The sequence below is a fragment of the Triturus cristatus genome, chromosome 6 (assembly GCF_964204655.1).
Source record: "Triturus cristatus chromosome 6, aTriCri1.1, whole genome shotgun sequence".
Classification (NCBI taxonomy): domain Eukaryota; kingdom Metazoa; phylum Chordata; class Amphibia; order Caudata; family Salamandridae; genus Triturus; species Triturus cristatus.
Window position 1 is genome coordinate 1,205,721,515 of NC_140589.1, and position 144,179 is coordinate 1,205,865,693.

Sequence of the window (144,179 nt, forward strand, 5' to 3'; positions counted from 1 at the left end):
TCTCCAGATGGTCAGAAATGGAAATGTTTTAATGTTTAATTTTTTGACTGCAAATGACTATTCCATGTAAATTATCACTTTTGGAACAAAAACAAGTGTGTTTAGAGTCACTTTAATGCCAGAAATTGGTCGAAACGGAAGCTTCTGAATAGGAGAAAAAGTGTGTAATAATGGCAATTTTGATCACATTGAGGCTTTAAAAAGTAGTCATTCAACATGAGGCACAATCCAAATGACATTTTGAATCAATTTTTCTACAGTCCAAAAAATCAATTTTCTGAGGAAAAACGATGACCCGTGACCTGTCGAAATTTCTCCAGAATGGTCAGAAATGGAAATTTTTTAATGTTTAATTTTTTGACTGCAATTGACTATTGACTATCGCATGTAAATTATCACTTTTGGAACAAAAACAAGTGTGTTTAGAGTCACTTTAATGCCTGAAATTGGTCGAAAAAGAAGCTTCTGAATAGGAGAAAATGTCTGAAATAATGGCAATTTTGGTCACATTGAGGCTTCAAAAAGTAGTTATTCAACATGAGGCACAATCCAAATGACATTTTGAATAGATTTTTCTACAGTCCAAAAAATCAATTTTCTGATGAAAAACTATGACCCGTGACCTGTCGAAATTTCTCCAGATGGTCAGAAATGGAAATGTTTTAATGTTTAATTTTTTGACTGCAAATGACTATTCCATGTAAATTATCACTTTTGGAACAAAAACAAGTGTGTTTAGAGTCACTTTAATGCCTGAAATTGGTCGAAATAGAAGCTTCTGAATAGGAGAAAAAGTCTGTAATAATGGCAATTTTTGGTCACACTGAGGCTTTAAAAAGTAGTCATTTGAGGCACATTCCAAATGACATTTTTAATCAATTTTTCTACAGTCCAAAAAATTAATTTTCTGATGAATAACGATGACCCGTGACCTGTCAAAGTTTCTCCAGATGGTCAGCAATTGAAATTTATTAATGTTTAATTTTTTGACTGCAAATGACTATGCCATGTAAATTATCACTTTTGGAACAAAAATAAGTGTGTTTAGAGACACCTTAATACCTGAAACTGGTCGAAATAGAAGCTTCTGAATAGGAGAAAATTTCTGTAATAATGGCAATTTTGGTCACATTGAGGCTTTAAAAAGTAGTTATTCAACATGAGGCACATTCCAACTGACATTTTTAATCAATTTTTCTACAGTCCAAAAAATCAATTTTCTGATGAAAATCGATGACCCGTGACCTGTCGAAATTTCTCCAGATGGTCAGAAATGGAAATTTTTTAAAGTTAAATTTTTTGACTGCAATTGACTAACTCATGTAAATTATCACTTTTGGAACAAAAACAAGTGTGTTTAGAGTCACTTTAATGCCTATAATAGGTCGAAAAAGAAGCTTCTGAATAGGAGAAAATGTCTGTAAAATGGCAATTTTGGTCACATTGAGGCTTTAAAAGTAGTTATTCAACATTAGGCACATTCCAACTTACATTTTTAATCAATTTTTCTACAGTCCAAAAAATCAATTTTCTGATGAAAATCGATGACCCGTGACCTGTCGAAATTTCTCCAGATGGTCAGAAATGGAAATTTTTTAAAGTTACATTTTTTGACTGCAAATGATTATTCCATGTAAATTATCACTTTTGGTACAACAATAAGTGTGTTTAGAGTCACTTAATGCCTGAAATTGGTCGAAATAGAAGCTTCTGAATAGGAGAAAAAGTCTGTAATAATGGCAATTTTGGTCACATTGAGGCTTTAAAAAGTAGTTATTCAACATGAGGCACATTCCAACTGCCATTTTTAATCAATTTTTCTACAGTCCAAAAAATCCATTTTCTGATGAAAAACGATGACCCGTGACCTGTCGAAATTTCTCCAGATGGTCAGAAATGGAAATGTTTTAATGTTTAATTTTTTGACTGCAAATGACTATTCCATGTAAATTATCACTTTTGGAACAAAAACAAGTGTGTTTAGAGTCACTTTAATGCCAGAAATTGGTCGAAACGGAAGCTTCTGAATAGGAGAAAAAGTGTGTAATAATGGCAATTTTGATCACATTGAGGCTTTAAAAAGTAGTCATTCAACATGAGGCACAATCCAAATGACATTTTGAATCAATTTTTCTACAGTCCAAAAAATCAATTTTCTGAGGAAAAACGATGACCCGTGACCTGTCGAAATTTCTCCAGAATGGTCAGAAATGGAAATTTTTTAATGTTTAATTTTTTGACTGCAATTGACTATTGACTATCGCATGTAAATTATCACTTTTGGAACAAAAACAAGTGTGTTTAGAGTCACTTTAATGCCTGAAATTGGTCGAAAAAGAAGCTTCTGAATAGGAGAAAATGTCTGAAATAATGGCAATTTTGGTCACATTGAGGCTTCAAAAAGTAGTTATTCAACATGAGGCACAATCCAAATGACATTTTGAATAGATTTTTCTACAGTCCAAAAAATCAATTTTCTGATGAAAAACGATGACCCGTGACCTGTCGAAATTTCTCCAGATGGTCAGAAATGGAAATTTATTAATGTTTAATTTTTTGACTGCAAATGACTATGCCATGTAAATTATCACTTTTGGAACAAAAATAAGTGTGTTTAGAGACACCTTAATACCTGAAACTGGTTGAAATAGAAGCTTCTGAATAGGAGAAAATTTCTGTAATAATGGCAATTTTGGTCACATTGAGGCTTTAAAAAGTAGTTATTCAACATGAGGCACATTCCAACTGACATTTTTAATCAATTTTTCTACAGTCCAAAAAATCAATTTTCTGATGAAAAACGATGACCCGTGACCTGTCGAAATTTCTCCAGATGGTCAGGAATGGACATTTTTTAATGTTTAACTTTTTGACTGCAAATGACTATTCCATGTAAATTATCACTTTTGGAACAAAAACAAGTGTGTTTAGAGTCACTTTAATGCCTGAAATTGGTCGAAATAGAAGCTTCTGAATAGGAGAAAAAGTCTGTAATAATGGCAATTTTTGGTCACACTGAGGCTTTAAAAAGTAGTCATTTGAGGCACATTCCAAATGACATTTTTAATCAATTTTTCTACAGTCCAAAAAATCAATTTTCTGATGAATAACGATGACCCGTGACCTGTCGAAGTTTCTCCAGATGGTCAGAAATGGAAATTTATTAATGTTTAATTTTTTGACTGCAAATGACTATGCCATGTAAATTATCACTTTTGGAACAAAAATAAGTGTGTTTAGAGACACCTTAATACCTGAAACTGGTCGAAATAGAAGCTTCTGAATAGGAGAAAATTTCTGTAATAATGGCAATTTTGGTCACATTGAGGCTTTAAAAAGTAGTTATTCAACATGAGGCACATTCCAACTGACATTTTTAATCAATTTTTCTACAGTCCAAAAAATCAATTTTCTGATGAAAAACGATGACCCGTGACCTGTCGAAATTTCTCCAGATGGTCAGAAATGGAAATTTTTTAATGTTTAAGTTTTTTGACTGCAAATGACTATTCCATGTAAATTATCACTTTTGGAACAAAAACAAGTGTGTTTAGAGTCACTTTAATGCCTGAAATTGGTCGAAATAGAAGCTTCTGAATAGGAGAAAAAGTGTGTAATAATGGCAATTTTGATCACATTGAGGCTTTAAAAAGTAGTCATTTGAGGCACATTCCAAATGACATTTTGAATACATTTTTCAACAAACCAAAAAATCAATTTTCTGATGAAAAACGATGACCCGTGACCTGTCGAAATTTCTCCAGATGGTCAGGAATGGAAATTTTTTAATGTTTAACTTTTTGACTGCAAATGACTATTCCATGTAAATTATCACTTTTGGAACAAAAATAAGTGTGTTTAGAGACACCTTAATACCTGAAACTGGTCGAAATAGAAGCTTCTGAATAGGAGAAAAAGTGTGTAATAATGGCAATTTTGATCACATTGAGGCTTTAAATAGTAGTTATTCAACATGAGGCACAATCCAAAAAACATTTTGAATCAATTTTTCTACAGTCCAAAAATCAATTTTCTGATGAAAAACGATGACCCGTGACCTGTCGAAATTTCTCCAGATGGTCAGAAATGGAAATTTTTTAATGTTTAAGTTTTTTGACTGCAATTGACTATTGCATGTAAATTATCACTTTTGGAACAAAAACAAGTGTGTTTAGAGTCACTTTAATGCCTGAAATTGGTCGAAATAGAAGCTTCTGAATAGGAGAAAAAGTGTGTAATAATGGCAATTTTGGTCACATTGAGGCTTTAAAAAGTAGTTATTCAATATGAGGCACAATCCAAATGACATTTTGAATCGATTTTTCTTCAGTCCAAAAAATCAATTTTCTGATGAAAAACGATGACCCGTGACCTGTCGAAATTTCTCCAGATGGTCAGAAGTGGAAATTTTTTAATGTTTAAGTTTTTTGACTGCAAATGACTATTCCATGTAAATTATCACTTTTGGAACAAAAACAAGTGTGTTTAGAGCCACTTTATTGCCTGAAATTGGTCGAAATAGAAGCTTCTGAATAGGAGAAAAAGTCTGTAATAATGGCAATTTTGGTCACATTGAGGCTTTAAAAAGTAGTCATTTGAGGCACATTCCAAATGACATTTTGAATAGATTTTTCTACAGTCCAAAAAATCAATTTTCTGATGAAAAAGGATGACCCGTGACCTGTCGAAATTTCTCCAGATGGTCAGAAATGGAAATTTTTTAATGTTTAATTTTTTGACTGCAAATGACTATTCCATGTAAATTATCACTTTTGGAACAAAAACAAGTGTGTTTAGAGTCACTTTAATGCCTGAAATTGGTCGAAGTAGAAGCTTCTGAATAGGAGAAAAAGTTTGCATTAATGGCAATTTTGGTCACATTGAGGCTTCAAAAAGTAGTTATTCAATATGAGGCACATTCCAACTGACATTTTTAATCAATTTTTCTACAGTCCAAAAAATCAATTTTCTAATGAAAATCAATGACCCGTGACCTGTCGAAATTTCTCCAGATGGTCAGAAATGGAAATTTTTTAAACTTAAATTTTTTGACTGCAAATGACTATTCCATGTAAATTATCACTTTTGGAACAAAAATAAGTGTGTTTAGAGTCACTTTAATGCCTGAAATTGGTCGAAATAGAAGCTTCTGAATAGGAGAAAAAGTCTGTAATAATGGCAATTTTGGTCACATTGAGGCTTTAAAAAGTAGTCATTTGAGGCACATTCCAAATGACATTTTGAATAGATTTTTCTACAGTCCAAAAAATCAATTTTCTGATGAAAAAGGATGACCCATGACCTGTCGAAATTTCTCCAGATGGTCAGAAATGGAAATTTTTTAATGTTTAATTTTTTGACTGCAAATGACTATTCCATGTAAATTATCACTTTTGGAACAAAAACAAGTGTGTTTAGAGTCACTTTAATGCCTGAAATTGGTCGAAGTAGAAGCTTCTGAATAGGAGAAAAAGTTTGCATTAATGGCAATTTTGGTCACATTGAGGCTTCAAAAAGTAGTTATTCAATATGAGGCACATTCCAACTGACATTTTTAATCAATTTTTCTACAGTCCAAAAAATCAATTTTCTGATGAAAATCAATGACCCGTGACCTGTCTAAATTTCTCCAGATGGTCAGAAATGGAAATTTTTTAAACTTACATTTTTTGACTGCAAATGACTATTCCATGTAAATTATCACTTTTGGAACAAAAATAAGTGTGTTTAGAGTCACTTAATGCCTGGAATTGGTCGAAATAGAAGCTTCTGAATAGGAGAAAAAGTCTGTAATAATGGCAATTTTGGTCACATTGAGGCTTTAAAAAGTAGTCATTTGAGGCACATTCCAAATGACATTTTTAATCAATTTTTCCACAGTCCAGAAAATCAATTTTCTGATGAATAACGATGACCCGTGACCTGTCGAAGTTTCTCCAGATGGTCAGAAATGGAAATGTTTTAATGTTTAAGTTTTTTGACTGCAAATGACTATTCCATGTAAATTATCACTTTTGGAACAAAAATAAGTGTCTTTAGAGACACCTTAATACCTGAAACTGGTCGAAATAGAAGCTTCTGAATAGGAGAAAATGTCTGTAATAATGGCAATTTTGGTCACATTGAGGCTTTAAAAAGTAGTTATTCAACATGAGGCACATTCCAACTGCCATTTTTAATCAATTTTTCTACAGTCCAAAAAATCCATTTTCTGATGAAAAACGATGACCCGTGACCTGTCGAAATTTCTCCAGATGGTCAGAAATGGAAATGTTTTAATGTTTAATTTTTTGACTGCAAATGACTATTCCATGTAAATTATCACTTTTGGAACAAAAACAAGTGTGTTTAGAGTCACTTTAATGCCAGAAATTGGTCGAAACGGAAGCTTCTGAATAGGAGAAAAAGTGTGTAATAATGGCAATTTTGATCACATTGAGGCTTTAAAAAGTAGTCATTCAACATGAGGCACAATCCAAATGACATTTTGAATCAATTTTTCTACAGTCCAAAAAATCAATTTTCTGAGGAAAAACGATGACCCGTGACCTGTCGAAATTTCTCCAGAATGGTCAGAAATGGAAATTTTTTAATGTTTAATTTTTTGACTGCAATTGACTATTGACTATCGCATGTAAATTATCACTTTTGGAACAAAAACAAGTGTGTTTAGAGTCACTTTAATGCCTGAAATTGGTCGAAAAAGAAGCTTCTGAATAGGAGAAAATGTCTGAAATAATGGCAATTTTGGTCACATTGAGGCTTCAAAAAGTAGTTATTCAACATGAGGCACAATCCAAATGACATTTTGAATAGATTTTTCTACAGTCCAAAAAATCAATTTTCTGATGAAAAACTATGACCCGTGACCTGTCGAAATTTCTCCAGATGGTCAGAAATGGAAATGTTTTAATGTTTAATTTTTTGACTGCAAATGACTATTCCATGTAAATTATCACTTTTGGAACAAAAACAAGTGTGTTTAGAGTCACTTTAATGCCTGAAATTGGTCGAAATAGAAGCTTCTGAATAGGAGAAAAAGTCTGTAATAATGGCAATTTTTGGTCACACTGCGGCTTTAAAAAGTAGTCATTTGAGGCACATTCCAAATGACATTTTTAATCAATTTTTCTACAGTCCAAAAAATTAATTTTCTGATGAATAACGATGACCCGTGACCTGTCGAAGTTTCTCCAGATGGTCAGCAATTGAAATTTATTAATGTTTAATTTTTTGACTGCAAATGACTATGCCATGTAAATTATCACTTTTGGAACAAAAATAAGTGTGTTTAGAGACACCTTAATACCTGAAACTGGTCGAAATAGAAGCTTCTGAATAGGAGAAAATTTCTGTAATAATGGCAATTTTGGTCACATTGAGGCTTTAAAAAGTAGTTATTCAACATGAGGCACATTCCAACTGACATTTTTAATCAATTTTTCTACAGTCCAAAAAATCAATTTTCTGATGAAAATCGATGACCCGTGACCTGTCGAAATTTCTCCAGATGGTCAGAAATGGAAATTTTTTAAAGTTAAATTTTTTGACTTCAATTGACTAACTCATGTAAATTATCACTTTTGGAACAAAAACAAGTGTGTTTAGAGTCACTTTAATGCCTATAATAGGTCGAAAAAGAAGCTTCTGAATAGGAGAAAATGTCTGTAAAATGGCAATTTTGGTCACATTGAGGCTTTAAAAAGTAGTTATTCAACATTAGGCACATTCCAACTTACATTTTTAATCAATTTTTCTACAGTCCAAAAAATCAATTTTCTGATGAAAATCGATGACCCGTGACCTGTCGAAATTTCTCCAGATGGTCAGAAATGGAAATTTTTTAAAGTTACATTTTTTGACTGCAAATGATTATTCCATGTAAATTATCACTTTTGGTACAAAAATAAGTGTGTTTAGAGTCACTTAATGCCTGAAATTGGTCGAAATAGAAGCTTCTGAATAGGAGAAAAAGTCTGTAATAATGGCAATTTTGGTCACATTGAGGCTTTAAAAAGTAGTTATTCAACATGAGGCACATTCCAACTGCCATTTTTAATCAATTTTTCTACAGTCCAAAAAATCCATTTTCTGATGAAAAACGATGACCCGTGACCTGTCGAAATTTCTCCAGATGGTCAGAAATGGAAATGTTTTAATGTTTAATTTTTTGACTGCAAATGACTATTCCATGTAAATTATCACTTTTGGAACAAAAACAAGTGTGTTTAGAGTCACTTTAATGCCAGAAATTGGTCGAAACGGAAGCTTCTGAATAGGAGAAAAAGTGTGTAATAATGGCAATTTTGATCACATTGAGGCTTTAAAAAGTAGTCATTCAACATGAGGCACAATCCAAATGACATTTTGAATCAATTTTTCTACAGTCCAAAAAATCAATTTTCTGAGGAAAAACGATGACCCGTGACCTGTCGAAATTTCTCCAGAATGGTCAGAAATGGAAATTTTTTAATGTTTAATTTTTTGACTGCAATTGACTATTGACTATCGCATGTAAATTATCACTTTTGGAACAAAAACAAGTGTGTTTAGAGTCACTTTAATGCCTGAAATTGGTCGAAAAAGAAGCTTCTGAATAGGAGAAAATGTCTGAAATAATGGCAATTTTGGTCACATTGAGGCTTCAAAAAGTAGTTATTCAACATGAGGCACAATCCAAATGACATTTTGAATAGATTTTTCTACAGTCCAAAAAATCAATTTTCTGATGAAAAACGATGACCCGTGACCTGTCGAAATTTCTCCAGATGGTCAGAAATGGAAATTTATTAATGTTTAATTTTTTGACTGCAAATGACTATGCCATGTAAATTATCACTTTTGGAACAAAAATAAGTGTGTTTAGAGACACCTTAATACCTGAAACTGGTCGAAATAGAAGCTTCTGAATAGGAGAAAATTTCTGTAATAATGGCAATTTTGGTCACATTGAGGCTTTAAAAAGTAGTTATTCAACATGAGGCACATTCCAACTGACATTTTTAATCAATTTTTCTACAGTCCAAAAAATCAATTTTCTGATGAAAAACGATGACCCGTGACCTGTCGAAATTTCTCCAGATGGTCAGGAATGGACATTTTTTAATGTTTAACTTTTTGACTGCAAATGACTATTCCATGTAAATTATCACTTTTGGAACAAAAACAAGTGTGTTTAGAGTCACTTTAATGCCTGAAATTGGTCGAAATAGAAGCTTCTGAATAGGAGAAAAAGTCTGTAATAATGGCAATTTTTGGTCACACTGAGGCTTTAAAAAGTAGTCATTTGAGGCACATTCCAAATGACATTTTTAATCAATTTTTCTACAGTCCAAAAAATCAATTTTCTGATGAATAACGATGACCCGTGACCTGTCGAAGTTTCTCCAGATGGTCAGAAATGGAAATTTATTAATGTTTAATTTTTTGACTGCAAATGACTATGCCATGTAAATTATCACTTTTGGAACAAAAATAAGTGTGTTTAGAGACACCTTAATACCTGAAACTGGTCGAAATAGAAGCTTCTGAATAGGAGAAAATTTCTGTAATAATGGCAATTTTGGTCACATTGAGGCTTTAAAAAGTAGTTATTCAACATGAGGCACATTCCAACTGACATTTGTAATCAATTTTTCTACAGTCCAAAAAATCAATTTTCTGATGAAAATCGATGACCCGTGACCTGTCGAAATTTCTCCAGATGGTCAGAAATGGACATTTTTTAAAGTTAAATTTTTTGACTGCAAATGATTATTCCATGTAAATTATCACTTTTGGAACAAAAATAAGTGTGTTTAGAGTCACTTAATGTCTGAAATTGGTTGAAATAGAAGCTTCTGAATAGGAGAAAAAGTCTGTAATAATGGCAATTTTGGTCACATTGAGGCTTTAAAAAGTAGTCATTTGAGGCACATTCCAAATGACATTTTTAATCAATTTTTCTACAGTCCAAAAAATCAATTTTCTGATGAATAACGATGACCCGTGACCTGTCGAAGTTTCTCCAGATGGTCAGAAATGGAAATTTTTTAATGTTTAAGTTTTTTGACTGCAAATGACTATTCCATGTAAATTATCACTTTTGGGACAAAAATAAGTGTGTTTAGAGACACCTTAATACCTGAAACTGGTCGGAATAGAAGCTTCTGAATAGGAGAAAATGTCTGTAATAATGGCAATTTTGGTCACATTGAGGCTTTAAAAAGTAGTTATTCAACATGAGGCACATTCCAACTGACATTTTTAATCAATTTTTCTACAGTCCAAAAAATCAATTTTCTGATGAAAAACGATGACCCGTGACCTGTCGAAATTTCTCCAGATGGTCAGAAATGGAAATTTTTTAATGTTTAAGTTTTTTGACTGCAAATGACTATTCCATGTAAATTATCACTTTTGGAACAAAAACAAGTGTGTTTAGAGTCACTTTAATGCCTGAAATTGGTCGAAATAGAAGCTTCTGAATAGGAGAAAAAGTGTGTAATAATGGCAATTTTGATCACATTGAGGCTTTAAAAAGTAGTCATTTGAGGCACATTCCAAATGACATTTTGAATACATTTTTCAACAAACCAAAAAATCAATTTTCTGATGAAAAACGATGACCCGTGACCTGTCGAAATTTCTCCAGATGGTCAGGAATGGAAATTTTTTAATGTTTAACTTTTTGACTGCAAATGACTATTCCATGTAAATTATCACTTTTGGAACAAAAACAAGTGTGTTTAGAGTCACTTTAATGCCTGAAATTGGTCGAAATAGAAGCTTCTGAATAGGAGAAAAAGTCTGTAATAATGGCAATTTTGGTAACATTGAGGCTTTAAAAATTAGTCATTTGAGGCACATTCCAAATGACATTTTTAATCAATTTTTCTACAGTCCAAAAAATCTATTTTCTGATGAATAACGATGACCCGTGAGCTGTCGAAGTTTCTCCAGATGGTCAGAAATGGAAATTTATTAATGTTTAATTTTTTGACTGCAAATGACTATTCCATGTAAATTATCACTTTTGGAACAAAAATAAGTGTGTTTAGAGACACCTTAATACCTGAAACTGGTCGAAATAGAAGCTTCTGAATAGGAGAAAAAGTGTGTAATAATGGCAATTTTGATCACATTGAGGCTTTAAATAGTAGTTATTCAACATGAGGCACAATCCAAAAAACATTTTGAATCAATTTTTCTACAGTCCAAAAATCAATTTTCTGATGAAAAACGATGACCCGTGACCTGTCGAAATTTCTCCAGATGGTCAGAAATGGAAATTTTTTAATGTTTAAGTTTTTTGACTGCAATTGACTATTGCATGTAAATTATCACTTTTGGAACAAAAACAAGTGTGTTTAGAGTCACTTTAATGCCTGAAATTGGTCGAAATAGAAGCTTCTGAATAGGAGAAAAAGTGTGTAATAATGGCAATTTTGGTCACATTGAGGCTTTAAAAAGTAGTTATTCAATATGAGGCACAATCCAAATGACATTTTGAATAGATTTTTCTTCAGTCCAAAAAATCAATTTTCTGATGAAAAACGATGACCCGTGACCTGTCGAAATTTCTCCAGATGGTCAGAAGTGGAAATTTTTTAATGTTTAAGTTTTTTGACTGCAAATGACTATTCCATGTAAATTATCACTTTTGGAACAAAAACAAGTGTGTTTAGAGCCACTTTATTGCCTGAAATTGGTCGAAATAGAAGCTTCTGAATAGGAGAAAAAGTCTGTAATAATGGCAATTTTGGTCACATTGAGGCTTTAAAAAGTAGTCATTTGAGGCACATTCCAAATGACATTTTGAATAGATTTTTCTACAGTCCAAAAAATCAATTTTCTGATGAAAAAGGATGACCCGTGACCTGTCGAAATTTCTCCAGATGGTCAGAAATGGAAATTTTTTAATGTTTAATTTTTTGACTGCAAATGACTATTCCATGTAAATTATCACTTTTGGAACAAAAACAAGTGTGTTTAGAGTCACTTTAATGCCTGAAATTGGTCGAAGTAGAAGCTTCTGAATAGGAGAAAAAGTTTGCATTAATGGCAATTTTGGTCACATTGAGGCTTCAAAAAGTAGTTATTCAATATGAGGCACATTCCAACTGACATTTTTAATCAATTTTTCTACAGTCCAAAAAATCAATTTTCTGATGAAAATCAATGACCCGTGACCTGTCGAAATTTCTCCAGATGGTCAGAAATGGAAATTTTTTAAACTTAAATTTTTTGACTGCAAATGACTATTCCATGTAAATTATCACTTTTGGAACAAAAATAAGTGTGTTTAGAGTCACTTTAATGCCTGAAATTGGTCGAAATAGAAGCTTCTGAATAGGAGAAAAAGTCTGTAATAATGGCAATTTTGGTCACATTGAGGCTTTAAAAAGTAGTCATTTGAGGCACATTCCAAATGACATTTTGAATAGATTTTTCTACAGTCCAAAAAATCAATTTTCTGATGAAAAAGGATGACCCATGACCTGTCGAAATTTCTCCAGATGGTCAGAAATGGAAATTTTTTAATGTTTAATTTTTTGACTGCAAATGACTATTCCATGTAAATTATCACTTTTGGAACAAAAACAAGTGTGTTTAGAGTCACTTTAATGCCTGAAATTGGTCGAAGTAGAAGCTTCTGAATAGGAGAAAAAGTTTGCATTAATGGCAATTTTGGTCACATTGAGGCTTCAAAAAGTAGTTATTCAATATGAGGCACATTCCAACTGACATTTTTAATCAATTTTTCTACAGTCCAAAAAATCAATTTTCTGATGAAAATCAATGACCCGTGACCTGTCGAAATTTCTCCAGATGGTCAGAAATGGAAATTTTTTAAACTTACATTTTTTGACTGCAAATGACTATTCCATGTAAATTATCACTTTTGGAACAAAAATAAGTGTGTTTAGAGTCACTTAATGCCTGAAATTGGTCGAAATAGAAGCTTCTGAATAGGAGAAAAAGTCTGTAATAATGGCAATTTTGGTCACATTGAGGCTTTAAAAAGTAGTCATTTGAGGCACATTCCAAATGACATTTTTAATCAATTTTTCCACAGTCCAGAAAATCAATTTTCTGATGAATAACGATGACCCGTGACCTGTCGAAGTTTCTCCAGATGGTCAGAAATGGAAATGTTTTAATGTTTAAGTTTTTTGACTGCAAATGACTATTCCATGTAAATTATCACTTTTGGAACAAAAATAAGTGTCTTTAGAGACACCTTAATACCTGAAACTGGTCGAAATAGAAGCTTCTGAATAGGAGAAAATGTCTGTAATAATGGCAATTTTGGTCACATTGAGGCTTTAAAAAGTAGTTATTCAACATGAGGCACATTCCAACTGCCATTTTTAATCAATTTTTCTACAGTCCAAAAAATCCATTTTCTGATGAAAAACGATGACCCGTGACCTGTCGAAATTTCTCCAGATGGTCAGAAATGGAAATGTTTTAATGTTTAATTTTTTGACTGCAAATGACTATTCCATGTAAATTATCACTTTTGGAACAAAAACAAGTGTGTTTAGAGTCACTTTAATGCCAGAAATTGGTCGAAACGGAAGCTTCTGAATAGGAGAAAAAGTGTGTAATAATGGCAATTTTGATCACATTGAGGCTTTAAAAAGTAGTCATTCAACATGAGGCACAATCCAAATGACATTTTGAATCAATTTTTCTACAGTCCAAAAAATCAATTTTCTGAGGAAAAACGATGACCCGTGACCTGTCGAAATTTCTCCAGAATGGTCAGAAATGGAAATTTTTTAATGTTTAATTTTTTGACTGCAATTGACTATTGACTATCGCATGTAAATTATCACTTTTGGAACAAAAACAAGTGTGTTTAGAGTCACTTTAATGCCTGAAATTGGTCGAAAAAGAAGCTTCTGAATAGGAGAAAATGTCTGAAATAATGGCAATTTTGGTCACATTGAGGCTTCAAAAAGTAGTTATTCAACATGAGGCACAATCCAAATGACATTTTGAATAGATTTTTCTACAGTCCAAAAAATCAATTTTCTGATGAAAAACTATGACCCGTGACCTGTCGAAATTTCTCCAGATGGTCAGAAATGGAAATGTTTTAATGTTTAATTTTTTGACTGCAAATGACTATTCCATGTAAATTATCACTTTTGGAACAAAAACAAGTGTGTTTAGAGTCACTTTAATGCCTGAAATTGGTCGAAATAGAAGCTTCTGAATAGGAGAAAAAGTCTGTAATAATGGCAATTTTTGGTCACACTGAGGCTTTAAAAAGTAGTCATTTGAGGCACATTCCAAATGACATTTTTAATCAATTTTTCTACAGTCCAAAAAATTAATTTTCTGATGAATAACGATGACCCGTGACCTGTCGAAGTTTCTCCAGATGGTCAGCAATTGAAATTTATTAATGTTTAATTTTTTGACTGCAAATGACTATGCCATGTAAATTATCACTTTTGGAACAAAAATAAGTGTGTTTAGAGACACCTTAATACCTGAAACTGGTCGAAATAGAAGCTTCTGAATAGGAGAAAATTTCTGTAATAATGGCAATTTTGGTCACATTGAGGCTTTAAAAAGTAGTTATTCAACATGAGGCACATTCCAACTGACATTTTTAATCAATTTTTCTACAGTCCAAAAAATCAATTTTCTGATGAAAATCGATGACCCGTGACCTGTCGAAATTTCTCCAGATGGTCAGAAATGGAAATTTTTTAAAGTTAAATTTTTTGACTGCAATTGACTAACTCATGTAAATTATCACTTTTGGAACAAAAACAAGTGTGTTTAGAGTCACTTTAATGCCTATAATAGGTCGAAAAAGAAGCTTCTGAATAGGAGAAAATGTCTGTAAAATGGCAATTTTGGTCACATTGAGGCTTTAAAAAGTAGTTATTCAACATTAGGCACATTCCAACTTACATTTTTAATCAATTTTTCTACAGTCCAAAAAATCAATTTTCTGATGAAAATCGATGACCCGTGACCTGTCGAAATTTCTCCAGATGGTCAGAAATGGAAATTTTTTAAAGTTACATTTTTTGACTGCAAATGATTATTCCATGTAAATTATCACTTTTGGTACAAAAATAAGTGTGTTTAGAGTCACTTAATGCCTGAAATTGGTCGAAATAGAAGCTTCTGAATAGGAGAAAAAGTCTGTAATAATGGCAATTTTGGTCACATTGAGGCTTTAAAAAGTAGTTATTCAACATGAGGCACATTCCAACTGCCATTTTTAATCAATTTTTCTACAGTCCAAAAAATCCATTTTCTGATGAAAAACGATGACCCGTGACCTGTCGAAATTTCTCCAGATGGTCAGAAATGGAAATGTTTTAATGTTTAATTTTTTGACTGCAAATGACTATTCCATGTAAATTATCACTTTTGGAACAAAAACAAGTGTGTTTAGAGTCACTTTAATGCCAGAAATTGGTCGAAACGGAAGCTTCTGAATAGGAGAAAAAGTGTGTAATAATGGCAATTTTGATCACATTGAGGCTTTAAAAAGTAGTCATTCAACATGAGGCACAATCCAAATGACATTTTGAATCAATTTTTCTACAGTCCAAAAAATCAATTTTCTGAGGAAAAACGATGACCCGTGACCTGTCGAAATTTCTCCAGAATGGTCAGAAATGGAAATTTTTTAATGTTTAATTTTTTGACTGCAATTGACTATTGACTATCGCATGTAAATTATCACTTTTGGAACAAAAACAAGTGTGTTTAGAGTCACTTTAATGCCTGAAATTGGTCGAAAAAGAAGCTTCTGAATAGGAGAAAATGTCTGAAATAATGGCAATTTTGGTCACATTGAGGCTTCAAAAAGTAGTTATTCAACATGAGGCACAATCCAAATGACATTTTGAATAGATTTTTCTACAGTCCAAAAAATCAATTTTCTGATGAAAAACGATGACCCGTGACCTGTCGAAATTTCTCCAGATGGTCAGAAATGGAAATTTATTAATGTTTAATTTTTTGACTGCAAATGACTATGCCATGTAAATTATCACTTTTGGAACAAAAATAAGTGTGTTTAGAGACACCTTAATACCTGAAACTGGTCGAAATAGAAGCTTCTGAATAGGAGAAAATTTCTGTAATAATGGCAATTTTGGTCACATTGAGGCTTTAAAAAGTAGTTATTCAACATGAGGCACATTCCAACTGACATTTTTAATCAATTTTTCTACAGTCCAAAAAATCAATTTTCTGATGAAAAACGATGACCCGTGACCTGTCGAAATTTCTCCAGATGGTCAGGAATGGACATTTTTTAATGTTTAACTTTTTGACTGCAAATGACTATTCCATGTAAATTATCACTTTTGGAACAAAAACAAGTGTGTTTAGAGTCACTTTAATGCCTGAAATTGGTCGAAATAGAAGCTTCTGAATAGGAGAAAAAGTCTGTAATAATGGCAATTTTTGGTCACACTGAGGCTTTAAAAAGTAGTCATTTGAGGCACATTCCAAATGACATTTTTAATCAATTTTTCTACAGTCCAAAAAATCAATTTTCTGATGAATAACGATGACCCGTGACCTGTCGAAGTTTCTCCAGATGGTCAGAAATGGAAATTTATTAATGTTTAATTTTTTGACTGCAAATGACTATGCCATGTAAATTATCACTTTTGGAACAAAAATAAGTGTGTTTAGAGACACCTTAATACCTGAAACTGGTCGAAATAGAAGCTTCTGAATAGGAGAAAATTTCTGTAATAATGGCAATTTTGGTCACATTGAGGCTTTAAAAAGTAGTTATTCAACATGAGGCACATTCCAACTGACATTTGTAATCAATTTTTCTACAGTCCAAAAAATCAATTTTCTGATGAAAATCGATGACCCGTGACCTGTCGAAATTTCTCCAGATGGTCAGAAATGGACATTTTTTAAAGTTAAATTTTTTGACTGCAAATGATTATTCCATGTAAATTATCACTTTTGGAACAAAAATAAGTGTGTTTAGAGTCACTTAATGTCTGAAATTGGTTGAAATAGAAGCTTCTGAATAGGAGAAAAAGTCTGTAATAATGGCAATTTTGGTCACATTGAGGCTTTAAAAAGTAGTCATTTGAGGCACATTCCAAATGACATTTTTAATCAATTTTTCTACAGTCCAAAAAATCAATTTTCTGATGAATAACGATGACCCGTGACCTGTCGAAGTTTCTCCAGATGGTCAGAAATGGAAATTTTTTAATGTTTAAGTTTTTTGACTGCAAATGACTATTCCATGTAAATTATCACTTTTGGGACAAAAATAAGTGTGTTTAGAGACACCTTAATACCTGAAACTGGTCGGAATAGAAGCTTCTGAATAGGAGAAAATGTCTGTAATAATGGCAATTTTGGTCACATTGAGGCTTTAAAAAGTAGTTATTCAACATGAGGCACATTCCAACTGACATTTTTAATCAATTTTTCTACAGTCCAAAAAATCAATTTTCTGATGAAAAACGATGACCCGTGACCTGTCGAAATTTCTCCAGATGGTCAGAAATGGAAATTTTTTAATGTTTAAGTTTTTTGACTGCAAATGACTATTCCATGTAAATTATCACTTTTGGAACAAAAACAAGTGTGTTTAGAGTCACTTTAATGCCTGAAATTGGTCGAAATAGAAGCTTCTGAATAGGAGAAAAAGTGTGTAATAATGGCAATTTTGATCACATTGAGGCTTTAAAAAGTAGTCATTTGAGGCACATTCCAAATGACATTTTGAATACATTTTTCAACAAACCAAAAAATCAATTTTCTGATGAAAAACGATGACCCGTGACCTGTCGAAATTTCTCCAGATGGTCAGGAATGGAAATTTTTTAATGTTTAACTTTTTGACTGCAAATGACTATTCCATGTAAATTATCACTTTTGGAACAAAAACAAGTGTGTTTAGAGTCACTTTAATGCCTGAAATTGGTCGAAATAGAAGCTTCTGAATAGGAGAAAAAGTCTGTAATAATGGCAATTTTGGTAACATTGAGGCTTTAAAAATTAGTCATTTGAGGCACATTCCAAATGACATTTTTAATCAATTTTTCTACAGTCCAAAAAATCTATTTTCTGATGAATAACGATGACCCGTGAGCTGTCGAAGTTTCTCCAGATGGTCAGAAATGGAAATTTATTAATGTTTAATTTTTTGACTGCAAATGACTATTCCATGTAAATTATCACTTTTGGAACAAAAATAAGTGTGTTTAGAGACACCTTAATACCTGAAACTGGTCGAAATAGAAGCTTCTGAATAGGAGAAAAAGTGTGTAATAATGGCAATTTTGATCACATTGAGGCTTTAAATAGTAGTTATTCAACATGAGGCACAATCCAAAAAACATTTTGAATCAATTTTTCTACAGTCCAAAAATCAATTTTCTGATGAAAAACGATGACCCGTGACCTGTCGAAATTTCTCCAGATGGTCAGAAATGGAAATTTTTTAATGTTTAAGTTTTTTGACTGCAATTGACTATTGCATGTAAATTATCACTTTTGGAACAAAAACAAGTGTGTTTAGAGTCACTTTAATGCCTGAAATTGGTCGAAATAGAAGCTTCTGAATAGGAGAAAAAGTGTGTAATAATGGCAATTTTGGTCACATTGAGGCTTTAAAAAGTAGTTATTCAATATGAGGCACAATCCAAATGACATTTTGAATAGATTTTTCTTCAGTCCAAAAAATCAATTTTCTGATGAAAAACGATGACCCGTGACCTGTCGAAATTTCTCCAGATGGTCAGAAGTGGAAATTTTTTAATGTTTAAGTTTTTTGACTGCAAATGACTATTCCATGTAAATTATCACTTTTGGAACAAAAACAAGTGTGTTTAGAGCCACTTTATTGCCTGAAATTGGTCGAAATAGAAGCTTCTGAATAGGAGAAAAAGTCTGTAATAATGGCAATTTTGGTCACATTGAGGCTTTAAAAAGTAGTCATTTGAGGCACATTCCAAATGACATTTTGAATAGATTTTTCTACAGTCCAAAAAATCAATTTTCTGATGAAAAAGGATGACCCGTGACCTGTCGAAATTTCTCCAGATGGTCAGAAATGGAAATTTTTTAATGTTTAATTTTTTGACTGCAAATGACTATTCCATGTAAATTATCACTTTTGGAACAAAAACAAGTGTGTTTAGAGTCACTTTAATGCCTGAAATTGGTCGAAGTAGAAGCTTCTGAATAGGAGAAAAAGTTTGCATTAATGGCAATTTTGGTCACATTGAGGCTTCAAAAAGTAGTTATTCAATATGAGGCACATTCCAACTGACATTTTTAATCAATTTTTCTACAGTCCAAAAAATCAATTTTCTGATGAAAATCAATGACCCGTGACCTGTCGAAATTTCTCCAGATGGTCAGAAATGGAAATTTTTTAAACTTAAATTTTTTGACTGCAAATGACTATTCCATGTAAATTATCACTTTTGGAACAAAAATAAGTGTGTTTAGAGTCACTTTAATGCCTGAAATTGGTCGAAATAGAAGCTTCTGAATAGGAGAAAAAGTCTGTAATAATGGCAATTTTGGTCACATTGAGGCTTTAAAAAGTAGTCATTTGAGGCACATTCCAAATGACATTTTGAATAGATTTTTCTACAGTCCAAAAAATCAATTTTCTGATGAAAAAGGATGACCCATGACCTGTCGAAATTTCTCCAGATGGTCAGAAATGGAAATTTTTTAATGTTTAATTTTTTGACTGCAAATGACTATTCCATGTAAATTATCACTTTTGGAACAAAAACAAGTGTGTTTAGAGTCACTTTAATGCCTGAAATTGGTCGAAGTAGAAGCTTCTGAATAGGAGAAAAAGTTTGCATTAATGGCAATTTTGGTCACATTGAGGCTTCAAAAAGTAGTTATTCAATATGAGGCACATTCCAACTGACATTTTTAATCAATTTTTCTACAGTCCAAAAAATCAATTTTCTGATGAAAATCAATGACCCGTGACCTGTCGAAATTTCTCCAGATGGTCAGAAATGGAAATTTTTTAAACTTACATTTTTTGACTGCAAATGACTATTCCATGTAAATTATCACTTTTGGAACAAAAATAAGTGTGTTTAGAGTCACTTAATGCCTGAAATTGGTCGAAATAGAAGCTTCTGAATAGGAGAAAAAGTCTGTAATAATGGCAATTTTGGTCACATTGAGGCTTTAAAAAGTAGTCATTTGAGGCACATTCCAAATGACATTTTTAATCAATTTTTCCACAGTCCAGAAAATCAATTTTCTGATGAATAACGATGACCCGTGACCTGTCGAAGTTTCTCCAGATGGTCAGAAATGGAAATGTTTTAATGTTTAAGTTTTTTGACTGCAAATGACTATTCCATGTAAATTATCACTTTTGGAACAAAAATAAGTGTCTTTAGAGACACCTTAATACCTGAAACTGGTCGAAATAGAAGCTTCTGAATAGGAGAAAATGTCTGTAATAATGGCAATTTTGGTCACATTGAGGCTTTAAAAAGTAGTTATTCAACATGAGGCACATTCCAACTGCCATTTTTAATCAATTTTTCTACAGTCCAAAAAATCCATTTTCTGATGAAAAACGATGACCCGTGACCTGTCGAAATTTCTCCAGATGGTCAGAAATGGAAATGTTTTAATGTTTAATTTTTTGACTGCAAATGACTATTCCATGTAAATTATCACTTTTGGAACAAAAACAAGTGTGTTTAGAGTCACTTTAATGCCAGAAATTGGTCGAAACGGAAGCTTCTGAATAGGAGAAAAAGTGTGTAATAATGGCAATTTTGATCACATTGAGGCTTTAAAAAGTAGTCATTCAACATGAGGCACAATCCAAATGACATTTTGAATCAATTTTTCTACAGTCCAAAAAATCAATTTTCTGAGGAAAAACGATGACCCGTGACCTGTCGAAATTTCTCCAGAATGGTCAGAAATGGAAATTTTTTAATGTTTAATTTTTTGACTGCAATTGACTATTGACTATCGCATGTAAATTATCACTTTTGGAACAAAAACAAGTGTGTTTAGAGTCACTTTAATGCCTGAAATTGGTTGAAAAAGAAGCTTCTGAATAGGAGAAAATGTCTGAAATAATGGCAATTTTGGTCACATTGAGGCTTCAAAAAGTAGTTATTCAACATGAGGCACAATCCAAATGACATTTTGAATAGATTTTTCTACAGTCCAAAAAATCAATTTTCTGATGAAAAACTATGACCCGTGACCTGTCGAAATTTCTCCAGATGGTCAGAAATGGAAATGTTTTAATGTTTAATTTTTTGACTGCAAATGACTATTCCATGTAAATTATCACTTTTGGAACAAAAACAAGTGTGTTTAGAGTCACTTTAATGCCTGAAATTGGTCGAAATAGAAGCTTCTGAATAGGAGAAAAAGTCTGTAATAATGGCAATTTTTGGTCACACTGAGGCTTTAAAAAGTAGTCATTTGAGGCACATTCCAAATGACATTTTTAATCAATTTTTCTACAGTCCAAAAAATCAATTTTCTGATGAATAACGATGACCCGTGACCTGTCGAAGTTTCTCCAGATGGTCAGCAATTGAAATTTATTAATGTTTAATTTTTTGACTGCAAATGACTATGCCATGTAAATTATCACTTTTGGAACAAAAATAAGTGTGTTTAGAGACACCTTAATACCTGAAACTGGTCGAAATAGAAGCTTCTGAATAGGAGAAAATTTCTGTAATAATGGCAATTTTGGTCACATTGAGGCTTTAAAAAGTAGTTATTCAACATGAGGCACATTCCAACTGACATTTTTAATCAATTTTTCTACAGTCCAAAAAATCAATTTTCTGATGAAAATCGATGACCCGTGACCTGTCGAAATTTCTAGAGATGGTCAGAAATGGAAATTTTTTAAAGTTAAATTTTTTGACTGCAATTGACTAACTCATGTAAATTATCACTTTTGGAACAAAAACAAGTGTGTTTAGAGTCACTTTAATGCCTGAAATTGGTCGAAGTAGAAGCTTCTGAATAGGAGAAAAAGTTTGCATTAATGGCAATTTTGGTCACATTGAGGCTTCAAAAAGTAGTTATTCAATATGAGGCACATTCCAACTGACATTTTTAATAAATTTTTCTACAGTCCAAAAAATCAATTTTCTGATGAAAATCAATGACCCGTGACCTGTCGAAATTTCTCCAGATGGTCAGAAATGGAAATTTTTTAAACTTAAATTTTTTGACTGCAAATGACTATTCCATGTAAATTATCACTTTTGGAACAAAAATAAGTGTGTTTAGAGTCACTTTAACCCCTTCCATGCTGGACGGATTCCCCTGCTGTGCTGATCTTTTCCTGCGCGGGCGTGGTCATGACGGAACGGTTCCGTCATGAGCACAGCTCAACCGTGGCTCATGACGGAACCGTTCCGTCATGAGCACCGAAGGGGTTAATGCCTGAAATTGGTCGAAATAGAAGCTTCTGAATAGGAGAAAAAGTCTGTAATAATGGCAATTTTGGTCACATTGAGGCTTTAAAAAGTAGTCATTTGAGGCACATTCCAAATGACATTTTGAATAGATTTTTCTACAGTCCAAAAAATCAATTTTCTGATGAAAAACGATGACCCGTGACCTGTCGAAATTTCTCCAGATGGTCAGAAATCAAAAATGTTATTGTTTAATTTTTTGACTGCAAATGACTATTCCATGTAAATTATCACTTTTGGAACAAAAACAAGTGTGTTTAGAGTCAGTTTAATGCCTGAATTGGTCGAAAAAGAAGCTTCTGAGTTGGAGAAAATGTCCGTAAAAATGGCAATTTTGGTCACCTTGAGGCTTCAAAAAGTAGTTATTCAACATGAGGCACATTCCAAATGACATTTTGAATCAATTTTTCTACAGTCCAGAAAATCAATTTTCTGATGAAAAAGGATGACCCGTGACCTATCGAAATTTCTCCAGATGGTCAGAAATGGAAATGTTTTAATGTTTAATTTTTTGACTGCAAATGACTATTCCATGTAAATTATCACTTTTGGAACAAAAACAAGTGTGTTTAGAGTCACTTTAATGCCTGAAATTGGTCGAAGTAGAAGCTTCTGAATAGGAGAAAAAGTTTGCATTAATGGCAATTTTGGTCACATTGAGGCTTCAAAAAGTAGTTATTCAATATGAGGCACATTCCAACTGACATTTTTAATCAATTTTTCTACAGTCCAAAAAATCAATTTTCTGATGAAAATCAATGACCCGTGACCTGTCGAAATTTCTCCAGATGGTCAGAAATGGAAATTTTTTAAACTTACATTTTTTTACTGCAAATGACTATTCCATGTAAATTATCACTTTTGGAACAAAAATAAGTGTGTTTAGAGTCACTTAATGCCTGAAATTGGTCGAAATAGAAGCTTCTGAATAGGAGAAAAAGTCTGTAATAATGGCAATTTTGGTCACATTGAGGCTTTAAAAAGTAGTCATTTGAGGCACATTCCAAATGACATTTTTAATCAATTTTTCCACAGTCCAGAAAATCAATTTTCTGATGAATAACGATGACCCGTGACCTGTCGAAGTTTCTCCAGATGGTCAGAAATGGAAATGTTTTAATGTTTAAGTTTTTTGACTGCAAATGACTATTCCATGTAAATTATCACTTTTGGAACAAAAATAAGTGTCTTTAGAGACACCTTAATACCTGAAACTGGTCGAAATAGAAGCTTCTGAATAGGAGAAAATGTCTGTAATAATGGCAATTTTGGTCACATTGAGGCTTTAAAAAGTAGTTATTCAACATGAGGCACATTCCAACTGCCATTTTTAATCAATTTTTCTACAGTCCAAAAAATCCATTTTCTGATGAAAAACGATGACCCGTGACCTGTCGAAATTTCTCCAGATGGTCAGAAATGGAAATGTTTTAATGTTTAATTTTTTGACTGCAAATGACTATTCCATGTAAATTATCACTTTTGGAACAAAAACAAGTGTGTTTAGAGTCACTTTAATGCCAGAAATTGGTCGAAACGGAAGCTTCTGAATAGGAGAAAAAGTGTGTAATAATGGCAATTTTGATCACATTGAGGCTTTAAAAAGTAGTCATTCAACATGAGGCACAATCCAAATGACATTTTGAATCAATTTTTCTACAGTCCAAAAAATCAATTTTCTGAGGAAAAACGATGACCCGTGACCTGTCGAAATTTCTCCAGAATGGTCAGAAATGGAAATTTTTTAATGTTTAATTTTTTGACTGCAATTGACTATTGACTATCGCATGTAAATTATCACTTTTGGAACAAAAACAAGTGTGTTTAGAGTCACTTTAATGCCTGAAATTGGTCGAAAAAGAAGCTTCTGAATAGGAGAAAATGTCTGAAATAATGGCAATTTTGGTCACATTGAGGCTTCAAAAAGTAGTTATTCAACATGAGGCACAATCCAAATGACATTTTGAATAGATTTTTCTACAGTCCAAAAAATCAATTTTCTGATGAAAAACTATGACCCGTGACCTGTCGAAATTTCTCCAGATGGTCAGAAATGGAAATGTTTTAATGTTTAATTTTTTGACTGCAAATGACTATTCCATGTAAATTATCACTTTTGGAACAAAAACAAGTGTGTTTAGAGTCACTTTAATGCCTGAAATTGGTCGAAATAGAAGCTTCTGAATAGGAGAAAAAGTCTGTAATAATGGCAATTTTTGGTCACACTGAGGCTTTAAAAAGTAGTCATTTGAGGCACATTCCAAATGACATTTTTAATCAATTTTTCTACAGTCCAAAAAATTAATTTTCTGATGAATAACGATGACCCGTGACCTGTCGAAGTTTCTCCAGATGGTCAGCAATTGAAATTTATTAATGTTTAATTTTTTGACTGCAAATGACTATGCCATGTAAATTATCACTTTTGGAACAAAAATAAGTGTGTTTAGAGACACCTTAATACCTGAAACTGGTCGAAATAGAAGCTTCTGTATAGGAGAAAATTTCTGTAATAATGGCAATTTTGGTCACATTGAGGCTTTAAAAAGTAGTTATTCAACATGAGGCACATTCCAACTGACATTTTTAATCAATTTTTCTACAGTCCAAAAAATCAATTTTCTGATGAAAATCGATGACCCGTGACCTGTCGAAATTTCTCCAGATGGTCAGAAATGGAAATTTTTTAAAGTTAAATTTTTTGACTGCAATTGACTAACTCATGTAAATTATCACTTTTGGAACAAAAACAAGTGTGTTTAGAGTCACTTTAATGCCTATAATTGGTCGAAAAAGAAGCTTCTGAATAGGAGAAAATGTCTGTAATAATGGCAATTTTGGTCACATTGAGGCTTTAAAAAGTAGTTATTCAACATTAGGCACATTCCAACTTACATTTTTAATCAATTTTTCTACAGTCCAAAAAATCAATTTTCTGATGAAAATCGATGACCCGTGACCTGTCGAAATTTCTCCAGATGGTCAGAAATGGAAATTTTTTAAAGTTACATTTTTTGACTGCAAATGATTATTCCATGTAAATTATCACTTTTGGAACAAAAATAAGTGTGTTTAGAGTCACTTAATGCCTGAAATTGGTCGAAATAGGAGCTTCTGAATAGGAGAAAAAGTCTGTAATAATGGCAATTTTGGTCACATTGAGGCTTTAAAAAGTAGTCATCTGAGGCACATTCCAACTGCCATTTTTAATCAATTTTTCTACAGTCCAAAAAATCAATTTTCTGATGAAAATCGATGACCCGTGACCTGTCGAAATTTCTCCAGATGGTCAGAAATGGAAATTTTTTAAAGTTAAATTTTTTTACTGCAATTGACTATCTCATGTAAATTATCACTTTTGGAACAAAAACAAGTGTGTTTAGAGTCACTTTAATGCCTATAATAGGTCGAAAAAGAAGCTTCTGAATAGGAGAAAATGTCTGTAAAATGGCAATTTTGGTCACATTGAGGCTTTAAAAAGTAGTTATTCAACATTAGGCACATTCCAACTTACATTTTTAATCAATTTTTCTACAGTCCAAAAAATCAATTTTCTGATGAAAATCGATGACCCGTGACCTGTCGAAATTTCTCCAGATGGTCAGAAATGGAAATTTTTTAAAGTTACATTTTTTGACTGCAAATGATTATTCCATGTAAATTATCACTTTTGGTACAAAAATAAGTGTGTTTAGAGTCACTTAATGCCTGAAATTGGTCGAAATAGAAGCTTCTGAATAGGAGAAAAAGTCTGTAATAATGGCAATTTTGGTCACATTGAGGCTTTAAAAAGTAGTTATTCAACATGAGGCACATTCCAACTGCCATTTTTAATCAATTTTTCTACAGTCCAAAAAATCCATTTTCTGATGAAAAACGATGACCCGTGACCTGTCGAAATTTCTCCAGATGGTCAGAAATGGAAATGTTTTAATGTTTCATTTTTTGACTGCAAATGACTATTCCATGTAAATTATCACTTTTGGAACAAAAACAAGTGTGTTTAGAGTCACTTTAATGCCAGAAATTGGTCGAAACGGAAGCTTCTGAATAGGAGAAAAAGTGTGTAATGATGGCAATTTTGATCACATTGAGGCTTTAAAAAGTAGTCATTCAACATGAGGCACAATCCAAATGACATTTTGAATCAATTTTTCTACAGTCCAAAAAATCAATTTTCTGAGGAAAAACGATGACCCGTGACCTGTCGAAATTTCTCCAGAATGGTCAGAAATGGAAATTTTTTAATGTTTAATTTTTTGACTGCAATTGACTATTGACTATCGCATGTAAATTATCACTTTTGGAACAAAAACAAGTGTGTTTAGAGTCACTTTAATGCCTGAAATTGGTCGAAAAAGAAGCTTCTGAATAGGAGAAAATGTCTGAAATAATGGCAATTTTGGTCACAATGAGGCTTCAAAAAGTAGTTATTCAACATGAGGCACAATCCAAATGACATTTTGAATAGATTTTTCTACAGTCCAAAAAATCAATTTTCTGATGAAAAACGATGACCCGTGACCTGTCGAAATTTCTCCAGATGGTCAGAAATGGAAATGTTTTAATGTTTAATTTTTTGACTGCAAATGACTATTCCATGTAAATTATCACTTTTGGAACAAAAACAAGTGTGTTTAGAGTCACTTTAATGCCTGAAATTGGTCGAAATAGAAGCTTCTGAATAGGAGAAAAAGTCTGTAATAATGGCAATTTTTGGTCACACTGAGGCTTTAAAAAGTAGTCATTTGAGGCACATTCCAAATGACATTTTTAATCAATTTTTCTACAGTCCAAAAAATCCATTTTCTGATGAATAACGATGACCCGTGACCTGTCGAAGTTTCTCCAGATGGTCAGAAATTGAAATTTATTAATGTTTAATTTTTTGACTGCAAATGACTATGCCATGTAAATTATCACTTTTGGAACAAAAATAAGTGTGTTTAGAGACACCTTAATACCTGAAACTGGTCGAAATAGAAGCTTCTGAATAGGAGAAAATTTCTGTAATAATGGCAATTTTGGTCACATTGAGGCTTTAAAAAGTAGTTATTCAACATGAGGCACATTCCAACTGACATTTTTAATCAATTTTTCTACAGTCCAAAAAATCAATTTTCTGATGAAAATCGATGACCCGTGACCTGTTGAAATTTCTCCAGATGGTCAGAAATGGAAATTTTTTAAAGTTAAATTTTTTGACTGCAATTGACTATCTCATGTAAATTATCACTTTTGGAACAAAAACAAGTGTGTTTAGAGTCACTTTAATGCCTATAATTGGTCGAAAAAGAAGCTTCTGAATAGGAGAAAATGTCTGTAATAATGGCAATTTTGGTCACATTGAGGCTTTAAAAAGTAGTTATTCAACATTAGGCACATTCCAACTTACATTTTTAATCAATTTTTCTACAGTCCAAAAAATCAATTTTCTGATGAAAATCGATGACCCGTGACCTGTCGAAATTTCTCCAGATGGTCAGAAATGGAAATTTTTTAAAGTTACATTTTTTGACTGCAAATGATTATTCCATGTAAATTATCACTTTTGGAACAAAAATAAGTGTGTTTAGAGTCACTTAATGCCTGAAATTTGTCGAAATAGAAGCTTCTGAATAGGAGAAAAAGTCTGTAATAATGGCAATTTTGGTCACATTGAGGCTTTAAAAAGTAGTCATCTGAGGCACATTCCAAATGACATTTTTAATCAATTTTTCTACAGTCCAAAAAATCAATTTTCTGATGAATAATGATGACCCGTGACCTGTCGAAGTTTCTCCAGATGGTCAGAAATGGAAATTTTTTAATGTTTAAGTTTTTTGACTGCAAATGACTATTCCATGAAAATTATCACTTTTGGAACAAAAATAAGTGTGTTTAGAGACACCTTAATACCTGAAACTGGTCGAAATAGAAGCTTCTGAATAGGAGAAAAAGTGTGTAATAATGGCAATTTTGATCACATTGAGGCTTTAAAAAGTAGTTATTCAACATGAGGCACAATCCAAAAAACATTTTGAATCAATATTTCTACAGTCCAAAAAATCAATTTTCTTATGAAAAACGATGACCCGTGACCTGTCGAAATTTCTCCAGATGGTCAGAAATGGAAATTTTTTAATGTTTAAGTTTTTTGACTGCAAATGACTATTCCATGTAAATTATCACTTTTGGGACAAAAATAAGTGTGTTTAGAGACACCTTAATACCTGAAACTGGTCGGAATAGAAGCTTCTGAATAGGAGAAAATGTCTGTAATAATGGCAATTTTGGTCACATTGAGGCTTTAAAAAGTAGTTATTCAACATGAGGCACATTCCAACTGACATTTTTTATCAATTTTTCTACAGTCCAAAAAATCAATTTTCTGATGAAAAACGATGACCCGTGACCTGTCGAAATTTCTCCAGATGGTCAGAAATGGAAATTTTTTAATGTTTAAGTTTTTTGACTGCAAATGACTATTCCATGTAAATTATCACTTTTGGAACAAAAACAAGTGTGTTTAGAGTCACTTTAATGCCTGAAATTGGTCGAAATAGAAGCTTCTGAATAGGAGAAAAAGTGTGTAATAATGGCAATTTTGATCACATTGAGGCTTTAAAAAGTAGTTATTCAACATGAGGCACAATCCAAATGACATTTTGAATAGATTTTTCTACAGTCCAAAAAATTAATTTTCTGATGAAAAACGATGACCCGTGACCTGTCGAAATTTCTCCAGATGGTCAGAAATTGAAATTTTTTAATGTTTAAGTTTTTTGACTGCAAATTACTATTCCATGTAAATTATCACTTTTGGAACAAAAAACAAGTGTGTTTAGAGTCACTTTAATGCCTGAAATTGGTCGAAATAGAAGCTTCTGAATAGGAGAAAAAGTCTGTAATAATGGCAATTTTGGTCACATTGAGGCTTTAAAAAGTAGTCATTTGAGCCACATTCCAAATGACATTTTTAATCAATTTTTCTACAGTCCAAAAAATCAATTTTCTGATGAATAACGATGACCCGTGACCTGTCGAAGTTTCTCCAGATGGTCAGAAATGGAAATTTATTAATGTTTAATTTTTTGACTGCAAATGACTATTCCATGTAAATTATCACTTTTGGAACAAAAATAAGTGTGTTTAGAGACACCTTAATACCTGAAACTTGTCGAAATAGAAGCTTCTGAATAGGAGAAAAAGTGTGTAATAATGGCAATTTTGATCACATTGAGGCTTTAAAAAGTAGTTATTCAACATGAGGCACAATCCAAAAAACATTTTGAATCAATTTTTCTACAGTCCAAAAAATCAATTTTCTGATGAAAAACGATGACCCGTGACCTGTCGAAATTTCTCCAGATGGTCAGAAATGGAAATTTTTTAATGTTTAAGTTTTTTGACTGCAATTGACTATTGCATGTAAATTATCACTTTTCGAACAAAAACAAGTGTGTTTAGAGTCACTTTAATGCCTGAAATTGGTCGAAATAGAAGCTTCTGAATAGGAGAAAAAGTGTGTAATAATGGCAATTTTGGTCACATTGAGGCTTTAAAAAGTAGTTATTCAACATGAGGCACAATCCAAATGACATTTTGAATAGATTTTTCTACAGTCCAAAAAATTAATTTTCTGATGAAAAACGATGACCCGTGACCTGTCGAAATTTCTCCAGATGGTCAGAAATTGAAATTTTTTAATGTTTAAGTTTTTTGACTGCAAATGACTATTCCATGTAAATTATCACTTTTGGAACAAAAACAAGTGTGTTTAGAGTCACTTTAATGCCTGAAATTGGTCGAAATAGAAGCTTCTGAATAGGAGAAAAAGTCTGCAATAATGGCAATTTTGGTCACATTGAGGCTTTAAAAAGTAGTCATTTGAGGCACATTCCAAATGACATTTTGAATACATTTTTCAACAAACCAAAAAATCAATTTTCTGATGAAAAACGATGACCCGTGACCTGTCGAAATTTCTCCAGATGGTCAGGAATGGAAATTTTTTAATGTTTAAGTTTTTTGACTGCAAATGACTATTCCATGTAAATTATCACTTTTCGAACAAAAACAAGTGTGTTTAGAGTCACTTTAATGCCTGAAATTGGTCGAAATAGAAGCTTCTGAATAGGAGAAAAAGTCTGTAATAATGGCAATTTTGGTAACATTGAGGCTTTAAAAATTAGTCATTTGAGGCACATTCCAAATGACATTTTTAATCAATTTTTCTACAGTCCAAAAAATCTATTTTCTGATGAATAACGATGACCCGTGACCTGTCGAAGTTTCTCCAGATGGTCAGAAATGGAAATTTTTTAATGTTTAATTTTTGTGACTGCAATTGACTATTGCATGTAAATTATCACTTTTGGAACAAAAACAAGTGTGTTTAGAGTCACTTTAATGCCTGAAATTGGTCGAAATAGAAGCTTCTGAATAGGAGAAAAAGTGTGTAATAATGGCAATTTTGGTCACATTGAGGCTTTAAAAAGTAGTTATTCAATATGAGGCACAATCCAAATGACATTTTGAATAGATTTTTCTACAGTCCAAAAAATCAATTTTCTGATGAAAAACGATGACCCGTGACCTGTCGAAATTTCTCCAGATGGTCAGAAGTGGAAATTTTTTAATGTTTAAGTTTTTTGACTGCAAATGACTATTCCATGTAAATTATCACTTTTGGAACAAAAACAAGTGTGTTTAGAGTCACTTTATTGCCTGAAATTGGTCGAAATAGAAGCTTCTGAATAGGAGAAAAAGTCTGTAATAATGGCAATTTTGGTCACATTGAGGCTTTAAAAAGTAGTCATTTGAGGCACATTCCAAATGACATTTTGAATAGATTTTTCTACAGTCCAAAAAATCAATTTTCTGATGAAAAAGGATGACCCGTGACCTGTCGAAATTTCTCCAGATGGTCAGAAATGGAAATTTTTTAATGTTTAATTTTTTGACTGCAAATGACTATTCCATGTAAATTATCACTTTTGGAACAAAAACAAGTGTGTTTAGAGTCACTTTAATGCCTGAAATTGGTCGAAGTAGAAGCTTCTGAATAGGAGAAAAAGTTTGCATTAATGGCAATTTTGGTCACATTGAGGCTTCAAAAAGTAGTTATTCAATATGAGGCACATTCCAACTGACATTTTTAATCAATTTTTCTACAGTCCAAAAAATCAATTTTCTGATGAAAATCAATGACCCGTGACCTGTCGAAATTTCTCCAGATGGTCAGAAATGGAAATTTTTTAAACTTACATTTTTTGACTGCAAATGACTATTCCATGTAAATTATCACTTTTGGAAAAAAAATAAGTGTGTTTAGAGTCACTTAATGCCTGAAATTGGTCGAAATAGAAGCTTCTGAATAGGAGAAAAAGTCTGTAATAATGGCAATTTTTGGTCACACTGAGGCTTTAAAAAGTAGTCATTTGAGGCACATTCCAAATGACAATTTTAATCAATTTTTCTACAGTCCAAAAAATCAATTTTCTGATGAATAACGATGACACGTGACCTGTCGAAGTTTCTCCAGATGGTCAGAAATGGAAATTTATTAATGTTTAATTTTTTGACTGCAAATGACTATGCCATGTAAATTATCACTTTTGGAACAAAAATAAGTGTGTTTAGAGACACCTTAATACCTGAAACTGGTCGAAATAGAAGCTTCTGAATAGGAGAAAATTTCTGTAATAATGGCAATTTTGGTCACATTGAGGCTTTAAAAAGTAGTTATTCAACATGAGGCACATTCCAACTGACATTTGTAATCAATTTTTCTACAGTCCAAAAAATCAATTTTCTGATGAAAATCGATGACCCGTGACCTGTCGAAATTTCTCCAGATGGTCAGAAATGGACATTTTTTAAAGTTAAATTTTTTGACTGCAAATGATTATTCCATGTAAATTATCACTTTTGGAACAAAAATAAGTGTGTTTAGAGTCACTTAATGTCTGAAATTGGTTGAAATAGAAGCTTCTGAATAGGAGAAAAAGTCTGTAATAATGGCAATTTTGGTCACATTGAGGCTTTAAAAAGTAGTCATTTGAGGCACATTCCAAATGACATTTTTAATCAATTTTTCTACAGTCCAAAAAATCTATTTTCTGATGAATAACGATGACCCGTGAGCTGTCGAAGTTTCTCCAGATGGTCAGAAATGGAAATTTATTAATGTTTAATTTTTTGACTGCAAATGACTATTCCATGTAAATTATCACTTTTGGAACAAAAATAAGTGTGTTTAGAGACACCTTAATACCTGAAACTGGTCGAAATAGAAGCTTCTGAATAGGAGAAAAAGTGTGTAATAATGGCAATTTTGATCACATTGAGGCTTTAAAAAGTAGTTATTCAACATGAGGCACAATCCAAAAAACATTTTGAATTAATTTTTCTACAGTCCAAAAAATCAATTTTCTGATGAAAAACGATGACCCGTGACCTGTCGAAATTTCTCCAGATGGTCAGAAATGGAAATTTTTTAATGTTTAAGTTTTTTGACTGCAATTGACTATTGCATGTAAATTATCACTTTTGGAACAAAAACAAGTGTGTTTAGAGTCACTTTAATGCCTGAAATTGGTCGAAATAGAAGCTTCTGAATAGGAGAAAAAGTGTGTAATAATGGCAATTTTGGTCACATTGAGGCTTTAAAAAGTAGTTATTCAATATGAGGCACAATCCAAATGACATTTTGAATCGATTTTTCTACAGTCCAAAAAATCAATTTTCTGATGAAAAACGATGACCCGTGACCTGTCGAAATTTCTCCAGATGGTCAGAAGTGGAAATTTTTTAATGTTTAAGTTTTTTGACTGCAAATGACTATTCCATGTAAATTATCACTTTTGGAACAAAAACAAGTGTGTTTAGAGTCACTTTATTGCCTGAAATTGGTCGAAATAGAAGCTTCTGAATAGGAGAAAAAGTCTGTAATAATGGCAATTTTGGTCACATTGAGGCTTTAAAAAGTAGTCATTTGAGGCACATTCCAAATGACATTTTGAATAGATTTTTCTACAGTCCAAAAAATCAATTTTCTGATGAAAAAGGATGACCCGTGACCTGTCGAAATTTCTCCAGATGGTCAGAAATGGAAATTTTTTAATGTTTAATTTTTTGACTGCAAATGACTATTCCATGTAAATTATCACTTTTGGAACAAAAACAAGTGTGTTTAGAGTCACTTTAATGCCTGAAATTGGTCGAAGTAGAAGCTTCTGAATAGGAGAAAAAGTTTGCATTAATGGCAATTTTGGTCACATTGAGGCTTCAAAAAGTAGTTATTCAATATGAGGCACATTCCAACTGACATTTTTAATCAATTTTTCTACAGTCCAAAAAATCAATTTTCTGATGAAAATCAATGACCCGTGACCTGTCGAAATTTCTCCAGATGGTCAGAAATGGAAATTTTTTAAACTTAAATTTTTTGACTGCAAATGACTATTCCATGTAAATTATCACTTTTGGAAAAAAAATAAGTGTGTTTAGAGTCACTTAATGCCTGAAATTGGTCGAAATAGAAGCTTCTGAATAGGAGAAAAAGTCTGTAATAATGTCAATTTTGGTCACATTGAGGCTTTAAAAAGTAGTCATTTGAGGCACATTCCAAATGACATTTTTAATCAATTTTTCCACAGTCCAGAAAATCAATTTTCTGATGAATAACGATGACCCGTGACCTGTCGAAGTTTCTCCAGATGGTCAGAAATGGAAATGTTTTAATGTTTAAGTTTTTTGACTGCAAATGACTATTCCATGTAAATTATCACTTTTGGAACAAAAATAAGTGTGTTTAGAGTCACTTAATGTCTGAAATTGGTTGAAATAGAAGCTTCTGAATAGGAGAAAAAGTCTGTAATAATGGCAATTTTGGTCACATTGAGGCTTTAAAAAGTAGTCATTTGAGGCACATTCCAAATGACATTTTTAATCAATTTTTCTACAGTCCAAAAAATCAATTTTCTGATGAATAACGATGACCCGTGACCTGTCGAAGTTTCTCCAGATGGTCAGAAATGGAAATTTTTTAATGTTTAAGTTTTTTTACTGCAAATGACTATTCCATGTAAATTATCACTTTTGGAACAAAAATAAGTGTGTTTAGAGACACCTTAATACCTGAAACTGGTCGGAATAGAAGCTTCTGAATAGGAGAAAATGTCTGTAATAATGGCAATTTTGGTCACATTGAGGCTTTAAAAAGTAGTTATTCAACATGAGGCACATTCCAACTGACATTTTTAATCAATTTTTCTACAGTCCAAAAAATCAATTTTCTGATGAAAAACGATGACCCGTGACCTGTCGAAATTTCTCCAGATGGTCAGAAATGGAAATTTTTTAATGTTTAAGTTTTTTGACTGCAATTGACTATTGCATGTAAATTATCACTTTTGGAACAAAAACAAGTGTGTTTAGAGTCACTTTAATGCCTGAAATTGGTCGAAATAGAAGCTTCTGAATAGGAGAAAAAGTGTGTAATAATGGCAATTTTGGTCACATTGAGGCTTTAAAAAGTAGTTATTCAATATGAGGCACAATCCAAATGACATTTTGAATAGATTTTTCTACAGTCCAAAAAATCAATTTTCTGATGAAAAACGATGACCCGTGACCTGTCGAAATTTCTCCAGATGGTCAGAAATTGAAATTTTTTAATGTTTAAGTTTTTTGACTGCAAATTACTATTCCATGTAAATTATCACTTTTGGAACAAAAACAAGTGTGTTTAGAGTCACTTTAATGCCTGAAATTGGTCGAAATAGAAGCTTCTGAATAGGAGAAAAAGTCTGCAATAATGGCAATTTTGGTCACATTGAGGCTTTAAAAAGTAGTCATTTGAGGCACATTCCAAATGACATTTTTAATCAATTTTTCTACAGTCCAAAAAATCTATTTTCTGATGAATAACGATGACCCGTGACCTGTCGAAGTTTCTCCAGATGGTCAGAAATGGAAATTTATTAATGTTTAATTTTTTGACTGCAAATGACTATTCCATGTAAATTATCACTTTTGGAACAAAAATAAGTGTGTTTAGAGACACCTTAATACCTGAAACTGGTCGAAATAGAAGCTTCTGAATAGGAGAAAAAGTGTGTAATAATGGCAATTTTGATCACATTGAGGCTTTAAAAAGTAGTTATTCAACATGAGGCACAATCCAAAAAACATTTTGAATCAATTTTTCTACAGTCCAAAAAATCAATTTTCTGATGAAAAACGATGACCCGTGACCTGTCGAAATTTCTCCAGATGGTCAGAAATGGAAATTTTTTAATGTTTAAGTTTTTTGACTGCAATTGCCTATTGCATGTAAATTATCACTTTTCGAACAAAAACAAGTGTGTTTAGAGTCACGTTAATGCCTGAAATTGGTCGAAATAGAAGCTTCTGAATAGGAGAAAAAGTGTGTAATAATGGCAATTTTGGTCACATTGAGGCTTTAAAAAGTAGTTATTCAACATGAGGCACAATCCAAATGACATTTTGAATAGATTTTTCTACAGTCCAAAAAATTAATTTTCTGATGAAAAACGATGACCCGTGACCTGTCGAAATTTCTCCAGATGGTCAGAAATTGAAATTTTTTAATGTTTAAGTTTTTTGACTGCAAATTACTATTCCATGTAAATTATCACTTTTGGAACAAAAACAAGTGTGTTTAGAGTCACTTTAATGCCTGAAATTGGTCGAAATAGAAGCTTCTGAATAGGAGAAAAAGTCTGCAATAATGGCAATTTTGGTCACATTGAGGCTTTAAAAAGTAGTTATTCAACATGAGGCACAATCCAAATGACATTTTGAATAGATTTTTCTACAGTCCAAAAAATCAATTTTCTGATGAAAAACGATGACCCGTGACCTGTCGAAATTTCTTTAGATGGTCAGAAATGGAAATGTTTTAATGTTTAATTTTTTGACTGCAAATGACTATTCCATGTAAATTATCACTTTTGGAACAAAAACAAGTGTGTTTAGAGTCACTTTAATGCCTGAAATTGGTCGAAGTAGAAGCTTCTGAATAGGAGAAAAAGTTTGCATTAATGGCAAATTTGGTCACATTGAGGCTTCAAAAAGTAGTTATTCAATATGAGGCACATTCCAACTGACATTTTTAATCAATTTTTCTACAGTCCAAAAAATCAATTTTCTGATGAAAATCAATGACCCGTGACCTGTCGAAATTTCTCCAGATGGTCAGAAATGGAAATTTTTTAAACTTACATTTTTTGACTGCAAGTGACTATTCCATGTAAATTATCACTTTTGGAACAAAAATAAGTGTGTTTAGAGTCACTTAATGCCTGAAATTGGTCGAAATAGAAGCTTCTGAATAGGAGAAAAAGTCTGTAATAATGGCAATTTTGGTCACATTGAGGCTTTAAAAAGTAGTCATTTGAGGCACATTCCAAATGACATTTTTAATCAATTTTTCCACAGTCCAGAAAATCAATTTTCTGATGAATAATAATGACCCGTGACCTGTCGAAGTTTTTCCAGATGGTCAGAAATGGAAATGTTTTAATGTTTAAGTTTTTTGACTGCAAATGACTATTCCATGTAAATTATCACTTTTGGAACAAAAATAAGTGTCTTTAGAGACACCTTAATACCTGAAACTGGTCGAAATAGAAGCTTCTGAATAGGAGAAAATGTCTGTAATAATGGCAATTTTGGTCACATTGAGGCTTTAAAAAGTAGTTATTCAACATGAGGCACATTCCAACTGCCATTTTTAATCAATTTTTCTACAGTCCAAAAAATCCATTTTCTGATGAAAAACGATGACCCGTGACCTGTCGAAATTTCTCCAGATGGTCAGAAATGGAAATGTTTTAATGTTTAATTTTTTGACTGCAAATGACTATTCCATGTAAATTATCACTTTTGGAACAAAAACAAGTGTGTTTAGAGTCACTTTAATGCCAGAAATTGGTCGAAACGGAAGCTTCTGAATAGGAGAAAAAGTGTGTAATAATGGCAATTTTGATCACATTGAGGCTTTAAAAAGTAGTCATTCAACATGAGGCACAATCCAAATGACATTTTGAATCAATTTTTCTACAGTCCAAAAAATCAATTTTCTGAGGAAAAACGATGACCCGTGACCTGTCGAAATTTCTCCAGAATGGTCAGAAATGGAAATTTTTTAATGTTTAATTTTTTGACTGCAATTGACTATTGACTATCGCATGTAAATTATCACTTTTGGAACAAAAACAAGTGTGTTTAGAGTCACTTTAATGCCTGAAATTGGTCGAAAAAGAAGCTTCTGAATAGGAGAAAATGTCTGAAATAATGGCAATTTTGGTCACATTGAGGCTTCAAAAAGTAGTTATTCAACATGAGGCACAATCCAAATGACATTTTGAATAGATTTTTCTACAGTCCAAAAAATCAATTTTCTGATGAAAAACGATGACCCGTGACCTGTCGAAATTTCTCCAGATGGTCAGAAATGGAAATGTTTTAATGTTTAATTTTTTGACTGCAAATGACTATTCCATGTAAATTATCACTTTTGGAACAAAAACAAGTGTGTTTAGAGTCACTTTAATGCCTGAAATTGGTCGAAATAGAAGCTTCTGAATAGGAGAAAAAGTCTGTAATAATGGCAATTTTTGGTCACACTGAGGCTTTAAAAAGTAGTCATTTGAGGCACATTCCAAATGACATTTTTAATCAATTTTTCTACAGTCCAAAAAATCAATTTTCTGATGAATAACGATGACCCGTGACCTGTCGAAATTTCTCCAGATGGTCAGAAATGGAAATTTTTTAAAGTTACATTTTTTGACTGCAAATGACTATTCCATGTAAATTATCACTTTTGGAACACAAATAAGTGTGTTTAGAGTCAGTTTAATGCCTGAAATTGGTCGAAATAGAAGCTTCTGAATAGGAGAAAAAGTCTGCAATAATGGCAATTTTGGTCACATTGAGGCTTTAAAAAGTAGTTATTCAACATGAGGCACAATCCAAATGACATTTTGAATAGATTTTTCTACAGTCCAAAAAATCAATTTTCTGATGAAAAACGATGACCCGTGACCTGTCGAAATTTCTTTAGATGGTCAGAAATGGAAATGTTTTAATGTTTAATTTTTTGACTGCAAATGACTATTCCATGTAAATTATCACTTTTGGAACAAAAACAAGTGTGTTTAGAGTCACTTTAATGCCTGAAATTGGTCGAAGTAGAAGCTTCTGAATAGGAGAAAAAGTTTGCATTAATGGCAAATTTGGTCACATTGAGGCTTCAAAAAGTAGTTATTCAATATGAGGCACATTCCAACTGACATTTTTAATCAATTTTTCTACAGTCCAAAAAATCAATTTTCTGATGAAAATCAATGACCCGTGACCTGTCTAAATTTCTCCAGATGGTCAGAAATGGAAATTTTTTAAACTTACATTTTTTGACTGCAAATGACTATTCCATGTAAATTATCACTTTTGGAACAAAAATAAGTGTGTTTAGAGTCACTTAATGCCTGAAATTGGTCGAAATAGAAGCTTCTGAATAGGAGAAAAAGTCTGTAATAATGGCAATTTTGGTCACATTGAGGCTTTAAAAAGTAGTCATTTGAGGCACATTCCAAATGACATTTTTAATCAATTTTTCCACAGTCCAGAAAATCAATTTTCTGATGAATAACGATGACCCGTGACCTGTCGAAGTTTTTCCAGATGGTCAGAAATGGAAATGTTTTAATGTTTAAGTTTTTTGACTGCAAATGACTATTCCATGTAAATTATCACTTTTGGAACAAAAATAAGTGTCTTTAGAGACACCTTAATACCTGAAACTGGTCGAAATAGAAGCTTCTGAATAGGAGAAAATGTCTGTAATAATGGCAATTTTGGTCACATTGAGGCTTTAAAAAGTAGTTATTCAACATGAGGCACATTCCAACTGCCATTTTTAATCAATTTTTCTACAGTCCAAAAAATCCATTTTCTGATGAAAAACGATGACCCGTGACCTGTCGAAATTTCTCCAGATGGTCAGAAATGGAAATGTTTTAATGTTTAATTTTTTGACTGCAAATGACTATTCCATGTAAATTATCACTTTTGGAACAAAAACAAGTGTGTTTAGAGTCACTTTAATGCCAGAAATTGGTCGAAACGGAAGCTTCTGAATAGGAGAAAAAGTGTGTAATAATGGCAATTTTGATCACATTGAGGCTTTAAAAAGTAGTCATTCAACATGAGGCACAATCCAAATGACATTTTGAATCAATTTTTCTACAGTCCAAAAAATCAATTTTCTGAGGAAAAACGATGACCCGTGACCTGTCGAAATTTCTCCAGAATGGTCAGAAATGGAAATTTTTTAATGTTTAATTTTTTGACTGCAATTGACTATTGACTATCGCATGTAAATTATCACTTTTGGAACAAAAACAAGTGTGTTTAGAGTCACTTTAATGCCTGAAATTGGTCGAAAAAGAAGCTTCTGAATAGGAGAAAATGTCTGAAATAATGGCAATTTTGGTCACATTGAGGCTTCAAAAAGTAGTTATTCAACATGAGGCACAATCCAAATGACATTTTGAATAGATTTTTCTACAGTCCAAAAAATCAATTTTCTGATGAAAAACGATGACCCGTGACCTGTCGAAATTTCTTTAGATGGTCAGAAATGGAAATGTTTTAATGTTTAATTTTTTGACTGCAAATGACTATTCCATGTAAATTATCACTTTTGGAACAAAAACAAGTGTGTTTAGAGTCACTTTAATGCCTGAAATAGAAGCTTCTGAATAGGAGAAAAAGTCTGTAATAATGGCAATTTTTGGTCACACTGAGGCTTTAAAAAGTAGTCATTTGAGGCACATTCCAAATGACATTTTTAATCAATTTTTCTACAGTCCAAAAAATCAATTTTCTGATGAATAACGATGACCCGTGACCTGTCGAAGTTTCTCCAGATGGTCAGCAATTGAAATTTATTAATGTTTAATTTTTTGACTGCAAATGACTATGCCATGTAAATTATCACTTTTGGAACAAAAATAAGTGTGTTTAGAGACACCTTAATACCTGAAACTGGTCGAAATAGAAGCTTCTGAATAGGAGAAAATTTCTGTAATAATGGCAATTTTGGTCACATTGAGGCTTTAAAAAGTAGTTATTCAACATGAGGCACAATCCAAAAAACATTTTGAATCAATTTTTCTACAGTCCAAAAAATCAATTTTCTGAGGAAAAACGATGACCCGTGACCTGTCAAAATTTCTCCAGAATGGTCAGAAATGGAAATTTTTTAATGTTTAATTTTTTGACTGCAATTGACTGTTGCATGTAAATTATCACTTTTGGAACAAAAAGAAGTGTGTTTAGAGTCACTTTAATGCCTGAAATTGGTCGAAATAGAAGCTTCTGAATAGGAGAAAAAGTGTGTAATAATGGCAATTTTGGTCACATTGAGGCTTTAAAAAGTAGTTATTCAACATGAGGCACAATCCAAATGACATTTTGAATAGATTTTTCTACAGTCCAAAAAATTAATTTTCTGATGAAAAACGATGACCCGTGACCTGTCGAAATTTCTCCAGATGGTCAGAAATTGAAATTTTTTAATGTTTAAGTTTTTTGACTGCAAATTACTATTCCATGTAAATTATCACTTTTGGAACAAAAACAAGTGTGTTTAGAGTCACTTTAATGCCTGAAATTGGTCGAAATAGAAGCTTCTGAATAGGAGAAAAAGTCTGCAATAATGGCAATTTTGGTCACATTGAGGCTTTAAAAAGTAGTTATTCAACATGAGGCACAATCCAAATGACATTTTGAATAGATTTTTCTACAGTCCAAAAAATCAATTTTCTGATGAAAAACGATGACCCGTGACCTGTCGAAATTTCTTTAGATGGTCAGAAATGGAAATGTTTTAATGTTTAATTTTTTGACTGCAAATGACTATTCCATGTAAATTATCACTTTTGGAACAAAAACAAGTGTGTTTAGAGTCACTTTAATGCCTGAAATTGGTCGAAGTAGAAGCTTCTGAATAGGAGAAAAAGTTTGCATTAATGGCAAATTTGGTCACATTGAGGCTTCAAAAAGTAGTTATTCAATATGAGGCACATTCCAACTGACATTTTTAATCAATTTTTCTACAGTCCAAAAAATCAATTTTCTGATGAAAATCAATGACCCGTGACCTGTCGAAATTTCTCCAGATGGTCAGAAATGGAAATTTTTTAAACTTACATTTTTTGACTGCAAGTGACTATTCCATGTAAATTATCACTTTTGGAACAAAAATAAGTGTGTTTAGAGTCACTTAATGCCTGAAATTGGTCGAAATAGAAGCTTCTGAATAGGAGAAAAAGTCTGTAATAATGGCAATTTTGGTCACATTGAGGCTTTAAAAAGTAGTCATTTGAGGCACATTCCAAATGACATTTTTAATCAATTTTTCCACAGTCCAGAAAATCAATTTTCTGATGAATAATAATGACCCGTGACCTGTCGAAGTTTTTCCAGATGGTCAGAAATGGAAATGTTTTAATGTTTAAGTTTTTTGACTGCAAATGACTATTCCATGTAAATTATCACTTTTGGAACAAAAATAAGTGTCTTTAGAGACACCTTAATACCTGAAACTGGTCGAAATAGAAGCTTCTGAATAGGAGAAAATGTCTGTAATAATGGCAATTTTGGTCACATTGAGGCTTTAAAAAGTAGTTATTCAACATGAGGCACATTCCAACTGCCATTTTTAATCAATTTTTCTACAGTCCAAAAAATCCATTTTCTGATGAAAAACGATGACCCGTGACCTGTCGAAATTTCTCCAGATGGTCAGAAATGGAAATGTTTTAATGTTTAATTTTTTGACTGCAAATGACTATTCCATGTAAATTATCACTTTTGGAACAAAAACAAGTGTGTTTAGAGTCACTTTAATGCCAGAAATTGGTCGAAACGGAAGCTTCTGAATAGGAGAAAAAGTGTGTAATAATGGCAATTTTGATCACATTGAGGCTTTAAAAAGTAGTCATTCAACATGAGGCACAATCCAAATGACATTTTGAATCAATTTTTCTACAGTCCAAAAAATCAATTTTCTGAGGAAAAACGATGACCCGTGACCTGTCGAAATTTCTCCAGAATGGTCAGAAATGGAAATTTTTTAATGTTTAATTTTTTGACTGCAATTGACTATTGACTATCGCATGTAAATTATCACTTTTGGAACAAAAACAAGTGTGTTTAGAGTCACTTTAATGCCTGAAATTGGTCGAAAAAGAAGCTTCTGAATAGGAGAAAATGTCTGAAATAATGGCAATTTTGGTCACATTGAGGCTTCAAAAAGTAGTTATTCAACATGAGGCACAATCCAAATGACATTTTGAATAGATTTTTCTACAGTCCAAAAAATCAATTTTCTGATGAAAAACGATGACCCGTGACCTGTCGAAATTTCTCCAGATGGTCAGAAATGGAAATGTTTTAATGTTTAATTTTTTGACTGCAAATGACTATTCCATGTAAATTATCACTTTTGGAACAAAAACAAGTGTGTTTAGAGTCACTTTAATGCCTGAAATTGGTCGAAATAGAAGCTTCTGAATAGGAGAAAAAGTCTGTAATAATGGCAATTTTTGGTCACACTGAGGCTTTAAAAAGTAGTCATTTGAGGCACATTCCAAATGACATTTTTAATCAATTTTTCTACAGTCCAAAAAATCAATTTTCTGATGAATAACGATGACCCGTGACCTGTCGAAATTTCTCCAGATGGTCAGAAATGGAAATTTTTTAAAGTTACATTTTTTGACTGCAAATGACTATTCCATGTAAATTATCACTTTTGGAACACAAATAAGTGTGTTTAGAGTCAGTTTAATGCCTGAAATTGGTCGAAATAGAAGCTTCTGAATAGGAGAAAAAGTCTGCAATAATGGCAATTTTGGTCACATTGAGGCTTTAAAAAGTAGTTATTCAACATGAGGCACAATCCAAATGACATTTTGAATAGATTTTTCTACAGTCCAAAAAATCAATTTTCTGATGAAAAACGATGACCCGTGACCTGTCGAAATTTCTTTAGATGGTCAGAAATGGAAATGTTTTAATGTTTAATTTTTTGACTGCAAATGACTATTCCATGTAAATTATCACTTTTGGAACAAAAACAAGTGTGTTTAGAGTCACTTTAATGCCTGAAATTGGTCGAAGTAGAAGCTTCTGAATAGGAGAAAAAGTTTGCATTAATGGCAAATTTGGTCACATTGAGGCTTCAAAAAGTAGTTATTCAATATGAGGCACATTCCAACTGACATTTTTAATCAATTTTTCTACAGTCCAAAAAATCAATTTTCTGATGAAAATCAATGACCCGTGACCTGTCTAAATTTCTCCAGATGGTCAGAAATGGAAATTTTTTAAACTTACATTTTTTGACTGCAAATGACTATTCCATGTAAATTATCACTTTTGGAACAAAAATAAGTGTGTTTAGAGTCACTTAATGCCTGAAATTGGTCGAAATAGAAGCTTCTGAATAGGAGAAAAAGTCTGTAATAATGGCAATTTTGGTCACATTGAGGCTTTAAAAAGTAGTCATTTGAGGCACATTCCAAATGACATTTTTAATCAATTTTTCCACAGTCCAGAAAATCAATTTTCTGATGAATAACGATGACCCGTGACCTGTCGAAGTTTTTCCAGATGGTCAGAAATGGAAATGTTTTAATGTTTAAGTTTTTTGACTGCAAATGACTATTCCATGTAAATTATCACTTTTGGAACAAAAATAAGTGTCTTTAGAGACACCTTAATACCTGAAACTGGTCGAAATAGAAGCTTCTGAATAGGAGAAAATGTCTGTAATAATGGCAATTTTGGTCACATTGAGGCTTTAAAAAGTAGTTATTCAACATGAGGCACATTCCAACTGCCATTTTTAATCAATTTTTCTACAGTCCAAAAAATCCATTTTCTGATGAAAAACGATGACCCGTGACCTGTCGAAATTTCTCCAGATGGTCAGAAATGGAAATGTTTTAATGTTTAATTTTTTGACTGCAAATGACTATTCCATGTAAATTATCACTTTTGGAACAAAAACAAGTGTGTTTAGAGTCACTTTAATGCCAGAAATTGGTCGAAACGGAAGCTTCTGAATAGGAGAAAAAGTGTGTAATAATGGCAATTTTGATCACATTGAGGCTTTAAAAAGTAGTCATTCAACATGAGGCACAATCCAAATGACATTTTGAATCAATTTTTCTACAGTCCAAAAAATCAATTTTCTGAGGAAAAACGATGACCCGTGACCTGTCGAAATTTCTCCAGAATGGTCAGAAATGGAAATTTTTTAATGTTTAATTTTTTGACTGCAATTGACTATTGACTATCGCATGTAAATTATCACTTTTGGAACAAAAACAAGTGTGTTTAGAGTCACTTTAATGCCTGAAATTGGTCGAAAAAGAAGCTTCTGAATAGGAGAAAATGTCTGAAATAATGGCAATTTTGGTCACATTGAGGCTTCAAAAAGTAGTTATTCAACATGAGGCACAATCCAAATGACATTTTGAATAGATTTTTCTACAGTCCAAAAAATCAATTTTCTGATGAAAAACGATGACCCGTGACCTGTCGAAATTTCTTTAGATGGTCAGAAATGGAAATGTTTTAATGTTTAATTTTTTGACTGCAAATGACTATTCCATGTAAATTATCACTTTTGGAACAAAAACAAGTGTGTTTAGAGTCACTTTAATGCCTGAAATAGAAGCTTCTGAATAGGAGAAAAAGTCTGTAATAATGGCAATTTTTGGTCACACTGAGGCTTTAAAAAGTAGTCATTTGAGGCACATTCCAAATGACATTTTTAATCAATTTTTCTACAGTCCAAAAAATCAATTTTCTGATGAATAACGATGACCCGTGACCTGTCGAAGTTTCTCCAGATGGTCAGCAATTGAAATTTATTAATGTTTAATTTTTTGACTGCAAATGACTATGCCATGTAAATTATCACTTTTGGAACAAAAATAAGTGTGTTTAGAGACACCTTAATACCTGAAACTGGTCGAAATAGAAGCTTCTGAATAGGAGAAAATTTCTGTAATAATGGCAATTTTGGTCACATTGAGGCTTTAAAAAGTAGTTATTCAACATGAGGCACATTCCAACTGACATTTTTAATCAATTTTTCTAAAGTCCAAAAAATCAATTTTCTGATGAAAATCGATGACCCGTGACCTGTCGAAATTTCTCCAGATGGTCAGAAATGGAAATTTTTTAAAGTTAAATTTTTTGACTGCAATTGACTATCTCATGTAAATTATCACTTTTGGAACAAAAACAAGTGTGTTTAGAGTCACTTTAATGCCTATAATTGGTCGAAAAAGAAGCTTCTGAATAGGAGAAAATGTCTGTAATAATGGCAATTTTGGTCACATTGAGGCTTTAAAAAGTAGTTATTCAACATTAGGCACATTCCAACTTACATTTTTAATCAATTTTTCTACAGTCCAAAAAATCAATTTTCTGATGAAAATCGATGACCCGTGACCTGTCGAAATTTCTCCAGATGGTCAGAAATGGAAATTTTTTAAAGTTACATTTTTTGACTGCAAATGATTATTCCATGTAAATTATCACTTTTGGAACAAAAATAAGTGTGTTTAGAGTCACTTAATGCCTGAAATTGGTCGAAATAGAAGCTTCTGAATAGGAGAAAAAGTCTGTAATAATGGCAATTTTGGTCACATTGAGGCTTTAAAAAGTAGTCATCTGAGGCACATTCCAAATGACATTTTTAATCAATTTTTCTACAGTCCAAAAAATCAATTTTCTGATGAATAATGATGACCCGTGACCTGTCGAAGTTTCTCCAGATGGTCAGAAATGGAAATTTTTTAATGTTTAAGTTTTTTGACTGCAATTGACTATTGCATGTAAATTATCACTTTTGGAACAAAAACAAGTGTGTTTAGAGTCACTTTAATGCCTGAAATTGGTCGAAATAGAAGCTTCTGAATAGGAGAAAAAGTGTGTAATAATGGCAATTTTGATCACATTGAGGCTTTAAAAAGTAGTTATTCAACATGAGGCACAATCCAAATGACATTTTGAATAGATTTTTCTACAGTCCAAAAAAACAATTTTCTGATGAAAAACGATGACCCGTGACCTGTCGAAATTTCTCCAGATGGTCAGAAATTGAAATTTTTTAATGTTTAAGTTTTTTGACTGCAAATGACTATTCCATGTAAATTATCACTTTTGGAACAAAAACAAGTGTGTTTAGAGTCACTTTAATGCCTGAAATTGGTCGAAATAGAAGCTTCTGAATAGGAGAAAAAGTCTGCAATAATGGCAATTTTGGTCACATTGAGGCTTTAAAAAGTAGTCATTTGAGGCACATTCCAAATGACATTTTGAATAGATTTTTCTACAGTCCAAAAAATCAATTTTCTGATGAAAAACGATGACCCGTGACCTGTCAAAATTTCTCCAGATGGTCAGGAATGGAAATTTTTTAATGTTTAACTTTTTGACTGCAAATGACTATTCCATGTAAATTATCACTTTTGGAACAAAAACAAGTGTGTTTAGAGTCACTTTAATGCCTGAAATTGGTCGAAATAGAAGCTTCTGAATAGGAGAAAAAGTCTGTAATAATGGCAATTTTGGTCACATTGAGGCTTTAAAAAGTAGTCATTTGAGGCACATTCCAAATGACATTTTTAATCAATTTTTCTGCAGTCCAAAAAATCAATTTTCTGATGAATAACGATGACCCGTGACCTGTCGAAGTTTCTCCAGATGGTCAGAAATGGAAATTTATTAATGTTTAATTTTTTGACTGCAAATGACAATTCCATGTAAATTATCACTTTTGGAACAAAAATAAGTGTGTTTAGAGTCACTTTAATGCCTATAATTGGTCGAAAAAGAAGCTTCTGAATAGGAGAAAATGTCTGTAATAATGGCAATTTTGGTCACATTGAGGCTTCAAAAAGTAGTTATTCAACATGAGGCACAATCCAAAAAACATTTTGAATCAATTTTTCTACAGTCCAAAAAATCAATTTTCTGAGGAAAAACGATGACCCGTGACCTGTCAAAATTTCTCCAGAATGGTCAGAAATGGAAATTTTTTAATGTTTAATTTTTTGACTGCAATTGACTGTTGCATGTAAATTATCACTTTTGGAACAAAAAGAAGTGTGTTTAGAGTCACTTTAATGCCTGAAATTGGTCGAAAAAGAAGCTTCTGAATAGGAGAAAATGTCTGTAATAATGTCAATTTTGATCACATTGAGGCTTTAAAAAGTAGTTATTCAACATGAGGCACAATCCAAATGACATTTTGAATAGATTTTTCTACAGTCCAAAAAAACAATTTTCTGATGAAAAACGATGACCCGTGACCTGTCGAAATTTCTCCAGATGGTCAGAAATTGAAATTTTTTAATGTTTAAGTTTTTTGACTGCAAATGACTATTCCATGTAAATTATCACTTTTGGAACAAAAACAAGTGTGTTTAGAGTCACTTTAATGCCTGAAATTGGTCGAAATAGAAGCTTCTGAATAGGAGAAAAAGTCTGCAATAATGGCAATTTTGGTCACATTGAGGCTTTAAAAAGTAGTCATTTGAGGCACATTCCAAATGACATTTTGAATAGATTTTTCTACAGTCCAAAAAATCAATTTTCTGATGAAAAACGATGACCCGTGACCTGTCGAAATTTCTCCAGATGGTCAGAAATGGAAATTTTTTAATGTTTAAGTTTTTTGACTGCAAATGACTATTCCATGTAAATTATCACTTTTGGAACAAAAACAAGTGTGTTTAGATCACTTTAATGCCTGAAATTGGTCGAAGTAGAAGCTTCTGAATAGGAGAAAATGTCTGTAATAATGGCAATTTTGGTCACATTGAGGCTTTAAAAAGTAGTTATTCAACATGAGGCACATTCCAAATGACATTTTGAATACATTTTTCAACAAACCAAAAAATCAATTTTCTGATGAAAAACGATGACCCGTGACCTGTCGAAATTTCTCCAGATGGTCAGGAATGGAAATTTTTTAATGTTTAACTTTTTGACTGCAAATGACTATTCCATGTAAATTATCACTTTTGGAACAAAAACAAGTGTGTTTAGAGTCACTTTAATGCCTGAAATTGGTCGAAATAGAAGCTTCTGAATAGGAGAAAAAGTCTGTAATAATGGCAATTTTGGTCACATTGAGGCTTTAAAAAGTAGTCATTTGAGGCACATTCCAAATGACATTTTTAATCAATTTTTCTGCAGTCCAAAAAATCAATTTTCTGATGAAAAACGATGACCCGTGACCTGTCGAAATTTCTCCAGATGGTCAGGAATGGAAATTTTTTAATGTTTAATTTTTTGACTGCAAATGACAATTCCATGTAAATTATCACTTTTGGAACAAAAATAAGTGTGTTTAGAGTCACTTTAATGCCTATAATTGGTCGAAAAAGAAGCTTCTGAATAGGAGAAAATGTCTGTAATAATGGCAATTTTGGTCACATTGAGGCTTCAAAAAGTAGTTATTCAACATGAGGCACAATCCAAAAAACATTTTGAATCAATTTTTCTACAGTCCAAAAAATCAATTTTCTGAGGAAAAACGATGACCCGTGACCTGTCGAAATTTCTCCAGAATGGTCAGAAATGGAAATTTTTTAATGTTTAATTTTTTGACTGCAATTGACTATTGCATGTAAATTATCACTTTTGGAACAAAAAGAAGTGTGTTTAGAGTCACTTTAATGCCTGAAATTGGTCGAAAAAGAAGCTTCTGAATAGGAGAAAATGTCTGTAATAATGTCAATTTTGGTCACATTGAGGCTTCAAAAAGTAGTTATTCAACATGAGGCACAATCCAAATGACATTTTGAATAGATTTTTCTACAGTCCAAAAAATCAATTTTCTGATGAAAAACGATGACCCGTGACCTGTCGAAATTTCTCCAGATGGTCAGAAATGGAAATTTTTTAATGTTTAAGTTTTTTGACTGCAAATGACTATTCCATGTAAATTATCACTTTTGGAACAAAAATAAGTGTGTTTAGAGATACCTTAATACCTGAAACTGGTCGAAATAGAAGCTTCTGAATAGGAGAAAATGTCTTTAATAATGGCAATTTTGGTCACATTGAGGCTTTAAAAAGTAGTTATTCAACATGAGGCACATTCCAACTGACATTTTTAATCAATTTTTCTACAGTCCAAAAAATCAATTTTCTGATGAAAAACGATGACCCGTGACCTGTCGAAATTTCTCCAGATGGTCAGAAATGGAAATGTTTTAATGTTTAATTTTTTGACTGCAAATGACTATTCCATGTAAATTATCACTTTTGGAACAAAAACAAGTGTGTTTAGAGTCACTTTAATTCCTGAAATTGGTCGAAATAGAAGCTTCTGAATAGGAGAAAAAGTGTGTAATAATGGCAATTTTGATCACATTGAGGCTTTAAAAAGTAGTTATTCAACATGAGGCACAATCCAAATGACATTTTGAATCAATTTTTCTACAGTCCAAAAAATCAATTTTCTGAGGAAAAACGATGACCCGTGACCTGTCGAAATTTCTCCAGATGGTCAGAAATGGAATTTTTTTCATGTTTAATTTTTTGACTGCAAATGACTATTCCATGTAAATTATCACTTTTGGAACAAAAAGAAGTGTGTTTAGAGTCACTTTAATGCCTGAAATTGGTCGAAATAGAAGCTTCTGAATATGAGAAAATTTCTGTAATAATGGCAATTTTGGTCACATTGAGGCTTTAAAAAGTAGTTATTCAACATGAGGCACATTCCAAATGACATCTTGAATACATTTTTCAACAAACCAAAAAATCAATTTTCTGATGAAAAACGATGACCTGTGACCTGTCAAAATTTCTCCAGATGGTCAGGAATGGAAATTTTTTAATGTTTAATTTTTTTGACTGCAAATGACTATTCCATGTAAATTATCACTTTTGGAACAAAAACAAGTGTGTTTAGAGTCACTTTAATGCCTGAAATTGGTCGAAATAGAAGCTTCTGAATAGGAGAAAATGTCTGTAATAATGGCAATTTTGGTCACATTGAGGCTTTAAAAAGTAGTTATTCAACATGAGGCACATTCCAAATGACATTTTGAATCAATTTTTCTACAGTCCAAAAAATCAATTTTCTGAGGAAAAACGATGACCCGTGACCTGTCGAAATTTCTCCAGAATGGTCAGAAATGGAAATTTTTAAATGTTTAAATTTTTTGACTGTAATTGACTATCGCATGTAAATTATCAATTTTGGAACAAAAACAAGTGTGTTTAGAGTCACTTTAATGCCTATAATTGGTCGAAAAAGAAGCTTCTGAATAGGAGAAAATGTCTGTAATAATGGCAATTTTGGTCACATTGAGGCTTCAAAAAGTAGTTATTCAACATGAGGCACAATCCAAAAAACATTTTGAATCAATTTTTCTACAGTCCAAAAAATCAATTTTCTGAGGAAAAACGATGACCCGTGACCTGTCGAAATTTCTCCAGAATGGTCAGAAATGGAAATTTTTTAATGTTTAATTTTTTGACTGCAATTGACTATTGCATGTAAATTATCACTTTTGGAACAAAAAGAAGTGTGTTTAGAGTCACTTTAATGCCTGAAATTGGTCGAAAAAGAAGCTTCTGAATAGGAGAAAATGTCTGTAATAATGTCAATTTTGGTCACATTGAGGCTTCAAAAAGTAGTTATTCAACATGAGGCACAATCCAAATTACATTTTGAATAGATTTTTCTACAGTCCAAAAAATCAATTTTCTGATGAAAAACGATGACCCGTGACCTGTCGAAATTTCTCCAGATGGTCAGAAATGAAAATTTTTTAATGTTTAAGTTTTTTGACTGCAAATGACTATTCCATGTAAATTATCACTTTTGGAACAAAAACAAGTGTGTTTAGAGTCACTTTAATGCCTGAAATTGGTCGAAATAGAAGCTTCTGAATAGGAGAAAAAGTCTGCAATAATGGTAATTTTGGTCACATTGAGGCTTTAAAAAGTAGTCATTTGAGGCACATTCCAAATGACATTTTTAATCAATTTTTCTACAGTCCAAAAAATCAATTTTCTGATGAATAACGATGACCCGTGACCTGTCGAAGTTTCTCCAGATGGTCAGAAATGGAAATTTTTTAATGTTTAAGTTTTTTGACTGCAAATGACTATTCCATGTAAATTATCACTTTTGGAACAAAAATAAGTGTGTTTAGAGACACCTTAATACCTGAAACTGGTCGAAATAGAAGCTTCTGAATAGGAGAAAATGTCTTTAATAATGGCAATTTTGGTCACATTGAGGCTTTAAAAAGTAGTTATTCAACATGAGGCACAATCCAAATGACATTTTGAATCAATTTTTCTACAGTCCAAAAAATCAATTTTCTGAGGAAAAACGATGACCCGTGACCTGTCGAAATTTCTCCAGATGGTCAGAAATGGAATTTTTTTCATGTTTAATTTTTTGACTGCAAATGACTATTCCATGTAAATTATCACTTTTGGAACAAAAACAAGTGTGTTTAGAGTCACTTTAATGCCTGAAATTGGTCGAAATAGAAGCTTCTGAATAGGAGAAAATGTCTGTAATAATGGCAATTTTGGTCACATTGAGGCTTTAAAAAGTAGTTATTCAACATGAGGCACATTCCAAATGACATTTTGAATACATTTTTCAACAAACCAAACAATCAATTTTCTGATGAAAAACGATGACCCGTGACCTGTCGAAATTTCTCCAGATGGTCAGGAATGGACATTTTTTAATGTTTAACTTTTTGACTGCAAATGACTAATCCATGTAAATTATCACTTTTGGAACAAAAACAAGTGTGTTTAGAGTCACTTTAATGCCTGAAATTGGTCGAAATAGAAGCTTCTGAATAGGAGAAAAAGTCTGTAATAATGGCAATTTTGGTCACATTGAGGCTTTAAAAAGTAGTCATTTGAGGCACATTCCAAATGACATTTTTAATCAATTTTTCTACAGTCCAAAAAATCAATTTTCTGATGAATAACGATGACCCGTGACCTGTCGAAGTTTCTCCAGATGGTCAAAAACGGAAATTTATTAATGTTTAATTTTTTTACTGCAAATGACTATTCCATGTAAATTATCACTTTTGGAACACAAATAAGTGTGTTTAGAGTCACTTTAATGCCTGAAATTGGTCGAAATAGAAGCTTCTAAATAGGAGAAAAGGTGTGTAATAATGGCAATTTTGATCACATTGAGGCTTTAAAAAGTAGTTATTCAACATGAGGTGCATTCCAAATGACATTTTGAATCAATTTTTCAACAGTCCAAAAAATCAATTTTCTGATGAAAAACGATGACCCGTGACGTGTCGAAATTTCTCCAGATGGTCAGAAATGAAAATTTTTTAATGTTTAATTTTTGTACTGCAAATGACTATTCCATGTAAATTATCACTTTTGGAACAAAAACAAGTGTGTTTAGAGTCACTTTAATGCCTGAAATTGGTCGAAATAGAAGCTTCTGAATAGGAGAAAATGTCTGTAATAATGGCAATTTTGGTCACATTGAGGCTTTAAAAAGTAGTTATTCAACATGAGGCACATTCCAAATGACATTTTGAATCAATTTTTCTACAGTCCAAAAAATCAATTTTCTGAGGAAAAACGATGACCCGTGACCTGTCGAAATTTCTCCAGAATGGTCAGAAATGGAAATTTTTAAATGTTTAAATTTTTTGACTGCAATTGACTATCGCATGTAAATTATCAATTTTGGAACAAAAACAAGTGTGTTTAGAGTCACTTTAATGCCTATAATTGGTCGAAAAAGAAGCTTCTGAATAGGAGAAAATGTCTGTAATAATGGCAATTTTGGTCACATTGAGGCTTCAAAAAGTAGTTATTCAACATGAGGCACAATCCAAAAAACATTTTGAATCAATTTTTCTACAGTCCAAAAAATCAATTTTCTGAGGAAAAACGATGACCCGTGACCTGTCGAAATTTCTCCAGAATGGTCAGAAATGGAAATTTTTTAATGTTTAATTTTTTGACTGCAATTGACTATTGCATGTAAATTATCACTTTTGGAACAAAAAGAAGTGTGTTTAGAGTCACTTTAATGCCTGAAATTGGTCGAAAAAGAAGCTTCTGAATAGGAGAAAATGTCTGTAATAATGTCAATTTTGGTCACATTGAGGCTTCAAAAAGTAGTTATTCAACATGAGGCACAATCCAAATTACATTTTGAATAGATTTTTCTACAGTCCAAAAAATCAATTTTCTGATGAAAAACGATGACCCGTGACCTGTCGAAATTTCTCCAGATGGTCAGAAATGGAAATTTTTTAATGTTTAAGTTTTTTGACTGCAAATGACTATTCCATGTAAATTATCACTTTTGGAACAAAAACAAGTGTGTTTAGAGTCACTTTAATGCCTGAAATTGGTCGAAATAGAAGCTTCTGAATAGGAGAAAAAGTCTGCAATAATGGTAATTTTGGTCACATTGAGGCTTTAAAAAGTAGTCATTTGAGGCACATTCCAAATGACATTTTTAATCAATTTTTCTACAGTCCAAAAAATCAATTTTCTGATGAATAACGATGACCCGTGACCTGTCGAAGTTTCTCCAGATGGTCAGAAATGGAAATTTTTTAATGTTTAAGTTTTTTGACTGCAAATGACTATTCCATGTAAATTATCACTTTTGGAACAAAAATAAGTGTGTTTAGAGACACCTTAATACCTGAAACTGGTCGAAATAGAAGCTTCTGAATAGGAGAAAATGTCTTTAATAATGGCAATTTTGGTCACATTGAGGCTTTAAAAAGTAGTTATTCAACATGAGGCACATTCCAACTGACATTTTTAATCAATTTTTCTACAGTCCAAAAAATCAATTTTCTGATGAAAAACGATGACCCGTGACCTGTCGAAATTTCTCCAGATGGTCAGAAATGGAAATGTTTTAATGTTTAATTTTTTGACTGCAAATGACTATTCCATGTAAATTATCACTTTTGGAACAAAAACAAGTGTGTTTAGAGTCACTTTAATTCCTGAAATTGGTCGAAATAGAAGCTTCTGAATAGGAGAAAAAGTGTGTAATAATGGCAATTTTGATCACATTGAGGCTTTAAAAAGTAGTTATTCAACATGAGGCACAATCCAAATGACATTTTGAATCAATTTTTCTACAGTCCAAAAAATCAATTTTCTGAGGAAAAACGATGACCCGTGACCTGTCGAAATTTCTCCAGATGGTCAGAAATGGAATTTTTTTCATGTTTAATTTTTTGACTGCAAATGACTATTCCATGTAAATTATCACTTTTGGAACAAAAACAAGTGTGTTTAGAGTCACTTTAATGCCTGAAATTGGTCGAAATAGAAGCTTCTGAATAGGAGAAAATGTCTGTAATAATGGCAATTTTGGTCACATTGAGGCTTTAAAAAGTAGTTATTCAACATGAGGCACATTCCAAATGACATTTTGAATACATTTTTCAACAAACCAAAAAATCAATTTTCTGATGAAAAACGATGACCTGTGACCTGTCAAAATTTCTCCAGATGGTCAGGAATGGAAATTTTTTAATGTTTAATTTTTTGACTGCAAATGACTATTCCATGTAAATTATCACTTTTGGAACAAAAACAAGTGTGTTTAGAGTCACTTTAATGCCTGAAATTGGTCGAAATAGAAGCTTCTGAATAGGAGAAAATGTCTGTAATAATGGCAATTTTGGTCACATTGAGGCTTTAAAAAGTAGTTATTCAACATGAGGCACATTCCAAATGACATTTTGAATACATTTTTCAACAAACCAAACAATCAATTTTCTGATGAAAAACGATGACCCGTGACCTGTCGAAATTTCTCCAGATGGTCAGGAATGGACATTTTTTAATGTTTAACTTTTTGACTGCAAATGACTAATCCATGTAAATTATCACTTTTGGAACAAAAACAAGTGTGTTTAGAGTCACTTTAATGCCTGAAATTGGTCGAAATAGAAGCTTCTGAATAGGAGAAAAAGTCTGTAATAATGGCAATTTTGGTCACATTGAGGCTTTAAAAAGTAGTCATTTGAGGCACATTCCAAATGACATTTTTAATCAATTTTTCTACAGTCCAAAAAATCAATTTTCTGATGAATAACGATGACCCGTGACCTGTCGAAGTTTCTCCAGATGGTCAAAAACGGAAATTTATTAATGTTTAATTTTTTTACTGCAAATGACTATTCCATGTAAATTATCACTTTTGGAACACAAATAAGTGTGTTTAGAGTCACTTTAATGCCTGAAATTGGTCGAAATAGAAGCTTCTAAATAGGAGAAAAGGTGTGTAATAATGGCAATTTTGATCACATTGAGGCTTTAAAAAGTAGTTATTCAACATGAGGTGCATTCCAAATGACATTTTGAATCAATTTTTCAACAGTCCAAAAAATCAATTTTCTGATGAAAAACGATGACCCGTGACGTGTCGAAATTTCTCCAGATGGTCAGAAATGAAAATTTTTTAATGTTTAATTTTTGTACTGCAAATGACTATTCCATGTAAATTATCACTTTTGGAACAAAAACAAGTGTGTTTAGAGTCACTTTAATGCCTGAAATTGGTCAAAATAGAAGCTTCTGAATAGGAGAAAATGTCTGTAATAATGGCAATTTTGGTCACATTGAGGCTTTAAAAAGTAGTTATTCAACATGAGGCACATTCCAAATGACATTTTGAATCAATTTTTCTACAGTCCAAAAAATCAATTTTCTGATGAAAATCGATGACCCGTGACCTGTCGAAATTTCTCCAGATGGTCAGAAATGGAAATTTTTTAAAGTTACATTTTTTGACTGCAAATGACTATTCCATGTAAATTATCACTTTTGGAACACAAATAAGTGTGTTTAGAGTCAGTTTAATGCCTGAAATTGGTCGAAATAGAAGCTTCTGAATAGGAGAAAAAGTATGTAATAATGGCAATTTTGATCACATTGAGGCTTTAAAAAGTAGTTATTCAAAATGAGGCACATTCCAAATGACATTTTTAATAAATTTTTCTACAGTCCAAAAAATCAATTTTCTGATGAAAAACGATGACCCGTGACCTGTCGAAATTTCTCCAGATGGTCAGAAATGGAAATTTATTAATGTTTAATTTTTTGACTGCAAATGACTATTCCATGTAAATTATCACTTTTGGAACAAAAACAAGTGTGTTTAGAGTCACTTTAATGCCTGAAATTGGTCGAAATAGAAGCTTCTGAATAGGAGAAAAAGTCTGTAATAATGGCAATTTTTGGTCACACTGAGGCTTTAAAAAGTAGTCATTTGAGGCACATTCCAAATGACATTTTTAATCAATTTTTCTACAGTCCAAAAAATCAATTTTCTGATGAATAACGATGACCCGTGACCTGTCGAAGTTTCTCCAGATGGTCAAAAATGGAAATTTATTAATGTTTAATTTTTTGACTGCAAATGACTATGCCATGTAAATTATCACTTTTGGAACAAAAATAAGTGTGTTTAGAGACACCTTAATACCTGAAACTGGTCGAAATAGAAGCTTCTGAATAGGAGAACATTTCTGTAATAATGGCAATTTTGGTCACATTGAGGCTTTAAAAAGTAGTTATTCAACATGAGGCACATTCCAACTGCCATTTTTAATCAATTTTTCTACAGTCCAAAAAATCAATTTTCTGATGAAAAACGATGACCCGTGACCTGTCGAAATTTCTCCAGATGGTCAGAAATGGAAATTTTTTAATGTTTAAGTTTTTTGACTGCAAATGACTATTCCATGTGAATTATCACTTTTGGAACAAAAACAAGTGTGTTTAGAGTCACTTTAATGCCTGAAATTGGTCGAAATAGAAGCTTCTGAATAGGAGAAAAAGTGTGTAATAATGGCAATTTTGATCACATTGAGGCTTTAAAAAGTAGTTATTCAACATGAGGCACAATCCAAATGACATTTTGAATAGATTTTTCTACAGTCCAAAAAATCAATTTTCTGAGGAAAAACGATGACCCGTGACCTGTCGAAATTTCTCCAGAATGGTCAGAAATGGAAATTTTTAAATGTTTAAATTTTTTGACTGCAATTGACTATCGCATGTAAATTATCAATTTTGGAAAAAAAACAAGTGTGTTTAGAGTCACTTTAATGCCTATAATTGGTCGAAAAAGAAGCTTCTGAATAGGAGAAAATGTCTGTAATAATGGCAATTTTGGTCACATTGAGGCTTCAAAAAGTAGTTATTCAACATGAGGCACAATCCAAAAAACATTTTGAATCAATTTTTCTACAGTCCAAAAAATCAATTTTCTGAGGAAAAACGATGACCCGTGACCTGTCGAAATTTCTCCAGAATGGTCAGAAATGGAAATTTTTTAATGTTTAATTTTTTTACTGCAATTGACTATCGCATGTAAATTATCACTTTTGGAACAAAAAGAAGTGTGTTTAGAGTCACTTTAATGCCTGAAATTGGTCGAAAAAGAAGCTTCTGAATAGGAGAAAATGTCTGTAATAATGTCAATTTTGGTCACATTGAGGCTTCAAAAAGTAGTTATTCAACATGAGGCACAATCCAAATGACATTTTGAATAGATTTTTCTACAGTCCAAAAAATCAATTTTCTGATGAAAAACGATGACCCGTGACCTGTCGAAATTTCTCCAGATGGTCAGAAATGGAAATTTTTTAATGTTTAAGTTTTTTGACTGCAAATGACTATTCCATGTAAATTATCACTTTTGGAACAAAAACAAGTGTGTTTAGAGTCACTTTAATGCCTGAAATTGGTCGAAATAGAAGCTTCTGAATAGGAGAAAAAGTCTGCAATAATGGCAATTTTGGTCACATTGAGGCTTTAAAAAGTAGTCATTTGAGGCACATTCCAAATGACATTTTTAATCAATTTTTCTACAGTCCAAAAAATTAATTTTCTGATGAATAACGATGACCCGTGACCTGTCGAATTTTCTCCAGATGGTCAGAAATGGAAATTTTTTAATGTTTAAGTTTTTTGACTGCAAATGACTATTCCATGTAAATTATCACTTTCGGAACAAAAATAAGTGTGTTTAGAGACACCTTAATACCTGAAACTGGTCGAAATAGAAGCTTCTGAATAGGAGAAAATGTCTTTAATAATGGCAATTTTGGTCACATTGAGGCTTTAAAAAGTAGTTATTCAACATGAGGCACAATCCAAATGACATTTTGAATCAATTTTTCTACAGTCCAAAAAATCAATTTTCTGAGGAAAAACGATGACCCGTGACCTGTCGAAATTTCTCCAGATGGTCAGAAATGGAAATTTTTTCATGTTTAATTTTTTGACTGCAAATGACTATTCCATGTAAATTATCACTTTTGGAACAAAAACAAGTGTGTTTAGAGTCACTTTAATGCCTGAAACTGGTCGAAATACAAGCTTCTGAATAGGAGAAAATGTCTGTAATAATGGCAATTTTGGTCACATTGAGGCTTTAAAAAGTAGTTATTCAACATGAGGCACATTCCAAATGACATTTTGAATACATTTTTCAACAAACCAAAAAATCAATTTTCTGATGAAAAACGATGACCTGTGACCTGTCAAAATTTCTCCAGATGGTCAGAAATGGAAATTTTTTAATGTTTAATTTTTTGACTGCAAATGACTATTCCATGTAAATTATCACTTTTGGAACAAAAACAAGTGTGTTTAGAGTCACTTTAATGCCTGAAATTGGTCAAAATAGAAGCTTCTGAATAGGAGAAAAAGTCTGTAATAATGGCAATTTTGGTAACATTGAGGCTTTAAAAATTAGTCATTTGAGGCACATTCCAAATGACATTTTTAATCAATTTTTCTACAGTCCAAAAAATCTATTTTCTGATGAATAACGATGACCCGTGAGCTGTCGAAGTTTCTCCAGATGGTCAGAAATGAAAATTTATTAATGTTTAATTTTTTGACTGCAAATGACTATTCCATGTAAATTATCACTTTTGGAACAAAAAGAAGTGTGTTTAGAGACACCTTAATACCTGAAACTGGTCGAAATAGAAGCTTCTGAATAGGAGAAAAAGTGTGTAATAATGGCAATTTTGATCACATTGAGGCTTTAAAAAGTAGTTATTCAACATGAGGCACAATCCAAAAAACATTTTGAATCAATTTTTCTACAGTCCAAAAAATCAATTTTCTGATGAAAAACGATGACCCGTGACCTGTCGAAATTTCTCCAGATGGTCAGAAATGGAAATTTTTTAATGTTTAAGTTTTTTGACTGCAATTGACTATTGCATGTAAATTATCACTTTTGGAACAAAAACAAGTGTGTTTAGAGTCACTTTAATGCCTGAAATTGGTCGAAATAGAAGCTTCTGAATAGGAGAAAAAGTCTGTAATAATGGCAATTTTGGTCACATTGAGGCTTTAAAAAGTAGTCATTTGAGGCACATTCCAAATGACATTTTTAATCAATTTTTCCACAGTCCAGAAAATCAATTTTCTGATGAATAACGATGACCCGTGACCTGTCGAAGTTTCTCCAGATGGTCAGAAATGGAAATGTTTTAATGTTTAAGTTTTTTGACTGCAAATGACTATTCCATGTAAATTATCACTTTTGGAACAAAAATAAGTGTCTTTAGAGACACCTTAATACCTGAAACTGGTCGAAATAGAAGCTTCTGAATAGGAGAAAATGTCTGTAATAATGGCAATTTTGATCACATTGAGGCTTTAAAAAGTAGTCATTCAACATGAGGCACAATCCAAATGACATTTTGAATCAATTTTTCTACAGTCCAAAAAATCAATTTTCTGAGGAAAAACGATGACCCGTGACCTGTCGAAATTTCTCCAGAATGGTCAGAAATGGAAATGTTTTAATGTTTAATTTTTTGACTGCAAATGACTATTCCATGTAAATTATCACTTTTGGAACAAAAACAAGTGTGTTTAGAGTCACTTTAATGCCTGAAATTGGTCGAAAAAGAAGCTTCTGAATAGGAGAAAATGTCTGAAATAATGGCAATTTTGGACACATTGAGGCTTCAAAAAGTAGTTATTCAACATGAGGCACAATCCAAATGACATTTTGAATAGATTTTTCTACAGTCCAAAAAATCAATTTTCTGATGAAAAACGATGACCCGTGACCTGTCGAAATTTCTCCAGATGGTCAGAAATGGAAATGTTTTAATGTTTAATTTTTTGACTGCAAATGACTATTCCATGTAAATTATCGCTTTTGGAACAAAAACAAGTGTGTTTAGAGTCACTTTAATGCCTGAAATTGGTCGAAATAGAAGCTTCTGAATAGGAGAAAAAGTCTGTAATAATGGCAATTTTTGGTCACACTGAGGCTTTAAAAAGTAGTCATTTGAGGCACATTCCAAATGACATTTTTAATCAATTTTTCTACAGTCCAATAAATCAATTTTCTGATGAATAACGATGACCCGTGACCTGTCGAAGTTTCTCCAGATGGTCAGAAATTGAAATTTATTAATGTTTAATTTTTTGACTGCAAATGACTATGCCATGTAAATTATCACTTTTGGAACAAAAATAAGTGTGTTTAGAGACACCTTAATACCTGAAACTGGTCGAAATAGAAGCTTCTGAATAGGAGAAAATTTCTGTAATAATGGCAATTTTGGTCACATTGAGGCTTTAAAAAGTAGTTATTCAACATTAGGCACATTCCAACTTACATTTTTAATCAATTTTTCTACAGTCCAAAAAATCAATTTTCTGATGAAAATCAATGACCCGTGACCTGTCGAAATTTCTCCAGATGGTCAGAAATGGAAATTTTTTAGAGTTACAATTTTTGACTGCAAATGATTATTCCATGTAAATTATCACTTTTGGAACAAAAATAAGTGTGTTTAGAGTCACTTAATGCCTGAAATTGGTCGAAATAGAAGCTTCTGAATAGGAGAAAAAGTCTGTAATAATGGCAATTTTGGTCACATTGAGGCTTTAAAAAGTAGTCATCTGAGGCACATTCCAAATGACATTTTTAATCAATTTTTCTACAGTCCAAAAAATCAATTTTCTGATGAATAATGATGACCCGTGACCTGTCGAAGTTTCTCCAGATGGTCAGAAATGGAAATTTTTTAATGTTTAAGTTTTTTGACTGCAAATGACTATTCCATGAAAATTATCACTTTTGGAACAAAAATAAGTGTGTTTAGAGACACCTTAATACCTGAAACTGGTCGAAATAGAAGCTTCTGAATAGGAGAAAAAGTGTGTAATAATGGCAATTTTGATCACATTGAGGCTTTAAAAAGTAGTTATTCAACATGAGGCACAATCCAAAAAACATTTTGAATCAATTTTTCTACAGTCCAAAAAATCAATTTTCTGATGAAAAACGATGACCCGTGACCTGTCGAAATTTCTCCAGATGGTCAGAAATGGAAATTTTTTAATGTTTAAGTTTTTTGACTGCAATTGACTATTGCATGTAAATTATCACTTTTGGAACAAAAACAAGTGTGTTTAGAGTCACTTTAATGCCTGAAATTGGTCGAAATAGAAGCTTCTGAATAGGAGAAAAAGTGTGTAATAATGGCAATTTTGATCACATTGAGGCTTTAAAAAGTAGTTATTCAACATGAGGCACAATCCAAATGACATTTTGAATAGATTTTTCTACAGTCCAAAAAATCAATTTTCTGATGAAAAACGATGACCCGTGACCTGTCGAAATTTCTCCAGATGGTCAGAAATTGAAATTTTTTAATGTTTAAGTTTTTTGACTGCAAATGACTATTCCATGTAAATTATCACTTTTGGAACAAAAACAAGTGTGTTTAGAGTCACTTTAATGCCTGAAATTGGTCGAAATAGAAGCTTCTGAATAGGAGAAAAAGTCTGCAATAATGGCAATTTTGGTCACATTGAGGCTTTAAAAAGTAGTCATTTGAGGCACATTCCAAATGACATTTTGAATAGATTTTTCTACAGTCCAAAAATCAATTTTCTGATGAAAAACGATGACCCGTGACCTGTCGAAATTTCTCCAGATGGTCAGAAATTGAAATTTTTTAATGTTTAAGTTTTTTGACTGCAAATGACTATTCCATGTAAATTATCACTTTTGGAACAAAAACAAGTGTGTTTAGATCACTTTAATGCCTGAAATTGGTCGAAGTAGAAGCTTCTGAATAGGAGAAAATGTCTGTAATAATGGCCATTTTGGTCACATTGAGGCTTTAAAAAGTAGTTATTCAACATGAGGCACATTCCAAATGACATTTTGAATACATTTTTCAACAAACCAAAAAATCAATTTTCTGATGAAAAACGATGACCCGTGACCTGTCGAAATTTCTCCAGATGGTCAGGAATGGAAATTTTTTAATGTTTAACTTTTTGACTGCAAATGACTATTCCATGTAAATTATCACTTTTGGAACAAAAACAAGTGTGTTTAGAGTCACTTTAATGCCTGAAATTGGTCGAAATAGAAGCTTCTGAATAGGAGAAAAAGTCTGTAATAATGGCAATTTTGGTCACATTGAGGCTTTAAAAAGTAGTCATTTGAGGCACATTCCAAATGACATTTTTAATCAATTTTTCTGCAGTCCAAAAAATCAATTTTCTGATGAATAACGATGACCCGTGACCTGTCGAAGTTTCTCCAGATGGTCAGAAATGGAAATTTATTAATGTTTAATTTTTTGACTGCAAATGACAATTCCATGTAAATTATCACTTTTGGAACAAAAATAAGTGTGTTTAGAGACACCTTAATACCTGAAACTGGTCGAAATAGAATCTTCTGAATAGGTGAAAATGTCTGTAATAATGGCAATTTTGATCACATTGAGGCTTTAAAAAGTAGTTATTCAACATGAGGCACAATCCAAATGACATTTTGAATCAATTTTTCTACAGTCCAAAAAATCAATTTTCTGAGGAAAAACGATGACCCGAGACCTGTCGAAATTTCTCCAGAATGGTCAGAAATGGAAATTTTTAAATGTTTAAATTTTTTGACTGCAATTGACTATCGCATGTAAATTATCAATTTTGGAACAAAAACAAGTGTGTTTAGAGTCACTTTAATGCCTATAATTGGTCGAAAAAGAAGCTTCTGAATAGGAGAAAATGTCTGTAATAATGGCAATTTTGGTCACATTGAGGCTTCAAAAAGTAGTTATTCAACATGAGGCACAATCCAAAAAACATTTTGAATCAATTTTTCTACAGTCCAAAAAATCAATTTTCTGAGGAAAAACGATGACCCGTAACCTGTCGAAATTTCTCCAGAATGGTCAGAAATGGAAATTTTTGAATGTTTAATTTTTTGACTGCAATTGACTATTGCATGTAAATTATCACTTTTGGAACAAAAAGAAGTGTGTTTAGAGTCACTTTAATGCCTGAAATTGGTCGAAAAAGAAGCTTCTGAATAGGAGAAAATGTCTGTAATAATGTCAATTTTGGTCACATTGAGGCTTCAAAAAGTAGTTATTCAACATGAGGCACAATCCAAATGACATTTTGAATAGATTTTTCTACAGTCCAAAAAATCAATTTTCTGATGAAAAATGATGACCCGTGACCTGTCGAAATTTCTCCAGATGGTCAGAAATGGAAATTTTTTAATGTTTAAGTTTTTTGACTGCAAATGACTATTCCATGTAAATTATCACTTTTGGAACAAAAACAAGTGTGTTTAGAGTCACTTTAATGCCTGAAATTGGTCGAAATAGAAGCTTCTGAATAGGAGAAAAAGTCTGCAATAATGGCAATTTTGGTCACATTGAGGCTTTAAAAAGTAGTCATTTGAGGCACATTCCAAATGACATTTTTAATCAATTTTTCTACAGTCCAAAAAATCAATTTTCTGATGAATAACGATGACCCGTGACCTGTCGAAGTTTCTCCAGATGGTCAGAAATGGAAATTTTTTAATGTTTAAGTTTTTTGACTGCAAATGACTATTCCATGTAAATTATCACTTTTGGAACAAAAATAAGTGTGTTTAGAGACACCTTAATACCTGAAACTGGTCGAAATAGAAGCTTCTGAATAGGAGAAAATTTCTTTAATAATGGCAATTTTGGTCACATTGAGGCTTTAAAAAGTAGTTATTCAACATGAGGCACATTTCAACTGACATTTTTAATCAATTTTTCTACAGTCCAAAAAATCAATTTTCTGATGAAAAACGATGACCCGTGACCTGTCGAAATTTCTCCAGATGGTCAGAAATGGAAATGTTTTAATGTTAAATTTTTTGACTGCAAATGACTATTCCATGTAAATTATCACTTTTGGAACAAAAACAAGTGTGTTTAGAGTCACTTTAATTCCTGAAATTGGTCGAAATAGAAGCTTCTGAATAGGAGAAAAAGTGTGTAATAATGGCAATTTTGATCACATTGAGGCTTTAAAAAGTAGTTATTCAACATGAGGCACAATCCAAATGACATTTTGAATCCATTTTTCTACAGTCCAAAAAATCAATTTTCTGAGGAAAAACGATGACCCGTGACCTGTCAAAATTTCTCCAGATGGTCAGAAATGGAATTTTTTTCATGTTTAATTTTTTGACTGCAAATGACTATTCCATGTAAATTATCACTTTTGGAACAAAAACAAGTGTGTTTAGAGTCACTTTAATGCCTGAAATTGGTCGAAATAGAAGCTTCTGAATAGGAGAAAAAGTCTGTAATAATGGCAATTTTGGTCACATTGAGGCTTTAAAAAGTAGTCATTTGAGGCACATTCCAAATGACATTTTTAATCAATTTTTCTACAGTCCAAAAAATCAATTTTCTGATGAATAACGATGACCCGTGACCTGTCGAAGTTTCTCCAGATGGTCAAAAACGGAAATTTATTAATGTTTAATTTTTTGACTGCAAATGATTATTCCATGTAAATTATCACTTTTGGAACAAAAATAAGTGTGTTTAGAGACACCTTAATACCTGAAACTGCTCGAAATAGAAGCTTCTGAATAGGAGAAAATGTCTGTAATAATGGCAATTTTGTTCACATTGAGGCTTTAAAAAGTAGTTATTCAACATGAGGCACATTCCAACTGACATTTTTAATCAATTTTTCTACAGTCCAAAAAATCAATTTTCTTATGAAAATCGATGACCCGTGACCCGTGACCTGTCGAAATTTCTCCAGATGGTCAGAAATGGAAATTTTTTAAAGTTTAATTTTTTGACTGCAAATGACTATTCCATGTAAATTATCACTTTTGGAACACAAATAAGTGTGTTTAGAGTCACTTTAATGCCTGAAATTGGTCGAAATAGAAGCTTCTAAATAGGAGAAAAGGTGTGTAATAATGGCAATTTTGATCACATTGAGGCTTTAAAAAGTAGTTATTCAACATGAGGTGCATTCCAAATGACATTTTTAATCAATTTTTCTACAGTCCAAAAAATCAATTTTCTGATGAAAAACGATGACCCGTGACCTGTCGAAATTTCTCCAGATGGTCAGAAATGGAAATTTTTTAAACTTACATTTTTTGACTGCAAATGACTATTCCATGTAAATTATCACTTTTGGAACACAAATAAGTGTGTTTAGAGTCAGTTTAATGCCTGAAATTGGTCGAAATAGAAGATTCTGAATAGGAGAAAAAGTGTGTAATAATGGCAATTTTGATCAAATTGAGGCTTTAAAAAGTAGTTATTCAAAATGAGGCACATTCCAAATGACATTTTTAATAAATTTTTCTACAGTCCAAAAAATCAATTTTCTGATGAAAAACGATGACCCGTGACCTGTCGAAATTTCTCCAGATGGTCAGAAATGGAAATTTTTTAATGTTTAATTTTTTGACTGCAAATGACTATTCCATGTAAATTATCACTTTTGGAACAAAAACAAGTGTGTTTAGAGTCACTTTAATGCCTGAAATTGGTCGAAATAGAAGCTTCTGAATAGGAGAAAAAGTATGTAATAATGGCAATTTTTGGTCACACTGAGGCTTTAAAAAGTAGTCATTTGAGGCACATTCCAAATGACATTTTTAATCAATTTTTCTACAGTCCAAAAAATCAATTTTCTGATGAATAACGATGACCCGTGACCTGTCGAAGTTTCTCCAGATGGTCAGAAATGGAAATGTATTAATGTTTAATTTTTTGACTGCAAATGACTATGCCATGTAAATTATCACTTTTGGAACAAAAATAAGTGTGTTTAGAGACACCTTAATACCTGAAACTGGTCGAAATAGAAGCTTCTGAATAGGAGAAAATTTCTGTAATAATGGCAATTTTGGTCACATTGAGGCTTTAAAAAGTAGTTATTCAACATGAGGCACATTCCAACTGACATTTTTAATCAATTTTTCTACAGTCCAAAAAATCAATTTTCTGATGAAAATCGATGACCCGTGACCTGTCGAAATTTCTCCAGATGGTCAGAAATGGAAATTTTTTAAAGTTAAATTTTTTGACTGCAAATGATTATTCCATGTAAATTATCACTTTTGGAACAAAAATAAGTGTGTTTAGAGTCACTTAATGTCTGAAATTGGTCGAAATAGAAGCTTCTGAATAGGAGAAAAAGTCTGTAATAATGGCAATTTTGGTCACATTGAGGCTTTAAAAAGTAGTCATTTGAGGCACATTCCAAATGACATTTTTAATCAATTTTTCTACAGGCCAAAAAATCAATTTTCTGATGAATAACGATGACCAGTGACCTGTCGAAGTTTCTCCAGATGGTCAGAAATGGAAATTTTTTTATGTTTAAGTTTTTTGACTGCAAATGACTATTCCATGTAAATTATCACTTTTGGAACAAAAATAAGTGTGTTTAGAGACACCTTAATACCTGAAACTGGTCGGAATAGAAGCTTCTGAATAGGAGAAAATGTCTGTAATAATGGCAATTTTGGTCACATTGAGGCTTTAAAAAGTAGTTATTCAACATGAGGCACATTCCAACTGACATTTTTAATCAATTTTTCTACAGTCCAAAAAATCAATTTTCTGATGAAAAACGATGACCCGTGACCTGTCGAAATTTCTCCAGATGGTCAGAAATGGAAATTTTTTAATGTTTAATTTCTTGACTGTAAATGACTACTCCATGTAAATTATCACTTTTGGAAAAAAAATAAGTGTGTTTAGAGTCACTTTAATGACTGAAATTGGTCGAAATAGAAGCTTCTGAATAGGAGAAAAAGTCTGTAATAATGGCAATTTTTGGTCACACTGAGGCTTTAAAAAGTAGTCATTTGAGGCACATTCCAAATGACATTTTTAATCAATTTTTCTACAGTCCAAAAAATCAATTTTCTGATGAATAACGATGACCCGTGACCTGTCGAAGTTTCTCCAGATGGTCAGAAATGGAAATTTTTTAATGTTTAAGTTTTTTGACTGCAAATGACTATTCCATGTAAATTATCACTTTTGGAACAAAAACAAGTGTGTTTAGAGTCACTTTAATGCCTGAAATTGGTCGAAATAGAAGCTTCTGAATAGGAGAAAAAGTGTGTAATAATGGCAATTTTGATCACATTGAGGCTTTAAAAAGTAGTTATTCAACATGAGGCACAATCCAAATGACATTTTGAATAGATTTTTCTACAGTCCAAAAAATCAATTTTCTGAGGAAAAACGATGACCCGTGACCTGTCGAAATTTCTCCAGAATGGTCAGAAATGGAAATTTTTAAATGTTTAAATTTTTTGACTGCAATTGACTATCGCATGTAAATTATCAATTTTGGAACAAAAATAAGTGTGTTTAGAGTCACTTTAATGCCTATAATTGGTCGAAAAAGAAGCTTCTGAATAGGAGAAAATGTCTGTAATAATGGCAATTTTGGTCACATTGAGGCTTCAAAAAGTAGTTATTCAACATGAGGCACAATCCCAAAAACATTTTGAATCAATTTTTCTACAGTCCAAAAAATCAATTTTCTGAGGAAAAACGATGACCCGTGACCTGTCGAAATTTCTCCAGAATGGTCAGAAATGGAAATTTTTTAATGTTTAATTTTTTGACTGCAATTGACTATTGCATGTAAATTATCACTTTTGGAACAAAAAGAAGTGTGTTTAGAGTCACTTTAATGCCTGAAATTGGTCGAAAAAGAAGCTTCTGAATAGGAGAAAATGTCTGTAATAATGTCAATTTTGGTCACATTGAGGCTTCAAAAAGTAGTTATTCAACATGAGGCACAATCCAAATGACATTTTGAATAGATTTTTCTACAGTTCAAAAAATCCATTTTCTGATGAAAAACGATGACCCGTGACCTGTCGAAATTTCTCCAGATGGTCAGAAATGGAAATTTTTTAATGTTTAAGTTTTTTGACTGCAAATGACTATTCCATGTAAATTATCACTTTTGGAACAAAAACAAGTGTGTTTAGAGTCACTTTAATGCCTGAAATTGGTCGAAATAGAAGCTTCTGAATAGGAGAAAAAGTCTGCAATAATGGCAATTTTGGTCACATTGAGGCTTTAAAAAGTAGTCATTTGAGGCACATTCCAAATGACATTTTTAATCAATTTTTCTACAGTCCAAAAAATCAATTTTCTGATGAATAACGATGACCCGTGACCTGTCGAAGTTTCTCCAGATGGTCAGAAATGGAAATTTTTTAATGTTTAAGTTTTTTGACTGCAAATGACTATTCCATGTAAATTATCACTTTTGGAACAAAAATAAGTGTGTTTAGAGACACCTTAATACCTGAAACTGGTCGAAATAGAAGCTTTTGAATAGGAGAAAATGTCTTTAATAATGGCAATTTTGGTCACATTGAGGCTTTAAAAAGTAGTTATTCAACATGAGGCACATTCCAACTGACATTTTTAATCAATTTTTCTACAGTCCAAAAAATCAATTTTCTGATGAAAAACGATGACCCGTGACCTGTCGAAATTTTTCCAGATGGTCAGAAATGGAAATGTTTTAATGTTTAATTTTTTGACTGCAAATGACTATTCCATGTAAATTATCACTTTTGGAACAAAAACAAGTGTGTTTAGAGTCACTTTAATTCCTGAAATTGGTCGAAATAGAAGCTTCTGAATAGGAGAAAAAGTGTGTAATAATGGCAATTTTGATCACATTGAGGCTTTAAAAAGTAGTTATTCAACATGAGGCACAATCCAAATGACATTTTGAATCAATTTTTCTACAGTCCAAAAAATCAATTTTCTGAGGAAAAACGATGACCCGTGACCTGTCAAAATTTCTCCAGATGGTCAGAAATGGAAATTTTTTAATGTTTAATTTTTTGACTGCAAATGACTATTCCATGTAAATTATCACTTTTGGAACAAAAACAAGTGTGTTTAGAGTCACTTTAATGCCTGAAATTGGTCGAAATAGAAGCTTCTGAATTGGAGAAAATGTCTGTAATAATGGCAATTTTGGTCACATTGAGGCTTTAAAAAGTAGTTATTCAACATGAGGCACATTCCAAATGACATTTTAAATACATTTTTCAACAAACCAAACAATCAATTTTCTGATGAAAAACGATGACCCGTGACCTGTCGAAATTTCTCCAGATGGTCAGGAATGGACATTTTTTAATGTTTAACTTTTTGACTGCAAATGACTATTCCATGTAAATTATCACTTTTGGAACAAAAACAAGTGTGTTTAGAGTCACTTTAATGCCTGAAATTGGTCGAAATAGAAGCTTCTGAATAGGAGAAAAAGTCTGTAATAATGGCAATTTTGGTCACATTGAGGCTTTAAAAAGTAGTAATTTGAGGCACATTCCAAATGACATTTTTAATCAATTTTTCTACAGTCCAAAAAATCAATTTTCTGATGAATAACGATGACCCGTGACCTGTCGAAGTTTCTCCAGATGGTCAAAAACGGAAATTTATTAATGTTTAATTTTTTGACTGCAAATGACTATTCCATGTAAATTATCACTTTTGGAACAAAAATAAGTGTGTTTAGAGACACCTTAATACCTGAAACTGGTCGAAATAGAAGCTTCTGAATAGGAGAAAATGTCTGTAATAATGGCAATTTTGTTCACATTGAGGCTTTAAAAAGTAGTTATTCAACATGAGGCACATTCCAACTGACATTTTTAATCAATTTTTCTACAGTCCAAAAAATCAATTTTCTGATGAATAACGATGACCCGTGACCTGTCGAAATTTCTCCAGATGGTCAGAAATGGAAATTTTTTAAAGTTTAATTTTTTGACTGCAAATGACTATTCCATGTAAATTATCACTTTTGGAACACAAATAAGTGTGTTTAGAGTCACTTTAATGCCTGAAATTGGTCGAAATAGAAGCTTCTAAATAGGAGAAAAGGTGTGTAATAATGGCAATTTTGATCACATTGAGGCTTTAAAAAGTAGTTATTCAACATGAGGTGCATTCCAAATGACATTTTTAATCAATTTTTCTACAGCCCAAAAAATCAATTTTCTGATGAAAAACGATGAACCGTGACCTGTCGAAATTTCTCCAGATGGTCAGAAATGAAAATTTTTTAATGTTTAATTTTTGTACTGCAAATGACTATTCCATGTAAATTATCACTTTTGGAACAAAAACAAGTGTGTTTAGAGTCACTTTAATGCCTGAAATTGGTCAAAATAGAAGCTTCTGAATAGGAGAAAATGTCTGTAATAATGGCAATTTTGGTCACATTGAGGCTTTAAAAAGTAGTTATTCAACATGAGGCACATTCCAAATGACATTTTGAATCAATTTTTCTACAGTCCAAAAAATCAATTTTCTGATGAAAAACGATGACCCGCGACCTGTCGAAATTTCTCCAGATGGTCAGAAATGGAAATTTTTTAATGTTTAATTTTTTGACTGCAAATGACTATTCCATGTAAATTATCACTTTTGGAACAAAAACAGGTGTGTTTAGAGTCACTTTAATGCCTGAAATTGGTCGAAATAGAAGCTTCTGAATAGGAGAAAAAGTCTGTAATAATGGCAATTTTTGGTCACACTGAGGCTTTAAAAAGTAGTCATTTGAGGCACATTCCAAATGACAATTTTAATCAATTTTTCTACAGTCCAAAAAATCAATTTTCTGATGAATAACGATGACCCGTGACCTGTCGAAGTTTCTCCAGATGGTCAGAAATGGAAATTTATTAATGTTTAATTTTTTGACTGCAAATGACTATGCCATGTAAATTATCACTTTTGGAACAAAAATAAGTGTGTTTAGAGACACCTTAATACCTGAAACTGGTCAAAATAGAAGCTTCTGAATAGGAGAAAATTTCTGTAATAATGGCAATTTTGGTCACATTGAGGCTTTAAAAAGTAGTTATTCAACATGAGGCACATTCCAAATGACATTTTTAATCAATTTTTCTACAGTCCAAAAAATCTATTTTCTGATGAAAAACGATGACCCGTGACCTGTCGAAATTTCTCCAGATGGTCAGAAATGGAAATTTTTTAAACTTACATTTTTTGACTGCAAATGACTATTCCATGTAAATTATCACTTTTGGAACACAAATAAGTGTGTTTAGAGTCAGTTTAATGCCTGAAATTGGTCGAAATAGAAGCTTCTGAATAGGAGAAAAAGTGTGTAATAATGGCAATTTTGATCACATTGAGGCTTTAAAAAGTAGTTATTCAAAATGAGGCACATTCCAAATGACATTTTTAATAAATTTTTCTACAGTCCAAAAAATCAATTTTCTGATGAAAAACGATGACCCGTGACCTGTCGAAATTTCTCCAGATGGTCAGAAATGGAAATTTTTTCATGTTTAATTTTTTGACTGCAAATGACTATTCCATGTAAATTATCACTTTTGGAACAAAAACAAGTGTGTTTAGAGTCACTTTAATGCCTGAAATTGGTCGAAATAGAAGCTTCTGAATAGGAGAAAATGTCTGTAATAATGGCAATTTTGGTCACATTGAGGCTTTAAAAAGTAGTTATTCAACATGAGGCACATTCCAAATGACATTTTGAATCAATTTTTCTACAGTCCAAAAAATCAATTTTCTGATGAAAATCGATGACCCGTGACCTGTCGAAATTTCTCCAGATGGTCAGAAATGGAAATTTTTTAAACTTACATTTTTTGACTGCAAATGACTATTCCATGTAAATTATCACTTTTGGAACACAAATAAGTGTGTTTAGAGTCAGTTTAATGCCTGAAATTGGTCGAAATAGAAGCTTCTGAATAGGAGAAAAAGTGTGTAATAATGGCAATTTTGGTCACATTGAGGCTTTAAAAAGTAGTTATTCAAAATGAGGCACATTCCAAATGACATTTTTAATAAATTTTTCTACAGTCCAAAAAATCAATTTTCTGATGAAAAACGATGACCCGTGACCTGTCGAAATTTCTCCAGATGGTCAGAAATGGAAATTTTTTAATGTTTAATTTTTTGACTGCAAATGACTATTCCATGTAAATTATCACTTTTGGAACAAAAACAAGTGTGTTTAGAGTCACTTTAATGCCTGAAATTGGTCAAAATAGAAGCTTCTGAATAGGAGAAAAAGTCTGTAATAAACGCAATTTTTGGTCACACTGAGGCTTTAAAAAGTAGTCATTTGAGGCACATTCCAAATGACATTTTTAATAAATTTTTCTACAGTCCAAAAAATCAATTTTCTGATGAATAACGATGACCCGTGACCTGTCGAAATTTCTCCAGATGGTCAGAAATGGAAATTTATTAATGTTTAATTTTTTGACTGCAAATGACTATGCCATGTAAATTATCACTTTTGGAACAAAAATAAGTGTGTTTAGAGACACCTTAATACCTGAAACTGGTCGAAATAGAAGCTTCTGAATAGGAGAAAATTTCTGTAATAATGGCAATTTTGGTCACATTGAGGCTTTAAAAAGTAGTTATTCAACATGAGGCACATTCCAACTGACATTTTTAATCAATTTTTCTACAGTCCAAAAAATCAATTTTCTGATGAAAATCGATGACCCGTGACCTGTCGAAATTTCTCCAGATGGTCAGAAATGGAAATTTTTTAAAGTTAAATTTTTTGACTGCAAATGATTATTCCATGTAAATTATCACTTTTGGAACAAAAATAAGTGTGTTTAGAGTCACTTAATGTCTGAAATTGGTCGAAATAGAAGCTTCTGAATAGGAGAAAAAGTCTGTAATAATAGCAATTTTGGTCACATTGAGGCTTTAAAAAGTAGTCATTTGAGGCACATTCCAAATGACATTTTTAATCAATTTTTCTACAGGCCAAAAAATCAATTTTCTGATGAATAACGATGACCCGTGACCTGTCGAAGTTTCTCCAGATGGTCAGAAATGGAAATTTTTTAATGTTTAAGTTTTTTGACTGCAAATGACTATTCCATGTAAATTATCACTTTTGGAACAAAAATAAGTGTGTTTAGAGACACCTTAATACCTGAAACTGGTCGGAATAGAAGCTTCTGAATAGGAGAAAATGTCTGTAATAATGGCAATTTTGGTCACATTGAGGCTTTAAAAAGTAGTTATTCAACATGAGGCACATTCCAACTGACATTTTTAATCAATTTTTCTACAGTCCAAAAAATCAATTTTCTGATGAAAAACGATGACCCGTGACCTGTCGAAATTTCTCCAGATGGTCAGAAATGGAAATTTTTTAATGTTTAAGTTTTTTGACTGCAAATGACTATTCCATGTAAATTATCACTTTTGGAACAAAAACAAGTGTGTTTAGAGTCACTTTAATGCCTGAAATTGGTCGAAATAGAAGCTTCTGAATAGGAGAAAAAGTGTGTAATAATGGCAATTTTGATCACAATGAGGCTTTAAAAAGTTGTTATTCAACATGAGGCACAATCCAAATGACATTTTGAATAGATTTTTCTACAGTCCAAAAAATCAATTTTCTGAGGAAAAACGATGACCCGTGACCTGTCGAAATTTCTCCAGAATGGTCAGAAATGGAAATTTTTAAATGTTTAAATTTTTTGACTGCAATTGACTATCGCATGTAAATTATCAATTTTGGAACAAAAACAAGTGTGTTTAGAGTCACTTTAATGCCTATAATTGGTCGAAAAAGAAGCTTCTGAATAGGAGAAAATGTCTGTAATAATGGCAATTTCGGTCACATTGAGGCTTCAAAAAGTAGTTATTCAACATGAGGCACAATCCAAAAAACATTTTGAATCAATTTTTCTACAGTCCAAAAAATCAATTTTCTGAGGAAAAACGATGACCCGTGACCTGTCGAAATTTCTCCAGAATGGTCAGAAATGGAAATTTTTTAATGTTTAATTTTTTGACTGCAATTGACTATTGCATGTAAATTATCACTTTTGGAACAAAAAGAAGTGTGTTTAGAGTCACTTTAATGCCTGAAATTGGTCGAAAAAGAAGCTTCTGAATAGGAGTAAATGTCTGTAATAATGTCAATTTTGGTCACATTGAGGCTTCAAAAAGTAGTTATTCAACATGAGGCACAATCCAAATGACATTTTGAATAGATTTTTCTACAGTCCAAAAAATCAATTTTCTGATGAAAAACGATGACCCGTGACCTGTCGAAATTTCTCCAGATGGTCAGAAATGGAAATTTTTTAATGTTTAAGTTTTTTGACTGCAAATGACTATTCCATGTAAATTATCACTTTTGGAACAAAAACAAGTGTGTTTAGAGTCACTTTAATGCCTGAAATTGGTCGAAATAGAAGCTTCTGAATAGGAGAAAAAGTCTGCAATAATGGCAATTTTGGTCACATTGAGGCTTTAAAAAGTAGTCATTTGAGGCACATTCCAAATGACATTTTTAATCAATTTTTCTACAGTCCAAAAAATCAATTTTCTGATGAATAACGATGACCCGTGACCTGTCGAAGTTTCTCCAGATGGTCAGAAATGGAAATTTTTTAATGTTTAAGTTTTTTGACTGCAAATGACTATTCCATGTAAATTATCACTTTTGGAACAAAAATAAGTGTGTTTAGAGACACCTTACTACCTGAAACTGGTCGAAATAGAAGCTTCTGAATAGGAGAAAATGTCTTTAATAATGGCAATTTTGGTCACATTGAGGCTTTAAAAAGTAGTTATTCAACATGAGGCACATTCCAACTGACATTTTTAATCAATTTTTCTACAGTCCAAAAAATCAATTTTCTGTTGAAAAACGATGACCCGTGACCTGTTGAAATTTCTCCAGATGGTCAGAAATGGAAATGTTTTAATGTTTAATTTTTTGACTGCAAATGACTATTCCATGTAAATTATCACTTTTGGAACAAAAACAAGTGTGTTTAGAGTCACTTTAATTCCTGAAATTGGTCGAAATAGAAGCTTCTGAATAGGAGAAAATGTCTGTAATAATGGCAATTTTGGTCACATTGAGGCTTTAAAAAGTAGTTATTCAACATGAGGCACATTCCAAATGACATTTTGAATACATTTTTCAACAAACCAAAAAATCAATTTTCTGATGAAAAACGATGACCTGTGACCTGTCAAAATTTCTCCAGATGGTCAGGAATGGAAATTTTTTAATGTTTAATTTTTTGACTGCAAATGACTATTCCATGTAAATTATCACTTTTGGAACAAAAACAAGTGTGTTTAGAGTCACTTTAATGCCTGAAATTGGTCAAAATAGAAGCTTCTGAATAGGAGAAAATGTCTGTAATAATGGCAATTTTGGTCACATTGAGGCTTTAAAAAGTAGTTATTCAACATGAGGCACATTCCAAATGACATTTTGAATACATTTTTCAACAAACCAAACGATCAATTTTCTGATGAAAAACGATGACCCGTGACCTGTCGAAATTTCTCCAGATGGTCAGGAATGGAAATTTTTTAATGTTTAACTTTTTGACTGCAAATGACTTTTCCATGTAAATTATCACTTTTGGAACAAAAACAAGTGTGTTTAGAGTCACTTTAATGCCTGAAATTGGTCGAAATAGAAGCTTCTGAATAGGAGAAAAAGTCTGTAATAATGGCAATTTTGGTCACATTGAGGCTTTAAAAAGTAGTCATTTGAGGCACATTCCAAATGACATTTTGAATCAATTTTTCTACAGTCCAAAAAATCAATTTTCTGATGAAAATCGATGACCCGTGACCTGTCGAAATTTCTCCAGATGGTCAGAAATGGAAATTTTTTAAACTTACATTTTTTGACTGCAAATGACTATTCCATGTAAATTATCACTTTTGGAACACAAATAAGTGTGTTTAGAGTCAGTTTAATGCCTGAAATTGGTCGAAATAGAAGATTCTGAATAGGAGAAAAAGTGTGTAATAATGGCAATTTTGATCAAATTGAGGCTTTAAAAAGTAGTTATTCAAAATGAGGCACATTCCAAATGACATTTTTAATAAATTTTTCTACAGTCCAAAAAATCAATTTTCTGATGAAAAACGATGACCCGTGACCTGTCGAAATTTCTCCAGATGGTCAGAAATGGAAATTTTTTAATGTTTAATTTTTTGACTGCAAATGACTATTCCATGTAAATTATCACTTTTGGAACAAAAACAAGTGTGTTTAGAGTCACTTTAATGCCTGAAATTGGTCGAAATAGAAGCTTCTGAATAGGAGAAAAAGTATGTAATAATGGCAATTTTTGGTCACACTGAGGCTTTAAAAAGTAGTCATTTGAGGCACATTCCAAATGACATTTTTAATCAATTTTTCTACAGTCCAAAAAATCAATTTTCTGATGAATAACGATGACCCGTGACCTGTCGAAGTTTCTCCAGATGGTCAGAAATGGAAATTTATTAATGTTTAATTTTTTGACTGCAAATGACTATGCCATGTAAATTATCACTTTTGGAACAAAAATAAGTGTGTTTAGAGACACCTTAATACCTGAAACTGGTCGAAATAGAAGCTTCTGAATAGGAGAAAATTTCTGTAATAATGGCAATTTTGGTCACATTGAGGCTTTAAAAAGTAGTTATTCAACATGAGGCACATTCCAACTGACATTTTTAATCAATTTTTCTACAGTCCAAAAAATCAATTTTCTGATGAAAATCGATGACCCGTGACCTGTCGAAATTTCTCCAGATGGTCAGAAATGGAAATTTTTTAAAGTTACATTTTTTGACTGCAAATGATTATTCCATGTAAATTATCACTTTTGGAACAAAAATAAGTGTGTTTAGAGTCACTTAATGTCTGAAATTGGTCGAAATAGAAGCTTCTGAATAGGAGAAAAAGTCTGTAATAATGGCAATTTTGGTCACATTGAGGCTTTAAAAAGTAGTCATTTGAGGCACATTCCAAATGACATTTTTAATCAATTTTTCTACAGGCCAAAAAATCAATTTTCTGATGAATAACGATGACCAGTGACCTGTCGAAGTTTCTCCAGATGGTCAGAAATGGAAATTTTTTTATGTTTAAGTTTTTTGACTGCAAATGACTATTCCATGTAAATTATCACTTTTGGAACAAAAATAAGTGTGTTTAGAGACACCTTAATACCTGAAACTGGTCGAAATAGAATCTTCTGAATAGGTGAAAATGTCTGTAATAATGGCAATTTTGATCACATTGAGGCTTTAAAAAGTAGTTATTCAACATGAGGCACAATCCAAATGACATTTTGAATCAATTTTTCTACAGTCCAAAAAATCAATTTTCTGAGGAAAAACGATGACCCGAGACCTGTCGAAATTTCTCCAGAATGGTCAGAAATGGAAATTTTTAAATGTTTAAATTTTTTGACTGCAATTGACTATCGCATGTAAATTATCAATTTTGGAACAAAAACAAGTGTGTTTAGAGTCACTTTAATGCCTATAATTGGTCGAAAAAGAAGCTTCTGAATAGGAGAAAATGTCTGTAATAATGGCAATTTTGGTCACATTGAGGCTTCAAAAAGTAGTTATTCAACATGAGGCACAATCCAAAAAACATTTTGAATCAATTTTTCTACAGTCCAAATAATCAATTTTCTGAGGAAAAACGATGACCCGTGACCTGTCGAAATTTCTCCAGAATGGTCAGAAATGGAAATTTTTTAATGTTTAATTTTTTGACTGCAATTGACTATTGCATGTAAATTAGCACTTTTGGAACAAAAAGAAGTGTGTTTAGAGTCACTTTAATGCCTGAAATTGGTCGAAAAAGAAGCTTCTGAATAGGAGAAAATGTCTGTAATAATGTCAATTTTGGTCACATTGAGGCTTCAAAAAGTAGTTATTCAACATGAGGCACAATCCAAATGACATTTTGAATAGATTTTTCTACAGTCCAAAAAATCAATTTTCTGATGAAAAATGATGACCCGTGACCTGTCGAAATTTCTCCAGATGGTCAGAAATGGAAATTTTTTAATGTTTAAGTTTTTTGACTGCAAATGACTATTCCATGTAAATTATCACTTTTGGAACAAAAACAAGTGTGTTTAGAGTCACTTTAATGCCTGAAATTGGTCGAAATAGAAGCTTCTGAATAGGAGAAAAAGTCTGCAATAATGGCAATTTTGGTCACATTGAGGCTTTAAAAAGTAGTCATTTGAGGCACATTCCAAATGACATTTTTAATCAATTTTTCTACAGTCCAAAAAATCAATTTTCTGATGAATAACGATGACCCGTGACCTGTCGAAGTTTCTCCAGATGGTCAGAAATGGAAATTTTTTAATGTTTAAGTTTTTTGACTGCAAATGACTATTCCATGTAAATTATCACTTTTGGAACAAAAATAAGTGTGTTTAGAGACACCTTAATACCTGAAACTGGTCGAAATAGAAGCTTCTGAATAGGAGAAAATTTCTTTAATAATGGCAATTTTGGTCACATTGAGGCTTTAAAAAGTAGTTATTCAACATGAGGCACATTTCAACTGACATTTTTAATCAATTTTTCTACAGTCCAAAAAATCAATTTTCTGATGAAAAACGATGACCCGTGACCTGTCGAAATTTCTCCAGATGGTCAGAAATGGAAATGTTTTAATGTTAAATTTTTTGACTGCAAATGACTATTCCATGTAAATTATCACTTTTGGAACAAAAACAAGTGTGTTTAGAGTCACTTTAATTCCTGAAATTGGTCGAAATAGAAGCTTCTGAATAGGAGAAAAAGTGTGTAATAATGGCAATTTTGATCACATTGAGGCTTTAAAAAGTAGTTATTCAACATGAGGCACAATCCAAATGACATTTTGAATCCATTTTTCTACAGTCCAAAAAATCAATTTTCTGAGGAAAAACGATGACCCGTGACCTGTCAAAATTTCTCCAGATGGTCAGAAATGGAATTTTTTTCATGTTTAATTTTTTGACTGCAAATGACTATTCCATGTAAATTATCACTTTTGGAACAAAAACAAGTGTGTTTAGAGTCACTTTAATGCCTGAAATTGGTCGAAATAGAAGCTTCTGAATAGGAGAAAAAGTCTGTAATAATGGCAATTTTGGTCACATTGAGGCTTTAAAAAGTAGTCATTTGAGGCACATTCCAAATGACATTTTTAATCAATTTTTCTACAGTCCAAAAAATCAATTTTCTGATGAATAACGATGACCCGTGACCTGTCGAAGTTTCTCCAGATGGTCAAAAACGGAAATTTATTAATGTTTAATTTTTTGACTGCAAATGATTATTCCATGTAAATTATCACTTTTGGAACAAAAATAAGTGTGTTTAGAGACACCTTAATACCTGAAACTGCTCGAAATAGAAGCTTCTGAATAGGAGAAAATGTCTGTAATAATGGCAATTTTGTTCACATTGAGGCTTTAAAAAGTAGTTATTCAACATGAGGCACATTCCAACTGACATTTTTAATCAATTTTTCTACAGTCCAAAAAATCAATTTTCTTATGAAAATCGATGACCCGTGACCCGTGACCTGTCGAAATTTCTCCAGATGGTCAGAAATGGAAATTTTTTAAAGTTTAATTTTTTGACTGCAAATGACTATTCCATGTAAATTATCACTTTTGGAACACAAATAAGTGTGTTTAGAGTCACTTTAATGCCTGAAATTGGTCGAAATAGAAGCTTCTAAATAGGAGAAAAGGTGTGTAATAATGGCAATTTTGATCACATTGAGGCTTTAAAAAGTAGTTATTCAACATGAGGTGCATTCCAAATGACATTTTTAATCAATTTTTCTACAGTCCAAAAAATCAATTTTCTGATGAAAAACGATGACCCGTGACCTGTCGAAATTTCTCCAGATGGTCAGAAATGGAAATTTTTTAAACTTACATTTTTTGACTGCAAATGACTATTCCATGTAAATTATCACTTTTGGAACACAAATAAGTGTGTTTAGAGTCAGTTTAATGCCTGAAATTGGTCGAAATAGAAGATTCTGAATAGGAGAAAAAGTGTGTAATAATGGCAATTTTGATCAAATTGAGGCTTTAAAAAGTAGTTATTCAAAATGAGGCACATTCCAAATGACATTTTTAATAAATTTTTCTACAGTCCAAAAAATCAATTTTCTGATGAAAAACGATGACCCGTGACCTGTCGAAATTTCTCCAGATGGTCAGAAATGGAAATTTTTTAATGTTTAATTTTTTGACTGCAAATGACTATTCCATGTAAATTATCACTTTTGGAACAAAAACAAGTGTGTTTAGAGTCACTTTAATGCCTGAAATTGGTCGAAATAGAAGCTTCTGAATAGGAGAAAAAGTATGTAATAATGGCAATTTTTGGTCACACTGAGGCTTTAAAAAGTAGTCATTTGAGGCACATTCCAAATGACATTTTTAATCAATTTTTCTACAGTCCAAAAAATCAATTTTCTGATGAATAACGATGACCCGTGACCTGTCGAAGTTTCTCCAGATGGTCAGAAATGGAAATTTATTAATGTTTAATTTTTTGACTGCAAATGACTATGCCATGTAAATTATCACTTTTGGAACAAAAATAAGTGTGTTTAGAGACACCTTAATACCTGAAACTGGTCGAAATAGAAGCTTCTGAATAGGAGAAAATTTCTGTAATAATGGCAATTTTGGTCACATTGAGGCTTTAAAAAGTAGTTATTCAACATGAGGCACATTCCAACTGACATTTTTAATCAATTTTTCTACAGTCCAAAAAATCAATTTTCTGATGAAAATCGATGACCCGTGACCTGTCGTAATTTCTCCAGATGGTCATAAATGGAAATTTTTTAAAGTTAAATTTTTTGACTGCAAATGATTATTCCATGTAAATTATCACTTTTGGAACAAAAATAAGTGTGTTTAGAGTCACTTAATGTCTGAAATTGGTCGAAATAGAAGCTTCTGAATAGGAGAAAAAGTCTGTAATAATGGCAATTTTGGTCACATTGAGGCTTTAAAAAGTAGTCATTTGAGGCACATTCCAAATGACATTTTTAATCAATTTTTCTACAGGCCAAAAAATCAATTTTCTGATGAATAACGATGACCAGTGACCTGTCGAAGTTTCTCCAGATGGTCAGAAATGGAAATTTTTTTATGTTTAAGTTTTTTGACTGCAAATGACTATTCCATGTAAATTATCACTTTTGGAACAAAAATAAGTGTGTTTAGAGACACCTTAATACCTGAAACTGGTCGGAATAGAAGCTTCTGAATAGGAGAAAATGTCTGTAATAATGGCAATTTTGGTCACATTGAGGCTTTAAAAAGTAGTTATTCAACATGAGGCACATTCCAACTGACATTTTTAATCAATTTTTCTACAGTCCAAAAAATCAATTTTCTGATGAAAAACGATGACCCGTGACCTGTCGAAATTTCTCCAGATGGTCAGAAATGGAAATTTTTTAATGTTTAATTTCTTGACTGTAAATGACTACTCCATGTAAATTATCACTTTTGGAAAAAAAATAAGTGTGTTTAGAGTCACTTTAATGACTGAAATTGGTCGAAATAGAAGCTTCTGAATAGGAGAAAAAGTCTGTAATAATGGCAATTTTTGGTCACACTGAGGCTTTAAAAAGTAGTCATTTGAGGCACATTCCAAATGACATTTTTAATCAATTTTTCTACAGTCCAAAAAATCAATTTTCTGATGAATAACGATGACCCGTGACCTGTCGAAGTTTCTCCAGATGGTCAGAAATGGAAATTTTTTAATGTTTAAGTTTTTTGACTGCAAATGACTATTCCATGTAAATTATCACTTTTGGAACAAAAACAAGTGTGTTTAGAGTCACTTTAATGCCTGAAATTGGTCGAAATAGAAGCTTCTGAATAGGAGAAAAAGTGTGTAATAATGGCAATTTTGATCACATTGAGGCTTTAAAAAGTAGTTATTCAACATGAGGCACAATCCAAATGACATTTTGAATAGATTTTTCTACAGTCCAAAAAATCAATTTTCTGAGGAAAAACGATGACCCGTGACCTGTCGAAATTTCTCCAGAATGGTCAGAAATGGAAATTTTTAAATGTTTAAATTTTTTGACTGCAATTGACTATCGCATGTAAATTATCAATTTTGGAACAAAAATAAGTGTGTTTAGAGTCACTTTAATGCCTATAATTGGTCGTAAAAGAAGCTTCTGAATAGGAGAAAATGTCTGTAATAATGGCAATTTTGGTCACATTGAGGCTTCAAAAAGTAGTTATTCAACATGAGGCACAATCCCAAAAACATTTTGAATCAATTTTTCTACAGTCCAAAAAATCAATTTTCTGAGGAAAAACGATGACCCGTGACCTGTCGAAATTTCTCCAGAATGGTCAGAAATGGAAATTTTTTAATGTTTAATTTTTTGACTGCAATTGACTATTGCATGTAAATTATCACTTTTGGAACAAAAAGAAGTGTGTTTAGAGTCTTTTTAATGCCTGAAATTGGTCGAAAAAGAAGCTTCTGAATAGGAGAAAATGTCTGTAATAATGTCAATTTTGGTCACATTGAGGCTTCAAAAAGTAGTTATTCAACATGAGGCACAATCCAAATGACATTTTGAATAGATTTTTCTACAGTTCAAAAAATCCATTTTCTGATGAAAAACGATGACCCGTGACCTGTCGAAATTTCTCCAGATGGTCAGAAATGGAAATTTTTTAATGTTTAAGTTTTTTGACTGCAAATGACTATTCCATGTAAATTATCACTTTTGGAACAAAAACAAGTGTGTTTAGAGTCACTTTAATGCCTGAAATTGGTCGAAATAGAAGCTTCTGAATAGGAGAAAAAGTCTGCAATAATGGCAATTTTGGTCACATTGAGGCTTTAAAAAGTAGTCATTTGAGGCACATTCCAAATGACATTTTTAATCAATTTTTCTACAGTCCAAAAAATCAATTTTCTGATGAATAACGATGACCCGTGACCTGTCGAAGTTTCTCCAGATGGTCAGAAATGGAAATTTTTTAATGTTTAAGTTTTTTGACTGCAAATGACTATTCCATGTAAATTATCACTTTTGGAACAAAAATAAGTGTGTTTAGAGACACCTTAATACCTGAAACTGGTCGAAATAGAAGCTTTTGAATAGGAGAAAATGTCTTTAATAATGGCAATTTTGGTCACATTGAGGCTTTAAAAAGTAGTTATTCAACATGAGGCACATTCCAACTGACATTTTTAATCAATTTTTCTACAGTCCAAAAAATCAATTTTCTGATGAAAAACGATGACCCGTGACCTGTCGAAATTTTTCCAGATGGTCAGAAATGGAAATGTTTTAATGTTTAATTTTTTGACTGCAAATGACTATTCCATGTAAATTATCACTTTTGGAACAAAAACAAGTGTGTTTAGAGTCACTTTAATTCCTGAAATTGGTCGAAATAGAAGCTTCTGAATAGGAGAAAAAGTGTGTAATAATGGCAATTTTGATCACATTGAGGCTTTAAAAAGTAGTTATTCAACATGAGGCACAATCCAAATGACATTTTGAATCAATTTTTCTACAGTCCAAAAAATCAATTTTCTGAGGAAAAACGATGACCCGTGACCTGTCAAAATTTCTCCAGATGGTCAGAAATGGAAATTTTTTAATGTTTAATTTTTTGACTGCAAATGACTATTCCATGTAAATTATCACTTTTGGAACAAAAACAAGTGTGTTTAGAGTCACTTTAATGCCTGAAATTGGTCGAAATAGAAGCTTCTGAATAGGAGAAAATGTCTGTAATAATGGCAATTTTGGTCACATTGAGGCTTTAAAAAGTAGTTATTCAACATGAGGCACATTCCAAATGACATTTTAAACACATTTTTCAACAAACCAAACAATCAATTTTCTGATGAAAAACGATGACCCGTGACCTGTCGAAATTTCTCCAGATGGTCAGGAATGGACATTTTTTAATGTTTAACTTTTTGACTGCAAATGACTATTCCATGTAAATTATCACTTTTGGAACAAAAACAAGTGTGTTTAGAGTCACTTTAATGCCTGAAATTGGTCGAAATAGAAGCTTCTGAATAGGAGAAAAAGTCTGTAATAATGGCAATTTTGGTCACATTGAGGCTTTAAAAAGTAGTAATTTGAGGCACATTCCAAATGACATTTTTAATCAATTTTTCTACAGTCCAAAAAATCAATTTTCTGATGAATAACGATGACCCGTGACCTGTCGAAGTTTCTCCAGATGGTCAAAAACGGAAATTTATTAATGTTTAATTTTTTGACTGCAAATGACTATTCCATGTAAATTATCACTTTTGGAACAAAAATAAGTGTGTTTAGAGACACCTTAATACCTGAAACTGGTCGAAATAGAAGCTTCTGAATAGGAGAAAATGTCTGTAATAATGGCAATTTTGTTCACATTGAGGCTTTAAAAAGTAGTTATTCAACATGAGGCACATTCCAACTGACATTTTTAATCAATTTTTCTACAGTCCAAAAAATCAATTTTCTGATGAATAACGATGACCCGTGACCTGTCGAAATTTCTCCAGATGGTCAGAAATGGAAATTTTTTAAAGTTTAATTTTTTGACTGCAAATGACTATTCCATGTAAATTATCACTTTTGGAACACAAATAAGTGTGTTTAGAGTCACTTTAATGCCTGAAATTGGTCGAAATATAAGCTTCTAAATAGGAGAAAAGGTGTGTAATAATGGCAATTTTGATCACATTGAGGCTTTAAAAAGTAGTTATTCAACATGAGGTGCATTCCAAATGACATTTTTAATCAATTTTTCTACAGCCCAAAAAATCAATTTTCTGATGAAAAACGATGAACCGTGACCTGTCGAAATTTCTCCAGATGGTCAGAAATGAAAATTTTTTAATGTTTAATTTTTGTACTGCAAATGACTATTCCATGTAAATTATCACTTTTGGAACAAAAACAAGTGTGTTTAGAGTCACTTTAATGCCTGAAATTGGTCAAAATAGAAGCTTCTGAATAGGAGAAAATGTCTGTAATAATGGCAATTTTGGTCACATTGAGGCTTTAAAAAGTAGTTATTCAACATGAGGCACATTCCAAATGACATTTTGAATCAATTTTTCTACAGTCCAAAAAATCAATTTTCTGATGAAAATCGATGACCCGTGACCTGTCGAAATTTCTCCAGATGGTCAGAAATGGAAATTTTTTAAACTTTCATTTTTTGACTGCAAATGACTATTCCATGTAAATTATCACTTTTGGAACACAAATAAGTGTGTTTAGAGTCAGTTTAATGCCTGAAATTGGTCGAAATAGAAGATTCTGAATAGGAGAAAAAGTGTGTAATAATGGCAATTTTGATCACATTGAGGCTTTAAAAAGTAGTTATTCAAAATGAGGCACATTCCAAATGACATTTTTAATAAATTTTTCTACAGTCCAAAAAATCAATTTTCTGATGAAAAACGATGACCCGCGACCTGTCGAAATTTCTCCAGATGGTCAGAAATGGAAATTTTTTAATGTTTAATTTTTTGACTGCAAATGACTATTCCATGTAAATTATCACTTTTGGAACAAAAACAGGTGTGTTTAGAGTCACTTTAATGCCTGAAATTGGTCGAAATAGAAGCTTCTGAATAGGAGAAAAAGTCTGTAATAATGGCAATTTTTGGTCACACTGAGGCTTTAAAAAGTAGTCATTTGAGGCACATTCCAAATGACAATTTTAATCAATTTTTCTACAGTCCAAAAAATCAATTTTCTGATGAATAACGATGACCCGTGACCTGTCGAAGTTTCTCCAGATGGTCAGAAATGGAAATTTATTAATGTTTAATTTTTTGACTGCAAATGACTATGCCATGTAAATTATCACTTTTGGAACAAAAACAAGTGTGTTTAGAGTCACTTTAATGCCTGAAATTGGTCGAAATAGAAGCTTCTGAATAGGAGAAAAAGTGTGTAATAATGGCAATTTTGATCACAATGAGGCTTTAAAAAGTTGTTATTCAACATGAGGCACAATCCAAATGACATTTTGAATAGATTTTTCTACAGTCCAAAAAATCAATTTTCTGAGGAAAAACGATGACCCGTGACCTGTCGAAATTTCTCCAGAATGGTCAGAAATGGAAATTTTTAAATGTTTAAATTTTTTGACTGCAATTGACTATCGCATGTAAATTATCAATTTTGGAACAAAAACAAGTGTGTTTAGAGACACCTTAATACCTGAAACTGGTCAAAATAGAAGCTTCTGAATAGGAGAAAATTTCTGTAATAATGGCAATTTTGGTCACATTGAGGCTTTAAAAAGTAGTTATTCAACATGAGGCACATTCCAAATGACATTTTTAATCAATTTTTCTACAGTCCAAAAAATCTATTTTCTGATGAAAAACGATGACCCGTGACCTGTCGAAATTTCTCCAGATGGTCAGAAATGGAAATTTTTTAAAGTTTAATTTTTTGACTGCAAATGACTATTCCATGTAAATTATCACTTTTGGAACACAAATAAGTGTGTTTAGAGTCACTTTAATGCCTGAAATTGGTCGAAATAGAAGCTTCTAAATAGGAGAAAAGGTGTGTAATAATGGCAATTTTGATCACATTGAGGCTTTAAAAAGTAGTTATTCAACATGAGGTGCATTCCAAATGACATTTTTAATCAATTTTTCAACAGTCCAAAAAATCAATTTTCTGATGAAAAACGATGACCCGTGACCTGTCGAAATTTCTCCAGATGGTCAGAAATGAAAATTTTTTAATGTTTAATTTTTGTACTGCAAATGACTATTCCATGTAAATTATCACTTTTGGAACAAAAACAAGTGTGTTTAGAGTCACTTTAATGCCTGAAATTGGTCAAAATAGAAGCTTCTGAATAGGAGAAAATGTGTGTAATAATGGCAATTTTGGTCACATTGAGGCTTTAAAAAGTAGTTATTCAACATGAGGCACATTCCAAATGACATTTTGAATCAATTTTTCTACAGTCCAAAAAATCAATTTTCTGATGAAAATCGATGACCCGTGACCTGTCGAAATTTCTCCAGATGGTCAGAAATGGAAATTTTTTAAACTTACATTTTTTGACTGCAAATGACTATTCCATGTAAATTATCACTTTTGGAACACAAATAAGTGTGTTTAGAGTCAGTTTAATGCCTGAAATTGGTCGAAATAGAAGCTTCTGAATAGGAGAAAAAGTGTGTAATAATGGCAATTTTGATCACATTGAGGCTTTAAAAAGTAGTTATTCAAAATGAGGCACATTCCAAATGACATTTTTAATAAATTTTTCTACAGTCCAAAAAATCAATTTTCTGATGAAAAACGATGACCCGTGACCTGTCGAAATTTCTCCAGATGGTCAGAAATGGAAATTTTTTCATGTTTAATTTTTTGACTGCAAATGACTATTCCATGTAAATTATCACTTTTGGAACAAAAACAAGTGTGTTTAGAGTCACTTTAATGCCTGAAATTGGTCGAAATAGAAGCTTCTGAATAGGAGAAAATGTCTGTAATAATGGCAATTTTGGTCACATTGAGGCTTTAAAAAGTAGTTATTCAACATGAGGCACATTCCAAATGACATTTTGAATCAATTTTTCTACAGTCCAAAAAATCAATTTTCTGATGAAAATCGATGACCCGTGACCTGTCGAAATTTCTCCAGATGGTCAGAAATGGAAATTTTTTAAACTTACATTTTTTGACTGCAAATGACTATTCCATGTAAATTATCACTTTTGGAACACAAATAAGTGTGTTTAGAGTCAGTTTAATGCCTGAAATTGGTCGAAATAGAAGCTTCTGAATAGGAGAAAAAGTGTGTAATAATGGCAATTTTGGTCACATTGAGGCTTTAAAAAGTAGTTATTCAAAATGAGGCACATTCCAAATGACATTTTTAATAAATTTTTCTACAGTCCAAAAAATCAATTTTCTGATGAAAAACGATGACCCGTGACCTGTCGAAATTTCTCCAGATGGTCAGAAATGGAAATTTTTTAATGTTTAATTTTTTGACTGCAAATGACTATTCCATGTAAATTATCACTTTTGGAACAAAAACAAGTGTGTTTAGAGTCACTTTAATGCCTGAAATTGGTCAAAATAGAAGCTTCTGAATAGGAGAAAAAGTCTGTAATAAACGCAATTTTTGGTCACACTGAGGCTTTAAAAAGTAGTCATTTGAGGCACATTCCAAATGACATTTTTAATAAATTTTTCTACAGTCCAAAAAATCAATTTTCTGATGAATAACGATGACCCGTGACCTGTCGAAATTTCTCCAGATGGTCAGAAATGGAAATTTATTAATGTTTAATTTTTTGACTGCAAATGACTATGCCATGTAAATTATCACTTTTGGAACAAAAATAAGTGTGTTTAGAGACACCTTAATACCTGAAACTGGTCGAAATAGAAGCTTCTGAATAGGAGAAAATTTCTGTAATAATGGCAATTTTGGTCACATTGAGGCTTTAAAAAGTAGTTATTCAACATGAGGCACATTCCAACTGACATTTTTAATCAATTTTTCTACAGTCCAAAAAATCAATTTTCTGATGAAAATCGATGACCCGTGACCTGTCGAAATTTCTCCAGATGGTCAGAAATGGAAATTTTTTAAAGTTAAATTTTTTGACTGCAAATGATTATTCCATGTAAATTATCACTTTTGGAACAAAAATAAGTGTGTTTAGAGTCACTTAATGTCTGAAATTGGTCGAAATAGAAGCTTCTGAATAGGAGAAAAAGTCTGTAATAATAGCAATTTTGGTCACATTGAGGCTTTAAAAAGTAGTCATTTGAGGCACATTCCAAATGACATTTTTAATCAATTTTTCTACAGGCCAAAAAATCAATTTTCTGATGAATAACGATGACCCGTGACCTGTCGAAGTTTCTCCAGATGGTCAGAAATGGAAATTTTTTAATGTTTAAGTTTTTTGACTGCAAATGACTATTCCATGTAAATTATCACTTTTGGAACAAAAATAAGTGTGTTTAGAGACACCTTAATACCTGAAACTGGTCGGAATAGAAGCTTCTGAATAGGAGAAAATGTCTGTAATAATGGCAATTTTGGTCACATTGAGGCTTTAAAAAGTAGTTATTCAACATGAGGCACATTCCAACTGACATTTTTAATCAATTTTTCTACAGTCCAAAAAATCAATTTTCTGATGAAAAACGATGACCCGTGACCTGTCGAAATTTCTCCAGATGGTCAGAAATGGAAATTTTTTAATGTTTAAGTTTTTTGACTGCAAATGACTATTCCATGTAAATTATCACTTTTGGAACAAAAACAAGTGTGTTTAGAGTCACTTTAATGCCTGAAATTGGTCGAAATAGAAGCTTCTGAATAGGAGAAAAAGTGTGTAATAATGGCAATTTTGATCACAATGAGGCTTTAAAAAGTTGTTATTCAACATGAGGCACAATCCAAATGACATTTTGAATAGATTTTTCTACAGTCCAAAAAATCAATTTTCTGAGGAAAAACGATGACCCGTGACCTGTCGAAATTTCTCCAGAATGGTCAGAAATGGAAATTTTTAAATGTTTAAATTTTTTGACTGCAATTGACTATCGCATGTAAATTATCAATTTTGGAACAAAAACAAGTGTGTTTAGAGTCACTTTAATGCCTATAATTGGTCGAAAAAGAAGCTTCTGAATAGGAGAAAATGTCTGTAATAATGGCAATTTCGGTCACATTGAGGCTTCAAAAAGTAGTTATTCAACATGAGGCACAATCCAAAAAACATTTTGAATCAATTTTTCTACAGTCCAAAAAATCAATTTTCTGAGGAAAAACGATGACCCGTGACCTGTCGAAATTTCTCCAGAATGGTCAGAAATGGAAATTTTTTAATGTTTAATTTTTTGACTGCAATTGACTATTGCATGTAAATTATCACTTTTGGAACAAAAAGAAGTGTGTTTAGAGTCACTTTAATGCCTGAAATTGGTCGAAAAAGAAGCTTCTGAATAGGAGTAAATGTCTGTAATAATGTCAATTTTGGTCACATTGAGGCTTCAAAAAGTAGTTATTCAACATGAGGCACAATCCAAATGACATTTTGAATAGATTTTTCTACAGTCCAAAAAATCAATTTTCTGATGAAAAACGATGACCCGTGACCTGTCGAAATTTCTCCAGATGGTCAGAAATGGAAATTTTTTAATGTTTAAGTTTTTTGACTGCAAATGACTATTCCATGTAAATTATCACTTTTGGAACAAAAACAAGTGTGTTTAGAGTCACTTTAATGCCTGAAATTGGTCGAAATAGAAGCTTCTGAATAGGAGAAAAAGTCTGCAATAATGGCAATTTTGGTCACATTGAGGCTTTAAAAAGTAGTCATTTGAGGCACATTCCAAATGACATTTTTAATCAATTTTTCTACAGTCCAAAAAATCAATTTTCTGATGAATAACGATGACCCGTGACCTGTCGAAGTTTCTCCAGATGGTCAGAAATGGAAATTTTTTAATGTTTAAGTTTTTTGACTGCAAATGACTATTCCATGTAAATTATCACTTTTGGAACAAAAATAAGTGTGTTTAGAGACACCTTAATACCTGAAACTGGTCGAAATAGAAGCTTCTGAATAGGAGAAAATGTCTTTAATAATGGCAATTTTGGTCACATTGAGGCTTTAAAAAGTAGTTATTCAACATGAGGCACATTCCAACTGACATTTTTAATCAATTTTTCTACAGTCCAAAAAATCAATTTTCTGTTGAAAAACGATGACCCGTGACCTGTTGAAATTTCTCCAGATGGTCAGAAATGGAAATGTTTTAATGTTTAATTTTTTGACTGCAAATGACTATTCCATGTAAATTATCACTTTTGGAACAAAAACAAGTGTGTTTAGAGTCACTTTAATTCCTGAAATTGGTCGAAATAGAAGCTTCTGAATAGGAGAAAATGTCTGTAATAATGGCAATTTTGGTCACATTGAGGCTTTAAAAAGTAGTTATTCAACATGAGGCACATTCCAAATGACATTTTGAATACATTTTTCAACAAACCAAAAAATCAATTTTCTGATGAAAAACGATGACCTGTGACCTGTCAAAATTTCTCCAGATGGTCAGGAATGGAAATTTTTTAATGTTTAATTTTTTGACTGCAAATGACTATTCCATGTAAATTATCACTTTTGGAACAAAAACAAGTGTGTTTAGAGTCACTTTAATGCCTGAAATTGGTCAAAATAGAAGCTTCTGAATAGGAGAAAATGTCTGTAATAATGGCAATTTTGGTCACATTGAGGCTTTAAAAAGTAGTTATTCAACATGAGGCACATTCCAAATGACATTTTGAATACATTTTTCAACAAACCAAACAATCAATTTTCTGATGAAAAACGATGACCCGTGACCTGTCGAAATTTCTCCAGATGGTCAGGAATGGAAATTTTTTAATGTTTAACTTTTTGACTGCAAATGACTTTTCCATGTAAATTATCACTTTTGGAACAAAAACAAGTGTGTTTAGAGTCACTTTAATGCCTGAAATTGGTCGAAATAGAAGCTTCTGAATAGGAGAAAAAGTCTGTAATAATGGCAATTTTGGTCACATTGAGGCTTTAAAAAGTAGTCATTTGAGGCACATTCCAAATGACATTTTGAATCAATTTTTCTACAGTCCAAAAAATCAATTTTCTGATGAAAATCGATGACCCGTGACCTGTCGAAATTTCTCCAGATGGTCAGAAATGGAAATTTTTTAAACTTACATTTTTTGACTGCAAATGACTATTCCATGTAAATTATCACTTTTGGAACACAAATAAGTGTGTTTAGAGTCAGTTTAATGCCTGAAATTGGTCGAAATAGAAGCTTCTGAATAGGAGAAAAAGTGTGTAATAATGGCAATTTCGATCACATTGAGGCTTTAAAAAGTAGTTATTCAAAATGAGGCACATTCCAAATGACATTTTTAATAAATTTTTCTACAGTCCAAAAAATCAATTTTCTGATGAAAAACGATGACCCGTGACCTGTCGAAATTTCTCCAGATGGTCAGAAATGGAAATTTTTTAATGTTTAATTTTTTGACTGCAAATGACTATTCCATGTAAATTATCACTTTTGGAACAAAAACAAGTGTGTTTAGAGTCACTTTAATGACTGAAATTGGTCGAAATAGAAGCTTCTGAATAGGAGACAAAGTCTGTAATAATGGCAATTTTTGGTCACACTGAGGCTTTAAAAAGTAGTCATTTGAGGCACATTCCAAATGACATTTTTAATCAATTTTTCTACAGTCCAAAAAATCAATTTTCTGATGAATAACGATGACCCGTGACCTGTCGAAGTTTCTCCAGATGGTCAGAAATGGAAATTTATTAATGTTTAATTTTTTGACTGCAAATGACTATGCCATGTAAATTATCACTTTTGGAACAAAAATAAGTGTGTTTAGAGACACCTTAATACCTGAAACTGGTCGAAATAGAAGCTTCTGAATAGGAGAAAATTTCTGTAATAATGGCAATTTTGGTCACATTGAGGCTTTAAAAAGTAGTTATTCAACATGAGGCACATTCCAACTGACATTTTTAATCAATTTTTCTACAGTCCAAAAAATCAATTTTCTGATGAAAATCGATGACCCGTGACCTGTCGAAATTTCTCCAGATGGTCAGAAATGGAAATTTTTTAAAGTTAAATTTTTTGACTGCAAATGATTATTCCATGTAAATTATCACTTTTGGAACAAAAATAAGTGTGTTTAGAGTCACTTAATGTCTGAAATTGGTCGAAATAGAAGCTTCTGAATAGGAGAAAAAGTCTGTAATAATGGCAATTTTGGTCACATTGAGGCTTTAAAAAGTAGTCATTTGAGGCACATTCCAAATGACATTTTTAATCAATTTTTCTACAGGCCAAAAAATCAATTTTCTGATGAATAACGATGACCCGTGACCTGTCGAAGTTTCTCCAGATGGTCAGAAATGGAAATTTTTTTATGTTTAAGTTTTTTGACTGCAAATGACTATTCCATGTAAATTATCACTTTTGGAACAAAAATAAGTGTGTTTAGAGATACCTTAATACCTGAAACTGGTCGGAATAGAAGCTTCTGAATAGGAGAAAATGTCTGTAATAATGGCAATTTTGGTCACATTGAGGCTTTAAAAAGTAGTTATTCAACATGAGGCACATTCCAACTGACATTTTTAATCAATTTTTCTACAGTCCAAAAAATCAATTTTCTGATGAAAAACGATGACCCGTGACCTGTCGAAATTTCTCCAGATGGTCAGAAATGGAAATTTTTTAATGTTTAATTTCTTGACTGTAAATGACTACTCCATGTAAATTATCACTTTTGGAAAAAAAATAAGTGTGTTTAGAGTCACTTTAATGACTGAAATTGGTCGAAATAGAAGCTTCTGAATAGGAGAAAAAGTCTGTAATAATGGCAACTTTTGGTCACACTGAGGCTTTAAAAAGTAGTCATTTGAGGCACATTCCAAATGACATTTTTAATCAATTTTTCTACAGTCCAAAAAATCAATTTTCTGATGAATAACGATGACCCGTGACCTGTCGAAGTTTCTCCAGATGGTCAGAAATGGAAATTTTTTAATGTTTAAGTTTTTTGACTGCAAATGACTATTCCATGTAAATTATCACTTTTGGAACAAAAACAAGTGTGTTTAGAGTCACTTTAATGCCTGAAATTGGTCGAAATAGAAGCTTCTGAATAGGAGAAAAAGTGTGTAATAATGGCAATTTTGATCACATTGAGGCTTTAAAAAGTAGTTATTCAACATGAGGCACAATCCAAATGACATTTTGAATAGATTTTTCTACAGTCCAAAAAATCAATTTTCTGAGGAAAAACGATGACCCGTGACCTGTCGAAATTTCTCCAGAATGGTCAGAAATGGAAATTTTTAAATGTTTAAATTTTTTGACTGCAATTGACTATCGCATGTAAATTATCAATTTTGGAACAAAAACAAGTGTGTTTAGAGTCACTTTAATGCCTATAATTGGTCGAAAAAGAAGCTTCTGAATAGGAGAAAATGTCTGTAATAATGGCAATTTTGGTCACATTGAGGCTTCAAAAAGTAGTTATTCAACATGAGGCACAATCCCAAAAACATTTTGAATCAATTTTTCTACAGTCCAAAAAATCAATTTTCTGAGGAAAAACGATGACCCGTGACCTGTCGAAATTTCTCCAGAATGGTCAGAAATGGAAATTTTTTAATGTTTAATTTTTTGACTGCAATTGACTATTGCATGTAAATTATCACTTTTGGAACAAAAAGAAGTGTGTTTAGAGTCACTTTAATGCCTGAAATTGGTCGAAAAAGAAGCTTCTGAATAGGAGAAAATGTCTGTAATAATGTCAATTTTGGTCACATTGAGGCTTCAAAAAGTAGTTATTCAACATGAGGCACAATCCAAATGACATTTTGAATAGATTTTTCTACAGTTCAAAAAATCCATTTTCTGATGAAAAACGATGACCCGTGACCTGTCGAAATTTCTCCAGATGGTCAGAAATGGAAATTTTTTAATGTTTAAGTTTTTTGACTGCAAATGACTATTCCATGTAAATTATCACTTTTGGAACAAAAACAAGTGTGTTTAGAGTCACTTTAATGCCTGAAATTGGTCGAAATAGAAGCTTCTGAATAGGAGAAAAAGTCTGCAATAATGGCAATTTTGGTCACATTGAGGCTTTAAAAAGTAGTCATTTGAGGCACATTCCAAATGACATTTTTAATCAATTTTTCTACAGTCCAAAAAATCAATTTTCTGATGAATAACGATGACCCGTGACCTGTCGAAGTTTCTCCAGATGGTCAGAAATGGAAATTTTTTAATGTTTAAGTGTTTTGACTGCAAATGACTATTCCATGTAAATTATCACTTTTGGAACAAAAATAAGTGTGTTTAGAGTCACTTAATGCCTGAAATTGGTCGAAATAGAAGCTTCTGAATAGGAGAAAAAGTCTGTAATAATGGCAATTTTGGTCACATTGAGGCTTTAAAAAGTAGTCATTTGAGGCACATTCCAAATGACATTTTTAATCAATTTTTCTACAGTCCAAAAAATCAATTTTCTGATGAAAAACGATGACCCGTGACCTGTCGAAATTTCTCCAGATGGTCAGAAATGGAAATGTTTTAATGTTTAATTTTTTGACTGCAAATGACTATTCCATGTAAATTATCACTTTTGGAACAAAAACAAGTGTGTTTAGAGTCACTTTAATTCCTGAAATTGGTCGAAATAGAAGCTTCTGAATAGGAGAAAATGTCTGTAATAATGGCAATTTTGGTCACATTGAGGCTTTAAAAAGTAGTTATTCAACATGAGGCACATTCCAAATGACATTTTAAATACATTTTTCAACAAACCAAACAATCAATTTTCTGATGAAAAACGATGACCCGTGACCTGTCGAAATTTCTCCAGATGGTCAGGAATGGACATTTTTTAATGTTTAACTTTTTGACTGCAAATGACTATTCCATGTAAATTATCACTTTTGGAACAAAAACAAGTGTGTTTAGAGTCACTTTAATGCCTGAAATTGGTCGAAATAGAAGCTTCTGAATAGGAGAAAAAGTCTGTAATAATGGCAATTTTGGTCACATTGAGGCTTTAAAAAGTAGTAATTTGAGGCACATTCCAAATGACATTTTTAATCAATTTTTCTACAGTCCAAAAAATCAATTTTCTGATGAATAACGATGACCCGTGACCTGTCGAAGTTTCTCCAGATGGTCAAAAACGGAAATTTATTAATGTTTAATTTTTTGACTGCAAATGACTATTCCATGTAAATTATCACTTTTGGAACAAAAACAAGTGTTTTTAGAGTCACGTTAATGCCTGAAATTGGTGGAAATAGAAGCTTCTGAATAGGAGAAAAAGTCTGTAATAATGGCAATTTTGGTCACATTGAGGCTTTAAAAAGTAGTTATTCAATATGAGGCACATTCCAAATGACATTTTGAATCAATTTTTCTACAGTCCAAAAAATCAATTTTCTGATGAAAAACGATGACCCGTGACCTGTCGAAATGTCTAGGATGGTCAGAAACGGAAATTTTTTAATGTTTAATTTTTGTACTGCAAATGACTATTCCATGTAAATTATCACTTTTGGAACAAAAACAAGTGTGTTTAGAGTCACTTTAATGCCTGAAATTGGTCAAAATAGAAGCTTCTGAATAGGAGAAAATGTCTGTAATAATGGCAATTTTGGTCACATTGAGGCTTTAAAAAGTAGTTATTCAACATGAGGCACATTCCAAATGACATTTTGAATCAATTTTTCTACAGTCCAAAAAATCAATTTTCTGATGAAAATCGATGACCCGTGACCTGTCGAAATTTCTCCAGATGGTCAGAAATGGAAATTTTTTAAACTTACATTTTTTGACTGCAAATGACTATTCCATGTAAATTATCACTTTTGGAACACAAATAAGTGTGTTTAGAGTCAGTTTAATGCCTGAAATTGGTCGAAATAGAAGATTCTGAATAGGAGAAAAAGTGTGTAATAATGGCAATTTTGATCACATTGAGGCTTTAAAAAGAAGTTATTCAAAATGAGGCACATTCCAAATGACATTTTTAATAAATTTTTCTACAGTCCAAAAAATCAATTTTCTGATGAAAAACGATGACCCGCGACCTGTCGAAATTTCTCCAGATGGTCAGAAATGGAAATTTTTTAATGTTTAATTTTTTGACTGCAAATGACTATTCCATGTAAATTATCACTTTTGGAACAAAAACAGGTGTGTTTAGAGTCACTTTAATGCCTGAAATTGCTCGAAATAGAAGCGTCTGAATAGGAGAAAAAGTCTGTAATAATGGCAATTTTTGGTCACACTGAGGCTGTAAAAAGTAGTCATTTGAGGCACATTCCAAATGACATTTTTAATCAATTTTTCTACAGTCCAAAAAATCAATTTTCTGATGAATAACGATGACCCGTGACCTGTCGAAGTTTCTCCAGATGGTCAGAAATGGAAATTTATTAATGTTTAATTTTTTGACTGCAAATGACTATGCCATGTAAATTATCACTTTTGGAACAAAAATAAGTGTGTTTAGAGACACCTTAATACCTGAAACTGGTCGAAATAGAAGCTTCTGAATAGGAGAAAATTTCTGTAATAATGGCAATTTTGGTCACATTGAGGCTTTAAAAAGTAGTTATTCAACATGAGGCACATTCCAAATGACATTTTTAATCAATTTTTCTACAGTCCAAAAAATCTATTTTCTGATGAAAAACGATGACCCGTGACCTGTCGAAATTTCTCCAGATGGTCAGAAATGGAAATTTTTTAAAGTTTAATTTTTTGACTGCAAATGACTATTCCATGTAAATTATCACTTTTGGAACACAAATAAGTGTGTTTAGAGTCACTTTAATGCCTGAAATTGGTCGAAATAGAAGCTTCTAAATAGGAGAAAAGGTGTGTAATAATGGCAATTTTGATCACATTGAGGCTTTAAAAAGTAGTTATTCAACATGAGGTGCATTCCAAATGACATTTTGAATCAATTTTTCAACAGTCCAAAAAATCAATTTTCTGATGAAAAACGATGACCCGTGACCTGTCGAAATTTCTCCAGATGGTCAGAAATGAAAATTTTTTAATGTTTAATTTTTGTACTGCAAATGACTATTCCATGTAAATTATCACTTTTGGAACAAAAACAAGTGTGTTTAGAGTCACTTTAATGCCTGAAATTGGTCAAAATAGAAGCTTCTGAATAGGAGAAAATGTGTGTAATAATGGCAATTTTGGTCACATTGAGGCTTTAAAAAGTAGTTATTCAACATGAGGCACATTCCAAATGACATTTTGAATCAATTTTTCTACAGTCCAAAAAATCAATTTTCTGATGAAAATCGATGACCCGTGACCTGTCGAAATTTCTCCAGATGGTCAGAAATGGAAATTTTTTAAACTTACATTTTTTGACTGCAAATGACTATTCCATGTAAATTATCACTTTTGGAACACAAATAAGTGTGTTTAGAGTCAGTTTAATGCCTGAAATTGGTCGAAATAGAAGCTTCTGAATAGGAGAAAAAGTGTGTAATAATGGCAATTTTGATCACATTGAGGCTTTAAAAAGTAGTTATTCAAAATGAGGCACATTCCAAATGACATTTTTAATAAATTTTTCTACAGTCCAAAAAATCAATTTTCTGATGAAAAACGATGACCCGTGACCTGTCGAAATTTCTCCAGATGGTCAGAAATGGAAATTTTTTAATGTTTAATTTTTTGACTGCAAATGACTATTCCATGTAAATTATCACTTTTGGAACAAAAACAAGTGTGTTTAGAGTCACTTTAATGCCTGAAATTGGTCGAAATAGAAGCTTCTGAATAGGAGAAAATGTCTGTAATAATGGCAATTTTGGTCACATTGAGGCTTTAAAAAGTAGTTATTCAACATGAGGCACATTCCAAATGACATTTTGAATCAATTTTTCTACAGTCCAAAAAATCAATTTTCTGATGAAAATCGATGACCCGTGACCTGTCGAAATTTCTCCAGATGGTCAGAAATGGAAATTTTTTAAACTTACATTTTTTGACTGCAAATGACTATTCCATGTAAATTATCACTTTTGGAACACAAATAAGTGTGTTTAGAGTCAGTTTAATGCCTGAAATTGGTCGAAATAGAAGCTTCTGAATAGGAGAAAAAGTGTGTAATAATGGCAATTTTGGTCACATTGAGGCTTTAAAAAGTAGTTATTCAAAATGAGGCACATTCCAAATGACATTTTTAATACATTTTTCTACAGTCCAAAAAATCAATTTTCTGATGAAAAACGATGACCCGTGACCTGTCAAAATTACTCCAGATGGTCAGAAATGGAAATTTTTTAATGTTTAATTTTTTGACTGCAAATGACTATTCCATGTAAATTATCACTTTTGGAACAAAAACAAGTGTGTTTAGAGTCACTTTAATGCCTGAAATTGGTCGAAATAGAAGCTTCTGAATAGGAGAAAAAGTCTGTAATAAACGCAATTTTTGGTCACACTGAGGCTTTAAAAAGTAGTCATTTGAGGCACATTCCAAATGACATTTTTAATAAATTTTTCTACAGTCCAAAAAATCAATTTTCTGATGAATAACGATGACCCGTGACCTGTCGAAATTTCTCCAGATGGTCAGAAATGGAAATTTATTAATGTTTAATTTTTTGACTGCAAATGACTATGCCATGTAAATTATCACTTTTGGAACAAAAATAAGTGTGTTTAGAGACACCTTAATACCTGAAACTGGTCGAAATAGAAGCTTCTGAATAGGAGAAAATTTCTGTAATAATGGCAATTTTGGTCACATTGAGGCTTTAAAAAGTAGTTATTCAACATGAGGCACATTCCAACTGACATTTTTAATCAATTTTTCTACAGTCCAAAAAATCAATTTTCTGATGAAAAACGATGACCCGTGACCTGTCGAAATTTCTCCAGATGGTCAGGAATGGACATTTTTTAATGTTTAACTTTTTGACTGCAAATGACTATTCCATGTAAATTATCACTTTTGGAACAAAAACAAGTGTGTTTAGAGTCACTTTAATGCCTGAAATTGGTCGAAATAGAAGCTTCTGAATAGGAGAAAAAGTCTGTAATAATGGCAATTTTGGTCACATTGAGGCTTTAAAAAGTAGTAATTTGAGGCACATTCCAAATGACATTTTTAATCAATTTTTCTACAGTCCAAAAAATCAATTTTCTGATGAATAACGATGACCCGTGACCTGTCGAAGTTTCTCCAGATGGTCAAAAACGGAAATTTATTAATGTTTAATTTTTTGACTGCAAATGACTATTCCATGTAAATTATCACTTTTGGAACAAAAATAAGTGTGTTTAGAGACACCTTAATACCTGAAACTGGTCGAAATAGAAGCTTCTGAATAGGAGAAAATGTCTGTAATAATGGCAATTTTGTTCACATTGAGGCTTTAAAAAGTAGTTATTCAACATGAGGCACATTCCAACTGACATTTTTAATCAATTTTTCTACAGTCCAAAAAATCAATTTTCTGATGAATAACGATGACCCGTGACCTGTCGAAATTTCTCCAGATGGTCAGAAATGGAAATTTTTTAAAGTTTAATTTTTTGACTGCAAATGACTATTCCATGTAAATTATCACTTTTGGAACACAAATAAGTGTGTTTAGAGTCACTTTAATGCCTGAAATTGGTCGAAATAGAAGCTTCTGAATAGGAGAAAAAGTCTGTAATAATGGCAATTTTGGTCACATTGAGGCTTTAAAAAGTAGTTATTCAATATGAGGCACATTCCAAATGACATTTTGAATCAATTTTTCTACAGTCCAAAAAATCAATTTTCTGATGAAAAACGATGACCCGTGACCTGTCGAAATGTCTAGGATGGTCAGAAACGGAAATTTTTTAATGTTTAATTTTTGTACTGCAAATGACTATTCCATGTAAATTATCACTTTTGGAACAAAAACAAGTGTGTTTAGAGTCACTTTAATGCCTGAAATTGGTCAAAATAGAAGCTTCTGAATAGGAGAAAATGTCTGTAATAATGGCAATTTTGGTCACATTGAGGCTTTAAAAAGTAGTTATTCAACATGAGGCACATTCCAAATGACATTTTGAATCAATTTTTCTACAGTCCAAAAAATCAATTTTCAGATGAAAATCGATGACCCGTGACCTGTCGAAATTTCTCCAGATGGTCAGAAATGGAAATTTTTTAAACTTACATTTTTTGACTGCAAATGACTATTCCATGTAAATTATCACTTTTGGAACACAAATAAGTGTGTTTAGAGTCAGTTTAATGCCTGAAATTGGTCGAAATAGAAGATTCTGAATAGGAGAAAAAGTGTGTAATAATGGCAATTTTGATCACATTGAGGCTTTAAAAAGAAGTTATTCAAAATGAGGCACATTCCAAATGACATTTTTAATAAATTTTTCTACAGTCCAAAAAATCAATTTTCTGATGAAAAACGATGACCCGCGACCTGTCGAAATTTCTCCAGATGGTCAGAAATGGAAATTTTTTAATGTTTAATTTTTTGACTGCAAATGACTATTCCATGTAAATTATCACTTTTGGAACAAAAACAGGTGTGTTTAGAGTCACTTTAATGCCTGAAATTGGTCGAAATAGAAGCGTCTGAATAGGAGAAAAAGTCTGTAATAATGGCAATTTTTGGTCACACTGAGGCTTTAAAAAGTAGTCATTTGAGGCACATTCCAAATGACATTTTTAATCAATTTTTCTACAGTCCAAAAAATCAATTTTCTGATGAATAACGATGACCCGTGACCTGTCGAAGTTTCTCCAGATGGTCAGAAATGGAAATTTATTAATGTTTAATTTTTTGACTGCAAATGACTATGCCATGTAAATTATCACTTTTGGAACAAAAATAAGTGTGTTTAGAGACACCTTAATACCTGAAACTGGTCGAAATAGAAGCTTCTGAATAGGAGAAAATTTCTGTAATAATGGCAATTTTGGTCACATTGAGGCTTTAAAAACTAGTTATTCAACATGAGGCACATTCCAAATGACATTTTTAATCAATTTTTCTACAGTCCAAAAAATCTATTTTCTGATGAAAAACGATGACCCGTGACCTGTCGAAATTTCTCCAGATGGTCAGAAATGGAAATTTTTTAAAGTTTAATTTTTTGACTGCAAATGACTATTCCATGTAAATTATCACTTTTGGAACACAAATAAGTGTGTTTAGAGTCACTTTAATGCCTGAAATTGGTCGAAATAGAAGCTTCTAAATAGGAGAAAAGGTGTGTAATAATGGCAATTTTGATCACATTGAGGCTTTAAAAAGTAGTTATTCAACATGAGGTGCATTCCAAATGACATTTTGAATCAATTTTTCAACAGTCCAAAAAATCAATTTTCTGATGAAAAACGATGACCCGTGACCTGTCGAAATTTCTCCAGATGGTCAGAAATGAAAATTTTTTAATGTTTAATTTTTGTACTGCAAATGACTATTCCATGTAAATTATCACTTTTGGAACAAAAACAAGTGTGTTTAGAGTCACTTTAATGCCTGAAATTGGTCAAAATAGAAGCTTCTGAATAGGAGAAAATGTGTGTAATAATGGCAATTTTGGTCACATTGAGGCTTTAAAAAGTAGTTATTCAACATGAGGCACATTCCAAATGACATTTTGAATCAATTTTTCTACAGTCCAAAAAATCAATTTTCTGATGAAAATCGATGACCCGTGACCTGTCGAAATTTCTCCAGATGGTCAGAAATGGAAATTTTTTAAACTTACATTTTTTGACTGCAAATGACTATTCCATGTAAATTATCACTTTTGGAACACAAATAAGTGTGTTTAGAGTCAGTTTAATGCCTGAAATTGGTCGAAATAGAAGCTTCTGAATAGGAGAAAAAGTGTGTAATAATGGCAATTTTGGTCACATTGAGGCTTTAAAAAGTAGTTATTCAAAATGAGGCACATTCCAAATGACATTTTTAATAAATTTTTCTACAGTCCAAAAAATCAATTTTCTGATGAAAAACGATGACCCGTGACCTGTCAAAATTTCTCCAGATGGTCAGAAATGGAAATTTTTTAATGTTTAATTTTTTGACTGCAAATGACTATTCCATGAAAATTATCACTTTTGGAACAAAAACAAGTGTGTTTAGAGTCACTTTAATGCCTGAAATTGGTCGAAATAGAAGCTTCTGAATAGGAGAAAAAGTCTGTAATAAACGCAATTTTTGGTCACACTGAGGCTTTAAAAAGTAGTCATTTGAGGCACATTCCAAATGACATTTTTAATAAATTTTTCTACAGTCCAAAAAATCAATTTTCTGATGAATAACGATGACCCGTGACCTGTCGAAATTTCTCCAGATGGTCAGAAATGGAAATTTATTAATGTTTAATTTTTTGACTGCAAATGACTATGCCATGTAAATTATCACTTTTGGAACAAAAATAAGTGTGTTTAGAGACACCTTAATACCTGAAACTGGTCGAAATAGAAGCTTCTGAATAGGAGAAAATTTCTGTAATAATGGCAATTTTGGTCACATTGAGGCTTTAAAAAGTAGTTATTCAACATGAGGCACATTCCAACTGACATTTTTAATCAATTTTTCTACAGTCCAAAAAATCAATTTTCTGATGAAAAACGATGACCCGTGACCTGTCGAAATTTCTCCAGATGGTCAGAAATGGAAATTTTTTAATGTTTAAGTTTTTTGACTGCAAATGACTATTCCATGTAAATTATCACTTTTGGAACAAAAACAAGTGTGTTTAGAGTCACTTTAATGCCTGAAATTGGTCGAAATAGAAGCTTCTGAATAGGAGAAAAAGTGTGTAATAATGGCAATTTTGATCACAATGAGGCTTTAAAAAGTTGTTATTCAACATGAGGCACAATCCAAATGACATTTTGAATAGATTTTTCTACAGTCCAAAAAATCAATTTTCTGAGGAAAAACGATGACCCGTGACCTGTCGAAATTTCTCCAGAATGGTCAGAAATGGAAATTTTTAAATGTTTAAATTTTTTGACTGCAATTGACTATCGCATGTAAATTATCAATTTTGGAACAAAAACAAGTGTGTTTAGAGTCACTTTAATGCCTATAATTGGTCGAAAAAGAAGCTTCTGAATAGGAGAAAATGTCTGTAATAATGGCAATTTTGGTCACATTGAGGCTTCAATAAGTAGTTATTCAACATGAGGCACAATCCAAAAAACATTTTGAATCAATTTTTCTACAGTCCAAAAAATCAATTTTCTGAGGAAAAACGATGACCCGTGACCTGTCGAAATTTCTCCAGAATGGTCAGAAATGGAAATTTTTTAATGTTTAATTTTTTGACTGCAATTGACTATTGCATGTAAATTATCACTTTTGGAACAAAAAGAAGTGTGTTTAGAGTCACTTTAATGCCTGAAATTGGTCGAAAAAGAAGCTTCTGAATAGGAGTAAATGTCTGTAATAATGTCAATTTTGGTCACATTGAGGCTTCAAAAAGTAGTTATTCAACATGAGGCACAATCCAAATGACATTTTGAATAGATTTTTCTACAGTCCAAAAAATCAATTTTCTGATGAAAAACGATGACCCGTGACCTGTCGAAATTTCTCCAGATGGTCAGAAATGGAAATTTTTTAATGTTTAAGTTTTTTGACTGCAAATGACTATTCCATGTAAATTATCACTTTTGGAACAAAAACAAGTGTGTTTAGAGTCACTTTAATGCCTGAAATTGGTCGAAATAGAAGCTTCTGAATAGGAGAAAAAGTCTGCAATAATGGCAATTTTGGTCACATTGAGGCTTTAAAAAGTAGTCATTTGAGGCACATTCCAAATGACATTTTTAATCAATTTTTCTACAGTCCAAAAAATCAATTTTCTGATGAATAACGATGACCCGTGACCTGTCGAAGTTTCTCCAGATGGTCAGAAATGGACATTTTTTAATGTTTAAGTTTTTTGACTGCAAATGACTATTCCATGTAAATTATCACTTTTGGAACAAAAATAAGTGTGTTTAGAGACACCTTAATACCTGAAACTGGTCGAAATAGAAGCTTCTGAATAGGAGAAAATGTCTTTAATAATGGCAATTTTGGTCACATTGAGGCTTTAAAAAGTAGTTATTCAACATGAGGCACATTCCAACTGACATTTTTAATCAATTTTTCTACAGTCCAAAAAATCAATTTTCTGTTGAAAAACGATGACCAGTGACCTGTCGAAATTTCTCCAGATGGTCAGAAATGGAAATGTTTTAATGTTTAATTTTTTGACTGCAAATGACTATTCCATGTAAATTATCACTTTTGGAACAAAAACAAGTGTGTTTAGAGTCACTTTAATTCCTGAAATTGGTCGAAATAGAAGCTTCTGAATAGGAGAAAATGTCTGTAATAATGGCAATTTTGGTCACATTGAGGCTTTAAAAAGTAGTTATTCAACATGAGGCACATTCCAAATGACATTTTGAATACATTTTTCAACAAACCAAAAAATCAATTTTCTGATGAAAAACGATGACCTGTGACCTGTCAAAATTTCTCCAGATGGTCAGGAATGGAAATTTTTTAATGTTTAATTTTTTGACTGCAAATGACTATTCCATGTAAATTATCACTTTTGGAACAAAAACAAGTGTGTTTAGAGTCACTTTAATGCCTGAAATTGGTCAAAATAGAAGCTTCTGAATAGGAGAAAATGTCTGTAATAATGGCAATTTTGGTCACATTGAGGCTTTAAAAAGTAGTTATTCAACATGAGGCACATTCCAAATGACATTTTGAATACATTTTTCAACAAACCAAACAATCAATTTTCTGATGAAAAACGATGACCCGTGACCTGTCGAAATTTCTCCAGATGGTCAGGAATGGAAATTTTTTAATGTTTAACTTTTTGACTGCAAATGACTATTCCATGTAAATTATCACTTTTGGAACAAAAACAAGTGTGTTTAGAGTCACTTTAATGCCTGAAATTGGTCGAAATAGAAGCTTCTGAATAGGAGAAAAAGTCTGTAATAATGGCAATTTTGGTCACATTGAGGCTTTAAAAAGTAGTCATTTGAGGCACATTCCAAATGACATTTTTAATCAATTTTTCTACAGTCCAAAAAATCAATTTTCTGATGAAAATCGATGACCCGTGACCTGTCGAAATTTCTCCAGATGGTCAGAAATGGAAATTTTTTAAAGTTTAATTTTTTGACTGCAAATGACTATTCCATGTAAATTATCACTTTTGGAACACAAATAAGTGTGTTTAGAGTCACTTTAATGCCTGAAATTGGTCGAAATAGAAGCTTCTAAATAGGAGAAAAGGTGTGTAATAATGGCAATTTTGATCACATTGAGGCTTTAAAAAGTAGTTATTCAACATGAGGCGCATTCCAAATGACATTTTGAATCAATTTTTCAACAGTCCAAAAAATCAATTTTCTGATGAAAAACGATGACCCGTGACCTGTCGAAATTTCTCCAGATGGTCAGAAATGAAAATTTTTTAATGTTTAATTTTTGTACTGCAAATGACTATTCCATGTAAATTACCACTTTTGGAACAAAAACAAGTGTGTTTAGAGTCACTTTAATGCCTGAAATTGGTCAAAATAGAAGCTTCTGAATAGGTGAAAATGTCTGTAATAATGGCAATTTTGGTCACATTGAGGCTTTAAAAAGTAGTTTTTCAACATGAGGCACATTCCAAATGACATTTTGAATCAATTTTTCTACAGTCCAAAAAATCAATTTTCTGATGAAAATCAATGACCCGTGACCTGTCGAAATTTCTCCAGATGGTCAGAAATGGAAATTTTTTAAAGTTACATTTTTTGACTGCAAATGACTATTCCATGTAAATTATCACTTTTGGAACACAAATAAGTGTGTTTAGAGTCAGTTTAATGCCTGAAATTGGTCGAAATAGAAGCTTCTGAATAGGAGAAAAAGTGTGTAATAATGGCAATTTTGATCACATTGAGGCTTTAAAAAGTAGTTATTCAAAATGAGGCACATTCCAAATGACATTTTTAATAAATCTTTCTACAGTCCAAAAAATCAATTTTCTGATGAAAAATGATGACCCGTGACCTGTCGAAATTTCTCCAGATGGTCAGAAATGGAAATTTTTTAATGTTTAATTTTTTGACTGCAAATGACTATTCCATGTAAATTATCACTTTTGGAACAAAAACAAGTGTGTTTAGAGTCACTTTAATGCCTGAAATTGGTCGAAATAGAAGCTTCTGAATAGGCGAAAAAGTCTGTAATAATGGCAATTTTTGGTCACACTGAGGCTTTAAAAAGTAGTCATTTGAGGCACATTCCAAATGACATTTTTAATCAATTTTTCTACAGTCCAAAAAATCAATTTTCTGATGAATAACGATGACCCGTGACCTGTCGAAGTTTCTCCAGATGGTCAGAAATGGAAATTTATTAATGTTTAATTTTTTGACTGCAAATGACTATGCCATGTAAATTATCACTTTTGGAACAAAAATAAGTGTGTTTAGAGACACCTTAATACCTGAAACTGGTCGAAATAGAAGCTTCTGAATAGGAGAAAATTTCTGTAATAATGGCAATTTTGGTCACATTGAGGCTTTAAAAAGTAGTTATTCAACATGAGGCACATTCCAACTGACATTTTTAATCAATTTTTCTACAGTCCAAAAAATCAATTTTCTGATGAAAATCGATGACCCGTGACCTGTCGAAATTTCTCCAGATGGTCAGAAATGGATATTTTTTAAAGTTAAATTTTTTGACTGCAAATGATTATTCCATGTAAATTATCACTTTTGGAACAAAAATAAGTGTGTTTAGAGTCACTTAATGTCTGAAATTGGTCGAAATAGAAGCTTCTGAATAGGAGAAAAAGTCTGTAATAATGGCAATTTTGGTCACATTGAGGCTTTAAAAAGTAGTCATTTGAGGCACATTCCAAATGACATTTTTAATCAATTTTTCTACAGTCCAAAAAATCAATTTTCTGATGAATAACGATGACTCGTGACCTGTCGAAGTTTCTCCAGATGGTCAGAAATGGAAATTTTTTAATGTTTAAGTTTTTTGACTGCAAATGACTATTCCATGTAAATTATCACTTTTGGAACAAAAATAAGTGTGTTTAGAGACACCTTAATACCTGAAACTGGTCGGAATAGAAGCTTCTGAATAGGAGAAAATGTCTGTAATAATGGCAATTTTGGTCACATTGAGGCTTTAAAAAGTAGTTATTCAAAATGAGGCACATTCCAAATGACATTTTTAATAAATTTTTCTACAGTCCAAAAAATCAATTTTCTGATGAAAAACGATGACCCGTGACCTGTCGAAATTTCTCCAGATGGTCAGAAATGGAAATTTTTTAAAGTTACATTTTTTGACTGCAAATGACTATTCCATGTAAATTATCACTTTTGGAACACAAATAAGTGTGTTTAGAGTCAGTTTAATGCCTGAAATTTGTCGAAATAGAAGCTTCTGAATAGGAGAAAAAGTGTGTAATAATGGCAATTTTGATCACATTGAGGCTTTAAAAAGTAGTTATTCAAAATGAGGCACATTCCAAATGACATTTTTAATAAATTTTTCTACAGTCCAAAAAATCAATTTTCTGATGAAAAACGATGACCCGTGACCTGTCGAAATTTCTCCAGATGGTCAGAAATGTAAATTTTTTAATGTTTAATTTTTTGACTGCAAATGACTATTCCATGTAAATTATCACTTTTGGAACAAAAACAAGTGTGTTTAGAGTCACTTTAATGCCTGAAATTGGTCGAAATAGAAGCTTCTGAATAGGAGAAAAAGTCTGTAATAATGGCAATTTTTGGTCACACTGAGGCTTTAAAAAGTAGTCATTTGAGGCACATTCCAAATGACATTTTTAATCAATTTTTCTACAGTCCAAAAAATCAATTTTCTGATGAATAACGATGACCCGTGACCTGTCGAAGTTTCTCCAGATGGTCAGAAATGGAAATTTATTAATGTTTAATTTTTTGACTGCAAATGACTATGCCATGTAAATTATCACTTTTGGAACAAAAATAAGTGTGTTTAGAGACACCTTAATACCTGAAACTGGTCGAAATAGAAGCTTCTGAATAGGAGAAAATTTCTGTAATAATGGCAATTTTGGTCACATTGAGGCTTTAAAAAGTAGTTATTCAACATGAGGCACATTCCAACTGACATTTTTAATCAATTTTTCTACAGTCCAAAAAATCAATTTTCTGATGAAAATCGATGACCCGTGACCTGTCGAAATTTCTCCAGATGGTCAGAAATGGAAATTTTTTAAAGTTAAATTTTTTGACTGCAAATGATTATTCCATGTAAATTATCACTTTTGGAACAAAAATAAAAGTGTTTAGAGTCACTTAATGTCTGAAATTGGTCGAAATAGAAGCTTCTGAATAGGAGAAAAAGTCTGTAATGATGGCAATTTTGGTCACATTGAGGCTTTAAAAAGTAGTCATTTGAGGCACATTCCAAATGACATTTTTAATCAATTTTTCTACAGTCCAGAAAATCAATTTTCTGATGAATAACGATGACCCGTGACCTGTCGAAGTTTCTCCAGATGGTCAGAAATGGAAATTTTTTAATGTTTACGTTTTTTGACTGCAAATGACTATTCCATGTAAATTATCACTTTTGGAACAAAAATAAGTGTGTTTAGAGACACCTTAATAACTGAAACTGGTCGGAATAGAAGCTTCTGAATAGGAGAAAATGTCTGTAATAATGGCAATTTTGGTCACATTGAGGCTTTAAAAAGTAGTTATTCAACATGAGGCACATTCCAACTGACATTTTTAATCAATTTTTCTACAGTCCAAAAAATCAATTTTCTGATGAAAAACGATGACCCGTGACCTGTCGAAATTTCTCCAGATGGTCAGAAATGGAAATTTTTTAATGTTTAAGTTTTTTGACTGCAAATGACTATTTCATGTAAATTATCACTTTTGGAACAAAAACAAGTGTGTTTAGAGTCACTTTAATGCCTGAAATTGGTCGAAATAGAAGCTTCTGAATAGGAGAAAAAGTGTGTAATAATGGCAATTTTGATCACATTGAGGCTTTAAAAAGTAGTTATTCAACATGAGGCACATTCCAAATGACATTTTGAATACATTTTTCAACAAACCAAACAATCAATTTTCTGATGAAAAACGATGACCCGTGACCTGTCGAAATTTCTCCAGATGGTCAGAAATGGAAATTTTTTAATGTTTAATTTTTTGACTGCAAATGACTATTCCATGTAAATTATCACTTTTGGAACAAAAACAAGTGTGTTTAGAGTCACTTTAATGCCTGAAATTGGTCGAAATAGAAGCTTCTGAATAGGAGAAAAAGTCTGTAATAATGGCAATTTTGGTCACATTGAGGCTTTAAAAAGTAGTCATTTGAGGCACATTCCAAATGACATTTTTAATCAATTTTTCTACAGTCCAAAAAATCTATTTTCTGATGAATAACGATGACCCGTGACCTGTCGAAGTTTCTCCAGATGGTCAGAAATGGAAATTTATTAATGTTTAATTTTTTGACTGCAAATGACTATTCCATGTAAATTATCACTTTTGGAACAAAAATAAGTGTGTTTAGAGACACCTTAATACCTGAAACTGGTCGAAATAGAAGCTTCTGAATAGGAGAAAAAGTGTGTAATAATGGCAATTTTGATCACATTGAGGCTTTAAAAAGTAGTTATTCAACATGAGGCACAATCCAAAAAACATTTTGAATCAATTTTTCTACAGTCCAAAAAATCAATTTTCTGATGAAAAACGATGACCCGTGACCTGTCGAAATTTCTCCAGATGGTCAGAAATGGAAATTTTTTAATGTTTAAGTTTTTTGACTGCAATTGACTATTGCATGTAAATTATCACTTTTCGAACAAAAACAGGTGTGTTTAGGGTCACTTTAATGCCTGAAATTGGTCGAAATAGAAGCTTCTGAATAGGAGAAAAAGTGTGTAATAATGGCAATTTTGGTCACATTGAGGCTTTAAAAAGTAGTTATTCAACATGAGGCACAATCCAAATGACATTTTGAATAGATTTTTCTACAGTCCAAAAAATTAATTTTCTGATGAAAAACGATGACCCGTGACCTGTCGAAATTTCTCCAGATGGTCAGAAATTGAAATTTTTTAATGTTTACGTTTTTTGACTGCAAATTACTATTCCATGTAAATTATCACTTTTGGAACAAAAACAAGTGTGTTTAGAGTCACTTTAATGCCTGAAATTGGTCGAAATAGAAGCTTCTGAATAGGAGAAGAAGTCTGCAATAATGGCAATTTTGGTCACATTGAGGCTTTAAAAAGTAGTTATTTGAGGCACATTCCAAATGACATTTTGAATACATTTTTCAACAAACCAAAAAATCAATTTTCTGATGAAAAACGATGACCCGTGACCTGTCGAAATTTCTCCAGATGGTCAGGAATGGAAATTTTTTAATGTTTAACTTTTTGACTGCAAATGACTATTCCATGTAAATTATCACTTTTGGAACAAAAACAAGTGTGTTTAGAGCCACTTTAATGCCTGAAATTGGTCGAAATAGAAGCTTCTGAATAGGAGAAAATGTCTGTAATAATGGCAATTTTGGTCACATTGAGGCTTTAAAAAGTAGTTATTCAACATGAGGCACATTCCAAATGACATTTTGAATCAATTTTTCTACAGTCCAAAAAATCAATTTTCTGAGGAAAAACGATGACCCGTGACCTGTCGAAATTTCTCCAGAATGGTCAGAAATGGAAATTTTTAAATGTTTAAATTTTTTGACTGCAATTGACTATCGCATGTAAATTATCAATTTTGGAACAAAAACAAGTGTGTTTAGAGTCACTTTAATGCCTATAATTGGTCGAAAAAGAAGCTTCTGAATAGGAGAAAATGTCTGTAATAATGGCAATTTTGGTCACATTGAGGCTTTAAAAAGTAGTTATTCAACATGAGGCACATTCCAAATGACATTTTAAATCAATTTTTCTACAGTCCAAAAAATCAATTTTCTGAGGAAAAACGATGACCCGTGACCTGTCGAAATTTCTCCAGAATGGTCAGAAATGGAAATTTTTTAATGTTTAATTTTTTGACTGCAATTGACTATTGCATGTAAATTATCACTTTTGGAACAAAAAGAAGTGTGTTTAGAGTCACTTTAATGCCTGAAATTGGTCGAAAAAGAAGCTTCTGAATAGGAGAAAATGTCTGTAATAATGTCAATTTTGGTCACATTGAGGCTTCAAAAAGTAGTTATTCAACATGAGGCACAATCCAAATGACATTTTGAATAGATTTTTCTACAGTCCAAAAAATCAATTTTCTGATGAAAAACGATGACCCGTGACCTGTCGAAATTTCTCCAGATGGTCAGAAATGGAAATTTTTTAATGTTTAAGTTTTTTGACTGCAAATGACTATTCCATGTAAATTATCACTTTTGGAACAAAAATAAGTGTGTTTAGAGTCACTTTAATGCCTGAAATTGGTCGAAATAGAAGCTTCTGAATAGGAGAAAAAGTCTGCAATAATGGCAATTTTGGTCACATTGAGGCTTTAAAAAGTAGTCATTTGAGGCACATTCCAAATGACATTTTTAATCAATTTTTCTACAGTCCAAAAAATCAATTTTCTGATGAATAACGATGACCCGTGACCTGTCGAAGTTTCTCCAGATGGTCAGAAATGGAAATTTTTTAATGTTTAAGTTTTTTGACTGCAAATGACTATTCCATGTAAATTATCACTTTTGGAACAAAAATAAGTGTGTTTAGAGACACCTTAATACCTGAAACTGGTCGAAATAGAAGCTTCTGAATAGGAGAAAATGTCTTTAATAATGGCAATTTTGGTCACATTGAGGCTTTAAAAAGTAGTTATTCAACATGAGGCACATTCCAACTGACATTTTTAATCAATTTTTCTACAGTCCAAAAAATCAATTTTCTGATGAAAAACGATGACCCGTGACCTGTCGAAATTTCTCCAGATGGTCAGAAATGGAAATGTTTTAATGTTTAATTTTTTGACTGCAAATGACTATTCCATGTAAATTATCACTTTTGGAACAAAAACAAGTGTATTTAGAGTCACTTTAATTCCTGAAATTGGTCGAAATAGAAGCTTCTGAATAGGAGAAAAAGTGTGTAATAATGGCAATTTTGATCACATTGAGGCTTTAAAAAGTAGTTATTCAACATGAGGCACAATCCAAATGACATTTTGAATCAATTTTTCTACAGTCCAAAAAATCAATTTTCTGAGGAAAAACGATGACCCGTGACCTGTCGAAATTTCTCCAGATGGTCAGAAATGGAATTTTTTTCATGTTTAATTTTTTGACTGCAAATGACTATTCCATGTAAATTATCACTTTTGGAACAAAAAGAAGTGTGTTTAGAGTCACTTTAATGCCTGAAATTGGTCGAAATAGAAGCTTCTGAAAAGGAGAAAATGTCTGTAATAATGGCAATTTTGGTCACATTGAGGCTTTAAAAAGTATTTATTCAACATGAGGCACATTCCAAATGACATTTTGAATACATTTTTCAACAAACCAAAAAATCAATTTTCTGATGAAAAACGATGACCTGTGACCTGTCAAAATTTCTCCAGATGGTCAGGAATGGAAATTTTTTAATGTTTAATTTTTTGACTGCAAATGACTATTCCATGTAAATTATCACTTTTGGAACAAAAACAAGTGTGTTTAGAGTCACTTTAATGCCTGAAATTGGTCGAAATAGAAGCTTCTGAATAGGAGAAAATGTCTGTAATAATGGCAATTTTGGTCACATTGAGGCTTTAAAAAGTAGTTATTCAACATGAGGCACATTCCAAATGACATTTTGAATACATTTTTCAACAAACCAAACAATCAATTTTCTGATGAAAAACGATGACCCGTGACCTGTCGAAATTTCTCCAGATGGTCAGGAATGGACATTTTTTAATGTTTAACTTTTTGACTGCAAATGACTATTCCATGTAAATTATCACTTTTGGACCAAAAACAAGTGTGTTTAGAGTCACTTTAATGCCTGAAATTGGTCGAAATAGAAGCTTCTGAATAGGAGAAAAAGTCTGTAATAATGGCAATTTTGGTCACATTGAGGCTTTAAAAAGTAGTCATTTGAGGCACATTCCAAATGACATTTTTAATCAATTTTTCTACAGTCCAAAAAATCAATTTTCTGATGAATAACGATGACCCGTGACCTGTCGAAGTTTCTCCAGATGGTCAAAAACGGAAATTTATTAATGTTTAATTTTTTGACTGCAAATGACTATTCCATGTAAATTATCACTTTTGGAACAAAAATAAGTGTGTTTAGAGACACCTTAATACCTGAAACTGGTCGAAATAGAAGCTTCTGAATAGGAGAAAATGTCTGTAATAATGGCAATTTTGTTCACATTGAGGCTTTAAAAAGTAGTTATTCAACATGAGGCACATTCCAACTGACATTTTTAATCAATTTTTCTACAGTCCAAAAAATCAATTTTCTGATGAAAATCGATGACCCGTGACCCGTGACCTGTCGAAATTTCTCCAGATGGTTAGAAATGGAAATTTTTTAAAGTTTAATTTTTTGACTGCAAATGACTATTCCATGTAAATTATCACTTTTGGAACACAAATAAGTGTGTTTAGAGTCACTTTAATGCCTGAAATTGGTCGAAATAGAAGCTTCTAAATAGGAGAAAAGGTGTGTAATAATGGCAATTTTGATCACATTGAGGCTTTAAAAAGTAGTTATTCAACATGAGGTGCATTCCAAATGACATTTTGAATCAATTTTTCAACAGTCCAAAAAATCAATTTTCTGATGAAAAACGATGACCCGTGACCTGTCGAAATTTCTCCAGATGGTCAGAAATGAAAATTTTTTAATGTTTAATTTTTGTACTGCAAATGACTATTCCATGTAAATTATCACTTTTGGAACAAAAACAAGTGTGTTTAGAGTCACTTTAATGCCTGAAATTGGTCAAAATAGAAGCTTCTGAATAGGAGAAAATGTCTGTAATAATGGCAATTTTGGTCACATTGAGGCTTTAAAAAGTAGTTATTCAACATGAGGCACATTCCAAATGACATTTTGAATCAATTTTTCTACAGTCCAAAAAATCAATTTTCTGATGAAAATCGATGACCCGTGACCTGTCGAAATTTCTCCAGATGGTCAGAAATGGAAATTTTTTAAACTTACATTTTTTGACTGCAAATGACTATTCCATGTAAATTATCACTTTTGGAACACAAATAAGTGTGTTTAGAGTCAGTTTAATGCCTGAAATTGGTCGAAATAGAAGCTTCTGAATAGGAGAAAAAGTGTGTAATAATGGCAATTTTGATCACATTGAGGCTTTAAAAAGTAGTTATTCAAAATGAGGCACATTCCAAATGACATTTTTAATAAATTTTTCTACAGTCCAAAAAATCAATTTTCTGATGAAAAACGATGACCCGTGACCTGTCGAAATTTCTCCAGATGGTCAGAAATGGAAATTTTTTAATGTTTAATTTTTTGACTGCAAATGACTATTCCATGTAAATTATCACTTTTGGAACAAAAACAAGTGTGTTTAGAGTCACTTTAATGCCTGAAATTGGTCGAAATAGAAGCTTCTGAATAGGAGAAAAAGTCTGTAATAAACGCAATTTTTGGTCACACTGAGGCTTTAAAAAGTAGTCATTTGAGGCACATTCCAAATGACATTTTTAATAAATTTTTCTACAGTCCAAAAAATCAATTTTCTGATGAATAACGATGACCCGTGACCTGTCGAAATTTCTCCAGATGGTCAGAAATGGAAATTTATTAATTTTTATTTTTTTGACTGCAAATGACTATGCCATGTAAATTATCACTTTTGGAACAAAAATAAGTGTGTTTAGAGACACCTTAATACCTGAAACTGGTCGAAATAGAAGCTTCTGAATAGGAGAAAATTTCTGAAATAATGGCAATTTTGGTCACATTGAGGCTTTAAAAAGTAGTTATTCAACATGAGGCACATTCCAACTGACATTTTTAATCAATTTTTCTACAGTCCAAAAAATCAATTTTCTGATGAAAATCGATGACCCGTGACCTGTCGAAATTTCTCCAGATGGTCAGAAATGGAAATTTTTTAAAGTTAAATTTTTTGACTGCAAATGATTATTCCATGTAAATTATCACTTTTGGAACAAAAATAAGTGTGTTTAGAGTCACTTAATGTCTGAAATTGGTCGAAATAGAAGCTTCTGAATAGGAGAAAAAGTCTGTAATAATAGCAATTTTGGTCACATTGAGGCTTTAAAAAGTAGTCATTTGAGGCACATTCCAAATGACATTTTTAATAAATCTTTCTACAGTCCAAAAAATCAATTTTCTGATGAAAAACGATGACCCGTGACCTGTCGAAATTTCTCCAGATGGTCAGAAATGGAAATTTTTTAATGTTTAATTTTTTGACTGCAAATGACTATTCCATGTAAATTATCACTTTTGGAACAAAAACAAGTGTGTTTAGAGTCACTTTAATGCCTGAAATTGGTCGAAATAGAAGCTTCTGAATAGGAGAAAAAGTCTGTAATAATGGCAATTTTTGGTCACACTGAGGCTTTAAAAAGTAGTCATTTGAGGCACATTCCAACTGACATTTTTAATCAATTTTTCTACAGTCCAAAAAATCAATTTTCTGATGAAAATCGATGACCCGTGACCTGTCGAAATTTCTCCAGATGGTCAGAAATGGATATTTTTTAAAGGTAAATTTTTTGACTGCAAATGATTATTCCATGTAAATTATCACTTTTGGAACAAAAATAAGTGTGTTTAGAGTCACTTAATGTCTGAAATTGGTCGAAATAGAAGCTTCTGAATAGGAGAAAAAGTCTGTAATAATGGCAATTTTGGTCACATTGAGGCTTTAAAAAGTAGTCATTTGAGGCACATTCCAAATGACATTTTTAATCAATTTTTCTACAGTCCAAAAAATCAATTTTCTGATGAATAACGATGACTCGTGACCTGTCGAAGTTTCTCCAGATGGTCAGAAATGGAAATTTTTTAATGTTTAAGTTTTTTGACTGCAAATGACTATTCCATGTAAATTATCACTTTTGGAACAAAAATAAGTGTGTTTAGAGACACCTTAATACCTGAAACTGGTCGGAATAGAAGCTTCTGAATAGGAGAAAATGTCTGTAATAATGGCAATTTTGGTCACATTGAGGCTTTAAAAAGTAGTTATTCAAAATGAGGCACATTCCAAATGACATTTTTAATAAATTTTTCTACAGTCCAAAAAATCAATTTTCTGATGAAAAACGATGACCCGTGACCTGTCGAAATTTCTCCAGATGGTCGGAAATGGAAATTTTTTAAAGTTACATTTTTTGACTGCAAATGACTATTCCATGTAAATTATCACTTTTGGAACACAAATAAGTGTGTTTAGAGTCAGTTTAATGCCTGAAATTTGTCGAAATAGAAGCTTCTGAATAGGAGAAAAAGTGTGTAATAATGGCAATTTTGATCACATTGAGGCTTTAAAAAGTAGTTATTCAAAATGAGGCACATTCCAAATGACATTTTTAATAAATTTTTCTACAGTCCAAAAAATCAATTTTCTGATGAAAAACGATGACCCGTGACCTGTCGAAATTTCTCCAGATGGTCAGAAATGTAAATTTTTTAATGTTTAATTTTTTGACTGCAAATGACTATTCCATGTAAATTATCACTTTTGGAACAAAAACAAGTGTGTTTAGAGTCACTTTAATGCCTGAAATTCGTCGAAATAGAAGCTTCTGAATAGGAGAAAAAGTCTGTAATAATGGCAATTTTTGGTCACACTGAGGCTTTAAAAAGTAGTCATTTGAGGCACATTCCAAATGACATTTTTAATCAATTTTTCTACAGTCCAAAAAATCAATTTTCTGATGAATAACGATGACCCGTGACCTGTCGAAGTTTCTCCAGATGGTCAGAAATGGAAATTTATTAATGTTTAATTTTTTGACTGCAAATGACTATGCCATGTAAATTATCACTTTTGGAACAAAAATAAGTGTGTTTAGAGACACCTTAATACCTGAAACTGGTCGAAATAGAAGCTTCTGAATAGGAGAAAATTTCTGTAATAATGGCAATTTTGGTCACATTGAGGCTTTAAAAAGTAGTTATTCAACATGAGGCACATTCCAACTGACATTTTTAATCAATTTTTCTACAGTCCAAAAAATCAATTTTCTGATGAAAATCGATGACCCGTGACCTGTCTAAATTTCTCCAGATGGTCAGAAATGGAAATTTTTTAAAGTTAAATTTTTTGACTGCAAATGATTATTCCATGTAAATTATCACTTTTGGAACAAAAATAAGTGTGTTTAGAGTCACTTAATGTCTGAAATTGGTCGAAATAGAAGCTTCTGAATAGGAGAAAAAGTCTGTAATGATGGCAATTTTGGTCACATTGAGGCTTTAAAAAGTAGTCATTTGAGGCACATTCCAAATGACATTTTTAATCAATTTTTCTACAGTCCAGAAAATCAATTTTCTGATGAATAACGATGACCCGTGACCTGTCGAAGTTTCTCCAGATGGTCAGAAATGGAAATTTTTTAATGTTTACGTTTTTTGACTGCAAATGACTATTCCATGTAAATTATCACTTTTGGAACAAAAATAAGTGTGTTTAGAGACACCTTAATACCTGAAACTGGTCGGAATAGAAGCTTCTGAATAGGAGAAAATGTCTGTAATAATGGCAATTTTGGTCACATTGAGGCTTTAAAAAGTAGTTATTCAACATGAGGCACATTCCAACTGACATTTTTAATCAATTTTTCTACAGTCCAAAAAATCAATTTTCTGATGAAAAACGATGACCCGTGACCTGTCGAAATTTCTCCAGATGGTCAGAAATGGAAATTTTTTAATGTTTAAGTTTTTTGACTGCAAATGACTATTCCATGTAAATTATCACTTTTGGAACAAAAACAAGTGTGTTTAGAGTCACTTTAATGCCTGAAATTGGTCGAAATAGAAGCTTCTGAATAGGAGAAAAAGTGTGTAATAATGGCAATTTTGATCACATTGAGGCTTTAAAAAGTAGTTATTCAACATGAGGCACATTCCAAATGACATTTTGAATACATTTTTCAACAAACCAAACAATCAATTTTCTGATGAAAAACGATGACCCGTGACCTGTCGAAATTTCTCCAGATGGTCAGGAATGGAAATTTTTTAATGTTTAACTTTTTGACTGCAAATGACTATTCCATGTAAATTATCACTTTTGGAACAAAAACAAGTGTGTTTAGAGTCACTTTAATGCCTGAAATTGGTCGAAATAGAAGCTTCTGAATAGGAGAAAAAGTCTGTAATAATGGCAATTTTGGTCACATTGAGGCTTTAAAAAGTAGTCATTTGAGGCACATTCCAAATGACATTTTGAATCAATTTTTCTACAGTCCAAAAAATCAATTTTCTGATGAAAATCGATGACCCGTGACCTGTCGAAATTTCTCCAGATGGTCAGAAATGGAAATTTTTTAAACTTACATTTTTTGACTGCAAATGACTATTCCATGTAAATTATCACTTTTGGAACAAAAATAAGTGTGTTTAGAGTCACTTAATGTCTGAAATTGGTCGAAATAGAAGCTTCTGAATAGGAGAAAAAGTCTGTAATAATAGCAATTTTGGTCACATTGAGGCTTTAAAAAGTAGTCATTTGAGGCACATTCCAAATGACATTTTTAATCAATTTTTCTACAGTCCAAAAAATCTATTTTCTGATGAATAACGATGACCCGTGACCTGTCGAAGTTTCTCCAGATGGTCAGAAATGGAAATTTATTAATGTTTAATTTTTTGACTGCAAAGGACTATTCCATGTAAATTATCACTTTTGGAACAAAAATAAGTGTGTTTAGAGACACCTTAATACCTGAAACTGGTCGAAATAGAAGCTTCTGAATAGGAGAAAAAGTGTGTAATAATGGCAATTTTGATCACATTGAGGCTTTAAAAAGTAGTTATTCAACATGAGGCACAATCCAAAAAACATTTTGAATCAATTTTTCTACAGTCCAAAAAATCAATTTTCTGATGAATAACGATGACCCGTGACCTGTCGAAATTTCTCCAGATGGTCAGAAATGGAAATTTATTAATTTTTAATTTTTTGACTGCAAATGACTATGCCATGTAAATTATCACTTTTGGAACAAAAATAAGTGTGTTTAGAGACACCTTAATACCTGAAACTGGTCGAAATAGAAGCTTCTGAATAGGAGAAAATTTCTGTAATAATGGCAATTTTGGTCACATTGAGGCTTTAAAAAGTAGTTATTCAACATGAGGCACATTCCAACTGACATTTTTAATCAATTTTTCTACAGTCCAAAAAATCAATTTTCTGATGAAAATCGATGACCCGTGACCTGTCGAAATTTCTCCAGATGGTCAGAAATGGAAATTTTTTAAAGTTAAATTTTTTGACTGCAAATGATTATTCCATGTAAATTATCACTTTTGGAACAAAAATAAGTGTGTTTAGAGTCACTTAATGTCTGAAATTGGTCGAAATAGAAGCTTCTGAATAGGAGAAAAAGTCTGTAATAATAGCAATTTTGGTCACATTGAGGCTTTAAAAAGTAGTCATTTGAGGCACATTCCAAATGACATTTTTAATCAATTTTTCTACAGGCCAAAAAATCAATTTTCTGATGAATAACGATGACCCGTGACCTGTCGAAGTTTCTCCAGATGGTCAGAAATGGAAATTTATTAATGTTTAATTTTTTGACTGCAAATGACTATTCCATGTAAATTATCACTTTTGGAACACAAATAAGTGTGTTTAGAGTCAGTTTAATGCCTGAAATTGGTCGAAATAGAAGCTTCTGAATAGGAGAAAAAGTGTGTAATAATGGCAATTTTGATCACATTGAGGCTTTAAAAAGTAGTTATTCAAAATGAGGCACATTCCAAATGACATTTTTAATAAATCTTTCTACAGTCCAAAAAATCAATTTTCTGATGAAAAACGATGACCCGTGACCTGTCGAAATTTCTCCAGATGGTCAGAAATGGAAATTTTTTAATGTTTAATTTTTTGACTGCAAATGACTATTCCATGTAAATTATCACTTTTGGAACAAAAACAAGTGTGTTTAGAGTCACTTTAATGCCTGAAATTGGTCGAAATAGAAGCTTCTGAATAGGAGAAAAAGTCTGTAATAATGGCAATTTTTGGTCACACTGAGGCTTTAAAAAGTAGTCATTTGAGGCACATTCCAAATGACATTTTTAATCAATTTTTCTACAGTCCAAAAAATCAATTTTCTGATGAATAACGATGACCCGTGACCTGTCGAAGTTTCTCCAGATGGTCAGAAATGGAAATTTATTAATGTTTAATTTTTTGACTGCAAATGACTATGCCATGTAAATTATCACTTTTGGAACAAAAATAAGTGTGTTTAGAGACACCTTAATACCTGAAACTGGTCGAAATAGAAGCTTCTGAATAGGAGAAAATTTCTGTAATAATGGCAATTTTGGTCACATTGAGGCTTTAAAAAGTAGTTATTCAACATGAGGCACATTCCAACTGACATTTTTAATCAATTTTTCTACAGTCCAAAAAATCAATTTTCTGATGAAAATCGATGACCCGTGACCTGTCGAAATTTCTCCAGATGGTCAGAAATGGATATTTTTTAAAGGTAAATTTTTTGACTGCAAATGATTATTCCATGTAAATTATCACTTTTGGAACAAAAATAAGTGTGTTTAGAGTCACTTAATGTCTGAAATTGGTCGAAATAGAAGCTTCTGAATAGGAGAAAAAGTCTGTAATAATGGCAATTTTGGTCACATTGAGGCTTTAAAAAGTAGTCATTTGAGGCACATTCCAAATGACATTTTTAATCAATTTTTCTACAGTCCAAAAAATCAATTTTCTGATGAATAACGATGACTCGTGACCTGTCGAAGTTTCTCCAGATGGTCAGAAATGGAAATTTTTTAATGTTTAAGTTTTTTGACTGCAAATGACTATTCCATGTAAATTATCACTTTTGGAACAAAAATAAGTGTGTTTAGAGACACCTTAATACCTGAAACTGGTCGGAATAGAAGCTTCTGAATAGGAGAAAATGTCTGTAATAATGGCAATTTTGGTCACATTGAGGCTTTAAAAAGTAGTTATTCAAAATGAGGCACATTCCAAATGACATTTTTAATAAATTTTTCTACAGTCCAAAAAATCAATTTTCTGATGAAAAACGATGACCCGTGACCTGTCGAAATTTCTCCAGATGGTCGGAAATGGAAATTTTTTAAAGTTACATTTTTTGACTGCAAATGACTATTCCATGTAAATTATCACTTTTGGAACACAAATAAGTGTGTTTAGAGTCAGTTTAATGCCTGAAATTTGTCGAAATAGAAGCTTCTGAATAGGAGAAAAAGTGTGTAATAATGGCAATTTTGATCACATTGAGGCTTTAAAAAGTAGTTATTCAAAATGAGGCACATTCCAAATGACATTTTTAATAAATTTTTCTACAGTCCAAAAAATCAATTTTCTGATGAAAAACGATGACCCGTGACCTGTCGAAATTTCTCCAGATGGTCAGAAATGTAAATTTTTTAATGTTTAATTTTTTGACTGCAAATGACTATTCCATGTAAATTATCACTTTTGGAAAAAAACAAGTGTGTTTAGAGTCACTTTAATGCCTGAAATTGGTCGAAATAGAAGCTTCTGAATAGGAGAAAAAGTCTGTAATAATGGCAATTTTTGGTCACACTGAGGCTTTAAAAAGTAGTCATTTGAGGCACATTCCAAATGACATTTTTAATCAATTTTTCTACAGTCCAAAAAATCAATTTTCTGATGAATAACGATGACCCGTGACCTGTCGAAGTTTCTCCAGATGGTCAGAAATGGAAATTTATTAATGTTTAATTTTTTGACTGCAAATGACTATGCCATGTAAATTATCACTTTTGGAACAAAAATAAGTGTGTTTAGAGACACCTTAATACCTGAAACTGGTCGAAATAGAAGCTTCTGAATAGGAGAAAAAGTCTGTAATGATGGCAATTTTGGTCACATTGAGGCTTTAAAAAGTAGTCATTTGAGGCACATTCCAAATGACATTTTTAATCAATTTTTCTACAGTCCAGAAAATCAATTTTCTGATGAATAACGATGACCCGTGACCTGTCGAAGTTTCTCCAGATGGTCAGAAATGGAAATTTTTTAATGTTTACGTTTTTTGACTGCAAATGACTATTCCATGTAAATTATCACTTTTGGAACAAAAGTAAGTGTGTTTAGAGACACCTTAATACCTGAAACTGGTCGGAATAGAAGCTTCTGAATAGGAGAAAATGTCTGTAATAATGGCAATTTTGGTCACATTGAGGCTTTAAAAAGTAGTTATTCAACATGAGGCACATTCCAACTGACATTTTTAATCAATTTTTCTACAGTCCAAAAAATCAATTTTCTGATGAAAAACGATGACCCGTGACCTGTCGAAATTTCTCCAGATGGTCAGAAATGGAAATTTTTTAATGTTTAAGTTTTTGGACTGCAAATGACTATTCCATGTAAATTATCACTTTTGGAACAAAAACAAGTGTGTTTAGAGTCACTTTAATGCCTGAAATTGGTCGAAATAGAAGCTTCTGAATAGGAGAAAAAGTGTGTAATAATGGCAATTTTGATCACATTGAGGCTTTAAAAAGTAGTTATTCAACATGAGGCACATTCCAAATGACATTTTGAATACATTTTTCAACAAACCAAACAATCAATTTTCTGATGAAAAACGATGACCCGTGACCTGTCGAAATTTCTCCAGATGGTCAGAAATGGAAATTTTTTAATGTTTAATTTTTTGACTGCAAATGACTATTCCATGTAAATTATCACTTTTGGAACAAAAACAAGTGTGTTTAGAGTCACTTTAATGCCTGAAATTGGTCGAAATAGAAGCTTCTGAATAGGAGAAAAAGTCTGTAATAATGGCAATTTTGGTCACATTGAGGCTTTAAAAAGTAGTCATTTGAGGCACATTCCAAATGACATTTTTAATCAATTTTTCTACAGTCCAAAAAATCTATTTTCTGATGAATAACGATGACCCGTGACCTGTCGAAGTTTCTCCAGATGGTCAGAAATGGAAATTTATTAATGTTTAATTTTTTGACTGCAAATGACTATTCCATGTAAATTATCACTTTTGGAACAAAAATAAGTGTGTTTAGAGACACCTTAATACCTGAAACTGGTCGAAATAGAAGCTTCTGAATAGGAGAAAAAGTGTGTAATAATGGCAATTTTGATCACATTGAGGCTTTAAAAAGTAGTTATTCAACATGAGGCACAATCCAAAAAACATTTTGAATCAATTTTTCTACAGTCCAAAAAATCAATTTTCTGATGAAAAACGATGACCCGTGACCTGTCGAAATTTCTCCAGATGGTCAGAAATGGAAATTTTTTAATGTTTAAGTTTTTTGACTGCAATTGACTATTGCATGTAAATTATCACTTTTCGAACAAAAACAAGTGTGTTTAGGGTCACTTTAATGCCTGAAATTGGTCGAAATAGAAGATTCTGAATAGGAGAAAAAGTGTGTAATAATGGCAATTTTGGTCACATTGAGGCTTTAAAAAGTAGTTATTCAACATGAGGCACAATCCAAATGACATTTTGAATAGATTTTTCTACAGTCCAAAAAATTAATTTTCTGATGAAAAACGATGACCCGTGACCTGTCGAAATTTCTCCAGATGGTCAGAAATTGAAATTTTTTAATGTTTACGTTTTTTGACTGCAAATTACTATTCCATGTAAATTATCACTTTTGGAACAAAAACAAGTGTGTTTAGAGTCACTTTAATGCCTGAAATTGGTCGAAATAGAAGCTTCTGAATAGGAGAAGAAGTCTGCAATAATGGCAATTTTGGTCACATTGAGGCTTTAAAAAGTAGTTATTTGAGGCACATTCCAAATGACATTTTGAATACATTTTTAAACAAACCAAAAAATCAATTTTCTGATGAAAAACGATGACCCGTGACCTGTCGAAATTTCTCCAGATGGTCAGGAATGGAAATTTTTTAATGTTTAACTTTTTGACTGCAAATGACTATTCCATGTAAATTATCACTTTTGGAACAAAAACAAGTGTGTTTAGAGCCACTTTAATGCCTGAAATTGGTCGAAATAGAAGCTTCTGAATAGGAGAAAATGTCTGTAATAATGGCAATTTTGGTCACATTGAGGCTTTAAAAAGTAGTTATTCAACATGAGGCACATTCCAAATGACATTTTGAATCAATTTTTCTACAGTCCAAAAAATCAATTTTCTGAGGAAAAACGATGACCCGTGACCTGTCGAAATTTCTCCAGAATGGTCAGAAATGGAAATTTTTAAATGTTTAAATTTTTTGACTGCAATTGACTATCGCATGTAAATTATCAATTTTGGAACAAAAACAAGTGTGTTTAGAGTCACTTTAATGCCTATAATTGGTCGAAAAAGAAGCTTCTGAATAGGAGAAAATGTCTGTAATAATGGCAATTTTGGTCACATTGAGGCTTTAAAAAGTAGTTATTCAACATGAGGCACATTCCAAATGACATTTTGAATCAATTTTTCTACAGTCCAAAAAATCAATTTTCTGAGGAAAAACGATGACCCGTGACCTGTCGAAATTTCTCCAGAATGGTCAGAAATGGAAATTTTTTAATGTTTAATTTTTTGACTGCAATTGACTATTGCATGTAAATTATCACTTTTGGAACAAAAAGAAGTGTGTTTAGAGTCACTTTAATGCCTGAAATTGGTCGAAAAAGAAGCTTCTGAATAGGAGAAAATGTCTGTAATAATGTCAATTTTGGTCACATTGAGGCTTCAAAAAGTAGTTATTCAACATGAGGCACAATCCAAATGACATTTTGAATAGATTTTTCTACAGTCCAAAAAATCAATTTTCTGATGAAAAACGATGACCCGTGACCTGTCGAAATTTCTCCAGATGGTCAGAAATGGAAATTTTTTAATGTTTAAGTTTTTTGACTGCAAATGACTATTCCATGTAAATTATCACTTTTGGAACAAAAACAAGTGTGTTTAGAGTCACTTTAATGCCTGAAATTGGTCGAAATAGAAGCTTCTGAATAGGAGAAAAAGTCTGCAATAATGGCAATTTTGGTCACATTGAGGCTTTAAAAAGTAGTCATTTGAGGCACATTCCAAATGACATTTTTAATCAATTTTTCTACAGTCCAAAAAATCAATTTTCTGATGAATAACGATGACCCGTGACCTGTCGAAGTTTCTCCAGATGGTCAGAAATGGAAATTTTTTAATGTTTAAGTTTTTTGACTGCAAATGACTATTCCATGTAAATTATCACTTTTGGAACAAAAATAAGTGTGTTTAGAGACACCTTAATACCTGAAACTGGTCGAAATAGAAGCTTCTGAATAGGAGAAAATGTCTTTAATAATGGCAATTTTGGTCACATTGAGGCTTTAAAAAGTAGTTATTCAACATGAGGCACATTCCAACTGACATTTTTAATCAATTTTTCTACAGTCCAAAAAATCAATTTTCTGATGAAAAACGATGACCCGTGACCTGTCGAAATTTCTCCAGATGGTCAGAAATGGAAATGTTTTAATGTTTAATTTTTTGACTGCAAATGACTATTCCATGTAAATTATCACTTTTGGAACAAAAACAAGTGTGTTTAGAGTCACTTTAATTCCTGAAATTGGTCGAAATAGAAGCTTCTGAATAGGAGAAAAAGTGTGTAATAATGGCAATTTTTATCACATTGAGGCTTTAAAAAGTAGTTATTCAACATGAGGCACAATCCAAATGACATTTTGAATCAATTTTTCTACAGTCCAAAAAATCAATTTTCTGAGGAAAAACGATGACCCGTGACCTGTCGAAATTTCTCCAGATGGTCAGAAATGGAATTTTTTTCATGTTTAATTTTTTGACTGCAAATGACTATTCCATGTAAATTATCACTTTTGGAACAAAAACAAGTGTGTTTAGAGTCACTTTAATGCCTGAAATTGGTCGAAATAGAAGCTTCTGAAAAGGAGAAAATGTCTGTAATAATGGCAATTTTGGTCACATTGAGGCTTTAAAAAGTATTTATTCAACATGAGGCACATTCCAAATGACATTTTGAATACATTTTTCAACAAACCAAACAATCAATTTTCTGATGAAAAACGATGACCCGTGACCTGTCGAAATTTCTCCAGATGGTCAGGAATGGACATTTTTTAATGTTTAACTTTTTGACTGCAAATGACTATTCCATGTAAATTATCACTTTTGGAACAAAAACAAGTGTGTTTAGAGTCACTTTAATGCCTGAAATTGGTCGAAATAGAAGCTTCTGAATAGGAGAAAAAGTCTGTAATAATGGCAATTTTGGTCACATTGAGGCTTTAAAAAGTAGTCATTTGAGGCACATTCCAAATGACATTTTTAATCAATTTTTCTACAGTCCAAAAAATCAATTTTCTGATGAATAACGATGACCCGTGACCTGTCGAAGTTTCTCCAGATGGTCAAAAACGGAAATTTATTAATGTTTAATTTTTTGACTGCAAATGACTATTCCATGTAAATTATCACTTTTGGAACAAAAATAAGTGTGTTTAGAGACACCTTAATACCTGAAACTGGTCGAAATAGAAGCTTCTGAATAGGAGAAAATGTCTGTAATAATGGCAATTTTGTTCACATTGAGGCTTTAAAAAGTAGTTATTCAACATGAGGCACATTCCAACTGATATTTTTAATCAATTTTTCTACAGTCCAAAAAATCAATTTTCTGATGAAAATCGATGACCCGTGACCCGTGACCTGTCGAAATTTCTCCAGATGGTCAGAAATGGAAATTTTTTAAAGTTTAATTTTTTGACTGCAAATGACTATTCCATGTAAATTATCACTTTTGGAACACAAATAAGTGTGTTTAGAGTCACTTTAATGCCTGAAATTGGTCGAAATAGAAGCTTCTAAATAGGAGAAAAGGTGTGTAATAATGGCAATTTTGATCACATTGAGGCTTTAAAAAGTAGTTATTCAACATGAGGTGCATTCCAAATGACATTTTGAATCAATTTTTCAACAGTCCAAAAAATCAATTTTCTGATGAAAAACGATGACCCGTGACCTGTCGAAATTTCTCCAGATGGTCAGAAATGGAAATTTTTTAATGTTTAATTTTTTTGACTGCAAATGACTATTCCATGTAAATTATCACTTTTGGAACAAAAATAAGTGTGTTTAGAGACACCTTAATACCTGAAACTGGTCGAAATAGAAGCTTCTGAATAGGAGAAAATGTCTTTAATAATGGCAATTTTGGTCACATTGAGGCTTTAAAAAGTAGTTATTCAACATGAGGCACATTCCAACTGACATTTTTAATCAATTTTTCTACAGTCCAAAAAATCAATTTTCTGATGAAAAACGATGACCCGTGACCTGTCGAAATTTCTCCAGATGGTCAGAAATGGAAATGTTTTAATGTTTAATTTTTTGACTGCAAATGACTATTCCATGTAAATTATCACTTTTGGAACAAAAACAAGTGTGTTTAGAGTCACTTTAATTCCTGAAATTGGTCGAAATAGAAGCTTCTGAATAGGAGAAAAAGTGTGTAATAATGGCAATTTTGATCACATTGAGGCTTTAAAAAGTAGTTATTCAACATGAGGCACAATCCAAATGACATTTTGAATCAATTTTTCTACAGTCCAAAAAATCAATTTTCTGAGGAAAAACGATGACCCGTGACCTGTCGAAATTTCTCCAGATGGTCAGAAATGGAATTTTTTTCATGTTTAATTTTTTGACTGCAAATGACTATTCCATGTAAATTATCACTTTTGGAACAAAAACAAGTGTGTTTAGAGTCACTTTAATGCCTGAAATTGGTCGAAATAGAAGCTTCTGAAAAGGAGAAAATGTCTGTAATAATGGCAATTTTGGTCATATTGAGGCTTTAAAAAGTATTTATTCAACATGAGGCACATTCCAAATGACATTTTGAATACATTTTTCAACAAACCAAACAATCAATTTTCTGATGAAAAACGATGACCCGTGACCTGTCGAAATTTCTCCAGATGGTCAGGAATGGACATTTTTTAATGTTTAACTTTTTGACTGCAAATGACTATTCCATGTAAATTATCACTTTTGGAACAAAAACAAGTGTGTTTAGAGTCACTTTAATGCCTGAAATTGGTCGAAATAGAAGCTTCTGAATAGGAGAAAAAGTCTGTAATAATGGCAATTTTGGTCACATTGAGGCTTTAAAAAGTAGTCATTTGAGGCACATTCCAAATGACATTTTTAATCAATTTTTCTACAGTCCAAAAAATCAATTTTCTGATGAATAACGATGACCCGTGACCTGTCGAAGTTTCTCCAGATGGTCAAAAACGGAAATTTATTAATGTTTAATTTTTTGACTGCAAATGACTATTCCATGTAAATTATCACTTTTGGAACAAAAATAAGTGTGTTTAGAGACACCTTAATACCTGAAACTGGTCGAAATAGAAGCTTCTGAATAGGAGAAAATGTCTGTAATAATGGCAATTTTGTTCACATTGAGGCTTTAAAAAGTAGTTATTCAACATGAGGCACATTCCAACTGACATTTTTAATCAATTTTTCTACAGTCCAAAAAATCAATTTTCTGATGAAAATCGATGACCCGTGACCCGTGACCTGTCGAAATTTCTCCAGATGGTCAGAAATGGAAATTTTTTAAAGTTTAATTTTTTGACTGCAAATGACTATTCCATGTAAATTATCACTTTTGGAACACAAATAAGTGTGTTTAGAGTCACTTTAATGCCTGAAATTGGTCGAAATAGAAGCTTCTAAATAGGAGAAAAGGTGTGTAATAATGGCAATTTTGATCACATTGAGGCTTTAAAAAGTAGTTATTCAACATGAGGTGCATTCCAAATGACATTTTGAATCAATTTTTCAACAGTCCAAAAAATCAATTTTCTGATGAAAAACGATGACCCGTGACCTGTCGAAATTTCTCCAGATGGTCAGAAATGAAAATTTTTTAATGTTTAATTTTTGTACTGCAAATGACTATTCCATGTAAATTATCACTTTTGGAACAAAAACAAGTGTGTTTAGAGTCACTTTAATGCCTGAAATTGGTCAAAATAGAAGCTTCTGAATAGGAGAAAATGTCTGTAATAATGGCAATTTTGGTCACATTGAGGCTTTAAAAAGTAGTTATTCAACATGAGGCACATTCCAAATGACATTTTGAATCAATTTTTCTACAGTCCAAAAAATCAATTTTCTGATGAAAATCGATGACCCGTGACCTGTCGAAATTTCTCCAGATGGTCAGAAATGGAAATTTTTTAAACTTACATTTTTTGACTGCAAATGACTATTCCATGTAAATTATCACTTTTGGAACACAAATAAGTGTGTTTAGAGTCAGTTTAATGCCTGAAATTGGTCGAAATAGAAGCTTCTGAATAGGAGAAAAAGTGTGTAATAATGGCAATTTTGATCACATTGAGGCTTTAAAAAGTAGTTATTCAAAATGAGGCACATTCCAAATGACATTTTTAATAAATTTTTCTACAGTCCAAAAAATCAATTTTCTGATGAAAAACGATGACCCGTGACCTGTCGAAATTTCTCCAGATGGTCAGAAATGGAAATTTTTTAATGTTTAATTTTTTGACTGCAAATGACTATTCCATGTAAATTATCACTTTTGGAACAAAAATAAGTGTGTTTAGAGTCACTTTAATGCCTGAAATTGGTCGAAATAGAAGCTTCTGAATAGGAGAAAAAGTCTGTAATAAACGCAATTTTTGGTCACACTGAGGCTTTAAAAAGTAGTCATTTGAGGCACATTCCAAATGACATTTTTAATCAATTTTTCTACAGGCCAAAAAATCAATTTTCTGATGAATAACGATGACCCGTGACCTGTCGAAGTTTCTCCAGATGGTCAGAAATGGAAATTTTTTAATGTTTAAGTTTTTTGACTGCAAATGACTATTCCATGTAAATTATCACTTTTGGAACAAAAATAAGTGTGTTTAGAGACACCTTAATACCTGAAACTGGTCGAAATAGAAGCTTCTGAATAGGAGAAAATGTCTTTAATAATGGCAATTTTGGTCACATTGAGGCTTTAAAAAGTAGTTATTCAACATGAGGCACATTCCAACTGACATTTTTAATCAATTTTTCTACAGTCCAAAAAATCAATTTTCTGTTGAAAAACGATGACCCGTGACCTGTTGAAATTTCTCCAGATGGTCAGAAATGGAAATGTTTTAATGTTTAATTTTTTGACTGCAAATGACTATTCCATGTAAATTATCACTTTTGGAACAAAAACAAGTGTGTTTAGAGTCACTTTAATTCCTGAAATTGGTCGAAATAGAAGCTTCTGAATAGGAGAAAATGTCTGTAATAATGGCAATTTTGGTCACATTGAGGCTTTAAAAAGTAGTTATTCAACATGAGGCACATTCCAAATGACATTTTGAATACATTTTTCAACAAACCAAAAAATCAATTTTCTGATGAAAAACGATGACCTGTGACCTGTCAAAATTTCTCCAGATGGTCAGGAATGGAAATTTTTTAATGTTTAATTTTTTGACTGCAAATGACTATTCCATGTAAATTATCACTTTTGGAACAAAAACAAGTGTGTTTAGAGTCACTTTAATGCCTGAAATTGGTCAAAATAGAATCTTCTGAATAGGAGAAAATGTCTGTAATAATGGCAATTTTGGTCACATTGAGGCTTTAAAAAGTAGTTATTCAACATGAGGCACATTCCAAATGACATTTTGAATACATTTTTCAACAAACCAAACAATCAATTTTCTGATGAAAAACGATGACCCGTGACCTGTCGAAATTTCTCCAGATGGTCAGGAATGGAAATTTTTTAATGTTTAACTTTTTGACTGCAAATGACTATTCCATGTAAATTATCACTTTTGGAACAAAAACAAGTGTGTTTAGAGTCACTTTAATGCCTGAAATTGGTCGAAATAGAAGCTTCTGAATAGGAGAAAAAGTCTGTAATAATGGCAATTTTGGTCACATTGAGGCTTTAAAAAGTAGTCATTTGAGGCACATTCCAAATGACATTTTGAATCAATTTTTCTACAGTCCAAAAAATCAATTTTCTGATGAAAATCGATGACCCGTGACCTGTCGAAATTTCTCCAGATGGTCAGAAATGGAAATTTTTTAAACTTACATTTTTTGACTGCAAATGACTATTCCATGTAAATTATCGCTTTTGGAACACAAATAAGTGTGTTTAGAGTCAGTTTAATGCCTGAAATTGGTCGAAATAGAAGCTTCTGAATAGGAGAAAAAGTGTGTAATAATGGCAATTTCGATCACATTGAGGCTTTAAAAAGTAGTTATTCAAAATGAGGCACATTCCAAATGACATTTTTAATAAATTTTTCTACAGTCCAAAAAATCAATTTTCTGATGAAAAACGATGACCCGTGACCTGTCGAAATTTCTCCAGATGGTCAGAAATGGAAATTTTTTAATGTTTAATTTTTTGACTGCAAATGACTATTCCATGTAAATTATCACTTTTGGAACAAAAACAAGTGTGTTTAGAGTCACTTTAATGCCTGAAATTGGTCGAAATAGAAGCTTCTGAATAGGAGAAAAAGTCTGTAATAATGGCAATTTTTGGTCACACTGAGGCTTTAAAAAGTAGTCATTTGAGGCACATTCCAAATGACATTTTTAATCAATTTTTCTACAGTCCAAAAAATCAATTTTCTGATGAATAACGATGACCCGTGACCTGTCGAAGTTTCTCCAGATGGTCAGAAATGGAAATTTATTAATGTTTAATTTTTTGACTGCAAATGACTATGCCATGTAAATTATCACTTTTGGAACAAAAATAAGTGTGTTTAGAGACACCTTAATACCTGAAACTGGTCGAAATAGAAGCTTCTGAATAGGAGAAAATTTCTGTAATAATGGCAATTTTGGTCACATTGAGGCTTTAAAAAGTAGTTATTCAACATGAGGCACATTCCAACTGACATTTTTAATCAATTTTTCTACAGTCCAAAAAATCAATTTTCTGATGAAAATCGATGACCCGTGACCTGTCGAAATTTCTCCAGATGGTCAGAAATGGAAATTTTTTAAAGTTAAATTTTTTGACTACAAATGATTATTCCATGTAAATTATCACTTTTGGAACAAAAATAAGTGTGTTTAGAGTCACTTAATGTCTGAAATTGGTCGAAATAGAAGCTTCTGAATAGGAGAAAAAGTCTGTAATAATGGCAATTTTGGTCACATTGAGGCTTTAAAAAGTAGTCATTTGAGGCACATTCCAAATGACATTTTTAATCAATTTTTCTACAGGCCAAAAAATCAATTTTCTGATGAATAACGATGACCCGTGACCTGTCGAAGTTTCTCCAGATGGTCAGAAATGGAAATTTTTTTATGTTTAAGTTTTTTGACTGCAAATGACTATTCCATGTAAATTATCACTTTTGGAACAAAAATAAGTGTGTTTAGAGACACCTTAATACCTGAAACTGGTCGGAATAGAAGCTTCTGAATAGGAGAAAATGTCTGTAATAATGGCAATTTTGGTCACATTGAGGCTTTAAAAAGTAGTTATTCAACATGAGGCACATTCCAACTGACATTTTTAATCAATTTTTCTACAGTCCAAAAAATCAATTTTCTGATGAAAAACGATGACCCGTGACCTGTCGAAATTTCTCCAGATGGTCAGAAATGGAAATTTTTTAATGTTTAATTTCTTGACTGTAAATGACTACTCCATGTAAATTATCACTTTTGGAAAAAAAATAAGTGTGTTTAGAGTCACTTTAATGACTGAAATTGGTCGAAATAGAAGCTTCTGAATAGGAGAAAAAGTCTGTAATAATGGCAATTTTTGGTCACACTGAGGCTTTAAAAAGTAGTCATTTGAGGCACATTCCAAATGACATTTTTAATCAATTTTTCTACAGTCCAAAAAATCAATTTTCTGATGAATAACGATGACCCGTGACCTGTCGAAGTTTCTCCAGATGGTCAGAAATGGAAATTTTTTAATGTTTAAGTTTTTTGACTGCAAATGACTATTCCATGTAAATTATCACTTTTGGAACAAAAACAAGTGTGTTTAGAGTCACTTTAATGCCTATAATTGGTCGAAAAAGAAGCTTCTGAATAGGAGAAAATGTCTGTAATAATGGCAATTTTGGTCACATTGAGGCTTCAAAAAGTAGTTATTCAACATGAGGCACAATCCCAAAAACATTTTGAATCAATTTTTCTACAGTCCAAAAAATCAATTTTCTGAGGAAAAACGATGACCCGTGACCTGTCGAAATTTCTCCAGAATGGTCAGAAATGGAAATTTTTTAATGTTTAATTTTTTGACTGCAATTGACTATTGCATGTAAATTATCACTTTTGGAACAAAAAGAAGTGTGTTTAGAGTCACTTTAATGCCTGAAATTGGTCGAAAAAGAAGCTTCTGAATAGGAGAAAATGTCTGTAATAATGTCAATTTTGGTCACATTGAGGCTTCAAAAAGTAGTTATTCAACATGAGGCACAATCCAAATGACATTTTGAATAGATTTTTCTACAGTTCAAAAAATCCATTTTCTGATGAAAAACGATGACCCGTGACCTGTCGAAATTTCTCCAGATGGTCAGAAATGGAAATTTTTTAATGTTTAAGTTTTTTGACTGCAAATGACTATTCCATGTAAATTATCACTTTTGGAACAAAAACAAGTGTGTTTAGAGTCACTTTAATGCCTGAAATTGGTCGAAATAGAAGCTTCTGAATAGGAGAAAAAGTCTGCAATAATGGCAATTTTGGTCACATTGAGGCTTTAAAAAGTAGTCATTTGAGGCACATTCCAAATGACATTTTTAATCAATTTTTCTACAGTCCAAAAAATCAATTTTCTGATGAATAACGATGACCCGTGACCTGTCGAAGTTTCTCCAGATGGTCAGAAATGGAAATTTTTTAATGTTTAAGTTTTTTGACTGCAAATGACTATTCCATGTAAATTATCACTTTTGGAACAAAAATAAGTGTGTTTAGAGACACCTTAATACCTGAAACTGGTCGAAATAGAAGCTTCTGAATAGGAGAAAATGTCTTTAATAATGGCAATTTTGGTCACATTGAGGCTTTAAAAAGTAGTTATTCAACATGAGGCACATTCCAACTGACATTTTTAATCAATTTTTCTACAGTCCAAAAAATCAATTTTCTGATGAAAAACGATGACCCGTGACCTGTCGAAATTTCTCCAGATGGTCAGAAATGGAAATGTTTTAATGTTTAATTTTTTGACTGCAAATGACTATTCCATGTAAATTATCACTTTTGGAACAAAAACAAGTGTGTTTAGAGTCACTTTAATTCCTGAAATTGGTCGAAATAGAAGCTTCTGAATAGGAGAAAAAGTGTGTAATAATGGCAATTTTGATCACATTGAGGCTTTAAAAAGTAGTTATTCAACATGAGGCACAATCCAAATGACATTTTGAATCAATTTTTCTACAGTCCAAAAAATCAATTTTCTGAGGAAAAACGATGACCCGTGACCTGTCGAAATTTCTCCAGATGGTCAGAAATGGAAATTTTTTCATGTTTAATTTTTTGACTGCAAATGACTATTCCATGTAAATTATCACTTTTGGAACAAAAACAAGTGTGTTTAGAGTCACTTTAATGCCTGAAATTGGTCGAAATAGAAGCTTCTGAATAGGAGAAAATGTCTGTAATAATGGCAATTTTGGTCACATTGAGGCTTTAAAAAGTAGTTATTCAACATGAGGCACATTCCAAATGACATTTTAAATACATTTTTCAACAAACCAAACAATCAATTTTCTGATGAAAAACGATGACCCGTGACCTGTCGAAATTTCTCCAGATGGTCAGGAATGGACATTTTTTAATGTTTAACTTTTTGACTGCAAATGACTATTCCATGTAAATTATCACTTTTGGAACAAAAACAAGTGTGTTTAGAGTCACTTTAATGCCTGAAATTGGTCGAAATAGAAGCTTCTGAATAGGAGAAAAAGTCTGTAATAATGGCAATTTTGGTCACATTGAGGCTTTAAAAAGTAGTAATTTGAGGCACATTCCAAATGACATTTTTAATCAATTTTTCTACAGTCCAAAAAATCAATTTTCTGATGAATAACGATGACCCGTGACCTGTCGAAGTTTCTCCAGATGGTCAAAAACGGAAATTTATTAATGTTTAATTTTTTGACTGCAAATGACTATTCCATGTAAATTATCACTTTTGGAACAAAAATAAGTGTGTTTAGAGACACCTTAATACCTGAAACTGGTCGAAATAGAAGCTTCTGAATAGGAGAAAATGTCTGTAATAATGGCAATTTTGTTCACATTGAGGCTTTAAAAAGTAGTTATTCAACATGAGGCACATTCCAACTGACATTTTTAATCAATTTTTCTACAGTCCAAAAAATCAATTTTCTGATGAATAACGATGACCCGTGACCTGTCGAAATTTCTCCAGATGGTCAGAAATGGAAATTTTTTAAAGTTTAATTTTTTGACTGCAAATGACTATTCCATGTAAATTATCACTTTTGGAACACAAATAAGTGTGTTTAGAGTCACTTTAATGCCTGAAATTGGTCGAAATAGAAGCTTCTAAATAGGAGAAAAGGTGTGTAATAATGGCAATTTTGATCACATTGAGGCTTTAAAAAGTAGTTATTCAACATGAGGTGCATTCCAAATGACATTTTTAATCAATTTTTCTACAGCCCAAAAAATCAATTTTCTGATGAAAAACGATGACCCGTGACCTGTCGAAATTTCTCCAGATGGTCAGAAATGAAAAATTTTTAATGTTTAATTTTTGTACTGCAAATGACTATTCCATGTAAATTATCACTTTTGGAACAAAAACAAGTGTGTTTAGAGTCACTTTAATGCCTGAAATTGGTCAAAATAGAAGCTTCTGAATAGGAGAAAATGTCTGTAATAATGGCAATTTTGGTCACATTGAGGCTTTAAAAAGTAGTTATTCAACATGAGGCACATTCCAAATGACATTTTGAATCAATTTTTCTACAGTCCAAAAAATCAATTTTCTGATGAAAATCGATGACCCGTGACCTGTCGAAATTTCTCCAGATGGTCAGAAATGGAAATTTTTTAAACTTACATTTTTTGACTGCAAATGACTATTCCATGTAAATTATCACTTTTGGAACACAAATAAGTGTGTTTAGAGTCAGTTTAATGCCTGAAATTGGTCGAAATAGAAGATTCTGAATAGGAGAAAAAGTGTGTAATAATGGCAATTTTGATCACATTGAGGCTTTAAAAAGTAGTTATTCAAAATGAGGCCCATTCCAAATGACATTTTTAATAATTTTTCTACAGTCCAAAAAATCAATTTTCTGATGAAAAACGATGACCCGCGACCTGTCGAAATTTCTCCAGATGGTCAGAAATGGAAATTTTTTAATGTTTAATTTTTTGACTGCAAATGACTATTCCATGTAAATTATCACTTTTGGAACAAAAACAGGTGTGTTTAGAGTCACTTTAATGCCTGAAATTGGTCGAAATAGAAGCTTCTGAATAGGAGAAAAAGTCTGTAATAATGGCAATTTTTGGTCACACTGAGGCTTTAAAAAGTAGTCATTTGAGGCACATTCCAAATGACATTTTTAATCAATTTTTCTACAGTCCAAAAAATCAATTTTCTGATGAATAACGATAACCCGTGACCTGTCGAAGTTTCTCCAGATGGTCAGAAATGGAAATTTATTAATGTTTAATTTTTTGACTGCAAATGACTATGCCATGTAAATTATCACTTTTGGAACAAAAATAAGTGTGTTTAGAGACACCTTAATACCTGAAACTGGTCGAAATAGAAGCTTCTGAATAGGAGAAAATTTCTGTAATAATGGCAATTTTGGTCACATTGAGGCTTTAAAAAGTAGTTATTCAACATGAGGCACATTCCAAATGACATTTTTAATCAATTTTTCTACAGTCCAAAAAATCTATTTTCTGATGAAAAACGATGACCCGTGACCTGTCGAAATTTCTCCAGATGGTCAGAAATTGAAATTTTTTAAAGTTTAATTTTTTGACTGCAAATGACTATTCCATGTAAATTATCACTTTTGGAACACAAATAAGTGTGTTTAGAGTCACTTTAATGCCTGAAATTGGTCGAAATAGAAGCTTCTAAATAGGAGAAAAGGTGTGTAATAATGGCAATTTTGATCACATTGAGGCTTTAAAAAGTAGTTATTCAACATGAGGTGCATTCCAAATGACATTTTGAATCAATTTTTCAACAGTCCAAAAAATCAATTTTCTGATGAAAAACGATGACCCGTGACCTGTCGAAATTTCTCCAGATGGTCAGAAATGAAAATTTTTTAATGTTTAATTTTTGTACTGCAAATGACTATTCCATGTAAATTATCACTTTTGGAACAAAAACAAGTGTGTTTAGAGTCACTTTAATGCCTGAAATTGGTCAAAATAGAAGCTTCTGAATAGGAGAAAATGTGTGTAATAATGGCAATTTTGGTCACATTGAGGCTTTAAAAAGTAGTTATTCAACATGAGGCACATTCCAAATGACATTTTGAATCAATTTTTCTACAGTCCAAAAAATCAATTTTCTGATGAAAATCGATGACCCGTGACCTGTCGAAATTTCTCCAGATGGTCAGAAATGGAAATTTTTTAAACTTACATTTTTTGACTGCAAATGACTATTCCATGTAAATTATCACTTTTGGAACACAAATAAGTGTGTTTAGAGTCAGTTTAATGCCTGAAATTGGTCGAAATAGAAGCTTCTGAATAGGAGAAAAAGTGTGTAATAATGGCAATTTTGATCACATTGAGGCTTTAAAAAGTAGTTATTCAAAATGAGGCACATTCCAAATGACATTTTTAATAAATTTTTCTACAGTCCAAAAAATCAATTTTCTGATGAAAAACGATGACCCGTGACCTGTCGAAATTTCTCCAGATGGTCAGAAATGGAAATTTTTTAATGTTTAATTTTTTGACTGCAAATGACTATTCCATGTAAATTATCACTTTTGGAACAAAAACAAGTGTGTTTAGAGTCACTTTAATGCCTGAAATTAGTCGAAATAGAAGCTTCTGAATAGGAGAAAATGTCTGTAATAATGGCAATTTTGGTCACATTGAGGCTTTAAAAAGTAGTTATTCAACATGAGGCACATTCCAAATGACATTTTGAATCAATTTTTCTACAGTCCAAAAAATCAATTTTCTGATGAAAATCGATGACCCGTGACCTGTCGAAATTTCTCCAGATGGTCAGAAATGGAAATTTTTTAAACTTACATTTTTTGACTGCAAATGACTATTCCATGTAAATTATCACTTTTGGAACACAAATAAGTGTGTTTAGAGTCAGTTTAATGCCTGAAATTGGTCGAAATAGAAGCTTCTGAATAGGAGAAAAAGTGTGTAATAGTGGCAATTTTGGTCACATTGAGGCTTTAAAAAGTAGTTATTCAAAATGAGGCACATTCCAAATGACATTTTTAATAAATTTTTCTACAGTCCAAAAAATCAATTTTCTGATGAAAAACGATGACCCGTGACCTGTCGAAATTTCTCCAGATGGTCAGAAATGGAAATTTTTTAATGTTTAATTTTTTGACTGCAAATGACTTTTCCATGTAAATTATCACTTTTGGAACAAAAACAAGTGTGTTTAGAGTCACTTTAATGCCTGAAATTGGTCGAAATAGAAGCTTCTGAATAGGAGAAAAAGTCTGTAATAAACGCAATTTTTGGTCACACTGAGGCTTTAAAAAGTAGTCATTTGAGGCACATTCCAAATGACATTTTTAATAAATTTTTCTACAGTCCAAAAAATCAATTTTCTGATGAATAACGATGACCCGTGACCTGTCGAAATTTCTCCAGATGGTCAGAAATGGAAATTTATTAATGTTTAATTTTTTGACTGCAAATGACTATGCCATGTAAATTATCACTTTTGGAACAAAAATAAGTGTGTTTAGAGACACCTTAATACCTGAAACTGGTCGAAATAGAAGCTTCTGAATAGGAGAAAATTTCTGTAATAATGGCAATTTTGGTCACATTGAGGCTTTAAAAAGTAGTTATTCAACATGAGGCACATTCCAACTGACATTTTTAATCAATTTTTCTACAGTCCAAAAAATCAATTTTCTGATGAAAAACGATGACCCGTGACCTGTCGAAATTTCTCCAGATGGTCAGAAATGGAAATTTTTTAATGTTTAAGTTTTTTGACTGCAAATGACTATTCCATGTAAATTATCACTTTTGGAACAAAAACAAGTGTGTTTAGAGTCACTTTAATGCCTGAAATTGGTCGAAATAGAAGCTTCTGAATAGGAGAAAAAGTGTGTAATAATGGCAATTTTGATCACAATGAGGCTTTAAAAAGTTGTTATTCAACATGAGGCACAATCCAAATGACATTTTGAATAGATTTTTCTACAGTCCAAAAAATCAATTTTCTGAGGAAAAACGATGACCCGTGACCTGTCGAAATTTCTCCAGAATGGTCAGAAATGGAAATTTTTAAATGTTTAAATTTTTTGACTGCAATTGACTATCGCATGTAAATTATCAATTTTGGAACAAAAACAAGTGTGTTTAGAGTCACTTTAATGCCTATAATTGGTCGAAAAAGAAGCTTCTGAATAGGAGAAAATGTCTGTAATAATGGCAATTTTGGTCACATTGAGGCTTCAATAAGTAGTTATTCAACATGAGGCACAATCCAAAAAACATTTTGAATCAATTTTTCTACAGTCCAAAAAATCAATTTTCTGAGGAAAAACGATGACCCGTGACCTGTCGAAATTTCTCCAGAATGGTCAAAAATAGAAATTTTTTAATGTTTAATTTTTTGACTGCAATTGACTATTGCGTGTAAATTATCACTTTTGGAACAAAAAGAAGTGTGTTTAGAGTCACTTTAATGCCTGAAATTGGTCGAAAAAGAAGCTTCTGAATAGGAGTAAATGTCTGTAATAATGTCAATTTTGGTCACATTGAGGCTTCAAAAAGTAGTTATTCAACATGAGGCACAATCCAAATGACATTTTGAATAGATTTTTCTACAGTCCAAAAAATCAATTTTCTGATGAAAAACGATGACCCGTGACCTGTCGAAATTTCTCCAGATGGTCAGAAATGGAAATTTTTTAATGTTTAAGTTTTTTGACTGCAAATGACTATTCCATGTAAATTATCACTTTTGGAACAAAAACAAGTGTGTTTAGAGTCACTTTAATGCCTGAAATTGGTCGAAATAGAAGCTTCTGAATAGGAGAAAAAGTCTGCAATAATGGCAATTTTGGTCACATTGAGGCTTTAAAAAGTAGTCATTTGAGGCACATTCCAAATGACATTTTTAATCAATTTTTCTACAGTCCAAAAAATCAATTTTCTGATGAATAACGATGACCCGTGACCTGTCGAAGTTTCTCCAGATGGTCAGAAATGGAAATTTTTTAATGTTTAAGTTTTTTGACTGCAAATGACTATTCCATGTAAATTATCACTTTTGGAACAAAAATAAGTGTGTTTAGAGACACCTTAATACCTGAAACTGGTCGAAATAGAAGCTTCTGAATAGGAGAAAATGTCTTTAATAATGGCAATTTTGGTCACATTGAGGCTTTAAAAAGTAGTTATTCAACATGAGGCACATTCCAACTGACATTTTTAATCAATTTTTCTACAGTCCAAAAAATCAATTTTCTGTTGAAAAACGATGACCCGTGACCTGTCGAAATTTCTCCAGATGGTCAGAAATGGAAATGTTTTAATGTTTAATTTTTTGACTGCAAATGACTATTCCATGTAAATTATCACTTTTGGAACGAAAACAAGTGTGTTTAGAGTCACTTTAATTCCTGAAATTGGTCGAAATAGAAGCTTCTGAATAGGAGAAAATGTCTGTAATAATGGCAATTTTGGTCACATTGAGGCTTTAAAAAGTAGTTATTCAACATGAGGCACATTCCAAATGACATTTTGAATACATTTTTCAACAAACCAAAAAATCAATTTTCTGATGAAAAACGATGACCTGTGACCTGTCAAAATTTCTCCAGATGGTCAGGAATGGAAATTTTTTAATGTTTAATTTTTTGACTGCAAATGACTATTCCATGTAAATTATCACTTTTGGAACAAAAACAAGTGTGTTTAGAGTCACTTTAATGCCTGAAATTGGTCAAAATAGAAGCTTCTGAATAGGAGAAAATGTCTGTAATAATGGCAATTTTGGTCACATTGAGGCTTTAAAAAGTAGTTATTCAACATGAGGCACATTCCAAATGACATTTTGAATACATTTTTCAACAAACCAAACAATCAATTTTCTGATGAAAAACGATGACCTGTGACCTGTCAAAATTTCTCCAGATGGTCAGGAATGGAAATTTTTTAATGTTTAATTTTTTGACTGCAATTGACTATTGCATGTAAATTATCACTTTTGGAACAAAAAGAAGTGTGTTTAGAGTCACTTTAATGCCTGAAATTGGTCGAAAAAGAAGCTTCTGAATAGGAGTAAATGTCTGTAATAATGTCAATTTTGGTCACATTGAGGCTTCAAAAAGTAGTTATTCAACATGAGGCACAATCCAAATGACATTTTGAATAGATTTTTCTACAGTCCAAAAAATCAATTTTCTGATGAAAAACGATGACCCGTGACCTGTCGAAATTTCTCCAGATGGTCAGAAATGGAAATTTTTTAATGTTTAAGTTTTTTGACTGCAAATGACTATTCCATGTAAATTATCACTTTTGGAACAAAAACAAGTGTGTTTAGAGTCACTTTAATGCCTGAAATTGGTCGAAATAGAAGCTTCTGAATAGGAGAAAAAGTCTGCAATAATGGCAATTTTGGTCACATTGAGGCTTTAAAAAGTAGTCATTTGAGGCACATTCCAAATGACATTTTTAATCAATTTTTCTACAGTCCAAAAAATCAATTTTCTGATGAATAACGATGACCCGTGACCTGTCGAAGTTTCTCCAGATGGTCAGAAATGGAAATTTTTTAATGTTTAAGTTTTTTGACTGCAAATGACTATTCCATGTAAATTATCACTTTTGGAACAAAAATAAGTGTGTTTAGAGACACCTTAATACCTGAAACTGGTCGAAATAGAAGCTTCTGAATAGGAGAAAATGTCTTTAATAATGGCAATTTTGGTCACATTGAGGCTTTAAAAAGTAGTTATTCAACATGAGGCACATTCCAACTGACATTTTTAATCAATTTTTCTACAGTCCAAAAAATCAATTTTCTGTTGAAAAACGATGACCCGTGACCTGTCGAAATTTCTCCAGATGGTCAGAAATGGAAATGTTTTAATGTTTAATTTTTTGACTGCAAATGACTATTCCATGTAAATTATCACTTTTGGAACGAAAACAAGTGTGTTTAGAGTCACTTTAATTCCTGAAATTGGTCGAAATAGAAGCTTCTGAATAGGAGAAAATGTCTGTAATAATGGC